Source organism: Seriola aureovittata, chromosome 9 (assembly GCF_021018895.1).
Source record: "Seriola aureovittata isolate HTS-2021-v1 ecotype China chromosome 9, ASM2101889v1, whole genome shotgun sequence".
Lineage (NCBI taxonomy): Eukaryota > Metazoa > Chordata > Actinopteri > Carangiformes > Carangidae > Seriola > Seriola aureovittata.
The window spans coordinates 1586342-1730520 of NC_079372.1; the positions used below are offsets into that span (position 1 = coordinate 1586342).

The 144179-nt window shown below is 40.7% G+C and overlaps 6 protein-coding genes across 11 annotated transcripts in view; 4 read left to right on the forward strand and 2 right to left on the reverse strand.

Annotated features, from left to right (window-relative positions):
* The first annotated feature begins 4705 nt into the window (after nt 1-4705).
* Nucleotides 4706-5973, forward strand: hes2.1 (hes family bHLH transcription factor 2, tandem duplicate 1). Its single transcript, XM_056385585.1, has 3 exons — nt 4706-4831; nt 4941-5124; nt 5234-5973. The coding sequence occupies exons 1-3, from the start codon at nt 4742-4744 to the stop codon at nt 5563-5565; spliced, it is 606 nt and encodes a 201-aa protein (XP_056241560.1). The 5' UTR covers nt 4706-4741; the 3' UTR covers nt 5566-5973.
* A 9500-nt stretch (nt 5974-15473) lies between these two features.
* On the forward strand, nt 15474-16959 carry LOC130175319 (transcription factor HES-2-like). 2 transcript variants are annotated; one of them, XM_056385750.1, is made up of 4 exons: nt 15474-15630; nt 15735-15830; nt 15941-16028; nt 16131-16959. In XM_056385750.1, exons 1-4 carry the CDS (start codon nt 15541-15543, stop codon nt 16460-16462), a joined length of 606 nt encoding a protein of 201 aa, XP_056241725.1. In that variant the 5' UTR covers nt 15474-15540; the 3' UTR covers nt 16463-16959. The 2 variants fall into 2 exon arrangements, with proteins under 2 accessions (XP_056241725.1, XP_056241726.1); XM_056385751.1 differs by having other exon boundaries at nt 15944-16028.
* A 511-nt stretch (nt 16960-17470) lies between these two features.
* acot7 (acyl-CoA thioesterase 7) lies at nt 17471-70318 on the forward strand. Of its 4 annotated transcripts, none has more exons than XM_056385747.1 (10): nt 17476-17930; nt 22782-22899; nt 24257-24413; nt 34241-34332; nt 34609-34723; nt 35387-35401; nt 35615-35701; nt 52682-52798; nt 59827-60011; nt 69775-70318. In XM_056385747.1, the coding sequence occupies exons 1-10, from the start codon at nt 17878-17880 to the stop codon at nt 69871-69873; spliced, it is 1038 nt and encodes a 345-aa protein (XP_056241722.1). In that variant the 5' UTR covers nt 17476-17877; the 3' UTR covers nt 69874-70318. The 4 variants fall into 4 exon arrangements, with proteins under 4 accessions (XP_056241724.1, XP_056241722.1, XP_056241721.1 ...); XM_056385745.1 differs by lacking the exon at nt 17476-17930 and adding an exon at nt 21463-21698; XM_056385749.1 differs by lacking the exon at nt 35387-35401 and having other exon boundaries at nt 17471-17930.
* A 4736-nt stretch (nt 70319-75054) lies between these two features.
* LOC130174864 (probable G-protein coupled receptor 153) lies at nt 75055-119429 on the forward strand. 2 transcript variants are annotated; one of them, XM_056385099.1, is made up of 7 exons: nt 75056-75652; nt 89773-90397; nt 94135-94564; nt 111149-111338; nt 113636-113665; nt 116002-116021; nt 116410-119429. In XM_056385099.1, the coding sequence occupies exons 2-7, from the start codon at nt 90024-90026 to the stop codon at nt 117250-117252; spliced, it is 1887 nt and encodes a 628-aa protein (XP_056241074.1). In that variant the 5' UTR covers nt 75056-75652; nt 89773-90023; the 3' UTR covers nt 117253-119429. The 2 variants fall into 2 exon arrangements, with proteins under 2 accessions (XP_056241073.1, XP_056241074.1); XM_056385098.1 differs by lacking the exons at nt 113636-113665; nt 116002-116021 and adding an exon at nt 114213-114397 and having other exon boundaries at nt 75055-75652.
* A 4940-nt stretch (nt 119430-124369) lies between these two features.
* On the reverse strand, nt 124370-125604 carry her3 (hairy-related 3). Its single transcript, XM_056385771.1, has 4 exons — nt 125483-125604; nt 125283-125378; nt 125089-125170; nt 124370-124930 (listed from the first exon to the last, which is right to left on the reverse strand). The coding sequence occupies exons 1-4, from the start codon at nt 125534-125536 to the stop codon at nt 124452-124454; spliced, it is 711 nt and encodes a 236-aa protein (XP_056241746.1). The 5' UTR covers nt 125537-125604; the 3' UTR covers nt 124370-124451.
* A 9378-nt stretch (nt 125605-134982) lies between these two features.
* The window catches only part of LOC130174859 (taste receptor type 1 member 1-like), a 10677-nt gene continuing 1480 nt past the window's right edge, over nt 134983-144179 (reverse strand). Inside the window, exons 2-6 of the mRNA XM_056385091.1 lie at nt 140230-140545; nt 139399-140121; nt 138997-139203; nt 138697-138817; nt 134983-135911 (exon numbers count right to left, since the gene is read on the reverse strand). Coding sequence (XP_056241066.1) covers nt 134983-135911; nt 138697-138817; nt 138997-139203; nt 139399-140121; nt 140230-140545 — 2296 coding nt within the window. The remainder of the gene's footprint in view (nt 135912-138696; nt 138818-138996; nt 139204-139398; nt 140122-140229; nt 140546-144179) is intronic.

The window sequence follows — 144179 nt, forward strand, 5'->3', positions numbered from 1 at the left end:
TTTCAGCTCTGGACTCGACGGTGTTTTTGTTTGTCCAACTATTACACTTTTGATTTTGTATCTTTCAAAAGCAAGTAACCCAAAGGAGAAGAAGAAACCATGGCACTGTTGGCACTGAGGATATGAGGCAGCTGAAACAATCTGACAGAATCATATGCGCTATTTAGACTGTTGGATTTATATTTAAGATTTATATAACTTTGATAAGGTTTATCTTTGCGGCTGTTTCGTAAGAGATAATACTGTGGTTTATCAATGTCCTTTGTTACCGGTAATTCAGCACGTGGGCACGTCCAATGGGCCTGGTACAGGAGAAAGAAGTTTGGGTTTTCGTCACTGGTGAGGCAGATGCTTCGTGGACACGGCGTTGGTTTAGGCGTGGGAAGCTTCACGGGGAATTTTGATAGGTCTTCTTTTTGCATCTTTAGAGGGAGAAGAGACACAGTGTCACATCACAGCTTTGCCACATGAACAACCAGCACGAACAAGATTGAAAATAGAATCGCTCGAGATGTTTTTTTGTATTTATAAAGTAAAGTTTTAACATTTTATACGCACCCCCCCCCCCTTACCCCACCCCCACCTGAACCTACACAAAGAGCACAAGTGTTCCTAATAACCTGAGTATATGATAGAAATGTTCAGGGCCCTTTGCATTTAACAGAATGGTTATGTGCACTGCAGAGTTTGAGCTTCTTTGTGGCCTGTCACTCAGGATGAGCAGAGTCAGACTTTATGAAGGAGGCTCTTTTTATTGGAACATGGACTAATGCCATTGTCCATAATGGAGACTGATAATAGAGCTGCTGTTGTGGAGGATTCCTTCATTCTCGCAGGGTGTTGGTTCTTATGATGGAGTCTTTTCGTAGAAATCCCTGCTTCGTTTCATGAGCACCCATCTCATGCAGAGCGTTGGTTAACCTGCCGGGTTTGGCATGTAGATAAAGGAAAAGGCAAGTCCAGCTTCACCTCCTCTCTGTCCCTGTAATCCTGAGCCTCTTCAGGTGGTGGAGAACAACTGCCACACAGGGACCGAGTGTCGGGCTTGACTGGGTGACTTCAGAACCAGAACGTAGCACCACAAACAGCTCTCACCTGTCAAACACCCTCTCACTCCTCAGCACTATGGGCAGAGGTCATTGATAAGTGCCACCCAGTCACCCACACCTGACTCCTCTTGATCTGACATGAACAGCCAAACGTGACCCTGTGACACCTCACGATGGAAGCCACAGAAGTAGCTAGAGAAAGGACACTTACGCTAATATGTCAAAGATTTCTCATATTTACACCCTCTTTTTTTTTACTCCATATCAGTGCTCATATTGCTTCTGTCTGAATAGAGACCAGCTATAAAGCCTTATATGATGTTTTTTGCTATTCCTCGCTCGCTCTCTCTGTCTCTCTTGTTTTTATATATATATATATATATATATATATATGTGTGTGTGTATATATATATACACTGCATAAAATATTTTTTTACCTCTTTCCATGAAATGATTGTGACAATGTGATTTATTTCATTTCACCTGGGTGATTGGGACACATAATGTAATCATTGCACCTAAAACTGAGGATTGTGTCTGAAAACAAAATTATTCCAACTTTATGAGCGACAGTATATATATGATAAGTGTGCATCAATATGTATATATATATATATATGTGTGTGTGTGTGTGTGTGTGTATGTGTATATATGTGTATATATATATATATGTATATATAGGAAGTGATGCACACTTATCCAATATCTTTCAATAAATACACACATTATTAATGACATGGAGGAAATGAAATATCTCATTGTAGCATTTCAACAGATTTTTCTGCTTGTTGGAGTGAAAGCCTGGTTCAAGGCAAGAAACAGACTTCATGTCCGTATTTCATCCCCTCATGTACAAAAAACCTAAAGTGGCGCTGAACACTAAAAACACATTTAAGCGTGGAGCCCATTCTGAAATCAACGCGTATTTTCGAACTGCTTTTAACATTTGTCATTCTTTGCATCTATGAGAAATGGAGGGTCTACGTTTTAATTTGAAGTTAACACAATATTTTTTCTTTCGACTATTTCATGTTATCATGATTTTGATTTTAATTTTTAATGAAAACCTGGTGGTTACGTATCCGATGAAAGGAACAAACAAATGTATTTTAAGTGAATTTTGATCACAACAGGGAATCAAATCAAACCAAACATGCAGCCTACAGATGCTTCAGGATGTTGGCGTAGGTTTTGGCTTGGGATGCCAGACAGAGTTTGAGCTGCAGTCACGATGTGGAGGCAGGAAATAGAGGAAGTCAGGCTGGAAACCTTCATGAGGCCGGGATGGCGACGATCACCGTGCGTCAGCGAGGCAGAGCCCGGCGACGCTTTTGCTTTCACGCCTCAATAAACCCGCGCTGTCTCCATCTGTCTGAGCACTTAGGCTCGTGTCAGTCTCATGCCGTTTATACGCCCAAATTCTCACTTATGATTTTATTCTCAAACACTTTCAAATTGAAGATGTTTTATGGGAACACGTAAGATAACTGTTTCACATTTTGATCCAGATTATACTCTTGCTCAGAACGGACAGCATTAATGTAGTTATACTAGATCTTACACATCAGCTATAATAATGATGATATATTATATTATAATATAATATAATATAATATAATAATGATATGTAATAAAACCCTTTGTCTGACTTAAATCTTACAGATATAGCCAGAGACTGGATTCACTAGCCTGTAGTTTAACCGGATAAAGCAAAGAAACGAATCATATCTCTTTCCCGTACAGTTGCTGGAAAACTTTTCTGTCCTTCCTTCAACAAAGGGTCACTGTGCTCTCAGCTTGCACAGATGGATACCCACGCTGAAACCAGGACAAAGAATATCAGCCTCTCTTGAACTTTTTTTTTTTTTTGTCGTATCTCGGAGGGCCCACTCCTAGACTGGACTTGATGGCAGTTATAGAGGGGGATGGGGATGGGGATGGGGGGGGGGGCAGGACGCGTGCAAACCCGCGCATTTAATGCCTAAAAAATAAGAGAGTTGAAACCCCTCAAGCTACAGCAGGACAGTTTGCTGCCGAAGAGCAGCGTCATATCTGCCACATGTGTGTCCAAATGTAGCTAAATAAACACCTTAAATCAAATCGTGTGTTAGACATGTTTCTTATTCCCTGCGTAAAATCTGATGCGTAAAGATGGTGTTTGGCATACTGTGTTGTCCCGTGATATCCAGAACAAAGGGATCTATATGGGTTAAAAAAGTCTGTTATGTGGCGTTTAGGTACATCACATTTTCACATATAAACAAGTTTTTATATAGATTTTGTTTATTTATGTCGTTTTTCCCTTGTTCCCTTTCAGGACTCCCTTATAGTATCTAATGGCGCTGTTCTTACCCCCCACCCCCCCCACAGAAAACATCATTGTTGAGGGACATTGATGGTGAGGGCGCAAAGGGACAGGAGTGGATGCTGATGGGAGCAGCAGCGGAGTGGTACAGCAGTGGGAGAGAGGGGGAGGGTGCGAGGTATGAAGAGACGGAAGACGAGAAGGAGGGGGGGTTTCCCATCTGTTGCTCGGCTGTGGCGCGTGCCGAACGCGTGATTCCTACTGGCAGCTCACAGCAGCACTGTTTGTTTTAATGGTCAACAGCAGAGATTGACTGAAACTCTTCAAATATGTCGAAATAAAGGCAGTTTGATTAAAGTTTGAAATGTTTACAATGATATATTTGTAGAGAAACAAACGGAGTATCACTCCTAAATAGAGTCCCACTCTTTCACTGATTCACAGGCATATTCCTCACTGTGTTATCCATGCAGTGTCAGAGCGGACTGATGCTTGGCTCTTTGTGTGTCCTGCACCTCCTGCGCCTGGTCTGTCGCAGGTTAGGACTCTGTCTCCTCCCCCACTGCTCCAGGTAAACAACGTGTTGTTGATATTGGAAACAAGCTGCTGGGGTCCATTAACAGATGTTAATCCATACATAGCGTGGCTTGGGTATCTGGTTTATTAATTTTAGGAATAGATTACTCCTGCCTCAGGATTACTCCTCTGGTTTTGTGTTTCTTTTGTAGTGGGTAGTCGAGCCCATAAGCATTAATAAACCAACTGAATTTACACAGCCTGGCCCACTTTTATTATTTTGATGGAAAGGTTTTAATTGTTCGTATATAGTAATGAGTTTTTCGGATGTGTCATCACACTAAAATTGATATTTGACTGGTTTGACTTATGGGGAATTTTCAATGCAAAAATAAAGAGAACAATAAAAAGAAAGATAATCAGTTTATTGCCGAAGCCAAGCGAAAATAAAAGCGTCCTAATGTAGAAAGTATCAGCGGGTTCTTCATATTGTGTGTGTGTGTGTGTGTGTGTGTGTGTGTGTTAAGGAAAAAAGAGTCGTTATTTGGCTTGTACACGTAATTTGATCTTGGTGGACGTTAAAACTTGAAATATAAAGGCAATAAAACGCAACACCATCACGAAACACCGCATACCAGCGGTAGATGCAGAGGCCCAAAGGGACCAGATGGTCCAGACATGAGCGCCACTCAACTCCCAGAGGCACAGCCCCCCCCCCCCCCCCCCTCTAGGGTGTGTGGCTTGTGTGTTCCCTCTGCTCTGACGCGCCAGACCCACATAAATAGGAGGCTCCTCCAGCTCTGCCTCACACTTCAGCTCAGCCGCTCCAAGAGCAAGTATCTCCCATTAAAAAAGCACAAAGAGAAACGAAATGAGTCCCAGCATCACGACTGAGGCCAACCAGCCTCTCCCTGCCAGGTCCACCGTGGCCCAGAGAAAACAAGCCAACGAACTGAGAAAGGTAAGGAAAAAGGAGAAACTAAACAGCTGTGAATTTGACTGGAAACATCATCTGATTCTGACTCTTTTAAAAGCGCAGTATAATAATGATTTTTCATAATTTCTTCCAGACTCTCAAACCCTTGCTGGAGAAAAGAAGACGTGCCCGTATCAATGACAGTCTCAGTCATTTGAAAAGCCTGATTTTGCCTCTTATTGGCAAAGACAACGCACGCTACTCCAAGCTGGAGAAAGCTGATATTCTGGAAATGACCGTCAGGTTCCTTAGAGACCTTCCTTCCACTCCAGTCAAAGGTGAGCATCTCTTGAACTACGATAAATGAATTGCATATAATCTCTTGTTTCAGATATGTTCCCCATGTAATCCCAGTGACTGATCAAATCTCCTCTTTGCTTCTTCCAGATTCCGCAGACAGTTACAGAGAAGGCTTCAAAGCCTGCCTCCAGCGCGTCTCCGCTCTGCTTCCCAAAACGAGCCTGGACCAAGACGCGTGCCAGCGCGTCAACGACTTCGTTCAGCAATCCATGTCCGCCACCGTCACCCCAACCTGCCGCAACTGCTGCGCCCAGAGCTCCAGGACTTTCCCTCAGATCCAGCAGAGACTCCTGAGCCTGAAATCCAGCTTCAGCTCCAGACCTGAGAGCCAGTCCCGCGGCAGCAGCGGCGCAGGGGCTCCCAGCCCAGCGCAGCCAGGCCCGCAGCCTGTCAGCGCTGCCATGTGGAGACCTTGGTAGATTAGATGATGGACTTTTATTTCATGTGTTATTTATTTTGTGATGTTATTTAGCTAGTTGTATTCCAATAGCTGTAGTCTTGAAGATTTAAGAAGAGGAATTGCTGTATAATAATTTAATTCAGCATTTGGCTGATTTTGCGTTTAATGCCAGAGCGCACAAGAGCACAGATCTCAAAGAAACTGTAAAGTCAATGAACTTTGTGAAATGTAATCCTCTTTGGGGTGTCAAAGAAATGGGTTGTAGACAACACTTTTGTAAACCCCAAGGGTTATTTTGTTTGAGGTTTGCACGATGGACTTAAAAGTATTTTGGTCTGTGCAACAGAATCGTCTGTAAACACTATGTGTTAATATTATTATTGATGGCATGTAAGAGAACAACATGTTTTGTCATTAACAAAAGGTTTTCAATAAATGTGCACTCGTCGAAGATGGTTGTGATGGTGTGATCTATATATTCTGCGATGATATAAGGTTCTTAAATGAATCATTGAGCCCAGACGCCCTGAAGAGAGGACTCTCGGAAATGAAAGCAATAAAAAAAAAAGGCGCGCAAACGCGTAAAGCCACAGGTCAGCTGGAGCCTATTGATGCTGATGAGCAGCTGCTCCATTGTCGCTGATGTGCGGCGCCTCTCCAGTTGCCGCCAAATTGGAGGGAAGAAGTTGGACTGGTTGTGAATTACAATGACAGATTTCAAGCAACCACTTGTTTGTTACAATATCTTGCATTTCCCTAATAAATAATGACGTAGCATTTCCCTGTCAGTAGAAGGTTTATAAATGGAACAGCTGGTAGTCACACTACTTTCCATCTCACACTACAATAACCTGTGATTTCCATAAGGCTTTGTAAGACTGTGATGTCCTGAACCGTCCAGCTTTTACTGAATAATACAGGACATTAGCCTGTTTCCCTTGTATGTTTTCTTATCTAGGATTTTACAGCCTATAGCTGTGGTTGTTTGTCATGGCAGCTTCTTTTGCACAAACTCTCTGTAAAAAAGACTCCGTCCCCCCTCCCTTTATATTTGCTGCTGATTATACTGGATATAAATCAGATTCTGTTTCTACATGTGTTTATCCCAGTAGGAAGTAGTGCTGTGCACTGTTCAAACACACAACATCCTCCTGCCATTATGAATGTCATATTAATACAATGTATGTATTTGTTGTTGGATACTATGAAGTGTTATGGAGGCTTATAGCAACTCCTCTCCTATAATGCATTATGAAGGTACATGTATCCATAATGAATTCAGATGGGCATCTTAAGTGCAAGTGTTTCTGTTCTCTGCGACACAGACCAATGCTGTGACAGGAAGCGAACTTGTTCTGAAGAACGACAAGACTTTCTTGGCTTTTAGGCTTTTAGTTGCATTCGTTTTAATTTGGTATGAAAATCAACACGTACAGACTTGAAACATACAACACAGATTTCCTCACAGTGGCAAGAAAAAAATAAGTAAACCCTTCAGAATTCCCTCCAGTATAAATTTGTCCTAAAATACGGTCAGATCTTCATCCAAGTTACAATTATGAATAAACACAACCTATTTTACCCAATAACACATACATCGTTGTGTTGTTCTTGTTCATATTAAAAACATCATCTGAACATTCACAGTGTGGGTTGGAAAAACTATGTGAACCTGGAGGCAAATCAATGAAACAAAGTGTGGATTAGAGCTATACTTTGACTTATTAAAAAAACAGCAAACATCTTCTAATGTGAAGCATGCCTCACAAAAAAGAGATTTTATAAGACTTAGTATGATTTGCGTTAGAGTAACAGAGTTTAAATATTCATCAGTTCACATTCAGACAAACTGTCTATAAACTGAGAATAAGTTAGTTCTGTGGCTACTCTTTCTAGAAGTGGGCGTCTAGCAAAGATGACTCCAAAGGCACAATGCAGAATGATCCATATTCAGTAACATAACAAAGAAGCTCAGAATAACAGCTGAAGGCCTGAGATAATAAATGAAGGGGGTTCACATCTCTGTTCATGAGTCTACCATCACAAATCATGGTGCATCACATGCCTGAAGTTTGCCAAAGAGCACCCTGACACTGCACAGTGCTACTGGGACCATGTTACTGTGGGCTGATAAAACTATGTTGATATGTTTGGGAGGAACATGCAGCATTGTGGTGTAAGTAAAAAGGCCACTGCATACCAGCATGAAAACACCATCCCAAAGGTGAAGCAGGGCGGAGGGAGCATCATGATGCGGTGCTGCTTTACTGCCTCTGGGCCTGGACAGCTCCAGGTTGTCACAGGGAAAAAATGAGTTCCCAAGTTTATCGAGGTCTCTCACGGGATGATGTCGGGGTGATGCGGCGGCACAATGAGCCTAAACATCAAAGTGAATCTGCTACCTTCAAACAAAAAGAAATCCACCTTCTGGAAGTGGCCCAGTCAGAGACCAGACTTCAATCCATGAAAATGAAAACGCTGTGGACAGAGCTGAAGAGAGCCGTTCACACCAGACATCAGAAGAATATAGTTGATCTGAAGCTGTTCTATAAGGAAGACTTCTCCTGAACATTCTGCAGGTGTGATTGGTTACTGGTGCCAAAGGAGGTTTGACCAATGAGTAAATCCAAGGATTCACTTACTTTCTCCACCACAACGGGGAATGTTCGATGGCTATGTTCAATAAATACACAGGCACATTGTGTGTGTCTGTACTGTGACTAAGATGAAGACCACATCAAATTTTATGACCAATTAATGCAGAAAACCAGGTTATTCCACACAATGTTTCTTATCACTTATTTTTAATTTGTTAATGTTGTTTTTTATCCGTTCAGAAATTCCAATTTAATACCATCCTTCAGTGGTTATGAACCAAAGAAAAGAGACTTTAAAGATGGTCCAACAAACACATAAAAACACACAATTTTTTAAATGCAGCAACCAAAGTCAGACGGTTCACCATATTTGATTTCTTGTTGTTTGTCTTAGGTTTGATTTTCTGACAATATCAATGCAAATACAACAGGCATACAACTCATAAATATTGGAAAGGGTTTGTGGAAAGAATTGCTGAGGAAACCAACAATGGTGAGGAAATATTACTTGATGGATTATCAAGTAATATTTCTCAAGTCCATGAAATGTAACTTAAGTACGTTTGATGCCTCTTGAGGTTGACTGCCAGATTGCACTGGGATGAACTGAAACCAGTGGCTCTGTGAAAGAGGACTGATATGAAAATGTGTGGTGATCTGTGAGAATACCACACATTTGTTAATACTAACAATGCAAAAAACATCCAGCTGAGAAACCACAGTGATGGTTTCTTAAAAGACGGGTTTGCATTTGTAAAACATCTTAAGACAAAGCTTAAATGCTCCTGCGCACACCGAAGGTTATTGGTTGCTTGTAATTAGTCCTGCTTGTTAGAGATGGAAGAAGTTCAGCCAAAGATAATATGAGTCTTCAGCATGTGATTTATCAGGTGGCTCATGAAAACTGCCTGTTTCTGGGTCCATGCTGGACACTGGGGGTGTAGTGATATACTGGTACTGACGATAACCATGACATTTAAAAATCATACATTGATAGTGTGTAATTAATACACATATGATTACATCATGATGGCAGACGTAACGCTTGTGGGTCTTTTGTTTATCAGTTCATCTAGTTGGCTTTTCACTGTCCACTCTCCACCTCCCTGCACTCGTATTTGAGTCTAATTCATTTGCCACAACAGAGACAAAACATACCATAAACAAAGTTACAGATGCATTTGACTAATTGTGTAGGGAAAATCTGATATTGTGACGGCCCTAATGCACACCCACTCAGGGCGCTGGAGCTCATGTTAACTTCAGCATTTAAAATTGCATTTTTACACAGAATAATAACTAAAATAGTTATATATAAAAAAAAGGATATTAATGGGTAATAATATTCAACATGTCCTCTGAGTTATTACTGTGCTGCGCAGATTGTTACTGGACTTTGAATGTTCCTTGTTCCCATGAAAACACACATTTTTGCTTATGCCCCAGTGACCAAACATAATGTAGTATACATTATTGTATAAACTAATAGAATAGGTGTCACAGTGTCTACTGTCTAACCATTAACTAAGACCTTTTGTCTAAAAAGTGGAGGATTAAGATTGTGTATGAAAAGACAGGTAACAACTGGAGAACTATAAAAAGTGTCCACTACCCTCGGAGGTTTTCATTCACTTTCCTTTATGCCTCTATGTGTCATGTCTCTTATTGTCTTTGTCCTTGAGTCTGTGTGGCAAGGTCTGGCTGATCATGAGCAGTGGCACCAGCAGCCGTAACACTGTGTGTACATTTAAAAAAAAAAAAAAAAAAGACTTTGTTTGTTTAACATCTTGAAAATAAAAGGGTGACAACAGGAGATCCTGACTTATTTTTTTAGCTGCATCCACTCACTAACGTTATGAGTCTAGATTGAAGAGGAGAGCAGGGGATAAAGGAGCCCAGTGCTGACACTGCAGATGTGGAGCACTGATGAACATCAATCATCATATTGGAATTGATGCGGAGGTCGTTCTGTTAGAGTTTGGTGTCACATTCAGACAGAATGAACTTCATATTGGCAGGAACACTATTTCATTTAATTGTGTCATGAGGTTTTTTGATTGTTTATTGCAGCAGCTTGGTTTGGTCTTGATGCTGTGTCTTTAGTAGTTAGTTAGACAACTGTTCTTATGATGATGATGCTAACTGAGGAAATCTGAGACTTTTACTGCACGATTCTCTGGGACATTCAATGTAGTATATAATAGTATATTGTAGCTTGCTATTTAGCTGCTGTTGTTTTTCAGGCCTTCTGATTGGGCTTTGAAATGCATGTGGTAGGAGGCTAATCAGAGATTTATTGTGGTGTCGTGTCTTAACTTTAATGCTAAAATACATTAATTAATGTTTCAATCAATGGGAAACCTATGGGGAGCGTACAGGTGGTTCTTGTGCAAACTATGGCCGGCGCCACTGATCATGAGTGAGGTCTGGAGTCTGATTCTTCGGCTTTATGCTTGAACTCACTGTGTTGTTGCAGGTTGCAGGTTTCTTGCAGACTGCATCATATTTTCCCTATTTTTAGCTGCAATCATCTTCCTCTCCGCCCTCACAAGCCTTCCCAGGTCTGCTGCAGAAGCATCCCCCACAGCAGCGTGTTCTTCCAGGGGCAGTATGTTTGTGACTATATGTACTAACCACCAAACATGGAGGGTGGTCTGGTGGTCTCCCACATGCCTTCTGGTAAACTGTAGCTAAGATGGCATTTTGGAGTTTTTTGAGAGAGAGTTCTCTTTACCTCTCTCCCATGCTGATGCGTTATGTCTCTGACCGGCTGTGGTTGTATGCACAGTCCTTCCAGTCAGAGCCTGTGAAGCTTCAGAGTCGCCATCGTTATCTCGGTGTCTTGCGCTGTCACTCACCTTTCGGCTGAGTTGTTGGGACTGTTCCTTTGTCTTCGTGGTGGAAGTTTTGCCTTGAGACTTGGTCTCCAATAGTTTGAGGAACAGATGGATTTGTAGTACAACAACCAACTGAAACCCCTCGACTTCACACAGGTCTCAGTTTAACCAGTTGTGATTTCTAAAACCAACTGGCTGCACTGTGATTCGTCTGTGTTCTCATGAGGGAAACAATTTATTGATCATTTGTTGATCACTGTTAAAATCCCTTTTGATTCAGAATTGTATATCGACAAATCCTGAAAGTGTTCATGGAGAATGCTTTTAATGGGCAATGTACAATCATTTCCCAACACTGACATTCACGTTGCCCAGTTTGTTATTGTCCAATAAAAACAGAATACACTTTTGAGAATATTGTGCCAATGTTTTGGCTTCATCAGGTTATATGATCATGTATGTGCACATCACAGCCTTGATGGGTAGAGAATCAGTTGGCTGAGTATCCATTCTCTTGTTATGGTATCTATCAGGGTCAGGACCCAGTTCCATCAACGGAGAAAAAGGAAAATCCTGGCTTATTTTGTTAGTCTCGCTAATATAAAGTCAGAGTTCGGTTCCATCACTGTGGCTTATAGGATTCCCTGGTCAGTAACCATGGTAACTGACACTGCTGAACTAGCAGGATAATTGTCAAGATTAATTTAGCTGTGTTTCAATGAATTTCCAATGTGTGTGTCTGTGTCAGTGCCTTCCACACCTGATGTTTATCTTGCCATCGACACCACATGCTGCTGCAGTGAAGAGAGACCGGTCAGCTCAGCGTTCTTGGCCAGATCGTTGAGTCACCCGCAGTGGTATTATGCTACAGCCTTCTCCTGTTCTTTGAATCTCATTTTGCTCATTTGGATTATTTTGATAGCCATGGCTTTTTCCTGTGCTCCGGGTTCATTATCCTGCTTCCTCAATGTTTGCCTCATCCACCTCCGCTTTCTTTTCGTCTGCCAGTCCAGTCCTGTGCTCAACTGTCTGTGGAATCAAGGGATCTCCAAATTCATCTCACCTACCTGCCAGAACTGCAGTCACCTGTGGCTCTCCCCCTGCCTCCACCCCCCACTACAGCATCATCCGTCAAGGAATCCATTTTCCGCCTCTGTGCCTGCAGCTAACCTTTGCCTGGACACTTCCCCTGTCATCCTGCCCAAACCCCAAACTCCTTCAACCCCTGGCTGGAGTTCTGCTTTGCGGGTCCTGTATCACAGAACCCTCACAGCATCAGATTAGTTTCATTCTGATCAGTGATATGAAACACGACACTTTCACAAAGGCTGGGAGAAAGAAGCGAGTGAAAATAATTCTCATTTGAACGGGTAAAAACATCGCTGTTGCTCTGTTGATCAGGTGAACCACTGGAGACACATACACTCACATACACATATACAGTATATGAAACCTTATTTGTTCACAAGGTGAATGAGAAACACCTAGTTTCAGTCCTCAAACGCAACCACAGAAACTGCATTCAAACCCTGTTTACTACAAACTCCTCTGAAACATGGGCTTGTTTGTATTTTCAGTTTTACACTTTGTTGTTAATTTCAGTTTTACATTTTTTCAAACAAGTTTTTACTTTTTTCACTGAAGTAGAACAAAGTGATTCAATCAAAGACGATGGAAATACCCAATTAGTTAATAGCTAAATGTTATTATAAACGGCTCCAGATTGTCCACAAAGGTAAAAATCAACGTGTGATAACTTGGTGCTCTGACACAACCAGTCAGTCAAACACAATGGGACACAACTGGGATATTTTTGTGAAACAAGACATGTTGGTCACATGATTGCTTTCATTACACACTGGATAAACTCTGCCTGCAGCCTTTATTCATTGTACATCAACACATTCTCTTTCACCGTGATCACTGAACGGTTCAGACCTGCTGATGATGCGCGGATCAGAAGTTAGAGCTGGAAAAAAAAAATGTTGATGCCATTGTTCGTGATTAGGAAAAAAACGTTGTCTCTGCTCACATCACACGGCGGTAAGGGTCAGGTGGAGTCCCACTCGCCGTTGCTGCCCCCCCCCCCCCCACCCCTCCCCCCCAGCCCGCGTGTGACTCTTAATTCCCATGAAGTGTCAGAACATTTTCAGACAAAGGCTCCCTGTTCTCGCTGCGCAGATGGGTCTACCGACGCCGAATTTGCTTGAAAAAACAAAAGAGGACTCTAACCGTAAGAGCAAAAACTCGGGAGAAGTGTACCCCCACCTACCCCTTCCCCCCACCCTTGTTCCAACCCCCATCATCCCTCGGTCCCAGCGGGGAGGTGAGGGGCGCGTGCAGTAAGTGTGCCTCTCAACTTCCTAGCAACGCTTGGATTTTTTTTAATATATATTTTTTTTTTGAAGCAGCACAACTAGAAACCATGTCTACATGATCTGGACTCTGTAGACTTAATGTTTTTCCCATTTCAAGTCGTAGAAATACTCTTGAAATGCACTGCCCCTAATTCCATTTAAACTGTAGCAAACATTCACCTCCCTGTTAGTCATAAAGAGGGAATAGATCAAACCACTTGAATAATGCAAGGTGGAAAATAACTGAACGTTTATAGGCTATAAGACAAAAATATCCTCCTACCTAGTAGTAGTAAGATGACTGCAGACTTTTGATCTTCCTTTGTATAACTGCTTTCATATATTTATTAATATATATCTTCATGGGTCATGTGTTTCTACTGTAGGACGTCGGCACCGTGTCAGAATAAAACTACCTCTGCACATTCTGAAGATTCTCTGCGTTTTTCAGTGTGAACTACCTGATGTTTAATACTCAGTCAAACAGGACGCTGTGAGGCAGACAAACACCCCCCCCCCCCCCCCCCCCCCATCAACAGATTGAGCTTTGTGTTTCGTCATCACCATGTAGCCTTATATTGACAAACAAGCATTTCATGATAGCTTGGACGCCAAAATATCCAGGAGTCAAGCTAAAGGAGACAATTGCATCACGGAGTTCCTAAACAGGGGGGTGAGAGGTTTGTTTTCAGTTGGACACTAACAACATGGACCCATTAGAAGCATGCAGATGGGATACCCACGCTAAAACTGCGTGGAGATCATGTGTCATGCGTGTAAGGTTTATAGAAAAAGAGTGTGTGTGTGTGTGTGTGTGTGTGTCACATCTTTTGGATGAGAGTTGGAGCTATACCATGGTGGAACAGGGAGTTTGGCTGTGCGGGATGCCGGTGTGGTGCAGGAGTGGGGGTGGGGTCATGCATGGAGGCTGGAGAGGGTGGGGTTCAAGGCTCGGTAACAGACAGCCATCTGGTCCCCGTGGCGCGTGCTGCACGCGTGGTTCCCCTGGGTGCAGTGGCATTTGATGGGTTGTCATGTCGCTCCAGTTTTTTATTTGATATCTGCAAAATCTGAAGTCTGCAATTCAAAGTTTGTTTCATACCTCACAAGACACGATGGTTGGTAATTAACAAAACAAGTCCAAAAGTTAAAAAGTCTAAAGATTTATTAAAATGGCCATTGTTATTGAAGAACATGCTCCCTCACTATCCACCCGCTGTTTTTCAGCCCTGGCAACCGGGATACACCCTACAGGTAGAGACTCCCCCGGGCAGAAACTGCATAGAAACGTCATATGCAAAACTATTGTTGTCAAAATCTAAGAGCAGATGTTATTTGAAAGTAGCGTGGCTTGGGTATGTGATTGGAGTAAGAGTCTGTATCTCTGCAAACACTTTTCCATACACGCAACCCTGACCCCTATGTCAGCAATGTATGTATTGCACCCTGTTGTTCTAATTATTATATTATTATTTATTTAAAACATTCAGCATTACCTCAGTGATATGTGATCAAACTTGCTCATAAGCATAATAAAAAGTAAACAGCGTGGAACAGCAACAGGGAATGAACAAATCTTATTAATAATGCAAAGTCAGAATTTGTTGTTTCAGATAAAATGTTATTTTTAATGTTTCATTAGCTCACCAAATAAATGGATACTATTCAGCCAACGCTTTGTTTCCAACCATAAATAGTTATTGGTGCGTAATTACGCGTCAATAATGTATTTGCAAAGAAAACAACCTGTTCCATCTACTATGCATAAACCTCATTGTTTACTAACAGTGAACTAAATTGTTAACTATTTAATATGATGTAGACTGAATTTGAAAGTTTGCAGAACTTGCATTGGGTGAATGGGCCAAACATTAAGCTTCTTTACGCACTTATTTCTTCACAGCTGAGGCAGATTTAGTTTGATTTAGTTTATGGATCATAACGCAGACACGCACTGCAGTTGTTACGCTTGGATTAGAGTAGAAGACAGATGGTTATCTTTCTAAATGTGATGCTTTTGTGTTTTTTTTTTCATGGAATACGTGGCCGGAGCAAATCGTTTTGAATCGGCTTGGGGGCGTACCCATGACGCACGAAGACCGACGCCACGGACCTGGATATATACCGCAGCTCTGGGCCGTTAGAGACAGATCTCCGCTGATTTCTCTCTGGACACTTCTCTGGCACAAAGACGACGCTGAAAATGTCTCCAAACATGACTTGCAAAGCTCTCCATTCTTTTTCTCCAAGGCTAACTGTGGCCAAAAGAAAACAGGCTCTTGAGCTCAGAAAGGTAAGAGAAGTCACTGAATTTTCCTTTATTATCTTAGACAGTTTCTCATATGTCTTTCTCTTAATGTATTGAATCAATAATAAATATTTTTTTGATCTTTTCAGACTATGAAACCTCTGATGGAAAAAAGAAGGCGCGCCCGCATCAACGACAGCCTAAACCACCTGAAAAACCTCATCCTTCCTCTTACTGGCAGAGATGTAAGTTATTAAAACGATCTCTACACATGCAGATTTCAGATAGACCTATTCTCACGTCAAGGCCACATTTAGACCCATATGTTTAACATTTGTTTTATTATTTTCTCCAGAAGACTCGTTACTCCAAGCTTGAGAAAGCCGACATCCTGGAAATGACAGTGAGGTTTCTCAGCGACATTCCACCCCTTCACACTAAAGGTGAGTTATTGTTCTGATTGTTTAACACGTTTCCTGACAAATGTATGAATGGCAGACTCATAATTTTTGAACAACGAAAATAATATTTCATCTCCTTTTCAGATTCCGCAGACAGTTACAGAGAAGGCTTCAAAGCCTGCCTCCAGCGCGTCTCCGCTCTGCTTCCCAAAACGAGCCTGGACCAAGACGCGTGCCAGCGCGTCAACGACTTCGTTCAGCAATCCATGCCCGCCACCGTCACCCCAACCTGCCGCAACTGCTGCGCCAAGAGTTTCAAGACTTTCCCTCAGATCCAGCAGAGACTCCTGAGCCTCAAATCCGGCTTCAGCTCCAGACCTGAGAGCCAGTCCCGCGGCAGCAGCGGCGCAGGGGCTCCCAGCCCAGCGCAGCCAGGCCCGCAGCCTGTCAGCGCTGCCATGTGGAGACCTTGGTAGATTTCTCAAAAGCTTGTGAAAAGACTGTAAAATATTTGATATCTAGGCGACATGTTGAGATAGCATCACGTGTAAATATACACGGTGATTTAATGCATCGTTTCCGTTGATGAATAGCCAGAATTCATCGTTAAATCGTATTGGTTGAGTATTATATACTTACGTTTTGCGCACGAGTCTGTTGTCCTGTATGAGTTGACAAATTTAGACAGTCGTATTTTTTTTAAATCTGCATGTATGTATACGGTAAATATTTAGTCCTCTCCGCGGACTAAGTTATTAAGGGCTATTGAAACAGCCCTGTAAGACCCCAAGGGTCAGTGTATGTTTGAATTTGCACCATAGACTTCAGTATCCTGTCTGTGCAGATGAATTTGTAGACATATTATGTGTCACTGTAAGTATCTCTGTTGGGATGTGTTTTATTTTTGCTATTGATAGCAGATGTTGTATATATACTGTATAAACACAAATAAAACTACGATGTCGTGGTTAGATCTCGTGTTGTCTCTACACTTTATTGTAAGAATATTGGTCTTTACTCATGTGCGTAATTACGCATCCTTAACGCACAAATGGCTACACACTGCTGACACACTACAGCCAAACTGATTTGTATTAAAATTACAGGGCCAAAAAAAAAAAAAACAAGTCACATGAAATATCACACAGCAAAGCGCACACACAAAGAACCGTGTGCCAAGGTACACGTGACTGAGAGGCAGCAGGGAAAAGGACAACGGAGTTTCAAGGCTGCCTCCTTCCAACAATAGGAGCATGGAAACTAAAGACAGCTTCAGCAGACTCCTTTGTTCAGCAACTATGATGTAATGTTTCCTTATATGGGAACATTTCTATGTTTAATTAGAAAAGGCAGGGGCGACACATCTGTCAAGCAGATTTGAACAGAATAAAAACCGTTAGTCAGCGCGACTCCTGGATGGATGTTGTGGTCAGAGGCGCCCTCTACAGGTGCCATGAAGCACCGCCCCTGGTGGTGCTGTCAGCTGCAGTCTCTGCTGCCCTCCTCCTGCGGTTCTAGGTATCGACATTGGTTTCCTGTGTTGCGCAATCACCATGTCTTTTCCGTTCACTTCGTTGCAAGTCATCGCTCACTAACTGTAACCTGAGCAAAATAACATACTTTGAAATGAGTTTTTTTTTTTTTTTTGCTCCATTACACGAAACATCATTTCAGCATTACTGTGAGGTCTAAGTACTTTCCGCGCGGATGACTCATTTCTCTGTGAGAACGTGAGCGGAGCGGCCGGTGGACGCCGGAGGAGTCTGATCCCCCCTCACTGAGACTCCCATCACACAGGAATCTCGCTGCAACACGAGACCAACAAACCCGAGAGCTTATCATCATCATCATCATCCTCATCATCATCATCATCACCACCACCATCATCACCATGTCGGTACCGGAGGCGCGCGAGGCGGCGGGATCCTCTCTTCAATTATGCAGGTAGGAGCGTTTAACACGACACATTAACACATGTGCGAGCAGCCTTCACATGCTAGTAACGTGCTGCTGCCGCTGATAACCGCGCGGCTGCCGGCGTCGCTCAGCGTTCCTCCCGGGATAATCACCCGGATAATCCGCTACATGTCCCGATATAATGCACAAGTACACCCCCGTCTGCACAGACACACCGTCGCTACACCGTCGACAGGGTTTCATCCTGGGTAGTTAACGGTCATTGAAAGGGGGTGTTTTCATGTTATTAGTCAGTGGGCTTCCGGCAGAGGTGCAGACCATCTATGTCGCATGTCGTATATGATGACCTCAACGCGGTTAGAACCGCTGGGACGCGCTAAAACTACCAAGGACACGTTAAGGTCGCCATCATTTCACCGAAACGCCAATAAAAGTTTTATTTTAAAGTGTAGCCTTTGAATGATTTGGCTGCTGTAAATAGTCTGTCTCGACTGTGTGCTGAAATAGCGTGGAGTTGATCCATTATTTATTTCCCCCCAAAAAAGAATATTGAAGAACATTGAAGGGAAACAGCCAGCTGAGCAGTGGTCATGACTGCCGCCCATTAAAATACCTTTACAATGAAAATGCTTCATTTCCCAGAAGCACGCAGGGTTGATTGTACAGTACTTGTGTTGGCCTGCAGGTGGAGGCCAACAGCTCTGTCACAGCATGTCAGAACTCAAGCTTATGTTTGAGATTGTTTTTGAAAGCCCCCACAGCTCACCACAGCTTTAAATTCCCTCAAAGCCGTCACACACAAACCTGTCCTGGGACTTGTCATGTCTTATCCTGCTTTGTCTTGCTAGTTGCATCCATTGAAGGCCTGGTTTATTTAGGTGTTAGCCACATTTGACACATTTTGACACACTGCTGACTCACTCACTGTTTGTTTTTATGTTTGGCTTCACAGAAAGAAGAGATTCCAACCTCATATATAACCACATACACAGAACAACCACATATATTTATGGATCTATAACCAGAGCAGATGCTGTCCTCAGCAGACACCTTGCTAGCCCAGGAAAATCACACAGTCCCTTTAGTTACAGCTGTAAGAAATTTCTAAAAACATGTCATGACCTCCTGTGCTTTTAAAGCTGAATTATAATTAAACAATGCAACTCAGTCTGCTCAATTAGACTGTTCAACCCAAGTAAAATGAACAATTAAAATATCAACCTGTTTGGTCGTAATGTCCGTGTGACAGGGAATTCTTCTGAAACATTTTCTTGTTTATAAAGTTATGGGGAAGGCAAGAACATTTGGCTGTTTGGTCAAAATATTCTTATATTTGAGCTGGTCAGTAGTCAGCCATAACCTGAAGGCCAGAGCTTTTATATGTGCCATAATCTATATTATGTTGTAAAGATTAGTAATACAATACGGATCAGATGATTCTGGCCTCAGTGGAAGCTGTGAAGCCTGTTTGACTTTAACATGAGTTCCCTGTTTAAGCGTTGAGCTGACTGACATGTGAGTAGCACAGTCATAACAGATTTACTTCACCTTTCACAGTGACCTTTACCCTCTCTTCAAACTGTATGAAAGGGCGGGTGTGTGTGTGCAAACATAGCCAGTTATCAGTCAGTTTTTATTTGCAGGGGTTTGTCAGTGACTGCAGCCACTCCATTCATTCATAATTCAGTGTGTCTCATGGCTGCAGTGCTGAGGCCACGCCCCTCTCTGGCAGTTGGCGACACCTCGTTGATGCTGCTGTACAAGCTGTTTAATATCAAAATGTGAAATATTGTGGATAACGCCACTCGTCACAAACATGAATTATAAGCAGAAATAAAAAGATGAAAACACCAGCAAACCTATTCCTGAGTCGTATTCACTTCATTCTCCACATTTCAGAAATACATTGGGACTTCTTACCTTCTTTTCAGGACCATGCAGAATGTCTGGGTTCAATGATTAAATGTGGTAAACAGTGCAGAACCACTGCGCTGTAAATCATCATTAGTTTTACAGTATGTTTGGAAAGATTTTATATTATTTTTAGTGCAGTTTTTCATTTTGGCCCTGAACATATAGGTTGATCTGCTCCGCAGTAAATGTTGACTGTGACCTGACTTCTGTAACCCCACTTTCTTTGTTCACTCGAGTCGCTCGGGCTGTGACCCTGACACTTTATTGCTTTCTTACAAATGTGGTAGATGTGATGATTTACACTTTAAGTAAGAGTCATCAAGTTAGTGTGTATCTGTCTGTTTAAACATACATTAATGCATACGTGTGACCGAGGTGTGTGTTTTAAGGTTGTGTATATACAGTTGTGAGTGTTTGACAAATACCTGTCTCACCTGGCGATGTGAGATTGCCTGGCTAAAATACAATTCAAGCCCAGTTTGCGATGCAAAGTCCCTCCACCCCAGTCGGATCTTTGTTCTTTGCTGTGGGTCCTGGGACAGAAATGACACGGACATGTGCTTTTCTGAAGCTTCTTCACACTTTTCACTACTATTCTTCTCGGCACAGGTAAAACTTTGGTGATTTATGTTTGTTTTAGCAAGAAGATTTTGATTATGGTTTATGGTAGTACGATGCCTTTTCAGGTAGTTGTCAGCTACAGTATATTTCAGTGGTGTAGTTGCTCGTGATGTCACTAACTCTAACTGATGAGAACTTTAAAGTCTAATTCCTCAGTGCTTCAACTTCAAAACTGATCAATACAGGCAACTGAAAAGTCTGCAAACTATGACCTGCATATTTTAGATACGTAATATTCATATAAATATGCACTGTTGTGTATATATTGAAGTATTTTCTACATAAACTACTTTCACATGCTAATTCTAACCAATCCACATGTTGGTGGGTACTAAAAACTACCCACACAAGATCTCGTACCTCAGTGAAAGATGACTTTAGGTTGTGTGCCGGTTCAGGGATTTCTGGCATGGTGCTCCTGTGAGGTTTACATTGACACAGAGAAAGACTATTGTAGGCTACTACTCTGTACATTATATACGTGATCCACCGAGTACATCTTCCTCATTTTGGTAGGTATATGTGATCAGGATCTTAAATCCTGACATCAACTTTCACTTCTAAATCAAGTCTGGAAACACCATTGCCACATTTTTGTTCATTCTCTTGCCCTTCTTTAACAGCACCGTGGCTGTAGGTGTGGCTTTGCTTTTGCACCCATGAAATGGTTTGTGTGTGCCAGTGACACCTGGCACAGACGGTCAACGGACAACTGGCTTCTTTTGTGATTGTTTATAGATTTCTTAGCTGTTGTCGAAGAAAAATTCTAGAGATTCGTTTTCACGAATGAGCAATCAGAAGCAACTGATGCAGATATTTTCTGAAAGAAGATACAGATTCTAACTCAAACAAAATTCTCTGCCTGTCAGCTGTGGCACACAAACCTCATGTGTGATGATGACAGATTTGATTGGTGCTTGTGCATCAGTGGGTGTGTGTTGAGATCCAGTTCGACCAGTTGTGACAACTGAGGCGGGCTCAACATTGAACCCTGCATGACATCACTCACTGCAGCAATGTCAGGCCCCACAATCTCACAAGTTGTGAAAGTAGAGATCACGCAGAAGGGGTAGCAGGTGAGACAGTGAGGCTGAGAGTAAAGATGCAGTGCTTTAGGCCGCGGAGCAGGAAGGATCAAGTGGATAAGACAGCAGCAGTGGTGGAGAACCGTCAAGCGAGTCAAAGCCAGCAAGTCAGAAGAGATGGCGGGGAAGGCGGGGAGGCCGGAGCTAAGCAGGAGTCTAAATATCAACTCAGCAGGTAGTTCAGATCTGACTCACACACACACACACACACACACACGCTGTGGGATGATGAATATACTGGATACTTTGTCAGGTTATCGCTCTTTCCCCCGACACATCAAAAGACCCCGTACAGTTTGTGGTTTCTGTAAAACTCAAGTTATTACAACAATACAAGAAATGCTCCTAATTCCAATTAGCTCCTTCGTTAAATGTTTTAACGGTGGTTGACACTGTGTCAGAGAGGTGTTGCCTGAACTCTGCTATACAACAAAAATATTAACATGTCCTTTCAGTATATGCTACATTCAGTATAGTATAGTAATATATATATATAAGTATATAAGTATATTATAAAAGTACTGCAACACTTGTGACAGCAAGTTTCACAACCGCAGTATTTGTCAGTGTGTTATTATATTGGACTGCATTGTAATCTATAGGATTTACCCCCAGGTGTGGAGGGGTTAATGTGTTCGTCCCTCAGTGCGCCTGCTCTGATGCCAGTAAACTATTATTTAGTTTTGGGGATTTCAAAGATTCCACAGAATGCAAACTCTGACTCACACTGTTTTTAAAGGAAGGCTTTACTCGGCCATTCATATAAACAAAGGACATGAATCACATACCTGTTTAGCCTTCACCATCTGATTTCCACGATTAGTCAGATCTTGACATCTGTGTGTGTTTGTAACCTCTGAGTATGTAAACACGTTAGATTGGAAGCGGTAAGACTTGTTTCAGCCGCACACTGAAGAACTTGAAGCAGCTGACGTACATGACCACGCTGTTAGGGAGAATGATACTGAATGTCAACATGGGACAGACGTGGAGCGGTGAGGCTAAAAAAAAAAAGATGATACTCTCAACTTTGTGGAAAATACAATATGGTTTATATAATCAGTGTTGAGCTCATTATGTGTCCACACCATCTGAAATGTGCTTGATAGAAATCCATTAAACCCAGCAGGTGTGTTTCTAGCTGAAAACACATGTGGAGGAAGATCAAGAACTCTTATAACACAAGGTGCCAATAACACGTGTTGTAATCCTACCGGCAGAGCCTCAGTCATGCTAATGAATGATCTCTTTGCCGCAGGATCATGCGGCCGGATGACGCCAACATCGTGGGCAACGTCCACGGCGGCATCATCCTCAAAATGATCGAGGAGGCCGGATGCATCGTCAGCACGCGACACTGCAACACGCAGAACGGGGTGAGAGGGAACAGAAGGTTTCAGACCTTACACTAAAATATTTCATTGTGCTGGTGATAGTTCAGCTGTTATAGGTTCAGTGTGAACCGTACGATCATTTAAAAAAACAGACTAAAATATAAAGTGCACAGGAGTCTGCATAGTGCAATAAATGTGAACTGCTCAGTTATTATCAATGATCAATTATTATATTAACCTCTTCTTTTATAAATTTGGAAAATATGTGAAATTGGGGAGAATTCGTCTAAAATAATCTTAAAAGGGCAAATGTTTCTGTCACTATGTTGTTTTGTTTTCTAGCGTGTGACGGGTCATTACTTTGCTCGAGGGGATTCCAGCTGAAAAGCTTAAGATGACGCAAAATGTATATTAACACAGATTGTCCAGCATTAAGAAAGTGATTAAGCCAGTTTGAGACAGATACTTTAGGTCTTAAAATATGAAAAGCATGACAAAGTTTCACAGTTGAGCTTATTTACTTGCAACATCTTGTTAATCTCCCATTTCCAAACTGCACGGCTGCATTCATCTTGTTTATATCCAGGACAACTCCATCATTCATTTCGCTTCTCACCTGGTGAACTTTAACCGACTTGCATCATTCGATTGTCATCTCACCTGCTGAACATTCTGATCATACTCTGCTGATGTCCTTCATTTCACCGCGCTGATAAGTCATTAAGACAAACACACTGATGGACACAACATCCTTTCGCTTATACAACAGCACACATCTGAATCACAAAGACACATGAAACATTTCTTTAAAATAAAGAATGAAAATACTTGTACTGACATCACAGTCAAATTCCATAAAATTGATTATGTCACGGTGCATTTAGATTCCAGTCACTGGTGCCAACACTGATGTTCTTTTGGGTTTTTGGTTTATCTTTTACAGACATCATGGTACCTTTAAACTTATCTGAACACAGGGAGCGTGGTGACGCTGGAGGCATCACGGTCAAAGGTCGATGAATAAGATTATGTATCTTCACCTGGCTTTCACCTTAATCATGTTTAATGAATTTAAAGCAGTTTTGTGCTGCTGAAAGTGAAAGCTGTCATTGATGCTCCTCAGCATTCGCCTTAGATTGTGTAGCTCAGATTTTATTTTTCCGCCTGAAATAAAATGTCCTATATTTGAGGATCATTAATCTCCGTAGGAACAAGCAGGTTAGATACATCTCCAAGGGGGAGTAAGTTAGTTTGAATTTTCTACCCTTCATCATAAGAGAGAGATGAAAGCCGTTCTTTACTAAATGGCATCTTCATAAAAAAAACATGTTTTCATTAATGTTGTGAATGTGTGTACGATATTTCTAAAAGTGTTAGGGCTGCTGTGTCTCCTCTTCAGGACCGCTGTTTGGCAGCTCTGGTTCGGGTGGAGAAGACAGAGTTCCTGTCCCCCATGTTCATCGGCGAGGTCGCGCACGTCACCGCTGAGATCACTTACACCTCCAAGCACTCGCTGGAGGTGCAGGTCAAAGTCATGGCTGAGAACATTCTCACAGGTGACTCATTTTTGACATTTGAAACTTACCACAGTTCACATATTACTTTAACTATTTGATAATGCTGTGTTTCTAAGTATGAAATTTATCTGACACCTCGGGTTAAAATTTGAGTTTAAACCTGCTGCTTCACCTCAGCACTGTTCCCCTTTAGCCTCATTGTCACCCGTATCACTGCAGAGGAGATAAAAGAATGACAGAAATTCAAGTGGAATTCATAGGCAGGAAGACACACACACACACACACGCACACGCACACACACACACACACACACAGACAAACTTGTGTGTATTTTGCCCGAGCAAGCCGCCACAGACACAGACTGCAAGCTTCCACGCATTCTGCACATCCACAGTCACTGTAATGGACTGACATGCAACCTGTTGAACAAGTTAGCACACACACATGCATGCACACACATACACACACATTCAACACTCTGACTATTAAAAACCTTGTAACCACAGCTTGACTCAACCATAAACAACAACACAGGCCTACATATTGTTCCAGGAGTATGTCTAACTCACACAGCTCAAATCACTACTTCCTTAATTACAGTTTTCCGAGTGAATCTACAGCACCTACACACACGACACACGACTTGTCATTTAGGAAAATCACAGGTGTCACTCATAACATGAACTATGGCTCTGTTTGAACTGAACCTGAAGCAGCTAAATGGAATTCTATCATTCATTTTTAGCATTTATACCTGTGCTTCTTCTGCTGGGACGTTGTCAGTGTCTGAAAGCCCTCTGTCATCTACTACCAGAATTGGACAGTAACAAAGTACACTTACTTGACTACTGTACTTAAGTACATTTTTCAAGTATCTGTACTGTACTTGAGTATTTTTAATTTTTTTTGTAAACTTCTGACTTTTACTCCACTACACTTAAAGACAAATATTGTACTTTTGACTCCACCACATTTCTGAAGTGAAGTTTGAAGCAGATTTTAGACAGAGGAATTAATTTTTTTTTTATTTTGAAAATGTGAACGACCATACACAGGAGAAAAAACAATCACAGCCAACTTCTACCCTGTCAGTCATGTTGTGCCGCTCCATGTTTGATCAGCTCAGTTTCAACTCCGAAGTGTCCTAATGATAGCCACTAGATAAAGATAGGGCAGAAGATTCTTCAAGTCCATTTATGCAATTTTTAAATGAAATAAAGATTCATTTTGGTTTAGATGTTTGCTGTGTTTAACACAACCAAAATGCATCACTACCTACAGAAATGTGCCATCCAACTTGAGAAAGCATGTCGAGGTAAAGTACTCCAGTACTTCGACTCAAATAAAACATGTCACCTGTATTGCAGTAATATTTGACCAGAAGTATCTATACTTTGCAGCTGTGTACTTTGTCCAGCTCTGTGTACTACATCTTTACAAAGTATGATCTGACCCTACAAAACACTGCACACATTTATAGTTTCTTTTTTCATTTTATTACATTTGTTAGTCAGAATCATTCAGGCTTCAGTTAGTCAGAGAACTTATTTCTTTTCAAATTTAAATCATTAAGTACTATAAATGTGTCTATATGTAATGCTACAGAGGAATATAATTTAATTCTGTCACTCACTGTCGTTGGAAATGTATATAGTAGATATTTCATTTTCTTAGCTAGTCTTATTACCGTCTATCCTCCTGTCGTCTGTTTGTGTTTTTGCTGAGATTTTTCAAATTAAAAAAGCATTTTACTCAAATGCTGTTTTTTTCACTTAGCAACTTTTGAGGTTAGGATGAAAAGGGGGAAAAAGAATGACCTCACTGTGATGTTCTGCTGTATGATCAGTAGAGGGCAGCACACAACAAGTAAAGCAGCGCTTGCACGGATGAAACACTGCTTTACATAAGGTGCAGCGGTAAGAGCTGAGGCAGGGGAATAGAAACTCAGAGCCATGTTGGTTTCCAGTTTTAGAATATTCGCCAAGTGATGCAGTCTGTAATTCTTGTCGATTAAGATTTGTACTCATTTAATGTGCAGTATGTGCATATAGAAGCATACACACACATATGTATGGAGGCCTATACATACACTGGCCAGAGTCCCTTCAGTAAAGATGCAGGGAGGATCGCACTGGGCTGACCCAGCGTTATCTCTGAACCTTTAAATGCCAGCGACAACAGCTCAGCTCAGACTCTCTGAAACAGCCGAATGTCATGTGCTGTGCAACTGCTAGAATTCATATCAAAACAGGAGAGATGATGTCTACACCTATTAATACATGTAAAGACACACACACAATAAATCATAAAACAGGTGGTTATGAATGGATTTCAGTAACATGGGTGCATGTTGACAAGTCAAACAGCAAATCTTACTGGATTTTATGTTTATTTTTATTTAATGAATTGGTGATTAGGAAGTACTGTGCCATTAAAGCAACATGTCAGTCTAGTGTTTGAAGAGATTAAAGAGAGTGACGAAGAGAAAGAGACAGAATGAGGGAGACAGAGAGACAAATGGGAGGAGAGAAGCAGACAGACATATCAGTGGGCTAAAGGATAGCAGAGGGAATGAAAGAGGAAGAAAGAGTGAGAGTAGGGAAGAAAGAAGGATGAAGGGAAGGAGGTGTGAGAAACAAAAGAAGTATCCCCTAGACAGCCGTTGCCCTAGCAACAGGCTTGTACTGGTTGGTTGGCTGGTTGCTGGGCTGGAAGCAGGTTGACGGAGGCGGAGGCAGAGATATGAGATGACAGGTGGAGAGCAGCGTACATACATACAGGCATCAGACTACAGTACATGTGTGGCCTGTCAGGAAGGACCCCGATAAAGGAGAGAGCTAATGGACACAACACACTCAAGGCAGCGTTTGGTTTGGTGATTTATGATTCAGTGCAGTCATAACATTTTAATATGAAAAAAAGTTTGAATAAAATGGAATCCAGGGTTTATTCCTTTCCTGATATCTTTGTTCAATGAATCCAATATTTGCAATTTTACAGGCATACTTTAACTGTTTTAAACTTTCTTTTAAGTAAATACATTCTCAGCATATGTAGTTTATGTTCTAATAAAATAAAGATAAAAACAGATGCAGGTCATTTGGTGAGCCAGTTCTCAGCTCCACAATCCATTACAGTAATATGTTAGTATCAGAAACTGATATGCACATAGTTTCAGTATTAATTAGATTTAACAAACCTTTCCAGTTTGGAAGTGCACGGCTGTGCATGTATGAGCTGAAAAAAGGGTCAACAGCTCTGAAGTCTAAGTGTAGGTTCAGTGTCAGGGCAGCGTGGGTGTGATGTAGAAGAGTGTAGTCAAGCTTGTGTTGAGAGGAAGCGAGTTCCTCTGGGATGTTAAACTTTACTCTCTGGAGGCTGCGTGGCCAAACACATCTGTGATGGGATTTGCTCACTTTATAGCTCAAATTATATATGAACTCAGCCTGCCATCACCCTCATTCATATTCAATAGCATCGTGTTTCAGTCTAACAAAGTCAAAAAGTACAACATATTCCATTTTAAGAAAATGAATTAGATTACCAGTATAGTAAGATGATTTTCCAGGACTGTGTAGAGTGAGCGGCTCGGTTTATCTCCTCAAATCAGACGAAACCCGGCCGCCTCAATATCAGAGGTCGAGTAAGCGGTGCTGGAGAAAGACGAACACACACTTCCTTCAGTGCTCCTTCAGAAGCTCCGCCTCCCAAAATGGACGCATATTGCCGAAGCGCTGACACGGTGGTGGAAATCCAGAGGATGTTATGCGTGGAAGTGAATACTCTCTCTCATAGCTGAAGTAAAAAAAAAACATATAATATAAAACATCGTCAAACAAACATGAGAACAAAGAAAGTAAAAACTAGAGCGAGTTAGTTGTTTCGATTATTTTTACAAAGTGACAGAAGGGAGGGCCTGACCCCAGTACCTGCTTAGTAACTAACCAGTTGGGGTGAGGCATCACAAACAATAGCAGATGATTGTATTTATGAACATGTTTGTGTCAGTGAATTCGAGTTGACAGCCATTATCCATATAAACTTATGGATGTCTGTTTTTATGTATTTATTTTAGTCTAAGCCTCAGCAGGATTGTCCAGTTTTATTCCCCGTACATGGTTCTGTGTAAATGAAAGGTTCAGCACATGTTTTGGTTTGCATACATCTTTGGATTTGTAATTTTGCAAATTTGTGTTTGCATTTATGTATATGCACAGCAGTCGTGCGCATCTGTACTGTATACATGCATGTGTGTGCATGGGAATGTGTGTGTGTTTTCATCAGTGTTTGGCCCTTTAAAAGGTTCCTGCGGGGCCGAGGGGGAAGAGAAGATAACGGGAGCAGACATTATTTGCTTCTGTCATGTCGGCTTAGCGTCAGGCCTCACACACTGTGGCCCAGTCAGACACAAACGCCGAGTGGATGTACCTGCACACATGTTCTGACACAATGCATGCACGTACCCGACACACTGACACACACGCGGTTGTGTAGGGACAACCTGCGTGCATACAAACCTTAATCCGCATCATACTGACACATTCTGTATAGAAAAAGTCACACACCTACGCATTCTCACACCCACACAGATGCACACTGAACACACACACTTCCCTTCTCTCCAAGAGAAATCTCATACTGAGGTAAGACTGTCAGGGTTTTACAAGCTCATACTTACATCTGTGACCAGGCAAAAGATTGATGGATGGCTTAGACAGGAAGACAGAAGAAGGAATCTTACTGTTTGGTTGTAAACATCTGCAGTTTGTGCTTATATTTTTATGCATGCTTATATACATTAGATGATGAGTGTGTATGCAGCCATGCATGTTTTTGCAGCTTTGTGTACACAATATGTATACATGCATGCCTCTGCTGTGACAGTACGTATATTACACTCTGTGTGCATGTATCTTTATATTTATGCATTCATGTTTATTTTGTGTGTGTGTGTGTGTGTGTGTGTGTGTGTGTGTTGGGGGAGGAGGCGAGCATCCAGGTTCTACAGTCAGTCAGGCAGCATCTCGTCAGGCAGGCCTCAGTCATGGTCCCCCAGGGGAAGGCTGCCTACTGTGGGCACGAGCCGTGATGATTGTCCCCGCTGGAAGGGATAGCACATGCGCACTAATGTACTACACATGCGCATTCACACACAGACCAACACACATTGGCACACACAGATTTGCATATATACGTAGGTATGTACAAAACATGCATGAAAATACACACACATATCCTGAAAACTGCACACAGTCAGATAAACACACAGGTCCGATGTGATACACATAGATGCACTTTAGAGAGTTGCATGTGCTCAGGTGTGTAAACACACACACACACACACACACACACACACACACACACACACACACAGGAGCCAAGAGGTTTTTCAAAGAAAAACACTGAACATTAATGTATGAATAGACGCACGTTTGTACGCAGTCGCATTTGAACAAACACACATGCAAAATTCCCACGGAGGTAATAAATCTTGTACTGCACGCACACTCAGGCATACATTTGCATAAACACAGCATACACAGATTGTGCCCCCTCAATACGCACACGCACACATGCATAGACAGAGCTGAGAGCAGTGCATTGTGGGTTGAGGCTTAAAATAAGCATGACAGTTCCTGCCATGATCCCGGTGGGTCACACAACTGCACGTACTGAAAGAGTTCTGTGGGAATATGCGTACACACTTTTATAATTAAACACTATGTATATATAATACGTATTGTTTGAGGCCTGTTGAGATATGCAGTTTATTGCATATCTTGAGCAAGATTATTGATGCTTTTCTTTTTTATTTAGCCGTCCAGTCAATCATCAGTCCCACAGCAGGAGAAAGGAGATGGGATTTTTTTGATGTAAAATCTATCAAATCTAAATCTAAACCCTAAATTAAAGAACATAACTCATAAAATGCTGAAAAATACCTTTAACAATCAGGTATGCTCGCCTGACGTTTAGAGCACAGAAGAAAGTTCATATATGAGGTCTGTAACAGGACCACACATCTACAGTGTTAAGGTCTTTTGAGAATAACAGAAAACTGTGGAGCGGTCTTTCGGCTCACGGTTGGATCTCCACGCTTTGGATTCAGCTTGATCACTTAAAATATAGCATGATGTTTAAACTGGGTATGAGATATTGTTATTTCTGTCAGAAAGTTCCATCCCAAAACTCTACTCCTGGCGGGATTTCATCTATTCCTATCAGGCTGTAACGTCCCTCAGCGGGACTGTAATGTAGTTAAAACTAATGGGGCCTTGGCTCTGCACAATGGAAAATCTGTGGTTTTGATCGTGGGGATCAAGCACTAAGAACAAATCTTGCTGCACTGTCTCTGAGCCGGGAACATGCTGTTCAGGAAGGAGAAAAGAAAACAAGGGGGGGTTTTCTGCTCGTAGGAAGAACGAAGGGTGGTGAGGAAGAGACAAAGGGGAGAGCAGAGAGGTGAACGAGTAAAAGGCAGCAATAAATCAAGTGAAACTGCTTGTGGGGAAAGAAATGGATGAGGGTGAAGTGGATGGAAAGAGATTGGGGCAAAAGAGAAGAAGAAAGAGGAGGAAAGGCTCAATAGTATTCGCAGAATTCTCAGAGTAGTACAGACTGGGATTTGGGACTGTTCAAAGAATTTGAGAACAAAAAAGTGCATTTAGGAAATTTCAAGAATGGTATGATGTCATGACTGATGCCTTCAACTTAGATTAAAGGGGATTGGATCATGCACGAGCAGTGGTGGAGGGACATTTCCTCTACTTGAACACTCATGTCAGCAGTAAAATCAGCTCCCCAACATGTTTTAATGTTTTTAATTTATAATGAAACATGACAGAGCATAGTGTTTGGGAATTCCGCTGCCTATCATGTAGTAGGGTCTGCCTGTGCGGCCGCTGGTGCTGTTCCTGTTGTAGTTAGTAAAACCTGATTCACAGGAGTTTTGTAATGTAATCTGCTAAACGTTGAAGGTTTTGGGGTACACACATTGACAGTCAGATAACAGTGATTGTTGCTATGCTTACATCAGTAGCCTATGTTTCATTCCTGCTGCGCTAAGTGCTTCCTGTTTGCTGACATTAAACTCCTGTAAAATTAGTGAAGTGATGTTAGTTGGACTGTCCACTGTGTAATATCCTTCCTCACATTTTCTTCTCGCATGTTCATGCACTCAGTGCACTTCTGCATGTCCGTTACACGGTCATGTTCCACCAATACGCCATCTTTTTTCTTTCTTTCTTTTTTTTTGTTTTTTTTTAAGTACCTGCCACTGCCAGGTGCCATTAATCTCAACCGTCATCACAGCTGCCAGTGTGCGCGTTTACATTCATGAAGCTCCTCGTTCTAAAGCTGCCACCGGATGAACTTGAAAAACCATTCACAAAGTCACTGTGCTGTTAGTCAGTTTGTGCAGCTTTGTGCCAGAGTGTGGAAATTTTAACGAACAGATTTGTGGAGCTTGTGTTCGGGGTTGATGTAGCCAATTCTTCCTGTTCACTAATTCATAAATCTAATACATTTTACAGTTTTTAAGGTGCATATTGTGACTGTAATCTGCTTCAAGTTTGTTTCCCCCTTAACAATGTCCATGATACTGCAAAGTGTGAGCACTGTGAAGGTAATGAGGGTGCAGGCAACGACAAAGTCAAACACTGACATTGTCTTCAATTGATGCAGAGGGATTTCAAATTCAAAGCCGGTTCCCTGGTTACGTTCTGGTCAAAAAGGTTATCAGTCGGACAGGGAATGGTTCTTAACTGGCTGGTTCATTCCAGTGCTTCACTCTCTACTCTTTGTCCCTCTGTCCCTCCTCCTTTCCTGCCCTCCATCCTAAACACAGTTCATGTAAAAGGTCCAGCAGGAGCTAATAATAGACTGGAGTCTCTCAGTCTTGGTAGAGTCAAGGATATGTAAATATGCCTCCCTTTCTCCTGTTGGCAACTTCCTGGTTGCTGGCAAGGGCGGGAGCCAACGAGAGGAGGAGGAGAGAAGTGCGGTTGGCATGGCAACGCCACCCGGGTGTCTGCATGGTTTTAACTCGGGTGTAAAATGCAAATGTTATTCCCCAAGAGCAGCCTGCCATAAGCTGCTTCTCCCACTCTCTTCTCTCAACTTCACATTTCCTTCTTCCAAGTACTGTCGATCACAATTCTCCATTTTCATGAAGATGTTTTTTTATTTATGAGGCATCCTATTTTTATGTCCATGTTGCAGAAATGCATATTTATTGTAGGCAGCTTGAAGTTTCTATGTAATTGAGCCAAGTATGTATTGTAAAAATATGGGAAGAGCAACAATTAAAGAAAATGTAGTTGTGTCACATTTAAAAAAATAGAACTCCAGTTTCAAAACATCAAATAAATCACTCTATTTATCATCCATGATAATGAGACTAACCAACCCACTAAGTTCATCAGATGGTGCAGCAATCCGATGAATAAAGTAAAAGCCTTTAACACTTGAAGATCGGCGATTTCATTTCAACCTGCTGGCCCTTTGCTGTCTTTAATCTGTGTGCCTCCCTTGTGTGCCATAATAACACAACCTCAAAATAGCCCTCTCTCTCTGTCAGGGAATTAAGTGAAAAAGTGTAGGCAGAATAGAGCAGATATCACTATGACAACCTCACCGCCTGATTGCTATGAGATGTGATTTCTTCGAGTTTCATCTTCTGATCTTCTGATTCTTAACTTTCTATAGGAAGGCAGAGACGACGCTGCAGCCCCGAACCACCAAAATGTTTCATCTTCTGTACTGTACAGAAAGATCAGATGTGTGTATTTGCAGAGGCGGTGTACGTCACTCGCTGATGATGAAAATGCTTTTATGTAGGGATTCAGAAGACAAGAGAATCTAATGGATAACATTGGACAGCATTTATTTATTTTTAATTTTGCAAGATATTGACCCCTAAGACAAATAATAGCATGTAATACCCATTAATATTCTCACTTTAAATACCTGATATCTAAACTGTTAAAATAATTGTCCATTATTTAAAAATGGAACAAAACTAAACCAAAAACCAAATACTGAACTGGGTTAGTTTGTTATCACTAGCTGGTCACCTTGCCCCAGGGATTAGTTTACACCTGATCTGTAAGAACTGCAGGATTTCAATAGTTCAGTCCAAATCAGGTTGGAGAAAAAAAAAACAGAACAAATGTGAGAAAAACAAAACAATCACTGATGCGTAGCTTTTATCAACATTATTAACACCCATGTAAACCTGTATATTCTGGTTGATATTTTGCAGGTCTGAATGAAAGATTTTTCTTGTAGTTTCATGTGCATCTTAAAAAAAAAGAAATGCTCATGAAAACTTTTAACCTTAAATCTTTAAACTCCTCTAATGATAATGTGTTGACTGCCAAAAGAAAACTATGAATGTCACAACATAAATGTTTGCTCAGAGAATTTAACGAGTGAGTAGCTACTGTATACCATCCGTTTTATATTCACAATATAAGAATGCAGGATTTAGGGATTATGCTAAACCTTGTGCAAACCGAGTGAACGTGTTCGGTGAATGCGAGCTTGTGTTCTGAATAGACATGAATGATTGTCTTTGAATATTGTCCTCATTTGTTTTTGCTCCTTTGTTTGCAAAAGAAAGACTAATCTTTGGGCAGCACCAATGGATTTGTAAAAATTGGATTGGCTTTTATTGGGGTGTTAATGAAAGTGTCTGTTTTGACAACAGCTATTTCGAAAATGGTTTTTCTCCATTGTTGTGAAAACTCGGTTGGTTTACAGTCGCAAAACTCTTCCACCGTTTATTTGGTAGACGAAAGCTGTAAATTTCCTCTCTGACATTTTCCTCGGCACAAGAATTCAACCTTTTTCTCTGTGACCGCAGGAGCCAAGAGGCTGGCCAACAAGGCAGCGCTGTGGTACGTCCCCTGCTCTCTGCAGAATGTCGACAAGATTATGGAGGTGCCGCCTATCAAGGTACATATCCATTCTGACCCAATAGACCCAAGTTTGGCATTTCACTTGTCAACGTCACTCTCTTTATCGGACTCTCTTCCCTTCATATGTATAAGCAACAACATGATCACAAGTCAAGGAGAGGGATAAAAGAGATAAAGATACTGACATTTAACAAGCTGAAAAGCCCATTTTACTCGTCTTGTTTGTCTTGAAAGTCAATGTGATAAAATCTGTCTATATACTTTATATACAGCCATGTATATGTGAATATGTTTATAATGTATATGCTTGTAGTATGCCAGTGCAGAGCAAGGGGAGGAGGGCAGGAAGCGCTACGAGGCGCAGAAGATGGAGAGACTGGAGACCAAAGCAAGGATTGAAGAGGCTGTGCCACCTCCACCCAACCCAGGTAATATCCGACCCTATAGGCCCCAAATCAAATTTAAACATACAACAGTGATCTGAAGCTGGGGATGATGTTCTCACTCCCACATGGATTGGAAAATATTGCAGATACAAGCTGAAATTAAGTCTTATATCTGCCATAATTGATGCTAACATTGTCATCTGAAATTTAATTATGGTTTAACCTGCATATACTGTTGTACTACCAAAGTGCAGGAATTTAAGAAGGTGTAGTGGTTGTAGTAGCAGGAGAACATTTAGGCCCATATACTACAGGAGACCAGTAGTTCTGTATCACTGTACATGTATTTCCATTGTGGTACTGTTTATTTGCACATTCAGATGAATTCAATTTTGCTCCTTTTACACTGTTTTTTTTATATATTGGAAAATACTGAAGTATTAATAATGACAACTGCCAGTGGAATAAGCAAAGACTCCCTCATGCTTTCAGTATTTAATGTACTATGGTGCACTGTTGTTAACTTGTGTCTTCCACTAAACGTTGCACTTGTGCAGCTTCAACAAACAGTATATTGGACATTATAGAAACTACTGTATTCAGTAACAGTCAGTTGATCAAATGGTGGTTATTTGCTCTGTAAATGTATTGATAATGAAATTGCTACACTAATTCTCTAATTTTGTCATATTGGCTCAACTGCAGACGACCCAGCAAAAGGTATGCTAACTTGTTCAACATGTTGCATGTCAGTCCATTACAGTGACTGTGGATGTGCAGAATGCGCGGAAGCTTGCAGTTTGTGTCTGTGGCGGCTTGCTTGGGCAAAATACACACTAGCAAGTTTTTCTATGCAAAAATTCCTTTTTTCACAAATCTCTCTTTTGTTTGTGTGTGTGTGTGTGTGTGTGTGTGTGTGTGTTTGCATTGCAGAACAGCACACTGTTGGTTTCAGCCAGTCCAGTCTGATCCATCTGGTTGGTCCTTCTGACTGCACACTACACAGCTATGTTCATGGAGGTGAGTTCAACTATATCTTTTTCATTTCCAGATTGGAGGTGGATTTGGTCATTAGGTAGACGGTTAACTTTCTGTCTTAATGCCAGAAAGTCACAGAGTCAGCTCCAGACTCCATCCATAACACACTGCTGAGGAAAATGAGGAGTCTTTAAAGGTCCATTAGGCAAATCTTTTGATATTAGCAATGAATGAAATGAATGAGATGTGAGGGGTCACTTGTGGTGCCGAACCCACTGAGAATTTACAGCAGCTGAAGATTTCTTTCTCAGATGTTGGTGGGTGAAACCAAGAGCTGAAGAACAGTAAGTAGCAAATGTATACTCCATCTGGATGCTGATTTTGGTCTGTGCTTGCTGGATGGGAAGTGGGCATTAGTTTGCAAACAGGTTAGCACTGGATAAGCCAATAGTCTGTGAGTCTCAGGCTTTTTTTCTTTAAGTTTGTTTTGGAGTTTTTCTGCTCCTTGTCAAAAATAACTTATTTCTAACAATCCAGTAAAGAGTGCATGGAAACTTTTGTGGTAACAGAAGAAGATGCAGTTCCTCCAAATGAATCCGAGCAGTGTGTCTGCATTAACCTTTTCAACCACTCTTCAAACTGGCCAACTTCTCTACTCTCTCTTAGAAGAAAGAAAAGGCTACAGACTGATCAATTCAAAATTGTACGTGTTTTTCTTGACAAGGAAGTAGCATTGCTGCAAGCGTGCTGTGACGTATAGGTCTCTTAGCAAAGCTACATAAAGTATTTACTGTGCATGTGTGTTCCTGACGCAGCTCACTGGTGGTTCCTGCTTTAATCTCCTGAAGATGTAAATGTTACGCATGCATACAATATGTGTAAGTCAGCGGGAGAAACGCAAGGAAACAAATAACGTATCTAATACACTCACTTCACTGAAGTATGGAGCAGTGAACTTCTATCGTATTGAAATTATTACAAAGGACAATTTTATATCTGATTTGAGTTGCACTCAAAGTCAAATGTACAACCGCACTGTGTGATTGATCCAGTGCTAACAACTGTTGACAAGCTGTTTCAGCACTCAGTGTTTCCAAGTCACCCTCTGCCACTTAGTCCCCAGTATCTGTCACATTTCTTTTTCATTGGCACACATGTGAAACAAAGAGCACATAAACACCAGCAGACTATTATTCACGGCAGGGACGGGCCAGACGGTAAGGAAAAGGAGAGGGTCGGACACTGACACCTACAGCAGAGAACATATACAGAGGGGTTAAAAGAGAGGAGGGGCGGAGTGAGGCGGAGAGATTTATAGAAGAAGTAGAGAAAGGTACTTAGAAGATGGGGCAAGAAAAGACAGAATGAGAAGAGTAATTAGCAATTAAACATTTCAACATCACATGTATTCAGTGCACATCCACATGTGTTTTCAGTACTACATTGTTCCGTTTATTTCACTTTTTTTTTATGACTCACCGACAAGGTTCCTCCAAATTGTATAGCCTTTGGCAGTAAACTCGGGACCTTACGTTGGTACAGCGTGTCCTGTGGCGGCACAACAGAGGCGCAGAGGAAAAAACACTCCAAAGTGAAGCATCCTTGAGAAAGAATTTCATGCTTTTAGTACCTAAGTGAATGGATGAGGAAGGTAACAATGAAGATGTGTTTGTACGTTCTGAGGGTGAGTGTGTAGGCTTTGTGTTGTAATGAAGTTCTGTGTTACTTGCATTGACAGTATACTGTGCTGCAGTGATCATGGCTGTAATGGTGAAGAACAGAATGACAAGGATGCAACAGGAAATAGACAACTAGAACAACAAATGGAAAACACAGGGCCCTTATAACAGGAATTTTATGGCGCTGATGCCGTTTCCAGTTCTGTGCTTCGCTTACAATAGTCGACCCAGAGGCTTAAATCGTCCCTCTATCACTCGGTTTTTGACCTCGTCAAAATTTCTCTTTGGGCCTATTCAATTACCTATATCTCAAAAAAAGCATTTGTGGGCTCTTTGGTAGTATCAGTATTTATTCTGCATACATTCACAACAACTGTATTCACATCTTGTAAGCAAGATGCTTCCTGTTGTGCTTTTGTTGTTTCTCCTTTGGCCCTTTTCTCAGCTGGGTCTGAGCCATATTCCAAAAAAACAAACAAACAAACAGAGAGCAAACTAAGATTAAAAGCAAGATAAACAATTAATCAAATAAGTGCATATGCAGATTTAATGGTTTGAACACCCATAACCAAAAACTTCATTATCTGATTTCCCAAACAGCATTAAAAAGCAAACCATCACTAGAAACCATTCTGGCTGCATCTGTAACAAATCCAACATTTTATCAGCACAGAACAGATGCTCTTTATCAGTCGAGGTATATTGTTTCTGGCAGAATGTTCCTAACTCATACTGCCATTTCTATTGAGGTCAGCTATGTAAAGAGGCCATCAGAGAGACACCAGATAGTGAGGAAGAAAAACATAAGGGAGATGTTGACTGAGAAAGAGAGGGAACGAAAAGGAGCCAGGGAAGGATGGCAGGATGGAAGAAGGAGGGAGCAGGGTGGGACAGATAAGTGTTGCACGTTTCATGGTTGCCTTTTTAATTTGAAGAGCTCACTGAGAAATCTGTCCAATTAAAAATCAAATGTGGAACAAGCATGCAGGTCATTTAGACTACACACACACACACACACACACACACACACACACCGCTCTCTCTCTGTACATGCCATTGCTCATTAGGCAATGTTCCCTGTTGTTCGCCGCTGCTGCTTTCACTACACTTATTTTATTTACATAACCGAGTCAGGTCAGGCAGCCAGGGCTCTTGCTCTCTCTCTCTCCTACTGTGACTTACTCTGTCTCGCTCAACCTCTGTCTTCTCTCTCTACTCTTGTTGGAGAAAAGCAAACTGACTTCTTCATGACAATGACAGGTTATTTACATGCTGTATGTGAACATCTGAAAACACACGCATGTAAATTTTGTTAACACACAAAAGATTCTTTATTGGTTTCTCTGTAAAATACTTTTTTACTGACTGACAGCAGATGGTAATAGCAGAACCAACATGAGACACCACATGTATCAAGCCAGAGATTTGACAATTATGTTGTTGATGCTTATGCAATAATATTATTCAGTTCTTTGGCATCAAAGGATTTTCACATCCTATTCATTACAATAAAACATAGTTCTGATATTGTTTGCCAAAGTTTTGCTGCTAACGTTGTCTGCCTCTGATATTTATATATATTCATATAATTTCATTGGAACCTTCTACCGAGGAAATAATCCCTGGGAAAAATGTTGACTTCTGTGATGATCCAGAGTAACAGAACATTTCAAGAGTCACAAGTAAAAAAGTGAGACGATATATATTTTTGTGATTTGAACTGTAGTTTTGATGTTTTGTGGAGAGTAGATCACATTTGTGGAGTCAAGAATTATCAATCAATAAAACATGCATGTGCTGCTTGGCACTAGTAAAGGTGAACAGGCTGCACGTTGCGTTGGAGATGTTCCTGATAAATACCCAAAATGTTTACAAAGACAGATGTTGTCCGGGCCTGTAACTGTACAGTTGCTCCTCAAGTGGTCAATACCTGGGTATATAATGAATGTCTTCAACATGCCTGAAAAACTTTCTAAATGTGAGAAAAGATCAGAGGATCAGAAACTTGGACTCCAGCCCGCCACGAAGCCCATTAACTCAACATTCTTCCTTTTCCTTCTCATTCTTTCTTTCCTTTTCCTTGTTGCTGCTTCTTTACCATAAACCCACCTCTCCTCATTATCTCATTGTCTCTCTTCCGGTTCACTTCCCTCCGTCCTTCATTTCTAACTGCTGTTTCCATGGAAACTTGCCTCAGGTGGACACCACTGCAGTCCGATTAGATATATATATACTTAATTTATCCCCTATCCAGTACCTCATTAGTAATGATAATAATAACAGTTATAGTAAATAATAAACAATAATAATTAGATTAGTCCACTTCCTTTGGAGGTGTTGTATAGCCTGATGGCAGTGGGAACAAAGGATCTCCTGAACTTCTCTGTTCTGCAGCGCAGTGAGATGAGATGTTTGCTGCAGATGTAGCTGCTTCTCTGTCCTGCCAGAATGTTGTGGAGAGGATGGTTGGTGTTGTCCAAGATGGCCTCCATCTTACATTGCATGTGTCTCTCCACAACAGTCCTGAGTGAGTCCAGGCTCCTGCCAAGCACAGACCCAGCCTTTTTTACCAGCTTGTCCAGTCTCTTTGTGTTCATTCACACATGCTGCTCCCCCATCAGACTGCAGCATAAAAGAGTACACTGTCCACCACTGACTGATAAAACATATGCAGCATTTCACTGCAGATGTCAAAGGACCTGAGCCTCCTGAGGACAAAGAGCCGGCTCCGCCCCTTCAGGTAGATGGCATCTGTGTTCAGGGACCAGTCCAGTTTACTGTCCAGGTGAACACCTAGGTATTTATAAGTGTGCACCACCTCAATGTCTTTCCCTCGAATGTTGACTGGCTGAAGGGTGGACCTAGACTTCCAAAAGTCCACGACCATCTCCTTGGTCTTGGAGGTGTTCAGAAGGAGGCAGTTCTTGTTGCTCCATTCACTGAAGGCCATCATCAGATCCCTGTACTCCTCTTCCTGCACGTTCCTGATACGCGCCACAATAGCTGTGTGATCTGAGTATTTCTGGATGTGGCAGGACTCAGAGTTGTATTTAAAGTTCACCGTATACAGGGTGAACAGGAACTGAGCCAGAACAGTCCCCTGTGGAGCCCCAGTGCTGCTCATCACTGTCCCTGAGACACAGTTACCCAGCCTGATGTACTGTGGTCGTCTTGTCAGGTAATCCACAACCCAGGACGTGAAGCAGGGATCCACCCCCATCCCTTCCAGCTTGTCTTTAAGAATGGGGGGGTTGGATGGTGTTAAATGCACTTGAGAAATCAAAGAACATAATCCTCATGTAACTACCTGGCTCATCCAAGTAAGAATGGGCCGGTGGAGCATGTAAAGGACGGAATCATCCACTCCAATATGTTCTTTGTAAGCGAACCAGGGTCTTCATGATGTGAGGGGTGAGGGTCTGCAGTCATTTATCTCAGCCAGTCGTCCTACTTTAGGGACCGTAACAAGACATGATGTTTTCCACAGGACCGGTACCCTCCCTGTTTGAAAGCTTAAGTTAAAGATCCTCTGGAGAGGCTCAGCCAGCTGGGCTGCTCCGTCATTTAACAGGCTCCGACACACACCATCCGGGCCTGATGCCTTTCCAGGACGTAGCCTCTTGAGCTCCGCCCTCACCTCCTACACTGTAAAGGACAGGAGACTTGACCCCAGTGTGGAGGGAATTGCAGCTGCAGTGTCAGGTTGTGGAGGAGATGCTGTAGGAGAAGCTGCAGCTGAAGCAGTGGGAGAGAGAACAGGTGAGGCTGTGTCACACCTGTTGGAGAACAGGTTGACCTCATTGACCTTGTCCACATCATCTGATGTTGCCTGGCTGTTTTTGTCTTTACAGCCAGTGATGGTCCTCATCCCCTTCCACACCTGTCTGGTGTTGTTGTTGCTGCAGCTTCCCCTCTACTTTCTTTTTGTAGTCCTCCTTCTCCTGCTTTAATCTCCTCTTCAGCTCATGTTGCAGACACCTGAGCTTCTCCCTGTCTCCATCCCTGAAGGCCTCCTTTTTCTGCTTGAGGAGGGTCTTGATGCTACTGATGTCCTTGCTGGTATTACAGTGTCGATGCGGAAGTTAATGTAGTCCGTGGTACAATCAACCATTCTATCAAGGTCAGGGTCCTTTGCTGTTATAAAACAAAAACCAGATTATGATCTGATCTGCCAAGTGGTGGTAGAGGTGAAGCAGTGTAGGCCTCCTTGACATTTGCATACAACAGATAGTCAACATACTGAGTGAAGCCAGTCAGGTGAGAGGTGAGAGTGACATGGTTAAAATCTCCCGATATTGAAATGAATGCATCAGGTTGCTGGGTCTGTACTCTCGCAACAGTGTTGTGGATGACGTCTCACGCTACTGCAGGCTCTGCTTGTGGTTGAATGTAAACAACAATGGCGACGATGTGAGAGAACTCCCTCGGTACAGTCTAAGACCAACTGCTGACAGTTCAATATGCCAACAGCAGATCTTCTCCTTCCCTGTGATGTGACCGGGGTTGCACCGTCTATTGTTCAGAAGCAGAACCAGTCCTCCACCTTTATTCTTTCCACTTGCTCTGTTTGCTCACACTGCAGTGAAGCCGGGTAAATCCACACAATGGTCGGGAGTGTTTTCTACACTACTGTAGACAACACTCACGATATGCTCGCTGGTTCTTCACAAGTGCCTCCAGTTCATCACACTTGTTAGCCAGGAAGTTGATATATTTCCCATGAGGATCGATGGTAGAAAAGACTTATGTCTCCATCTCCTAGCCTTTAGCTTAGCCCCAGCTCTGCATCCATGGTATGGCTTCTTCAGCTCAGCCAGTATGGGATATTTAACTCTGTATCTGGTAAACTTTAAAGCCAAGAGATCTTCCTTTCTGTTCGTTATTTTCTCCATCGTCAGATGAAACAACAACATATAATAAAGATGTCACTCTACAAAAAATACACTAATATACTGCAAAAAAAACTATGAGCTACCAGGACTTGCTGCCGCTTGCTGCTCATTGAAACAAATATAAAAATTAAAACAGAAAACAGGCCAAAACAGCAAAAACACTGTTAGATGTTGTTATTTATTAAGTAGGTTAGTCCACTAAATTTGAAGATTAATGTACTTTCTCTTTTTTTTGTACAAAAAACATATATATGTGTGTGTGTGTGTGTGTGTGTGTGTGTGTGTGTGTGTGTGTGTGACACAGAGCTGAGCTGAGCCTGCTTGCCTTAGCACAGGAACACATCCATCACTGTGACTCTATATATTATCTGTCCTCTGCTCAGATCTGTGCTCAGTGAGTATATAAACATGTCACTGCCTGAGAAAGAGGAATTCAGGGAGACAGGGATATGTCCACTAGAGCTTGTGTGATTGACCTTTGTGAGGAGTGTGTGTGTGTGCATGTATGTGTGTGTGTGTGTGTGTGTGTGTCTGTATTGCTTCCTCTGCTTTGGCAGCCTTCTGTCTTTCAAAACCAACATTGATTCAGACATAAAATACTGAATCAGTGCACTGCTGAGGCCTCGAGACACCTACCCCTGGCAGACTGAAATATGAAGAACTTTTTTTTTTTCAGCAATATTTCATTAATTTTTCACACAGCCAAACAAAGAGCCAGACAGCTCAGATATCGCCAAATTGCAAAACAGAAACAAATTAAAATGCATGGGTTGCATCATATGAATGATCACAATCATATTGTTACTATTAACATTATCATGAACATTCTTGTTTATGACTTATTTGTGAAGACTAAGTGTCATTACCCTTTAATGTAACACTCAGGTGTTCCATAGGAAAACCTCTAAACGATCCACTGAAACGGAATAATCAACTCGCTACAAGGAGAAGCTATTATTTTGTCCACCCCATTATACCTTATAATGAATGTAGGCTAAATAACAGAAACACCCCTGTATAACGCAATACAGCTCCAAACAATACATCCTCCACAATGACCAACAATTTTAATACAAACATTTTAACCTTCATGAAGGAGGATTCACTGCAGGACTGTTGTATTACACTACATCAGTTTTAGCTACATGTTCCAAATAAACTGATAACTGAACGTCCTCTATGTCAATAAATGCAAAAAATGTTTATTTAAAATTTTTAGAACAAAGTTCTTAAACATGAAACATAACTCGACATAAAAGTTCTCTCCTCTCAAATATCAATTTTATTTTAGCCCTTTCGTTAAAGCACACACTGCATAAAGCTGGGTTTATACCAACTAGCTAGCCAACTTATCAGTTCAGCCTTGCTGAGATAGCCAGCAGGGGAAAAGTAGCAAACTTGCTCAAAAATTGGCTCACCATGTTCAAACCAGCCATTAACTGAACACAGTTTGTTTACTTGTGCTAGATGCTGACGTAGAATCAATACAGGGAGAAAAGGCACCAACTATAACTCCCCGAATCAAATTGATTCAACACAACAACAACCTATAAAATGGTATAATAAGGCCTGTGTTTGACTCTCTTTCTCTCTCTCTCTTTCTCTCTCTCTCTCTTTGGGCGGGTGTGTGTGTGTGTGTGTGTGTGTGTGTGTGTAAGACGAAGGGAATGAAATGGACACATACTTTAAGCGATTCCAACAAGCTGTCAGTTGTCTATCAATGTGTGGCATGCAATGAAAAATATTGCATCAGCACTATACACCGGCCACATCCATCAGTGATGCTCGACCAAAGAAGACAGTGAAGCGCTGCTTTTCAGCCTGGTGTCAAGTTACTCTTGTAGGAGAGGGAGGCGGCAGCAGTTTTTCAGCCTTGAACAGTGTTTGCATCTCTTCTCATCGAGCCACTTACACCGTCAACAACCTCCACCAGTCACAGGACATAGGAGCCTGATGTAGCTTTAGAGGTGAAGTCCTGGGCCTGAAAAAACTCAAAAGTTTGTTGCTGTGAATGTGGAGTAATAATTAAAGATGCCACAGATTAATGTGTCAATATTATTATGAAGTCAGAGCACATTTTAGAGACAATGTGAGTAAATCAAACTGAAACTGTAAAAATACAGAGGGACAAAAATATGATTGCGAATAGAGATGAGGATAACTCCTCAAACCAATGTGTCCATGCTAGTTATATCAGATCAGATGCTGATATTAACCAAAGTAGAGAAGAAGTTTCAGTGGTGAAATGGATATTTACTCCGTTAAAAATAGAGCAGAAATTACAAACTGAAGGCCAAGTTGTACATCTAGAAAATGAATCTGTGGGAGCCGATGACATTTACCATCACACACAGGTGAGTTTTATCTGAAAACCCTTTATCTGACAGAATTTCCATCCCAGGAATCGTATATCTCAGTGATTTTCCAGCACTCACTTGCAATTTGCAAAACTTACAGCCTCACATAAATCTGTTAAGGCGTTTTAGTAAAGTTTAGTAAAGCTCACCACAGCTGGAATTATGAAATATACAAAAAATATGCAGCTTATGGGACTTTGTAAGAGGATGTGGGTGGGTTGCTGCATGGTAGTAATGTTAACAGGAGCTGTTTCTATAGTAACAGCTCATTAGGAGGCAGTTTGAGCCGTTTGATACTGTCCATGATTAAAGAACTCATTGGGGAGGGGATGAGAAGGACAGAAAGAGATGGGGAATAAAGGTAGGCAGAGTGCAAGGACAGGGAAGAGAGGGAAGAAAGAGACAAAGAGAAGGAGTAAGTCTAGGAAGTGATAAGAGAATCTGTGAGAAAGGCACAGGTCACAGATGCTTTGATCTCTTGGCGTCACATTGTTTTCTACTGAAAGCTGTTTTCTAATTAAAAGGGCTTGAAGTCAGTAGACAGTTGAGGGCAACAGGAGCTGCCCAAAAGACTCCCTTCATTGTTCTCGTGCTTGTTAGCGGACGGCATTGTGCGTGGAGATTTAGGGAAATCATCACAAGGAATCTAATCACAGAGGTATTCTGCCCCATGGCCAACTGGGCTGCACTAGGGACTTTGTTACTAATTGCCCTTTTTCCCCCATTTGCAGTGAGCTGTCTGTCCTCTTCACACACACAATCCGCCCCACCCCACCCTACCACCACCACCCCATTGCACCCCACCCCACCCCCACACTCTGCCTTTCGTGTTCTCACCCTACAGCAAAGGGAGAGTCATAGTGTGCCATGTCACCCTGTGAATGTGTAACGCCAGGCCCAGGGCTGTCTTGGCCTCGCTTGTCCTCATTTGCAGTCTCAGATTGGGCCTCACTTCAACCTTTTACATCGACTGTACAAGGAGAGGGGATTTTGCAGGAGTTGCATTAACAGATCCGCTGATGGTAGTGATGAATAAAGACAAGCATCTTTGGTACTCAAGGACAGTGCAGTCCTCCACTTGATTTGTCTTGGCATTTTAGTCACCGGTTTCTCCAGTGCACCAGATAAACTGTTGGCTGTGCTGCATGAGCCTGGTTCTAATCTGAACCACACAGTAGTACTATTACAATTAAAACACTGTGCTAAGAGAGGATAAAAAGCTAAAATAATCACTGAGTTTAAGTTAAGGCAACAAAAAGTAAAATTAGGGGAAGATTAGAATAAGGTTTTCAATGGTGGACATTGCACTTACAGTTGAAAAGGTCTTGTCATGATTGAGGACTTGAACCAAGGTCTGAGTTATAGGGTGGTCTGTACACTAATCTAAAATTCAGACCACAATGCACCACATCTGCATTTGCCCCTTGTTTCTCCGTAACAGCTCAATGAAATTTTAATATGCTTGTCCAAAGCAAAGAGATGTGAGCGTCTATATCTATGCTTTGCTTTGCTGTTGATGATGCTAATGCTATTGAACCATTTCAGGGAATTGCTGAAGCTTTTTAAGCAACTAAAATATCAGCAATTTAGATAATGAAGACCTTCATCAGTTATTGTGCATAATTGCCTCTCAGCTCTGCCATCAGAACTAACTCTACCAAAACAACAGTATTTTTAAAATCCAAACGTGCAGCTTTTAACTACTCACAGCTCTTAGGCCATTGGAAATGGTGTGTATAAAGTGAACAGAGTGAGCATAATTATCCCCCCACACATTGTTTTCTCAAGGCATCTGGAGAGCTGCTAACACTGGGGAGCTAGAGAACAAGACCATGGGAGCCCACTCTCACTGGTCCACTCAGTCTCAGAAGCCCTCAGAAATTCATGGTCCTCAGTGCAGTTTTATTTATTTGTTTCTTACAAAGTTACAGAGTTCATGTCATGTCATAAAATGATATTCTAGACTGCTCCAGTCTAGCCATTTAACACATTAGCATTCGTTTTATACCATAGCATGCTGAGCAGGGCTTTCTCTCCATCCCTTATGATTCCTCTATTTACCCTGGATGACCTCCCACAGACCATTCCATTCTGAGAGCCTTCATACCATTACAGAGAAACATAATAAAAACATAATCTAATTCTTACCAGTTAATATTCACAAATGGAAGATCAAATTAGATGAAACCTCAGAAATGCAGGGTCAGTTTGTTTCAAGGATCAATGTCATTAGTTTATCAGCTGATGACTATCGCTACCGAAGCTGCTGCTTTGTATCACCGCTATGAGAGAACGACAAGAAAACACACGTTTCTGTGAAAAGGGTAAAAGAAATATATTGTTTTGCAGTTAGATCTTTTTTTTTTATGCACTTTCAGATTTCAGTAGTAATAATTGTTGTATTCCTTTATAGCAAATAAGACTAACTGTTAGGAACCTAATGGGTTCAATAGATTATCTTTGCAGACTGAAAAAACAGTTTCACATTATTGAAACAAAGAAGCAGTTTTGGTAACCCTTTAACTTACAGGCTGTTAATTATGTAGGCTAGTAATTACTTAGTAATTATGTAGTAATGTGAAGAATTTACCAAGAAACAACAGTCAAGTAGGATGTTAATCATCCAGAAATTTTGTGGTAATGTGAAGAAATTGCCAAGAAATAACAGTCAAAGTCAGAGTAATGTAGTAGTATAATCACTGGGAATTATTGGTTGATTATGGAGTAAAGTTGAAGACACTAAGACAGCAGGGGCGTTTCTGTATCAGCTGCCATTAATATCGATAGTATTAATATCCCTTATTGCCTTGTGAAGAGGCTGTTAGCAGGTGATACCAAGGCTCATAATAAACACAGCAGCAGTTTCCTCCACACAGCCAAGTACTTTCAGTGAAATAAACCTGATGTATTTGTAACTTCCACAGTCTTAGCTTTCGATGAGCCAGGAGGACTGGTAGCCACGGCAACAGTTGTGGCAGATGTGGCGACTGCTGGAAATGTCACTGTGGTTAACCCATAATCACCTCACCACTGCCTGTAAAGTGTAGTGTGCCTTGTTTCTTAGAAATATATGGGTAGTTAACAAGAACTGTCGCTGTTTTTACATCATTGTGTCACAAGAAGTCCCTTAACAACAAGTCAAATTTGAACTCAACTTACAGATTTAACTATGGATCTCTTTTTATACAACACAAACTGCTTCTATAAGAATATGATATTAACATGTTTTGCAATACGCTGCAATGTCTGGCAGAAATAACAGAAAAGCAAAAGCTTAGGCAAACAGGTTAATTGCCCTTTTATGTTCATTTGATCAGCAAAAATATAGCACAAAAAGAAAGAACATTCTAAGCTCAGGGGAGAAGAAGCTTCATTCCAGCACAGCATCACATCACAGGTTGCTTTAGTTTCAAAACACATGATCACAGATGACTGCCTCTTAGCATCGTGCTACCTTACCAGAGCCACAAGTCAGTTAGCGTTAGCATGCTTTCCATTTGACAAACTTGGCTCGACGGTTCATGTTTGGCAGTTGGAGTCGACACTAAATTGATGAGATGATTTGATTTAATTTGGAAAAGGAAAATGAACATTATATTCCCATGGCACGCGGATTGGTCCAAAACGAGTATTTTGACATCCATGTTAGGAGGTCAAATTTGCACTTCTTAAGATGAAAATGCTGTCTTAACACATCAACTACACCTAAAGACGATATAAAAAGCGTGTTAACATGCTAATTTTGTACGTCTTAATGGCTTAAATAATATTGACATTATTAATATCAGAATTTTTTATATGCTACTACTTATTGAGAGAAATGTAACTTCAATTTCATAATTGACATATTTATTTATTGTGGTGTGTTTGTCTAAGTGTCCACTAGATGGCAGTATTAGAGCACAAATTGCAACCTGTTGAATTTTGAGCAGACTGGAAGAGGTAAGAGAATTTAGGTTGAGTAAGCCTTTGATGAATGGCAAGAGATTTTTCCTGTTGGTAAATGTGAGACGTTCATTTCACACATCTGCAGCTTCACAACATGCTTCGAAACCAGAAACAAGGAAGTGAGTTTGGTGACGTACATCAAGGTCTTGCGGAGGGACTGGTATGATTGGTTCAACTCACGGAAAACTATGATGATTGGTCAAATTTGCGGAAAAGTTGGACAAAAATGCAAGGTCGCGCAGAATTCGCAGGGATTGGTTGAATTTGCGTTAATTATTGCGATTGCAACATCGCAACGTTCTGGAGGTACTGTTTAGTTCTCTGTGTGTCTTTGTGTGTGTGTGTGTGTTTGTGTGTGTGTGTCTGTCTGTGTGTGTGTGTGTTGCACTGTGCTCCAGTGTGAGACAGGTCTGCCCCCCGCCGCTCACACACACAAGCTCAAAGAGAGAGACAGAGAGAGACATCGGACCTTCACGATACAACGGCTGTTTAATACCGGATGTCATGAACCATCCCTACATACAACCCGAACTATGGCTGAAAGTTTGGAATATTTTGACAACAGACTGTGGTCACTGCCTGGGACTGTTGTAACCGTTTACCGAGAAGGCTGCTGCATTATTAGAGTCTCTCTGTGATTTAGAGGATTTATTGAAGCAAAAAATGATTTGTAATTAAAAATTTGATCGGAGGGCCAGTCGGACTTGATCGATGGGCCGAAGTTGGCCTGCGGGCCACCGGTTGAATGGGCCTCTTATAAACCTATTAGCCCCCATCCCAATTTCTAAAAGCTCAACATATCATATTAACTCACTTTCGGTGTCTCTCAAGTCAACGTAGTTCATAGACAAGTTTTAAATATCAGCAGTTAGCTGTGGGGAAATTTCAGATGCGGGCAACTGTAACAAACTCAGGTAGGGTGTCTTTAAATTTAACTGAAATGTTTAGATTCAGTTTAGTGTAATACAGTGTTCAATTTCATCATCTCGTCGGGTCATGATCTCCATTAAATGCTACATGTCCAGACACAACCACTCCAGGCTTTGAATAGCAGCAGCCTGCTGGGCCTTGTGCCCAGGGGAAATTTCCAATCTTCAGTGAGATCTCATCAATTTTCACAACAAAGTGGAGATGGGGGGAAAAAAACAAGATGGGTTTTTGGAAACGACTCATAACAAGCTTAAGGAAGAGAGTGAGATATTTCCTATCCGGCTTGCACTTAAAGCCTAACATGCTGTTATCACCTTTCTGAACTGTGGCCACATCATCAGCCTTAGTCAGACAGCGTTTTTAATGGACATCGTTTATCGATCAGGGTTTAAAGGTATAATATGTCATTTTCCTGCATTAAAATGTCTAAAATGACTAGACCTATGTTATATATTTTGTTAAATTGTGTACTTCCATTATCCCAAATGTCTCCAGCTATTTTCAAACCTAGACAAGTCCTTAATTTTAATCGAGGTAACATGCGTCAGTGTTGTGGTTGTCTGCTAGAGGCAGTTAAAATGTACTTTCCCAGCCCCTCCCGGTGAAACTGCTATATTCAGTGTTTTTACCATTTTTAATCACCTGGTCCTTTTGTTTTGGAGAAGAGGAGACCTCAGCGGACAATTTGGCTTCCAGTACAAATCTCCTGAACAACTTACACTGAAGGAATCCTAACTGGGAGAAGCTGACTGCAAAGACAGTGGTGGTGAAAACAACTCCCATTATCCCACACTACTTCACAGTGTCACTAAACTCCATCTTTTGTTATTGGTTTAATTTAGAGACCTCTAGACAACATTGTGTGTTTAAATATGATGGATAAAGATTTGTGACTTTTGCACTGCTTGATCTGAGTTTAACCACATAATCACATATCAAAGTCAGAGCTTGATTCAGTTTCTCTAGCATCAACCCATTCCCTGTTTTGAAATGTCCAGTCGGAAATGTAAGTGCATTCTGTCCAAGGTGTAGGATGAAAGTGAAGCTATCACCTTATGGGATAGGAAGATGTCAAAGTAATAGCATGTTTAATTTTTAATCAACTCAGTGGGCCCAACTTTTACAAGACAGGCTGCAACTGTGAGCAAGCAGCACATTCTTTTTGTACTTCCACACTCTCGGCTGTCATGATTAGAGATGATGGCAGGAGATACAAAAAAGTGGTTCAGAGGGAACAATTGGGGCAACTGGAGTGCGTAGTGAAGGGTCTGAATATCTTTAAATGTGCATGCATTCACAAGCACATGCACATTACACATGCACACACATTTTCTCCGAGATGAGAAACAGATGCCGCCACTCTTCCCTCAGTCCTCTCATCTACAACCCACCCACTCCATACAAGATGTCCCACTTTCTGTGAGAAACCCACAAACAACTGTTTCCTTCACACATGACACAAGCTGCCAAGGCCGTACGTGTGTCACAGTCACAGATGTAGATTTGTGAATCCCTCTGTGTCCACTTTGTGAGCGCTGCTCCATTAGGGAACTAATGGCTTTCAAGCTTTATTGTAATCTCTAACTTTGAAGTGTTTTCTCGCACTTTGAATCATTTGCAAACTTTTAGTGCTTTGTACGTTTTTGATGATGGATTCCTTGATGGATGTGCTCTCTCATATTAAAAATGACATTTGACCCAACATCTATCTTTTCAGTATCAAATACTCACCACCTGTAGGCTTGAAAAGTTGCTCTTAAATGTTTGCAGTTTCATGTCTCACAGAGATTAATTTGCCCCAAATGGTGAGTTTCCATGTGGAGTATAAATGATCAAACAACCATAAGATCTAGCTCACACGGTCACAACCGAAGCTTCTAATTAGATTCGGGCAACTAACACTTCAACAAACAGCAGATCTCATTCAGATGAAGGTTATGTGCTCTGTTGAGGCACCAGTTCCCAGCTTCAGTTTGGCTGTTGATCAGAGATCCCCCTTATCTACACTACAATCCAATTCTCTGTTGTCCATCTTCAGTATATGCTCATGTTCAAAAATACTTACTAGCGTTTCATCCAAATTAGGGGGAAATAAAAATTGGCACAAGTAGTAAATATAACCATCTAACTCTGTGAGTTAACTGTGTGTCAGAGCATAAATAATTACGTTTTTTAGTGCTTTCCGAAACAAGCCACCTGATTGTCCCAAAAACATATGAACCTGTATGAGCGTTTGGTGATCTGCTGCACCTGTGGTTAAGGATTTGTTAAGTGTGGGAAACCAATAGGCTACTACTTGGTTAGAGTTAGTGCCAGGTCACCTTATTTTGGGAAATATTTGCTTTTTGAAAATTGAAACCACTGTCTCGGCAATACAGTAAATATCCTGCAGGGATGAAAGGCAGATGGGGGAGTAGCATGGCCTAATGTTTTTATTAGGCTTCCAACATTCACAAAGCTATTTTCTGGATATTGAATTTTTATACTGGTGCAGCATGGGTTGAGTTGGAGCAGTCTTCTTGTAGACCAGTGTCTTTGACTTGAGTGCTAAAGTTAAACTGGCACAGTCTCCACTGCCTATTGCAGCCAGTTCCCTATTTATGTCAACTCTTCTCTAAAACCTGAGAGGTTCAGTGTAATGTGTAATGTATTTTGAATACATTACACATCTGACATTCCTCATTCCCATACATTCAGGTTCATAATTTAGGTTTGCTCCCTCCCTATCTTCACCAACATTTGGTTTAATAGAGGAATTCTTAGAATAACCTGAACCTGTTACTCTCTAAGGTGATTTTAAAAAGGGGAGCTAATGTCTTGAATGGAATATAATATAATCTATATATTAGGCATTGCTGCAAAGGGTTCAGGTTACTTTGATACTGATGAAATATGGCAGTCTGCAGTGTCAAGAATTCATTCAACATCCATGGGCATTAGAAATAGTTTAAAGACATAGACCACGTTTCTCATACTGGATAGTAATTGGATCAAGAAACCCATTAGCTTTTACTTCAAACGATCTCATCTCTGTGAAATAGTGTCAAACACCAGCGAGAATCCCTCCAACTAAATGACTAGATTAACCTTAAGACCGCTGACAACCTTAGTGAAATCAAAAGATATTCCGAACAAGGCATAGTAAGAAAACATCTATAAATCTTCCTCTTTAGTTATACTATGTATCTTAATAAAGTCAAACTGTGTGTCTGACAGGTGTGACCATGAAGCTGATGGATGAGGTCGCTGGCATCGTGGCAGCTCGGCACTGCAGCACCAACATCGTCACCGCCTCTGTGGATGCCATCAACTTCCATCGTAAGATCAAGAAAGGTGAGGATGACACAGAGAATCCGCTTAGAGCTTTAAGTCACTGATACGTAAAAATGTCCACAGGTTTGAAGTATACGTATTGTACCTCTACATGTAATGCAGTGTTGGAACTGTAGACTACAGGAGGCTGTGTCTCCACCTTCCACGAAGCTGCTTTTTGCCCATTAGTGAACTGCACTCTCTAAAAACCCAATTACATGATAATGTGGAAAAACTCTAGTAGTCTATAAAGTCAGCCTCAGACTGTGAGGTTTTTAAGTTGGGCTAGCCAGCGTTAACACCAGTCACACTGTCACTAATCAAGACCAGTTGTGTTTTGTAGTTCTACTTCTACATCTGGAGAGACACATCGTTGTTTTGATTGAACTATTTTCCATTACAAAGCTTCGTCCCGGGGCTGTTTCCTCGGAGAAAGTGAGAACAGTGCTGTATTTTCCACAAGCCTCATATTTCAAACTTCATTCCAGTGTTTGACAAAGACAATTGTCCGTGTAGCTTTTGGCATTGTAGTGTCCACTCATGATGGTGTCACTGTTTATGCTGCTTTTTAAAGGTTTTATTGACAGCACAGTTTGGACAACACAGCTGATCCAAAGTGCTTTGAGGACAGCGACTGTGAGAGCAGAGAGACTCCCAGTACAGATACACACCCACACACATAAGACACAGGCATAAAATATTGTTATCACAGAGTTTTGAGAAGTCTTGTTATACAATCTAAATATTTCAAAAGTGACTGAAAGCAGCTTGGTCAAAGTGGTGTAGAACAGTGTATTACATTGATGGGTTAAATTTTTTCTCAGCTCAGTGTGTGCGTTATCTGTTCATGTGCTCGACATGATGTGATCCAGACATCCAGCGCTAACGTTCAGATGTTATGATTACCTCAGGATATGATGTTAACAATGGACCAGCTACATCGTTGCTGTACCGTTTGTTGAATTATTAAGTTGTGCTCAGCACGACTGTATCAGGTCTGTTCTAACTGCGTTGCTTGTATAGTACATGGGTTTTCTAAAACAGAGTAAGTAAGAGTGAGTTAGAGGTTTTCGCCATTCAAAACACCTTTCTGTGGGTTTCAGGACCAGAAAACTGAGTCGTACAGATTGGTTGAGATCCATGTCCACAGTTCTCTGCTGCTCCTAGTTGCTCCAGTTGTTGCCTCCATCTGTCCTCTGAGTTTAGGAGGTGGTGACGTGATATCCCCTGGCTTCCACGGTGGCTTAAGTGTTATGTCACCAGTAGATTTCCCATTTTGCTTAAGGTGGTCAGACAAAAAAACTCAAGAGGTGTGCGTAGGAAATGGTCACGGATCAAAACACAAAGCCAGACAAAAACAGCTACTGGCATTCTAGGCTGCACCTCTGCATTTCTTTTGTCATGTCATGGTGTGTATTTCTTCTAGTTACATTCTCTAGCCAGCTAAATGCAGATAATATACAGCATTTTAAGATATTTCAAGCACAGATCCAGCAGAGGTTTAAGTCATTTTTGAGGAACCAAACTATCAGTGGATATCTCTAGAAATCCATTAAACAGTTAGAAAAATAACAAACTTTTCCGCAGGCACTAGTCTCAACAGACCAGAATACAATGTAGTCTTAATGAGATATTTGAGACTATAGCTGCGTTTCAACCACAGGAACTTTCCCCAGGAGCCAGGAACCTTTAGAGGAACTATGGGAACCAGGGTCTAAATTTAGTTCCGGGGTAATTGATTGACCCCTAAAAAAAGTCCCTGGTCGGGGGGTAGTACTTTCCAAAGGTTCAGGAACTCTGGGGGGTGTGGTCTGCAATGCTGAACATTTCTGACTGGTCAATTACCTTCTGCATTTTATTTCACCCTTGTGTGGAAAAATAGGAAATTACTAAAAGGCAAATGGAAAATTTATTTACATAACAGTTGCAAGTCACAACTCCAAAATGCTTTACATTTATTTTAAAAGAAAACGATTTTAAAACCATTGAAAATAAAAGACAATGTAAAAGAAAATGTAAATGTGGCTTGCATGCAGTAAACCATACATAAAGATGAGGAATAAGGAAGGTGAATATATAAATAAGCGAATATAGGCGATAAACACACCATTAGAAGTCAGCAGAGAATTATAGGGTTTTAAGCCTAAGATCCTCAGGTAATTTGCTCCACAGAAGTGGCTCACAGTACCTAAGAAGCCTCACCAATCTTTGTTCTCATTCTTGGAACAGCAAACAAATTAGTTCCCGATGGTATAAGAGGTCTGGCCGTCTCATACTGTACAAGCAGGTCAGCAGCATATGTTGCTGCTAGGCCATTTAATGGTTTATGTACAAGCAGTGAAATTTAGAATTTTATCCTGTAACACACTGGAAGCCAATTTAAGGTCTGAAGAACTGGTGTAACATTTTGAACACTCTTTAAATGACAGAACAATGGACCAGGCAGGTTGATGGGCAGATGAGTGAACTTTAGCTGTTCAGGATAACACACTGTAATCCCTGGAAAAGGTGAAAACAAAAGTGGAAAGCGCTCATTGGTACTTTCACAAAACTAGTGAATTGTACAGGGACGTTTAACTAATGCGTGTTCCATTTCAAACCTGTGCAGCTTGAGGACCACACACCAGCAGACAAATGAGACGAGATGAGGAGATAAGAAACCCGGAACATTACACAGACTGAGCTCTGTGTCTGTACATGGGTCGTGTGGAGGATGTTCAGATGATTTGTTTATGAGTTTTCGGAGGTCTTACCGTGTTGAGACTGAACAGTTCACTTAACTAATTGCACGGATTTTCAGTCACATGGGGTTCAGCGGCAGAAGGATCACTGCAGAGCAGGGCAGGTTTTCAATGTAAACAAATATCATCAGAGAGAAAAAAACAACATGAATTGAAATAATAGAAAAATGGGATTTTCAGAGTTTCATTATGAACAAAGCAACTTCATTATCTTCATTTGCAGCCACAGCAAGACTCCACACTATAAAAATGAGCGAGGTCAGAGGATCAATAAAGATCCCAGATGTTAACGTTCCACCACAATCACATTTTATCTGTCATGCTGTGTGACAAAACCACAGGGATCCCGTGGATTAATGTATTGAGCTGACACAGATTTAGCTTCGTTTTTAGTTTTCACAGTAAAAAAATAAAAAAATAAAAATATATTTTTTGCATTATCAGTGCAAAACCAGAACAAATTCAACATTTCAGTGATTTACACTTTGTGTAAATCACTGTACTGAGGTAGTACTGAGGTAGGTCAGGTAGGTCAGTAGGTCAGTAGGTCAACAGTAAATGGTTTTCCTTGACTGTGTCTTGTGTTTGCAGTATGTGCTTATCTTGTCTGCAACACATTTCTTTTGTATGTTTTGAGATGAAATACAGGTTTGTGCATTATTTAGATATTCTATAATTCTTTGAAATGTGCACAAAATCTATATTAATGCTTGTTATAAAATGTGAGCAGCTGAAACACGTTAGAAAATGGCTGCACTCATGTCACAGCTTATGAATCACTTGTTTCTTGGTTTCTGTTCATGTTATTCGCCTTTACAATCAAATGTTGCCCCCCCCCCCAACTGAATCTGTGAAAAGCAAAGTAACCACAATGACATACCGAACAAAAACATGTATTATTTTGAACTGAGAATATAAGTCAGAGAGGTGTTGGCCATTGATGTAGCACAGTAATGTTCAGTCAGTGCTCTTTTATCCATTACAGCAAAATGCCCAGAGGTACAAAGACTGAGAAGAAAGGCATAAAACTTCAAAAGGTGAATGGCAGATGAAAGGAGATTTCGGCGAGAGAGAAAGAATCGCTAAAAGTGAGAGACAGCGTGAGAGAAATAAGAGAAACAGTGAAGCATACCTAATACTCACAATCATGTTCTTGTTTATTGATTTTAAGTTTAATTTTGATGATCCAGCAGGGTTTGTACAAACCTGACAGTGGATGGACAGAGACAGTAATCGGTTTTGTCTTCACAACTTGTGGAGCACCCATAGACTTCATATAAAGATGGATGTAGCCTCTGTGATGACAATCTTAGGTTTCTGAGGATCATTTTTTGTCAGGCTTGGGACACAAAGGTAGAACCCAAAAGCACGATCCGAGAGGCAGTTCACAATCAGGCAGTTTATTGTACAACTCAAAAAAAACCAATAACAGCGTTCCAGAAACAGACTGGCAAGCCCAATGGAGACAGGCGATGAATCCAGTGGGGAAAAAGCAGAGACGTGGTCAGGCGGGCAGGGTCAAAACACAGGCAGGCAGGACAAGGCAAAGGTACCGACAGGGAACAGGCAGGTCTCGGGAAACGGGTCGCAAAAAAGGTCTCTCTCAAAGTAGCAGTCAGGAAAACGCTGGTAAGTCACTGACTAGGAAAGAAAACAAACTGGCAAAGTGAAAAGGGCCACACAGGGCATAAATACTGTGGGGATAACGAGACACAGGTGACATACATCAGGGAAAAAGCAGGTAGTCACCCAGGAGGAAGTAAAGACACAAGAGGGAAACTACCAAAATAAAACAGGAAATGACAAGACAGACATAAAACACTAAGGCCTGGGGACCGTTGTGACATTTTTGAGGATCAGAATGTGCTGCTCAGCCGTCACCATCTTGGCAGTGCCTGACTCCGCCCCTAACTCCCAGCTAATCCAGAAATGGGCAAAGAGGTTTCTGGCAAGCATACGCTCACCCACCTGTCACTCAAAGGGGCATGGCCTCAATTATACAGATGTAATGAAGGAGTTTATAGATTAGCTCTAGAGACCAGAACTGTTTTTTGTACCAGGCTTTAAACATTATTATTATTATTATTATTTCTACTGTAAAGTTGGACGTTTTAACATGGGAGTCTATGGGGACTGACTTGTTTTTGGAGCCAGCCTCTAGTGGCCATTAGAGGAACCGCAGATTTTGGCACTTGCTTCATCCGCTTGGGAGCACCCACTGACCCACAACCACAAATGGTTTAAATCATTTAAAAAAGTCATTAAGTACACTAATGGTAACTATGCTAAATAGTACTTCAAATCCAAATACAGAAGAATAGCCAATATTGATATGCCATTTTAGAAAAAAAAAAGAGCTTTGGAAATGCATAAAGTTGGAGAATTTATCTCAGACGACGATGTCTCACTTATTTAAAGACGTATCTGTACCACACTTTGAAATCCATATTGAATCAGGATCATGATAACCCCTTGTTTTTGCTTCAATCAAATAGTTCCTTGGGTGGAGTAAAAGATTGTCTGAATATGAGACAAGTTATCAAAAGTGAGGGCTGTGACCCCACCTGCATATTTCCTTGTTCTCCTCTTTTGTAGTCTTCTCTGGCCACTTCCTAATGGAAAATAAAATTCCAGGAAGCTCTGTGAATAGAGGAAAATGTAAAACAACAAACAAAATGCCAATTACGCATACCATATTCCCTCCTGTCCAAAACAACCCAAACTCTAAAATAGCAAATCTATGCTATGGCTCAAAGGTATTGCAGTCCCATCTTAGTGCCCACAACATCAGGCCCCAGCATGGACTCTCCTCGCAGCAGATTATCAAACAGCTCCTCAGAGATGGGCCCCTGCCGGTTTTTCACATTGACTGACCTTCAGAGCTGCACAAGTCCAAGATCTACTTTATGCATGAATCAATTATTAATCGTAAAGGTCTTGGGGAAAAAAAAGCCTTATCAAGGTTAATTTTTTGTGTAATGTCATTGAGCAGAGCACGCTTCACTGAGCCTAATACACATTGCCGTAGCCAGGGTTTTAGAAATACACAGGCTTTTTAAGACTTATGGAGGGCAAAAATTGGATTACAATAGCATTTTTCCCAAGGACAGTCTTCAAACTCCTAATGTCATGACTCTTCTGAAGAGTCGGCTGCATGAGTACGAGAGCTGGCCCAGCCGTGGTTTTCAGCACATATTCTGATAAAAGCCTTTTTCACTTTCCATGTACACATTTTATTATTTAAGACACTGACTGTTTTATAAGATCTCAGTCATATACTGGAGATCTGTCTCATACTGCAGGGATAACACCTTCTCTCGTCATCTCTATGGCAACAGCAGTAATAATACAGTACAGACACATGAAAGAGAATAAAGAAACATATCAGCATGCCCAGTGCTTTTAGCTGACTATTTTCTCTCCAACTACCTGCCGTGACAAAGGGAGAGGAGGAATAATTTTTGATCAGTCAAACATGAGGTATATCAGATGAATCTCAGGTTGAAATCAAAAGAAAGGGAAGCAAATGTTCTGCAGCAGTGGGCATGATGTGTCCTCTATATGGTAATAAACATTCAACTCTTTAAAAGGGCTCTAACTAAAAACAGCTTTGACTTGTTTTCTACCTTTTCTGTTCGAATTTAGCACAAAAAAAGAACATGAACAACAAAAAGAATATGAAAAAAGGATTGATTGGCTGTAGTTCTGAAATTCTTCCAGCCAGAGATGTCACTCTACTCATTTTCTCAGAAACAGACTTCAAGAGGTTCCATGATGCAACAATGTGAAGTAGATTGCAAGAGCAGATGTAAAATTTTGCTCAATTGACTATATCAATGCACCAGCTTATTTCATGTTTATTTGCTGTTCAGTCGAACTATACACGAAGGTCCTTAGTTTGATTTCAACTTATATTATTTCAAATGAATATTGTTGTGTCCACTCAGTTTTCAGGTGATTTAAAAGGTTTAGTAATTTTGGTGTGAGGTAATTACAATGCAACATTTCTATTTTTGGAAAAACCTGAGGACTCTATCACAACATCTTTTTTTTTTTTACACTTTTAAAATTTCAAACATCAGCAAAATTCTCTATGCATGGCTTAAGGAGAGAAGTTTTGAATCAAACAAGAATTTTTCACTTGATCTTTTAATTAAATCAAGGTGAGAGGAGTCCGAGTTGTTCTCCTTTTTCTTTCCCAAGTGGAAATGTCTTTTATGGCAGCATCCTTACCTGTACTGAAAACACTGAAAACCAGTATACTGCTTTAATGTGGAACATGTTTTGGTATTTCTCTTTTCTCTTAAGGTTGTGTGGTGACAGTGACGGGGCGGCTCACGTTCGTCAGTAACAAGTCAATGGAAATTGAAGTGTTGGTAGATGCTTCCTCACTGATGGAGCCAGAAACAGGGAACTATCGTGCTGTGTCAGCCTTCTTCACCTTCATCTCCCTGGACAAGGACAACAAGCCTCTCCCTGTTCCTCCTCTTAAGGTTGGTACCTTCCTGTTTTCTGAAGTTCGTCCTTTTGTTAAAACCTGAATTTAGAATTAATTTGATCATTTTTTATGGTGACAAAAATGCAGTGTTTTTAGAGGCCATTAAAAATAAATTAAATATAAAAAAATTAGCAATGTAATGACAACTGCTTTATTTTGAATATCAACTAAATGCAATTCATTACTGACTAAATGTCATGTACACACACACACACTGAGGGCTTATTGCTAATATCCCCATGATATCCCTGGACCGCAGAGTCTGGCTGACTCAGCATTTATTGTTCGGATGTAAAGTGTGTGTGTGTGTTTACCTGCAGACAGAAGAGGGATGCCCGCTGTTTGAGCTTCCTCCTTAGTGCACGGTGGTTCAGATCCTATTTATATGCAAACACTGTTCTGTATACACAGGCCATCTGTTTAACTTTTAAAATATTTTCTCGCTCCAATCACACACCCTGATTGTCTGTGTGATGAGCCATTAAAATCACATTCCAAGCCCTAAATAAAGGATTTAGTGGATTGCAAATCATTTTAACATTAACATTTATTGACCCAACAAGCCCTGGTCCGTTTGATCTCTTTGGACATGTCTTGCTCGGCTGAAATGTTCTTTTATTTGATTTGGCTTCTTAGAAACATGATTCATATCACAACATGGACTGAATCTGTTTTTCTGATTTGGTAATCCTGCATTAGCTTTGCTTACAAACCAACAGCAGGTCATTATTCTCTCAACTGCACATTTGTACAAAATTCACAGAGTTTGCACCTGGGTTAATCATTAAACTTTAACCAGAGTACTGAGTAAGTCAGGGGAATGCATTAAACGTGAAGACCAGTCAAGAACAAAGCTGTTTTCTGGGTTAACCTGCATATTTTCTCTTGCCTCAACCAAAACAATGAACCAAAGCCTGTAGAAAAATACAGTACGTCTGATACAAACGACTGTCTAACTCACCCTAAGGTCTTAAAAGGCATAACACCATGTCCTGCAGTGTTTCAAGTAACACAAGCGTGTAATAAGAAATTTGCGGGACAGAATCCAAGCTTGGCAGCATGGCTGAGAGTGAAGCGTGGAAAATGGTTGTTATAAGTGTGTTGTCATGCCAAGTGCTGCAGTGACCCCTCTTACCATAAACATTCTCACACACTTAAAGGTGCAGCATCAGCTTTTAACACCATGAGACGAGTGTTTGAGAAGAGAGTTCCCTGCTTGTGTCAGATAGAAATGTGCATCGAATCTGCGTCTATGCCGGTTGGCCTTCTCTAAAGTGCCCGTGAGTTTTCCCCCCATTTCCATTTCACAAAAGCCCCGCGTTTGGAACACCCATTGTCTGCCTCCCTCCATGAATTCATTACCTGGTTTTCCATCTCACACAAGCTGCTCATGGCTTTTGTTTCAATGGCAGGGAATTGCAGGGGATGATTAGAGTCATTGTAATTTTTCTGTTCACCTCAATTTTATGAAAAGAGAGGCTGAAAAAAAATCTCTTCTCGTGATGTTAATAATTCATCCTCAACACTATAAATGGAAATCTAAATGGAAATCTAAATGGGGCCCGGGCTGCCAGGGCTCAGATGTAGCATGCCAGATAAACAAGGGCGAGAATAAAGACATTTGTGTGTGTGCATGTGTGAGAGAGAGAGAAAATGCTGGACAGAGATACAATATAGATTATTGTGTGTCAGAGAAAGACAAGCAGAGCTCCTTCATATGTAGGTCTGCGGTGTGTGAGAGAGGGCTTTGCGTGTGGATGTGCACGTGCTCGAACAGATCACTGGGCACAAATGCGTGTGTTTATTTATATGAGCGAGAGGAGGATGACAAAGCTCAATCACAGCTTTTTCTTGCTTTATGAGTTCTTACTGAGGAACATGGGAACATGGGAGGAGATTGACTCAAAACGCGGGAGTGCATGTCCAAACTCTACTAATGACGGTAAACTTATTCATAGATGTCGGTCCCTCTGCGTATGAAACAGACGTGACACATGCAGGAAATAAGGTTTAACACGTCAATCCAATTAACACCTGGATTTCTCCTAACAGTGGAGATGAGACTGTGAGGGATGGAAACACAACGATGACATTAATTAGCCTCATAAGACAGATGATAGCGATTTGAACAACGTACGACAAACGTTTGGCCTCCCTGTACTGCAATTGTAATTTGAACTCGGCCTGTACCATCGTTTATTATTCTAGATAGTCCCATCAAATAACATTTGCACATGTGCATGTTGTGATAACAGAAGTTGTGGGCATGAATGACCAACAGCAATGCAGATGTATTTTCCACATGAATCTTGTAATCACTGCTGTCATCTGGCTTCCTTTACAATCATTTCTGTTTATTTTCTGTTTCTATCTATCAACAAAATTAAAATCCTCCTCCTCTGTATTAGCATGACAAGAGTTTCACACTGATTTTTATTAGGGATTAAACAAAGGAGATATAATGTTAATAATGTTAATTAGCCTCACAGGTGCTGGTCATAGTCTTTATTCTAAGCTAAGATGACCAGCTGCTGGCGGTAGCTTCATATTTAGCATACAGAGTTATATTTATATTCTTGGCTTACTCTTGGCAAAGAAGTGAACATAAACATATTTCCAAAAATGCCAAACTTCCTTGAATGAACATGTTAAGTTATCCTGTATAATTTTCAAAAAATACATCTTCCTTCATACCGTTCCCGCTCCCTCATCCTCCTAAGCCAAAAACTCCCATCCCTCTCCCTCAGATTCTCTTTATCTGCTTATACTGAAAAACCCTGTTAGAAAACAAACAAGCCTTATGATGAAACAGACAGACCCGCTTATAGAACAAACAACCCATTTCTTCTGTGTATTCCGAGGGTTTAATCCTTGTCCAGGTTGAGGAGGGTTTTCAACATTCTGGAAGTTTCTCTGGAGCTCAGCCACGGTGACCATCAGCTTTGACTGGACGGCCAGCTCTAGGAAGAGTCCTGGTTGTTCCAAACTTCTGCCATTTAAGAATTATATACAAGAATTTATTTTTTTGCAGCCTTGCCCAGATCTGTGCCTCAACACGACCCTGTGTCTGAGCTCTGCATGGAGTCCCTTCACCTCGTGGTTTGATTTTTGCTCTCGTATGCACTGTCAGCTGTGCGACCTTATACAGACAGATGTCTCCAATCAACTGAATTTACCACAGTCTCCAATCACTGTAGAAAAGATCTCAAGGATGATCAAGAGAAATAGGAGGCACTTGAGCCACATTTCAAAGTGTCAGATGTTGAACCTTCACTAATGAAATTCTCATGACATTGTGGCGGATTCGGCCCCAGTTGTGTTCTTTAAAAAGCCTGATCGAATGGGCAGCTTCTGCTATTTTTAACTGCAGGTACTTTTCCCCCATTCTCTCATCCTCCCTTTCTCTCGAGTGAGCCCGCTGAGTTTACTATTTTTAGATTTTCCTGTTTTAGCTCAGCAGGGAGTTAGGGACTGTGTGTGTGTGTGTGTGTGTGTGTGTGTGTGTGTATATGTGGGGGGTTGTAGATGAGCTGTCACTAAGGTTAACATACTGTGGGTAATGCTGAAGTGGGGAAAGAGGACAGCATGAGCAGAAAGGAGGATATCAAGGGGATGCTTCGCCTCTCAGTACCCTTGAAAAGTGCTGAAAACCTCCTCTGACCAGCACGTATGTCTTGGTTGTATTTTGGATGATTTGAAAGGGGTAGCAGTTGCCTCAAGTTGAGAAAAACAGGCTTTTTTACCAGAAGGTCAGCACTTTGAAGCCAGTGCAAACTGATGATGGGGGAATGGGGTTGTATTGTGGTTACACTGGGCAGAACCAAGTGTGGATGTGTGTTACGGTATGAATGAAAAGGAATTAACTGACAGTAGGACTGGTCTTTCTTACAGCTTTTTTCTCTTTATTCATCTCCATTCTTTGTTCCATTATATCTTTCCTTCCTGCCATCTTTTATTCCATCTCTCCCTTCATCCTTCTGCCTCTGCTCATCTTTCCTGCCTCCCTCACTTTCTAGCCCACCCTCTATTTCCATCCCCTCATTCACCCTCTTTTCCTCATCTCTCCATCTTTCCTTTTCCTCCATCTCGCTCCCTCTCCTCGCTGGCAGAAGGCTCAGCTGGCCTCCCTTGACACGAAAACAAGCCCGGTTGGCATGGCAACCTCCTCTAGTCCACATGAAGTGATGCACATTTATTTTTAGATGCCTCCCATTCAAGACAATCAGCAACGGGTTAACGGGTACACTCGTGCCAGGGTTGCAGATATTTCTGCCTCTGTGGTAACCCGAGGCATGACACGGAGAACACGCCCACATGTGTTCTCATGACACTGAAGTGCATGAGTCTGTAAAGGATGGCTAATTATGAATATTAGGAGTTATTCATTATACATTGTTCATGGATATACATAGATGCCTATACTGTTCCATATTCCAAACCAAAACTAAATGACATCCAACTCACACACATCCTGTTTTGTGGCACAATCCATTTGTGAGTGTCAATAGTACACATTCTTTACTTTTCTCCCTTTGACAGACAACACATGGGTCATTTATAACACAAAGTTACTTCTGAATTTCTCCAGTATTATTTGTAATTTGAAGCCTTCAAAAAAAAAAAAGTTACAAGAGTTTTTCCAGATAATGATGGAATCTGATCTAATGATGGGGGTCCATTCATCTCTGAAAATCAACTTGAAATTAGCTTGAGCTGGTGATTTAGTGAAGTGAATATCTTGTTTCCATTGTGCTCTAAGTTACCTGGCTGGTGCTGCAGATGAAAGCTCAGAATGACTCAGACTGAACAATCCACTTCTGGCGTATTGAGCTTCCTTTTTCTTTTCTTTCTTTTCATTTGAAAATACAATATGTTGTCAGAAAAAACTAAACAAACCTAGAGTACACCAATACACAATTAACAATGATAAAACACCAAACAACATTCTGGTAAACCACTAATAAACAACTGCCTATTGTAGCTGTATATATCATGTTACCATTTCATTCAGACACTATTAATCACGACTGAACGGTGACTGGGATCCAGGGACAGCCTTCCTTTACGAGTATCTGACAGGATTCATTTTATGTCAAAATGAAACTCCTTTCAGAACTGTGTGAAATGTCATCCTATGTGAATGAATGTATCTCTCTCTCTCTGTATTTCACTCTCTCACACACAAACATGTACTGTAGGTTAGTATCCGGACAAATTAGTTTTTGAGTTTTTTGAGATGGTTGTTTAATGCTTAGTGCTACTTTTGAAGACACTGGCATTTGGCAGTGCCGCTGATGCCCCGTGCCCACTCTAATAACAGCTCGTGCCAACACAAAGGAACCCTTCTGGCATTTTGCTGGCAATGTCTGAGCGAGTCCCTTTTACAATCCTTGTCCCTGTTCCAAGTTTACACCATTTGGTCTGTTGCACACCATTCAACTGTCCACTTAACGGACGACCAACACGCCAGGTGAAACAGCTGTTTTTCTTGGCTCTTTGACCTGATTAGCCAAGGCTCTGAGGTCTGCCTGTGTCATGTTTCCTAGTGGAAGACATTCAGATTGATATTTCATATGCTCCAGTGCAATTTATTACAGATGATCTTTGATTTATTTATTCATTTAATTATTATTTTTATATTCTAACAATTCGTTTTTTTAGCCATTGCAGTCCAGACTAAAATAGCTTAATAAGTAAAGATGGATTGCTGTGAAAATTTCAGACATTCAGATTATTATTATTATTTTTATTATTATTATTGTTGTTATAGTCGTCTTTGCCTTTAATTGACAGTAGTAGAAATACCAGCTGTGTCTGGTTTTGGGGGCAGCATCCTCAGGCTGCATTTGAAGACCAATTGCGTCACAGCGGTGTGACCAGGCTGTCCCATTTCGAAGGCTCCTTCAATTGCAGCCAACAGATGTGTCCTTAGTTTCCTGGGCAATGAAGGATCCTTCGCTGCCTGACCTAACCCAAGATTCATTGCACGCCAGTGATGTATCGCTTTTTAAAAAGAGAATAAGGCGGACTGCGCAACTACAAACAGAGGCCCAGGATAAATAGCAATAGACCAGACCCGTCTCGTTTTGGTTCGACCTCTGCAGCCTACGCAGTCTTCTGAGGCCACACCTTCGTAGACTGCGTCCACAAAAGGGTGCAGAGACAGAGGATGTGGGTGGGGGGGGGGGGGGGGGGTCCTGCTGCCCACGAGTTGAACGATTGTCACTGTGATTATGTGGCATGCACCGTAATCATTAGGCTACCAATTTTGAAATGTTATATCTTTACTCCATCTAATAGTAATAAAATAATGTATGCCAGATTAAATATTTGAGTTACAGTAATGAGATCATTTCCAAATAAGTGTAATTTGACAGGAGAGGCTATTGCTCCCCCCACTCTCAGTCTGAGACAGTATGCCTGGTACAACATACTATGTTTTGATCTATGAGCCAAAACATGGTATCTGCTGTCTTGAATTAATGTAATTTTTACAAGTTGAGGCGAGTGCAGAATTTTCTTGCCTGAAATGTGATACACAGTTAAAGACTAAAGACACATAAAACAACAACTTTCTCTGCAAGGTTGATAGGTTCTGTATCAGAGAGTCACCAGTAGTAGTTGATGATCCTGCATAATCATAGTTATTAGACTGGAGCTTCTGTGGGAATACCAATTACATGGGGACACCAAAAGGACATTTTGAGCTTTGCATTATATTGTCTGACTGAGTTATGCAAATGAAATCTAAATCAGCATAAACATATGCATAAACATATGCTGATGTGCAGTCTAGCAGTAATGCATTCACAATATAAGCAGGACAAATAATGTGTACACATAGACATACACTTACAAAGTAATAGGAACATCAATATTAAGTGTTTGTAGATATTATAGCTGTGATGTTATGGTTCACTTACCTCAAAGAATATCATCTCCTGCTCCTGAAAAAGAGTCAAGAAGCCATTATAAACCTAAGCAATATTAACAAGTGTAAGAAATAAATAAATGAAATAAAATTAAAAAGTAATTGGAACATTTGGGTCTTTTGTTTGGTTTGTTTGGTCAAGTGAGATAGGACAGAAAACCAGCAGGTGGAAATATCCTCTTGGAAACAGGTTCATTATTTTTGAGCCAATCACAAGAAACCCCACCAATACCCAGGACTGTAGGAGAGATTGCACATCAATAAAGTTTCAATTGTAGCATGATATAATTGGCTAAAAGGAGAGAAACTGAGAATCCAAGGTACAAACAGCCTGAAGACAAATAAAGCATCTTCCTAATGGCTGCACGTTCCTACCAGTATGACAGTAGACAGCATGTGCATTTGCTCATATGATGATTTGGGTAAATTCACGTCTGTGTGTGGACACCTGAATTTATCATCTGTCAACACATTATACCCAGACACTTGGGCTTTGCATCAGTGCTGCCCCATAAAGTTCGCATACACACACACACACACACACACACACACACACACACTCACACAGAGGAAACATGTTAAAATGTTCACTCTTTACAACAGCTATCTTTGGAACATTTTGTTGGCTTCTTATCTTACCCAGAGGCACCTTGTTTGAAATAGCTGTTTGTCTTTGGTGACTGCAGAGAAACACAACAGAACAATAATCATTCCAGCATTATTACTTTCCAGCACCATTTCTGTTTCATTTTGCTGTGGTTACATGGCCGTGGTCCCTTTATGGACGTGTAATAAAACCATTATAAGTCCGTGTTTTGCATTAAATGATGGCTGTCTTTGCTACATGCAGCACCTGTGTGACAGAAGAATTCTCTGGGCTTATTTTAATAATGCTGTAATGACCCACTCCCTGTGTATTCTGCTGCTTGCTGTCCAGTTTGAAATGTTAACTAATAGTCTAATATTTCTATCTAATTAATACACACTTTGAATGGATCAAGGTGGTGGAATATCCAGGGAGGCAGCCAGCTCGGAAAATATTATAATTGTAGAGTCCTTGTTTGTGTAGTTGCCTGCCTTCCAACATGGCCACAGGTAACCATTGGTAACCACTTTCAAAAGAAAAGGCTTGCTGTCTTTGCAGTTAAGAAGTAGGAAAAGCATGGATTACTGTTTCACTGTGACTTTTAACAATTGAAAGCAGCAGCAAGACATCATTTAAATATTTTAATGTATTTGTCATATATGAACAGATAATACTTTGAATGTAAAAACTGCTGCCCCCCCCCAACAACACAAAGGGAAAAAACTAGTATTTCTCATGGGGTGTGAAAGTCCTTTATTATTATTACACTGTTTATTTTTCAGCTTCATATATGAATTTGTTGTGTGACTGTTGATTGATTTGGAATGAAGAAATTCACTCCTTGAAAAACAGATTTTCTGAGCAGCATTTGTGCTTACGTAAATGTTTGGAAATACTGCACTGTGGTGAAACTTGCTCTCTCTCTCTCTCTCTCTCTCTCTCTTTTTATTTTTTTATTTTTTTTATTTTTTTGCTTTGAAAGTCAATGAACTGGAATGATCCATTACTCTCAGATGAATGGCAAAATGCAAAATTGACTGAGCAGTATGTTGACTGTTATATAACCAGCGTACAACACACCAATACTACAGCTGTAAACTCATGAACCTGCTCTACAGAGAAGATATTCCCATCGGTGTCGTGTTTGTAGCTCAGCGTCACTATTTTAATATTCTCATTACATTTGAGTTGTGACCCCTCTGCTTGTCCCTGGTATGATTTTTTTTGTCAGATCTGCTACCACCCTGCTCTGTCCATAACATTAAGGCGCCATCTGTCAGCTTTGCACCCAGAGTGGCAGGTGCTCTTGAATCTGCCACCCACCTGGTGTGTCACAGGAAAGTGCCTCCATCTGAACATGTCCTTAACGCCGGTATTCACTTTTACAGTATATTTTACATACAAACACTAACACAAACATATGTGTACATGCTCAGTCTCCTACTCCCTGAGAGTGAAGGAGAAAGGGAGAAAGAGAAGATGTGTTGTTCACAGGCTTGGGCGTGCTGCTCAGAATGAAAACACAAGTGTAAAAGTGATTCAGAGCAGCTGTAAATCCATGGGGGGCCTTCCCAGATTTCCTGCTTATGAAGGTGCTATCAATATCAGGAGGTATAATACAAATATATATTGTGTATTACATGCTAAGCCTGCCCGGAAATGTGCCTATAACACCCTGTTATGGAATTATAAGGAAGTACAATGCACTACAGTAGTACAGCTGAAAACATCAGGATTCATTCAGCTGGGGGTTGCAAATATCCACAGCTGCTTTTGTGGAAATCTGCAGATTAGTTTGAGTTACCTTGTTATAGACCAAAATGTTGGTCAAGAGAAAAAGCCACCAAAAAGTATAGGAGTTCCATGCAATCTGGTGAGTAGTTTTCCTGGTAAAGAATCTTCTATTATGATTGTCTAATATGTTGCTGAAATGCAGCTAAAGGAATTTCAGATGTGTCCTTCAAGTGTCCTGCAAATGACCTCATGTTGTTCTACTATATTTTAATGCATTCCACTGCTTACTTTGCATACATATAAAGACAAGCCTCTCCCAGCCTCAGTCATTCATTCTGTACCAAGAAAATGAATGGCAATTACAACAGCACAGACTGGCAAATTAGATGCGAGCTTCATGCCCACGGTTAATATAATAACAGCCGGGGGAAACATTCCAGTGTGCAAGATGTGTCAGTGATGAATGTGTCTGAAAACCAATGTTTTGTCTTTTTGCTTGTTCCTCAGATTGAAGGAGAGGAGGAGCAGAGACGTTGTGAGGAGGGCAAAGCGCGTTACCTCCAGAATAAAGCAAAGAGACTCGCAGAGAAGGAGCGCCAGCAGTGATGCCGCTGCTCACCAGCATTTAATGCCTCCAACAACAGTATATCAGCCCCACACAACACACACACACACACACAGTATAAAGGAAGTGAAAACCCTCTCTCCTCTTCTGTAATTGTAGCCTCCTGTTAAACCTTAAACCTAAACCTGTGATTATTTTTTCCTGTGCTACACACCAAAGTGTCCACCTATGGTTGTATATGTATGTCATAGTAAGAGTACATAATTTTAATTTGGGGAGATTTTTTTTTGATGTATGAAGACTATTAATGATCACTGTCAGTGCAAAGTGAGAGTCTGACTGTATGTAGAAGTAAGAGTACTATTTTGTTCTAAGATTTTTAAGTATGAAGACTTGATGACTGTGTCAGTGCAAAGTGATAGTCGTAGCAGATGGAAAATGATGAATAAGAGAGTGAATAATAATGAATAAAAGATCTAAGCGTGAGTCTGGGGCTCTCGCCTCGTGTCCTTGATAGTTTGATGATGATGTCATTGTCTTGGGCATGCCTTGGCAGAGAGGGCACACACACTATCCATCTTTTCAGCACTGTGTCTTTCACAGAGAAATCAGGGGAGCTTAGGGGCTTTGACTCAACTTGCATCACTCCCACGCCCCCCCCCCTCCCCCTCCCCCTCCCTCCTCTCCGCTCTTCCTCTGCCTGTCTGTCACACTCTAACTCCACCATTTGCTCTGCCTTACCGTGCCTTCCTTTCCTTCTCCTGGTTAGCGTCGTATCCTCATCCATCTCCATTCTCTTGTAATGTCACTTTCTCGCGTCTCTCGTTCCCTCCGTTTGTCCCTCAGTCTGCTCTATTCTCCTCCCTGCCTCCCTCTCTGTGTCAGCAGATGAGATGTCAGGACTCCTCACAGCCTGATAGGAACCAGAACTGCAAAAAAAAAAAAAAGAAAAAAAAGAATGTGTCTGGACATACATCTTTTTCTTCAGAAAGATCAGAAAAATGAATTGAGGTCAGCAGCAGTCAGTCTGAAATCAATATCGATATTGACAGGGACTGAAATGGCTGTGATTAATAACTTGCCATAAAAACTCCTGTTTAAATATTTAGCAGGACTGGTTGTTCATTTGCGCACTGGGAACACTCTTAGACTTGAATCTGATTTATCAGGAGGGGTAGTTACTCTTCCACCCTGTGCAACAGATGGCAAGGAACGAATGTGAGATCAAAACCAAAGAGAAATGACAAGATTAAAGCCCAGTGAGAGAGCTCTATGAAGAACAGAGCGCCACACAGGTCTAAACCTCAGTAAAATGCCTTTTTGTTTGGACATGTGTTCCTCCTCATGCTGTTTTTCTTACACAGATAAAAACTGATTTGTCATTGGATCTTGAAGGTTATTGTTTTTTGCCCGTCAGTCCCTCCAGCACAGTATGTGCGCTTTTCATTTCCCTTGTGAAAATAAAGTTAGGCTCAAGATGCACTGGGGGGATATATCTATTTTTAACCCCAGTGAAGTTGAGGCATCTGGTGGGAGAAGGAGAAGACAGGGAGACAGGATCCATCTTAGATGGCAGGATAAGACTTCTGGGAAATATGACCTTTAATGAAAAGCATTTGCCTGATCAGCACAGATGCTAGAGTGTTCCTGATATTAAAACATTCAAAAATTAGTGTCATTTCTTGTCATTCACAACAGTGTTCATTACTGTCTTCCGCCATTTCAGCTGGTAGCAGCTGCTGGCTTTTATATGTAGTGACACAATATGGTAACCATGGTTACTCATGTGGAGGAACAGAGTTGAAATAGAAGAGATGACATTATCAGAAATAGATGTTGTTCTTCCAGGTAGCAGCGAAGATGATGAAACCTGTTTTAAACTGCATCATTGAAGTCACATGTGTATAATCTTTACCCATGCCACACATGCAGTATACAGTGTATTCAGTACACCTAGAAACAGCAGCCAATGGCACCAGAGGAAGCTGCATGTCAAACTGCTTTTTTTTCCCACCAGACAATAATGAAATGAAGGCAAAAGCTGATCTCATATGTCCACTCATATCTTCACAGCTAAATTATGGGATAGCAGCCCACTCACTGCTCTGTCTCAGAGTAAAGAGACTGACGAGGCTACTTAGAAGATGGATGATCCCCTGGTACAGGAGAAAAACCATTAAGGACTCTGAAGGAAGGATAAATGATAAAGTGAGGCGGTGTTGAGAAAACTCTCTGCTTTCATTACCAAGTGACCCGCTTTGCAGCGTGCGCACAGCTCAGCAGCGACTCCATCGTCAGTCATTTTCTGACAGCAGGGGCTCTACTTCCATACATGAAATGAGACACAGAAACCTGAACCGTGTGCACATTATACTTCAAGGTCACACGTCATGATAAGTCCGTCAATATTTGCGTGAGGCAACACCGCTGTTAGGTTTGTTGGCAGAAGTTTCAGATTTCCAAAATATCAGCGTCATATGGAGAACGGTTATCCAACTCAGTGTTTCCTTTTTGTTTGTAAAAGTGTTTTTCTTTGTTCTTCCTGGAACACCTTCACAGAGCAGAGATATGAGTCCTACATTCATCCCTCCTCTGTTCTCTGGGCTTGGAGCCAGCAGGGCTTTCCTTGCTGAGGAGTAGGTGACGGGCCGTACTTTGTCTGGCCTGGAACCTCCCTTTTTTTTTTTTTTTTTTTTACAACCACAGGAGACCTTACTGGGAGTACTACTAAATTAGGCTACCTCTGACTGTCAGGCACACACACTCCTCCACACAGAGGGGTGGCAATCCTAAGAGGACATCAGCAGGACATTCAAAACAGTGTTAAGGAGTCACGAGCTGCTGTGTGTGTGTGTGTGTGTGTGTGTGTGTGTGTGTGTGTGTGCGCGTGTGTGTGTGTGATGTGATGTGTGATCATGGAGCTGACGGTGAGAGTGGAGGGCAGCCCGGTGCCAGCAGAGCCAGTGGGCGGGAATGCCTTCTGTTAGTTTTTACTTCCAGGTCACCTACCATCACACAGGAGAAGCTAGAGACGGACATTCTGCTTCTTTTAACAAACTCAAGCTTCCTGTCCACTTCTAATGATGGACTTAATAGTGCTAAAAAAAAAAAATACATCCATACGAGACTACACCATCATATTCACCAATACATTTCTGAATCTAAACAGTTTGTTACACAAGCTTTATCTAAAATGATTCAAGCTATTACCAGAAATATGTTTGATTTGCTCCTTGGATGCCAGTTAATTGATGCCTATTGCAATTCTGTAAATGGATTGCTAATTCTTTCACCCTGTGACCAATTTGCTGAAGAAGTCCTGACTCACATTACTTAATAATGAACATCATACAGTGTCTGAGATAAAGGTAGATTAGGACCAGCTCCTGCAGAGTCAGACACATTAAAATGTAACACTGCTGTTCACTGAAATGGTGCTCTGGACACATTTGTGAATCAAAGTGCATCATTTGCTTTAAAGTTGTTAGAAAATGTGAAATCATGAAGAGAAACTTTTTACTCTTTTCCCTTCACAGCCTCCCCCTCTTTTGCTCTTTCTCTCTCGCACACATTTCTAATGGCTGCAAGCACAACTTGCTTCTTCATCTTCTTTCCATCTTCTCAGGTTTTGTTGCATCAAAAGAGGATTTTCCTCAGCCCCTGTTGTATTTCTGAATTTTTTTTTGCACTTTACAGTGGAGTAAAACAAGGTAAGCAACATGACAACCAGACAGGTTTTCGACAAACCCCTACTTCATCCCTGTTATCTAAACCACACAAAAGTTAATGCACCAAAACAGTATACCTGCTCATTGCACACACACCTGCAAGCATTACCTATATAAAGTGTAACAGGTTTAAGTGTTATGGAAGATCTAATGGGGTTTGGGTAATACAGAAAACTTTATTCTCCTTTGTTTTCACATATGGAGGTAGGCCATCTAAATCTAAAAACACATCTTTCTTATGCAGTGTTTCCGTGGTATATATGGTTTAGAAAACAGGACTCAACTGTGAACTGTCTGAAGGTTTGTCTGGTTTCTGTTGGAATAGTTTCCTCTGTCTCAGCAACTAAGTTGGTAAGAAAAATGTCATACCTGAAGGTAAGATCGTTCAAAACAATATAATTTTAAATCTGATTTATAGATAATTTTGCGCTTTGGATTCCCTAACGTGTAGCAAGAACTCTCAACAGGTTCAAGTTTCATTTTACCATAGGAAGCAAAGTCCTCTTCCTCTGGCACTCATGTTTCCCTCTGAGGAAACAAGAATCTTTTGGGAAGTCTTTCCCTGCAGTACAATTCCCACTGTGCTTTTGTGCCAACTTTTAAAAAATCTTGCCCTTAAATATATGCAATTAAACTGGGCAAATAAGGCAAATGTACAGCATTTATTTAAATAAAATGCATTGTTTCAGCTGCAGTGCCATTATTCATTTGAATAACAAGAAGGGTGTAGACCTTGAGGCTGCAGTGTATCTTTAGGTGCTGTAAGTATTGATGGGATCAGCTGGGAAGCTCAGGGGAAATTTCCTCCCCTCCCTCAGTATCTGGAGGAGCTTCCTTTTTTTTTTTTTTTTTTTTTTAAAGCACTTCAGTGCTGAATAGCCTGGCTGTGTAGGCTACTGCACTGGCAGCTCCCAGGTGTGGTTGTGTGTATCCATTTTAATGAATGGGGAGCAAGGAGAGCGTGCACTACTCATCAGACCATCCACCAAATAAATGGAAATAAAAATAATCCTTATAATAGTGGCGAAAACCAAGGCGCCAGGGACCCCTCTGTGTCTCTCCTCTCATGTCAGGCCTATTAGTTTTCTCACTGGGTACAATCTAAGCCCTGAGGGAGGAACGCTGTTCTTACAGAAGTCATCCAGTCTTACATAACAAGTCGCCTAATGTCAATGAAAAAGGACAATTTAAAGGAGCATCAAAAACACGAGAAAATAATGTGCATTAATGCCATTGATACATATGTGGGCCGATGCAGTTGTCATCTTGAAAGTGTTTGGATAGTGAAAATAGATGCTATGGTAAAAAAAATTGTTTCAGTTTAGAGACTTCTAGCGACCCGCATTAGTCACCTCTTATTTTATCTGGTTATCTCTTAGTCAAAGCCTAATGAAATCCCTTTTTAATAAACTCATTCAAATTAGACCTTTAAATGAAAAGTAGCCTACACCTTCGTGTTCATTTAGAGAGAAGGGGACCTGTTTTTATTCAAAGCGAATGTGCAACATGAAGGAGCAGTTCTCGCTCTGTCAAAATGCCTGACCTCTTTTCCATGAATTATTTCTTATTGCGGTTCACTCCCACGGCCACGGAGAGCCTGACCCGCGAACGAGCCTGAGCTTGCCGGGAGCGCGCAGCAGTCATGCCTCATCCGTCGCTCGCCTCGCCAGTGTCGGAAAACAGGAGAAGAAATTCGTCTTTTCCGTAAAATCACTCGGGCTTTTAGCGCTCCTGCTGTCGCGCGACCGCCCACCGCGCGGTCAAGAAGGTGAAATTTTAACCAACTCGTCGATAATTTCTTCTTTTTGTTGTTTTTTTTTTCTCCTCCCCGCCGTTAATGAGACAAAGAGAGGGCAACAAGATACGAGAGGAGTACAGCTGTGGTGATGTGCCGTTTCAGGGCTCATCCTTCATTTCGCAGGTCATTGCTTTAACTTGATGCTGTCGACTCTTCCTGCCGCACGTTCAGTTTGGGGATGTAAATGCCGGGAAAAAGACACTTTAACGGAGCTGAACTGATGTGACTCAACCAGAGTGTTTTTCATTCCCCCGGAACAATGAGCCGTTAGGAGCCTACACGTCTTGTGGAAAGGTAAGAGAAGTCTCTCACAGCTGATTGTAATCGTGTCAAACTCACTGGTGATTAGCTCATTTGAACAGGTGTAAGAAAAAAACAACGAGGCTTCAGCCGAACAGGTGGTGTTCTGCAGCACGAGCAGCAGCGCGAGCAGCTCCACCGATGACAGGAAGAAGTGTGTAAATATAAATATTTGCATTAACATGTAACATTCCTGTGGTCCCACCGTGTAAACCTGACCTATTTTGAGGATTGCTTGATTAACCAGATCGCATGCGAGACAAATGCAGATGAAGAACCGAAAGGCTAAATTACAAATATGACATACTCTGGACTGTGTTACATTCTAATTTAACTGAGTGAGGAGAATCTTTTACTTTAAATCCGCGTGCTGGATTAAGACTGGTCATTACACAGAGCTGGAAGGTGTGGGATTACTGGATATGATCAAGATCAGACACTGCGTTAACACTGTTGGTGATAGATAGAAAAGCCCACCAGTAAAAGTAACTACTTAGTGCTGTATTTAGAGGCTGTTTTTGACTTTAGAATAGAATACGGAGTATCCTGCAATCACAAAATGTATCAAGCTGTTTTATCAAGATATAATAGATAGATGAGAATGCACGTGAGTTGCTGATTTTCAACCTAAATATCGAGATAAAAAGGGTAAAAATACTTTAAAATTCAGCATCAAACAATCCACCTTGTATGTTTGGGTTTTAGACTACATATTGACACCATCCATTATAGTAGTATACACAGTAATGATGCACTTAAGATACTGGGTATACATTTACAACTCCCACATTAGGCCAAATGAATTTATGCTTCCAAATAATTTTCCAGCATGCATATGATCTTAATGGTTTTCAGATTGAGAAACTTCTTGCCTGCCCTAGAAACTACATTTCCCTCATTGTCCAGAAACTGTCCTGACATGAACTTGTGACTTGAATCAAAAGGAAATATGACAGTAATACCAGTTATACGATGGCATTTAGAAAAGGTGAAGCAATGCTTTAAATATCTCTCTGTTGTGTTTAATACAAGCTCGACTGTCAACGGCCTCTTTTCACAGGAACCTAATGGACAGAGAATGAGGAGACAGTCTGATCTTTACATTGTTTTCAATTTTATTTTAATAGGTCTTCCCAATTGAAAAATAGTATAAATAGAAGGAATAGAGGAGAGGGTAGATTGTATGCAGTCAGAGGGTGGCCATGGAAGACAATCCATGACATTCACTGCTCAGAAAGAGGCTGTAGCCTACATGTGACAGTTGCTGCTACAACACAAAGCCTCGCTACAGATCTCAGTGTTTCACAGGGCATATGTGACATTTTGTTTGTCACACGTTTGGCTCTGTCATTTTGTGACCGCATTGGCCCGTGTTCACACTGTTTTGCTTCTCCCACAACACACTGAAAACGGTCTGCTTTCCTCCTCACAGTATTATATGATAATATGGCATTAAGGCCAATGAGGAGGACATTTAAAAATGATTAGTCCCTTGCACTGGTTTCAATTTAATAATTAATTTTGTGTTTCATTTTTAATGTATGGCATTATTCCACCTCCTTAAAATGCATGTCTGTTTCAGAGACAAACTCTAAGCCCTCTGCCATATGGTGCCCAGTGATCCAGCTACAGTCATAACTGGAGGTAGCTTAACATAAACAGGAAGAGAGCCTCTAGGGTTACAATTGTGATGGAAAATTCAACTACTTACTCTGTGACAAGCCGGCTGCTCAGCCAGGAGAAGTGCTTAAAATGTGGCTCAAGAACATCAAACAGCATTATGGATCCCGGCTTGTGACCCTTTAATATCTCTAACCATATTAGTAAATTTGTGGGTAGGCATCCTATTGACACAGATTGCACCTCTACAGCTGGTAATCCTACGTATTTACTGCAGCTTTGTGTTACAGGACAATCAAGTGCAGGGAGAACGTTGTGGAAATCACAGTAGATATGACATATCATTGCTGGAAGCTTGCTGTTCTCTAATGGCACTCAGAATTTAAGAAAATAACGTTAAGGTTATTGTAGTTTAATGTGTCCTCACAGGCCCAACAGAATAATGGACGCTTTCTATGTCAAATGAAGTAGTGTGAACCGACTTTTTTTTTTGAACAGATCAGCAAACTACAACAATTTTGGAAGTTGCTCTAATCAGCTTCAAGTATAGGTTTAAAATGTTTAAACTGTGGAACCAGATACCCATTGAGGACGTCTTAATGGTTTTCCTTTTTATGTTTACTGTGGAGAGAAGAGCACAGCAGACAACATTTAACTGCACTGCAAAAGCCAATTAGAGCTGTTTGAGATTTCCTCAGAGTACCTCTGAGCATAATACCACTGATATTAATTGATGAGTATTTAATGAGTGATACTTAAGCTTATGCTATTTGAGATCCGAGATCATGCTGCATCAGTCTGACATGGACTAGGGTATGCAGCATTGTGACATCTCCTAATCATATTGGATTGATTAATAGCTGATGGATGCTTTCCTCACCTTCCCATTGCGCTGATGTTTAAAGTTTTTTTTTATACTAAAACTATACTTTTCTTAATATCTTACTTTACAGGATAAACATTTTTTCTTTGTAAAAATGACTTGGTGCTAGGGAAACTATTCATTTCATTCACAGAAAGTATAGAGTTTCACCTATTGGCACATTGATCAAGGAGGTTTGATGTGGAACCTACAGCAGGAGGATATTGAATCAATAGAGAAACTGTATTAGTTTACCTCTCTTGACAGGAAGATCAGAGGTCAAGGTCATAGATCACCTCTAGAGCTTTCTATTTTCTGATGACCGGACTTTCAATTGTTCAGTTCAGTGACTTAAGTGGAACAGGGCTGACACAGGGCCTGGAATCTAGGCCCTCTGGTCGGAGAGCAGGCTACCAGCTCACCATGCCTCCCTGCTGTGCATTAGTGAATGCTGTGATTAAATGGAAGGGGCATTTGCACACAACGTGTTGTTGTTGTTGTTGTTTCAGTCCTGGTGTACGAGCGCTTGTGCATATTTGCTGTCTGGTGTTACATGCTGTAAGTGGATACTTTACAATGACAGCAGCTAAGGAGAGTTACTCACTAAGGGAAGATCATTACATACTAGCCTGTATTGAAATGTAAGTTGTCATTTGGCACCAAATTCAGTCATCCTACTCAAATAACACCAAACTGTGTCTCCAAGAAAATGTTTCATTCATAGTTGAAAATAGGGCTGCTTGATGATGGCAAAAATCATAATCATGACAATTTTGATCAATATTGAGATCATGATTATTCAACATGATTTCTCATTGACAAAAAGCGTTGTGTCTATGTAGTTATTCCCGTTATACACGATATAAGTTAAAGATATTCGAGCGTGGGATACACATAGGAGGGATGAAATTTTGTAAATCAAAAATAAAATTCAGATTCAATTTAATTGCCCAGCCCTAGTTGAAGATACATCAGTTACTGCAAACTGGACTTCCGGCAGCCGAAATAAACTGAAGCACAATGGTGACATGGATATAAAACTCCAACATGTAACCAATGAGTATTATTATCCATTCACCAAGGTTTGAAAAATTGGACGGGTCATTCTATGAAGCCCATGGGAGTGTATACGCTTGAAAATGTCACGTTGTCTTTAGAGCGTCATAACTCTGCGACCATTTGAGACATGCCGCTTTTTTCTCATTAAATTAGAGAATCAGCGCTTTCTAACAAGCCCATGTCGTCTGTGTGAGTCACTCATTTCGATCAATACACTGACATTATTAGATAGAAAATATTTTTAGAGAAGTCTTACGGTTTGCCTGGCTCACTGCCGCCTTCTCTCTGTGTGTTTTACGATCCATTCTCATCTGCCATCTTTGCTAGTGATGTCTAGAGTCACGTCGCCGTATTGGGCTCTAGTGGGTGCTGTCACAGCCAATCAGATTCTGATTCAGAGGCTTGGCTATCACTTGTTACATACCAAAACAAATGAGAGCAATACTGAATTATTCTGAACTCACAGTGAGGAGAAGTTTATGGTAGTGACAGAAAACAGACAGAAGGATGTGGCCAGTCGGATATTTAGTGCAGCAGAGGCTTTGGAGCAGATTTTTCAAGGAGCAGACCAAAAAAGCCCTTAAATAATGCTCCAAAGAATGAGCAGAACTCAGAGAGGAACTTCAAATCACCTCTAGAACAATCCAAACAGATGTTACAGCTTTCTGTGTTGAAGTTTTCTTTCGTTATTATGGTTTACAGTGATTTTATGTATAAAATAAGGAAAAATTCAAGGTCTGTTTTAAAATTTTATTAGGCAAAAACCAAAGGTATAAAAAAAAAAAATGGAAATCTTAATGTGATTGGTGACATAGATATAAAACTCTTTCCCAGCATGTGACCACTGAGTACTTTCATCCATCCACAGAGGTTTGAAAAAGCGGACGGGCCATTAACCTCTTGTTGGAGATGTAGCTCAAGTATTTTTTTAAATGAGGCTGGTTTGGCTTTTGGGCGAATGAACCGGCAGTTCACCACTCCTCACTGGGGGGGCACTATTGTAGTGATTTGCTAGGTCAACTGTAGATGACTACTGACCACACCAGCAAAATGACTCAAAATGGACTCAACTCTTAGTTACTTGTTGCTGTCCATTGATTACAAGAGCAGAACCAGAAGTAAACACACTATCGCAGTAGAAGAGAAATTCGAGCTTTCCTGTCAGTCACGTATGTCCTGTCTCTGTATTTTCAACCTATAGTGCAATATATTTCCCATCCACCATTACTACAGACTATAAGAGAGTATTATATAGGTGATATTATATAGGGAATAGTGGGTGAGCGAATGAGGCAGTGATATTGGGCACAGCTTAGGTCTCAGTCAAGATTGCCTTATGATGATGTCATTACTGTAAAGCAGCTGACTCGGGAGAATATCGAGACATGTAGAGAAATTCAATGTGCCATTATCCTGTAATTAACATTTTCTGATACTTACCTTGATGTAAGAAATGAGTGGCTCACATGAGAAGAAGTGCTAGTAGACCAGCACTGCAGTGCCAGTTTTATGGTTCAGAATGGTTTAAGTGACTATCTCACAATAAAAATGTTGTTTTATTTTTATGATTATGAGGGAAACATGCAGTTACTGTGATCCAAACCTATTTCATCTTTTTCAGTGAATGCTTTCTTCAAGACTGATGCAGTTGCTATGCAACATACACAATAAGAGATCCAGTCTGGTTCCAGGACATTGAAGCGGAGTATCTAACGTGATAGTGGTTTACTAGTGGCTGATCTGATGAAGTGATGATGAGGATATGTCAGTTATTGGTGACACAGTACGCCCTCTAGATGTTATGTAAATAACAGATGGAATTTGTGGTTCAAAGGGACTTTGACTGCGGAGGGAAGGCCATTTTCTTGGCTGGAAGCTGAACAGGTCACTACTGGCTTTATAAAGTTTCTAATATTGCACTTTGCCTCTTCCTTTGGATGTAGAGCCTGGAGTGAACACACTGCTAGCGGTAACAGGAATCTTACTAGATCTTAATTAAGCATTGGCCCATTTTTGGTTTTGATGAGTTTGCAAGGCATTTTGAAAGGAGCCACATAAAGGCTAATAAAATCGATAGGCAGACAGTTAAGTAGTCTAATCAGGTCATAAAGCAGAGGCGCTTCTGGTACTGACTCTCTGCCAATCTGTAGTAGGAAAGACAAACTGTCAGTATGCATGAAAAAAGATTTTTACTTTATTATTTTTGATGTTTTCCTTTAATGGCTCTGTTATCAGTGTTTGTGACAAAGTAACCCCTCCCAGTAAAAATCTTTGCAGGGTAATTCAGAAAAACCCAAAGGCATGACTGAACTGTCACCTCTTCTTCCTTTCTTCCAGGAATACTCATTTGTAAAAACGTTAAACCAACAGTTCTAGAGAAGTCACAAATATCAGCCACCTGCGTTTTGAAGAGGTATGTTGTCAGAGGTATCTTAGCCTTTCTGCAAGACAGTGTGTTAAAGCTGGTCCTGCTGATCATTTGTCAGGCAGGGAGGAACCTCTCCTGGACTCATTGATAACTAGATAATGAGCGCTCGCTGGAGATGAGTAAGATTGATAGTGTTTTGTCCTCTGAGGGCCATTTTAATCCCTCATGGGGTGAAGGAGAGCTCTTCACCTGCACAGTGTAGGTAACACCGTGCGCCACATGTAAACTGGCTGAAACTATGATAAAATATACAATGAAATAGTTGCAAGGTTTTGCATTATATTTCATACACATTTGAATTTATACTGATATTGAACTATTCTGATAAAATTATAAAAATGAAATTTTGAATTATCGGTTGTTAGAATAGACATATGTTTTCATTCTAATATTCAACTTAACTGCTGATAAATTCTCAGGGAAATGCTTCTGGTAATTTATCTTGTGTGTGTGTGTGTGTGTGTGTGTGTGTGTGTGTGTGTGTGTGTGTGTGTGTGTGTGTGTGTGTGTGTGTGTGTGTGTGTGTGTGTGTGCACACACACACACAATATATTCATATAAAGTGTGTTAGGGTCCCTTTTAGAGTACATATGTCCAGGATTCAGTAACATAAACACTAACAGACAGTAATGTTAGATCAGTAAACATAGCTCAAACAGATAATAACAGGATGGTTAAAAAAAAAAAGAAATGTAATTTAAACAACAATAAATCAGACAGCAGTGCCGTAACCTTAGATGTTTTGTCATTTCTTTAAAGTGGGACGAGGACATGAATGACTGCCCCTGACATTTCCTGTACAAAAGCTGTAGAGGACTGTATTAGTACTGGGCAGCTCTCTAACATGAATGTTTATGACTGTGTAAATGTGAAGCAGGGTGCTGCCTCAAAAAGCATACCTGCTGACTTGATTTTTAAAGTAAAGCACCTGTCATGGGTGAGCTTTGGGATGTAATATTAAACACAGAGGTTGTGCTCTTGGGAAAGCTGTGCCGCCTCCTGGGGCAGAGTATTTTCTTCTCTGACAGCTCCAGGGATGAGTGGCCGGTCTGGCAATAAGACCCCATGCATCACACCTGTCAGCAGGGAGCTTATAAAAGAGGTCCACTCCCCCTGTCTACTCTAGCTCCTGCCAATTTAAAGCTGGGAGATGTGGGTCAGCACCACACATGAACGCCAGCTTTCGCTCTCTACCACACCCAACACACTGACTGACATTGTGCTGATGAGCATGGTTGGAGAGTGCCTTGAAAATCGTTGTGTTACTTGGAACAGGTTTCTGTGTAATTACTGGTTTGATCTCATTCATACACACTGTCATCCTTCTTGGCCTTTGTTTTAGCGGATGGATCTGTCTTCATGTCTGCCAAAATCTGTCTAGGCACACTTGTCTCTTCCCCTCTGTATCTCAGCTGATTATAGTTTGAGATGAAGAATGAAAAAAATCTTTGTTCCCAAAATGTGACTAATGTGCAAAGTGATAAGTTTGTCATCCAGGAGAAGACTAGCGCTGTGCCTAGAAATGAAAAAGGTAATTCTGACAAATCTGTATTGAAACACAAAAACAGTAAAAGCATACAAGGAAGCTATTAGCAGTCATTTTTATCCTCTAATGTTCTGCAGCTTGTTGATAGAGGATGCAGATCTGATCTATGATACTGTTTTGTTTATTTACCTTCTTGTTACTGTTTTATTTCCTGACAGAATTTTTGAAAAACTTAATCTGATTTATTTCACTTTAAAGGAAAACCTCAGTAAAACATTAGTGGTACACTATATTAGGAACTGAAGCATTTGGAAGAATGTACCTTTGACATCACAGTTTCTTACACCCAAAGGCATCATTCAAATTTTAGGCTAAATTGATTTTTAAGGATAACCATATTATTATTTATATTTAGTTATTATTGTTGAAGAAACAAGCATTTGTTTCTTGTTCCAAAACTGATCGCTCCACCAAATTTCATTAGGTAAAAATATGAATGATTTTCCACACCTTTGCTCTAAAGCAGTTCTTCAAGTTTGAATGTAAACTGTTCTTGTATGCCAGGGGAAGCAATTATTAAAATGCATGACGCATCTTCCTTGTATCAACACCTCAGTGAATCTGTGCTCTGTTAACAATCACTATCTTGATGTCAGAGCTTAAGTCTTTTCAGCATGTATGTAATTGTTGGTGCTGATTTCCCTTGTGTAGAGGACACATTTGGCTTGGAGGCCCAGGGGATTGTGGGTGATTGAGCTGTTAGTTCCACTATGGTTAGGAAGCCTGTCAGTCAAGTGTTTAAATAAAAGCAGTGCTGCAACTACTACCACTATTATTACTTCTACGACAACCACTAAACCACGACTACTATTTCTGCTAGCACTATAAGTAATAGCGCCATCCATACATTACTACTCTTACTGGAAATAATACTTCCTTAAAGCTATTATCAGTGCTCAGACAATGTGTAACATTTTGTGATTTCTGTAAATAACTCATTCTTTTCAGATTTAACTAGTAATTTCCTGTTGACGGTGTTTTACTGTAAGCAGGGCTTTCTTGTGGTAAAGACAGCTTGATGCTTCTCACATAAGCCGATTATGATCCAGAGTCCTTCAGCTAAAAACAACCAAGAAACCAGCAGTTAAATTCATATTCTTTGAATATTGATTTACTAATGAGGGTTAGTAATGAGCTAATTGCAGAAATTTTACTGAGTGTGCTCATTAGGGTCACTTTGAGTCTGAACAAAATCTTCTTAGTTGTTACTGCCAGTATTTACAGTTCTCTCTCACACTGTTGTACCAAAATCTACAAAGAGCTGTTTGGCTTTAAGCCTGCAGACTTGTATTAAAGAGGATACATCAGTTTTCACATCATGGTTGTTTGGATCTTCATTATCTGTATGAAAACCATAAACCAACAAATTAAACTTCACAAACAGACCTGCTCACATTTGGATGGGAGATACTAGAAAGCCAGACAATTGTCAAAAATATTTTACAGCCAAGTCAAAGGCAGATATCAACCTCCTCTCCTTTTTATTTTCAATTTTCTTGTATTTTTGAACCTATTCCTTAAGTCCGTTTCCAAACAGAAGAAGATGAAGAAGAAGAACAGAAGCTTTAACTCATTCTCATCCTCAGTTTTCTCCTCTAACAGGAAGAGTACAGTAGTTGCTGCCAATGGTAACAACTCATAATAAATAAACTTTCTGAAGTGAAGCTTAACTTCCATCCATCCATCCATTTTCTTCCGCTTATCCTCTAGTAGGGTCACAGGGGGGCTGGAGCCTATCCCAGCATCTTTTCGGGCGAGAGGCGGGGTACACCCTTGACAGGTCGCCAGTCCATCGCAGGGCAAACACATAGAGATAGACAACCATTCACACTCACAGCCACACCTATGGTCAATTTAGAGTATCCAATCAGCCTAGTCCCCATTTTGCATGTCTTTGGACTGTGGGAGGAAGCCGGAGTGTGAAGCTTAACTTCATTTTGGTAATCCAATCCACTGATCAAGCGGCAACCTCTGAAGCCAATATGGAAGTGCTACAAACTGCACTTCTTTGAATGGAAGAGCAGAGCTTCAGAATCCTACAGGTAACATCACGGAGACTGTGTCCATCTTTATATATATAGTCTTTGCTTTAATTCAATCCAGTGTCCTAGGAAGGACATTCACTGGATGATTCAGCAACAGTGACCAATGCCATTGTTCAGAGCCAGTGTTGGAAGCAGTGTGTCATTTATGTAGCGAAGCAGATCGTGGTGGATAGGCACGTAACGAGTCCAACTTCCATGTCAGAGTTTGAATTAGCATTTGCCTTTTTATGAGCTTTATCCACATAGTTTCTCTAACTATAACTGTAGTTGCCATGTGTATAAAACTTGCTCAAATATTGCCACAGGGTTTTTTGCAGAGTTGTGCAATACTGATGTCGTTGTCTGGCAGGAGGATTTATTTAATTGGTGTCGACCACTTTCCCAGAAATTGTTCCCCTCTGTATATCTCAGTTGTTTTCTGCTATCAAAGCTTTTTCTTTCTTTTTCCAGCCAACTCACACAAGAAAGGAACGTGTTGAAGTTTAAAATGTGATACTCACATTTCAAATGGATGTTCATGTCATAAAACAAGATTGTCTGGATCTAATTCATAGTCTAGGCTGGTGTTGTACTTGAGGTTGTTTTGCAGAGTTTACCACATTGTAGACATAATAAACTGTGTCTGCATTTTGCATTTCTGATCTGTGAATATGCACTGTGAAAAAATCATTTTGAAGGCAGTGGAGCACAGCACAGTGCATTTTAATCGACTTTCCTGCCTGCTTTGGCCTGGTTAGGTGCTGCTGGAGGACACTGGCTGATTTAATTGAATTTTAGTCAGAACGATGAAGAATTCCTCCATAAATACCATCCGTGTATTGTATGTTTCAAATCTCCTCACAGCACATAGAGAAACTGCGGTTGCTTGTAAACATCCTGGAATAACCTTGTTAGACCTTATTGCCATTACTTGTATTTAATTGAAAGCCATTGTCCCTCTTGAGCGTCATGAGTCACCCAAGCAGAAAGGGCCTAGAGTTTATTTCCATTGCTTTCTGCCTGTGTTAGTAAATTACACGCTCAAAACACAGCTTGGTGGATGAAAGGGGGAATTGTTTTCTAATTTTGTGTCTACGATAAAACATGACTTGTCTTGATTATGGAGCAGATTGTTGGCCTGCTGGTCCTCTGTAGTGTCTTTGAGAGACTCTGTGAGAGACACAAGAAAGCAAAGTTTAACATTAAACCATAGCACATTTGTGAAACCAAATAAATGATAGCAGAACAGAAAAAACAGTAAAGACATTGATGAACAAATGTTCACTAGGAGTCAAGGATACATTGATTAGATTTTGCTGGTCAAAGGTCAAAGGTCAATGTCACGGTATACTCATAAAACATGATTTTGGCCTTGTGAACGCAATATCTTGAGAACTCCTCAAGAGAATCCCTTCAAATTTGGCACAAATTTTCACGAACTGATTACAATTTGGTGGTCAAAGGTCAAAGGTCAAGGTCAGTGTGACCTCACAAACACTTGATCCAGCCACTCCCTGAGACTTCACACAGCAATTATGACAAAATGTCACACAAATGGTTCATATTCTCTCTGACTCTAGATAAACAGGGATGTACCCTGGAACTAGTGGTGGAGGCAGACAACCAGGAGGTGGTGATTCTAGCCTACAGCTCGCTTTGATAAGGCTTTCTCTTTGTCATGAATTAGGTCATCTCCAGTCAGAGAAACTGAATGCTAAGGGTTTTTTCTCCCTGACATACAAAAGGGACTCTATACGTCCATTAAACATTTGGTTACTTAAATATCACAAACTGTGCCTGTGGGTAATATTGTAGGAACACATTCCTGGTGCTTCAAAATGTATGACGTATTTATTTAGCAACAAATATGGCAACGTTACCTGAACTTTGCGTAGTGGTTAAGTTAGGGAGAACCCATAATGTAAAATTGTAAATGTTAGTACTGATGATTGCACTTTTTTGTTTTGATTTCAGCTTATAGATTCTTCACAGAGACCTTTAGACTTGTTAAGCCACAAATAGCACATGTGTAAATTACAATTACATTAACAATGCCATTCCATTAAGTGTCCCGGTATGTTAGTGAGTGAGTGTGAACAATCCTGCAGTCCTGGTTCTGGATCACCTAAATGAAACGCAGAAATGATTAACATTACTTGGTATTACATGGATGGTAAAATCTGGTGCTGGATGAGTAACATGCAGTGGGTTTTTAGATATTTTTCACTGAAAATAACTGCCTGCTGTGGCTGCCACTGAAATTATGAGAGGGATGACAGTTAACCAAAACAGTGAAGATGTGGGCAGGAAGGCCAAAACAATGAGCTGAGAGTTTCTGTAAAGCCTGTGTAGTGCTTCACACTTGGGTGATGCTTCTCTGTGGGTTCATCACTGAGCGACCTCTTTCACATACATGTAGTCATGCAATGACTGCCTGTTTATACTGAGGGGAAGATGGAGAGGAGAGGTGGGATCATCAACAGAGAGGTAAAGTTGTGTTTCAGCAAGTCATACCACAGGCTGTGAGGGAGGTAGCGATTTACTCTGTTTGAATTCTGACTGCCTGAGAGTCACACAAATGGGACAACTGTGACCAAAGTTCACTTGAAACTTAACTCTTCATTAAGAAACATTACTGCTTTACCTGTGAATATTCATTGGTCCTGCTTTGACTTGACCTGCATCTGTCTTTGCTGCTTCTAAAAAAAAAAAAAATGGCACCAGTTTACTTATGGACTTGAGATGGATTTGATTCAAGCGTTGGTGGATTGTGTGACACTGTTGCCATGTTTAGTGTTTGACTCAGCCGAGGTCTCAGTCCACAGTCAGCAGACGAACTGTGGCTCAGTCCAAGCACCTGGGAATTCCTTCGATCAAAGCTATGAATCACTCATCATGTGCTTTTAACACTTTTCAACACAGTGGGTTTTCTTTGGTTATGTTCATAGTGAAATGTTAGTGGTGGATTCACACAATATTATAATATTATATATGTAGCTGTTTGTAGTCTACAGGAGCCAGTCCAGACTGTGGTTTGCCCTCAGTTCCTTTTGTTATTGTCAGCTTTCCAAGCATGAGACACCACTGGCTGGCATCATTTCCAGTCAGAGGTGTGTTGATGTAGTACCACTGTTTCATTCCTAACAAACTGTTCCACGTTTTTCCTAGAGCAGAAGTGAGGCTTTACATTTTAGGTGTTACTTGTGTTACTTGGAGGCCAATTGGTGTTGCTCTCCCTTGGCCAAACAGTAAAGTCACCAGAGTTGATGCTTTTGTGTCAATATGAAGGCTTTTGAAAAATGAATGAATATAACATGATGAGTTTACAAGACCATCTCTAACTTCAAACAACACAGGTCCTAAGGAGCATACAGATGCAGCTTCATAACCCCCTGCATCAGCAGGACTGAATCTGATTGGCTGACAGACGTTTATGGTGCCATTGGAGGGAAGAGTGAGAGAGGAGGATTAGATCAGTGGAAGTGAGAGCAGGGTGATGATGACGTTGTTCTTGTCATTTCCAGTGTCCCCTCTCAGGGGTTTTGCCCACAGCACATCAGTGTTTGGACAAGCCAAAAGACAGGAAATAGATGTGACAACATGTTCCAGTTGTGCCAAGCATTTTTCACTCCTCAGTGGGACAACCAAAGTCATCCTCTTGTCCTCATCCTCTTTCCTGTTATACTAGAAATGGCCCTCAACAAACCGTCTTTTATGTGCGTCTGTTCTCTAGATGGCAGCTCGTAACAAGACTGCATACGATTCTGTTTTAAACAACAAAACCAAAAATCAGAAACACCTTATGTAATGAAGCACTGTAAATCAGCACCACAAAGTTCTGCCTAAATAATGCTGTTGAGTTGAATCAGCACCTCTGTGACAGAAGCAATAAAACAATAAGTGTAACTCACAATTATCTTCTATGAATGAATGTATTGATTCTTTATCATCGGGATTAATCATTTGGTCTGCAGCCTAAAACCCAAAAGATATTCAATTTACGATGATATAAAAGCAACCATTTTTCACAATTGAGGAGCTGGAAAAAAATGTCTTTCTTCTTCTCATCAACTACACAATTCATTTACTAATTGTTTCAGCACCAATTCTAAACTTCACAAAATGTGATATATTTAGGTTGGTCCTGTTGGATTGATTGTATTGTTTCTGTTGTTTTGTTCATCTACTGTAGCATTTTGGTGTAACTTCAGTATTTATAGCTCCCTGCTTAACCGTGACCATCAGAGCAGTTTGGGTTCACCTTTGTTATTCACGTTTTCTGTGAAAACGCAGTTGCACATGACTAGGTTTTTGCTATTCCCTGTCATTTCACTCGCAGCATTTTTTAAAATGAGCCCTGCTGACTTGTTACTGTTTAACCACATGAGATGGATGGCTTTTTGTATTAACAGTAATAGTTAAACTGTTCTAATTAATGTAACCCTATTAGTCCTGGGATGAGGGATTATGTATGATTAAGGATTATTTTGAATTGGACTGTCTAATATAATTTTCTTTACATCCTCACTTCCTCTCTGATCACTCTGCTTCCCTCTTTTCTTTCCCCCTCTCCAGCCTCAGGATTGTAAAGGAACTGGCCCTCTTCCATCCTCCCCCTCTAACTTCCCACAGTGTGGCATCACTATGTCCTTCCCCTGCTGTGCCCAACACATGGAGAGTGCACGCCCACGCAGATAGGATGCCTGCCTTGCCCACTGCCCTGCATCCCCTCCTGCCCATCACCACCTCCTCCTTCTCCTCGCGTGTACCTGCTCTTGCCAACAGTTCCTTGAGGCGCCCAAGGTTCCACCCTGCCCCACTCCAACATGGTGGATGAGGTAACCACCATGAAGGATGAGGTCATCAACGCCAACACGCTGCCTTGGCTGGTCTGCTCAGGCGTGTCCATCCTGGCCAATACTTGGAGCATCCTTAGTGTCAGTGCCAAGCAGAAAAAGTGGAAGCCGCTGGAGTTCCTCATCTGCACCCTGGCAGGCACGCACATCCTCAACATGGCCATCCCCATCACCATGTACTGTGTCATAATGCTGCGCCGTCAGCACTCCAACTACGAGTGGAACGAGGGTCTGTGCAAGGTGTTTGTCTCCACCTTCTACACTCTCACTTTGGTCACCTGCTTCTCCGTCACCTCGCTCTCTTATCACCGCATGTGGATGGTGCGCTGGCCTGTAAACTACAGGTAAGATCGTTTCTGATTGTGGCGTTACAAAATTGTTCTGTTTATGCACAGGGGAGTGCCATTTTTAAAGGGTTATTTCAGCCAAATGACAAACTTACCTCTTGTACAGTATAGACAGATATCACACTAGTAGATATAATTTATAATTGTTTATACTTGCCCAGGTTTTAGATATCTGTCTCTGAGATTTCTTCCTTGAATATTTATTTTTATTTGTGGTCCTTCTAGCACAAAATGGCATTGAAAATTGTACAGCAACATTCTTTCCATAGACAGTGTTCTGGTTACTCTGAATTATACAAAGACCTTGCTGTAAAAAATGTTTATTTGTAGTACATTTCACTGAAGAAGTGGTCTCCATTAAAACTGTTGACTGTGGATTATGTCCATGGCTAGATACCGCAAGAGGAGAGTGAGAAAATATGTTTATCATTTAAGGTGAACTGACCCTTTAAGATGCGTCTGAACATTTCATCACACGCATTTAAACTTGGTATGTAAGCTTTAAATATGTAGGTTTTTCATATGTAGGTTCACATCAAGGTGTTTTACTCAGCAAGATACTGCAGAGACACTGATGTACTGATAAACAGATTCTGATCTGCTCACCACTGTTTTTGCTTTTTTTTATATTCAGCTATTAATTTTTTTAAAATACTCAACAATAGAATTTGTATAAAGACATTTTAACCTCCTGCGCAGCTTTCCATAAACACATCTACCAAAGAACCTGAGTAAGGCAACATTGTGGCTTTTAAGATTTATGCATTTCTGAGCTGATTCAGATGGGATGGGACTGCTGTTTAGATAATTGTCACTTGTTAGAGTGTTTACCTCCGTTTTTGAGAGGGATGCTCTGCATCAGGTGAAATCGCCCTCCTGCCGACACATCTGCTGGTTGCAGTTATTTGGGGTAATACCATGTAATACCCTCTAGACTGAGCATCTGCCAACGCTAGCTTCTAGCTTCATTTGGCTCCTCACAACAAGTGATATTACAAAGTAACACTGAATAATGAAGATCTGGTTCACCTCGCATTAACAGTCAGCACCCTCCTGCAGTAACACCATTTTGGTCTCGTTAGACTCCCCAAGACATCTGCTGTTCACACATAATCAGATGTTCTGAGCAACATTGCTGCTTCCTTCACAACAAGATTTTGATGCTATTTCTGTCTGTATTCAGGGATGCATAACAGCTGCTTTAACATGACCTGTGCTGATGATTATTAAACAGAAGCCATTATTTTTGTGCGAATAAGATCCAATTCTTTGGAATGTTCACTTTTACAAAGACATTTAATGAATAATAATATTATGTTGGCATTTCTCTTTACAACATTCACATGAATAAGGAGAAAATCTGTTTAGATTTTCTGATTTCAATACCAGGGATTTATTGTATGATGTCTTTGATTTAGTCTGCTATGTCATCTGCAATGATACATGGTAATGATAGTTGCACAGTAATACATCTAAAAGCATATTGATCACATACAATGATCAATATACAAATTGTAATTTGTGCATCTTAAGAACATCTCACCTTGAAGCACGTCTCAGGGATCTTGGCCTGCTGCAGTCCAGCTGTTATTCGCGCAGAGCAATCATTTGCAGATGAATGCAATTCTAGAGCAAATACTGTGGCAAAGGCACATATGAAACCAGTGTTCATATCTGCTGAATACAAACAAGCTGCTGAGTGTGTTATTGAAATGGCGCAGAAACTGGTGCTGTGGTACATGTGGTGAGAATCAGTATTCTGTTGCCTCACTCTCCCTACCTTTCTGGAAAACAAAGAGTGATTGTACTTCCTGTGGCATCAGGCCTGCAGATGCTCAGCCTACTGTCAGCTTGGCCAATTTTGCAGCACCATGGAGATAAGCAGACATTCAAACAATATATGCAAACTTCCTTTTAAATCTATGCTCAATCTTGATATCAATATTGTTTGTGCAGCTGTCACTATTGGCAGTTGCCCACACAGAGATATCAGGCTTTACATAAATGCTTTTATCTCCCTCGTCTGTTCTCTCACTCATCTGACTTTACTGTCTCATTTCCTATCTGGAAACACCGACTTTCCTCTCGGCAGCTCGTCTACTTGTTTCCAAGTCACTTTAAACAACGATATGGTACACTGATAGCTCAGGTGATGCACCGTGTAATTGCTGTTCATCTTTGATGTAAATTGCTCCACTTTTGCCCTCCTGAGCTAGCATGGCTGCCTTGTCGCTGACATTAACACACACTGAAGGCCTGAATTATGAATTCAAACCTTGTACTTCGGCAGCTGTTCTCATCACCCTGCACTCACTATCTCTTAGGAGCATTTTCCCTCACAACGCTCTTTCTCTGGTAATAGATTCAAGCAGCTTGGTGACGTAACCTCCACATCATATGCACCTCAGGCACATTCAGGAAAGGCTAGCATTATTACTCACTGTGACAACAAGACCCACTTGTCTTTGCACAAAGCCATAGTGCAAAGATAGAGGCTACTGCTGCTCCCTCTGTGCCACTCATATTGTGTCAGCTAATGCATTACTAGTTCTATATATTTTTAACTGTATGTTAGACTCATTTTGTGTGTGTGTGGGGTGGGGGGGGGGGGGGGGAGTGATCCTTCAGAGGATTTTAATGAGAGGAAGAAGAGGATAGGCAACATGCTCTGGTTCTCTTGAGAGAGACAGATTGGGTTTCCTGCCAAAACTGTTCCCAGACACTTAATAGGATTTACTGTTTTCCTTCGCAACCACAAATGAAACAGGAGACGTACATTCATGTAAACTGTAGCATTCTGCCTACATGCCACTTGCTATTATATCCACTTTTAATGGAGGCCAGTTTATAGACACTGGACTGAAGTGACTAAAAAGGTGTTTCAAAAATCATGTAATAGACTGAATCTACATATTCTGCAAGCCCCAAAGCCTCTCTCTATGATTTGTTGCTGATACCTTGAACAGCTCAGCACTACTTTAGGTGCAAATGTTTTGGCAGGATAGCACAGTCTTTCATCAAGTTTTGGAAATGTGAACACCTATCACCTCCTGCCATATTTTTAGATGTACGTGTGCTGTTGCAAACCTTGAAAAGTACCACACCGCCAGAGGACACATACACATTCAGCAGATTCCTCGACTGTAACAATTACTTGGAGGTGAGAGGAAATAGAAATCCCTTCGCACTGAAATAGACCTAGATGACAAATAGACCGAGGGATGTGAAAAGCAATCTTTTGCCATCAGCAAAGCATTGATTTCCCACCATTCAACTCCAGTTTATCAAAGTGATGACTGTGTGGGGCGGTGCTTTTTTCAACTTAAATGTCTCAGGTGCAGATCTACCATTTTATGGCATTTACAAAAATTTGCCATAACTTAGGTATTTTGTAGGTTTACGAAGGTACGTTATGCCAGCATACTTAATTTACCATCTGTCTGTGAGTTCACAAACAGGTGAGTGGTGTGAGTTGGTGGCCTTTGATATGTCCTAACATCACAGCATGTACTGTCAGTATTAGTGGTCCAAGCACCTGCAAAGTTTGTGATAAACGTCTAAGCAGAAGTTGTGTCGTGATTTTTTTCAGATCCAACTGTATCGGTGTCAAGGTCCACAAGTTTAAAACCTTTACAGCATGTGCACAGCAGAAAAAAAAGCCAAAGCCAATTGCACTTGAAGGTCTTAGAGTAGATCAACTTCCTTTATGATAAAATCTATGATTCTGCTTCCAGGTTGAGTAACACCAAGAAGCAGGCGGTGCACACAGTGATGGGCATCTGGATGGTCTCCTTCATCCTGTCCACGCTTCCAGCAGTGGGCTGGCATGACACAATCGACCGCTTCTACACTTCTGACTGCAGATTCATTGTGACGGAGATTGGCCTGGGCTTTGGCGTGTGCTTTCTGCTGCTGATTGGTGGCAGCGTGGCCATGGGTGTGATCTGCATTGGCATTGCTCTCTTCCAGACCTTCTCCATTCAGGCGGGCCACAATGCAGACAAGAACAAGTTCAATGTCCCCACCATAGTTGTGGAGGATGCCCAGGGGAAGCGCAGATCATCCATTGATGGATCAGAGCCTCTCAAGACGTCACTGCAGATCACCTACCTAATCAGTGGTATCGTCTTCATCTACGACTTCCTGACGGGCTTCCCCATCCTGGTGAGTCCACAGCCTAAACACACAGTTACCGATGGAGTTGGTTCATTACATTTTATTTATAAAGCACTTTTCTTAATACACAGAGATGCTTTACATGGGTTAAAATGAACACAGAAACATACTGAAAATGTACAACACACAACATTATTACATATTACATATTCTGGATGTGATTAAGGCATGGAAAGGCAAAGTTTCAGCAGCAGAGAAAGAGAGTGAAGGGCGGGGATGAGCTATGTTTTTTAGGTGGAAAAAGGCAATTCTGGTAATTTGATTGACAGGGTGTTCAAATGAGAGGCTGATGTCCAAGATGACTCCAGGTTGTGGGTGTGTGGAGGGAGACAGGGTGAAGTTGTCAGTAGTGAGGCAGAAGTTGGTTTGCATCCATGACTTAATTTCAGTGAGGGAGCTGGTCAAAGTGGAATGGGTTATAGTTGCAATGGATTTTGTGGAGATGTAGAGCTGGACATCACAGGCGTGGCGGTGGAAGTGGAGACCATGACGGCATATGATGTTACCAAGGAGAAAGGACCAAGCTCCGAACCCTGGGGGACGCCTTTGAACAGAGGAGCGGTGGAGGAGGTGCAGTTGTTGATGTTGATGAACTGTTGTCTGTTTGTGAGTTATGACCTTAGCCAGGAGAGGGCTGAACCAGTGATGTTGAAGGAGCATTCAAGGCGGGAGAGAAGAATGGTGTAGTCGATGGTGTTGAAAGCTGCAGTGTGGTAGTGGTCAGGTTGTGGTAGATGGTGTTACGTGCAGCTTTTGGATCACTATTGTGCACCGTTTGCTGGGGTTTTGTTTTGTTCTCTCTCTCGCTCTCTCTCTCTCTCTCTCTCTCTGTCTCTCTCCCAACCTGGTCCTTGTTTTCCAGCGTGTGCCAGGCTGCTGGTTTTTGTTGTTTTTGTTTCTTATTTTAGGTATGGAGGTTGGAGATCACCGGTTGTTCAGTTATTGATTTTTGTTGTGGTTTAGGTTAGTTTTGAGATAGGCAGTATAGAGGGGAGTCACTGAGTGCAACTGCCCATGGCGAGGCTGGCTCAGCAACCTCCCCTTTTTTTTTTTCTTTTTGGCCAGGATCTCCACCCCTCTTTTGTTTCCTTTAGTTTTGTTGAGTACATTACACTTTTGCTATGTTTAAAATTTACTACTACTACTTTAAAACGTATTCTTAATTTGGCATCTCTCTCTGGCGTCCTTCTCCATGTTCCGGTCTCCAGTAGTTCTGGTAATGGGGAGGCCGTAACAGATGGTATCAATTTTGGTTTGGAAAAATGTAAGGAAAGAATTGCAAGAATTGTAAACTCTGAAGGAGTTGGAGGTGTTGTGACTGGGTTTGAGAAGTTTGTTTATTGTGGAAAAGAGAGCCATGGGGTTAGTGGGTCCAGAGTGTATGAGAGTGTCTTTGTATCGTAGGATGTAGTCTGTGTAGGCTTGGAGATGTACTGTTAAACCAGTTTTCTTGTAAAGTTTTTCAAGCTGGTGTTTGCAGGAATTCTTTCTGCAGAGTTCAGGAGTATACCAGGGAGCTGAGCGTGTGAATAAGACTGTTTTGGTTTTGACGGGAGCCAGCTGATCAAGACAGGAGAAGAGTGTGTTGTTGTAGTAGCTGACAAGACTTGAGGGGTTATCAGGCAGCGGGGGAGGGGAGGCAGACATTTTACTTTCAAGAGCGGCAGAGAGAGCTGAGGGGGAGATGGATTTGAGATTTCTGAAGGAGATCTTGCGTTTCTTTGGGGATGGGGATAGTTTCAATGTCCAAAGTGATTGCCATGTGGTCAGAGATGTTGAGGTTGAGGCTGGAGAGTTGATGTATTGTAAGACCAGTGGAACAGACCAGATCCAGGATGTGACCATGACTGTGAGTGGGGAAGTTGATATGTTATGTAAAGTTGATGCATTGCAGCAGTTCCAGGAACTCTATGGCAGATTTACAGTCGGTGTCATCATTGTGGAGATTGAGGTCACCAAGGGGGGAAAAGGAGGGGTTTGGCTTGGGTAGTTAAAAGCAGTGACCAGAGGAGTGGGACCAGAGAGTTTGACGGTGAGATGTTCAAAAGAACGAGCAGCAGGAATGGAGACGATGGTTGTTTTAATGTCTTTCCTGTAAACAGCAGCAACTCCACCTCCCCGCCCTTCAGGACGAAGAGGTTTATCAATGTATGTGAATCCTGTAGGTGTGGTCTGAGAAGTAGTCCAGTGGTTTTTGCCAGGTTTCAGTGAGGCAGAGAAAATCTAGGTTACTGTCAGTTATAAATGAATTCAGGATGAGGCTTTCATTGTTGAGTGAGCGAGTGTTGTGCAAAGCCAGTTTCAGGTGACGTTGCTTTGTGTTAGGTTGTGAAGACGGAGGGAGGGGAAAGAGATTGGACAGATTCACATGTTGTTTGTTGTGATGATATAATGAGGAAGTTGGGGTGCGACAGAACCAGAGAGATGGGATAGAGTTTGGGGATGTTGTGTACGATGTTGTGGGTAAACATACGGACAGAGCCTCTGTGTAGAGGATGGCCTCTGCAAAGTATTCCAGCTTCCTTGAAAATGTCCATGCTGTCCAGACAAAGTTGGTTGTTGAGATTGTGAAGATCTTAAGTGGAGCGGCATGGTCTGGTTGGAGCGTGCTAGCACAAAGCTAGCTCAAGCTTATAGCCTGGAGCTAGCTGGTGTGCATCTGTTACGTCCTACCGTTTAAGCGGCCCTAAGGGGCGCACAAATCTCCAACAGTGACCCAACAAACTCATAACACTCCTGTAAAATAATAAAGGGTTTATTTGACATACATGTACAAAAGGATCAGGACACTAAATTGAAACAACAAAAGACACAAAAATCTCAGGTTGAGAGGCAGCAAAACAAATATCACAGAACAAACATCACTGCATTTACCCTCAACAACCAGTACAGGTGACCAACACAAAAGTGGAGTGTAACAGCCACACCAAGTCACCCCAATTAGATGAACTGCAAAGTTGTTGCCATATCCCAACAGCAACACAAAGACCCAACAAAAGTGAACTGCCACTACCACAACAGAAAATAACCTAGCAAAACACACTGACGTGATGAACTGGGAGGCCAACCCCACCACACTAAGATCCAATGAGCTGTGGAGTGACTATACCCCCCCCCCCAACAAATGTTGAGTGCAGATACCACAACAAAAGGTCACACACCACCAGTTACTGCACCGAAAAGTATTTATCACAGCTACACAAGACAAAGCTAAAGAACTTGAGATAGCGTCAACCAACAAAAGACATTGCAATTAAGCTTTAAGACAAGGCCTACTGCCACACACAGACAGCGTACCCACACCCAGGTATACCACTAAAAATAAAAAAGATAAAACAACAAAGTGGCCAGACTCAGTCTGCCCGATGACTACCTGATCAGGGTGCCCTCAGGCAAACTCCTAGTCACTAAAATGAACATCTAGTAAAAAGCACAAATAGACAAGCAGCAAAACCACAAAGGATTTAACAAAGGAGAAGCACACTGAATTGAAACAAAAGCCTTTAGGTCCACAAACACTCACATTTACCTCACCTCATCGATGTTCTATTCTGGACGAGCCCCCAATTGTTATGCCCCACCTTTAAGTTGCCCTAAGGGGCGCACAAAGCTCCACTAGTGACCCAACAAACTCAGAAGACTCCTCTAAAATAATAAAGGGTCTATTTAACATGTGCAAAAGGATCAGGACACTAAATTCAAACAACGAAAGACACAAAAATCTCAGGCTGAGAGGCAGCAAAACCAGAAGTCCCCATGCTGAAGGGCTCTGCCAAAAAACACTGGGAAGGCATGCTGCCGTTACAGCATCCCAGGAGTATCCATCCATGAGACACCTTGAGTCCTGGAACTAGCAGGAGAGGAAACTTCTTGACGTGTAGATTTGGAGACACTAATCGGTAGTCTTTGTCTAGATTTGAGGATGGTGGGTCAGTAGCATGTAACCATAAACTCACAGGACAACTTTATTGGCCAGGTTAGAGCGTCAAAGGCAGTGATTTTAGAGGCAGAAACTAGGATCAGGGACGGGGCAGCAGCCACAATGCATCAGCATCCGCAATCTTGAGAGTAAACCAAGAGGGAGCTGTAGTTCAAAATAGCCAAACTAGGAGTAAGACATTATAGTATTTCTTTAGGCTTAGTCATATTGGCCAAGAGGTCAAACATTAGACATAGAAATTAGACTTCTGGATCAGTTGTGGCTGAGTGTGTAAACATCTGTTTCTTTCTGTTAAACACTTACTTCCAGTTTAGAGGCCGGTATTTCCTAGATCTCAAAGATTCTTCTGTCTATTTGTATCAAAAAATGTTTTAACTTGCTCACAAAGTTTCAACTGTATTACCCAATGCAAACAAGCAATGTAGCTGCAAGGAACACGTCCTTGTTTGTTTTCTCAGGGCATGTTCAATTATTATGGAAATGTAAAGTTATTGTTGCATGTAATATATCATTATCATACAATGTAAGTATAAAACAATGCAAAATCATTCAATTTTGTTGATTTAAAAAATATTGTGACTGCTTTGTGGTGTAGCTTTAAACCTGACAGCCCAAAATAAATTCATATGGTGAATTAAGGTTTGTACACACATAAACTAAGTTTACTCATGTTATGATTATGACTTGAGTCAGTTATGAGGTTAATTAAGTTCCAGCGTGTGTCTCCCCATTGCTGTATTTTTGTGGCCTTTCTTTGCTTCTCACAGTAACAACTTTCAGTATTATCATATGAGTCAGATGGTGTATGTTGCAAATTGTTGGCCCCTCTTAGAAAACAGCCACACATACTAACATAAACTGATGGCAGCCGATGGCAGCCATTTTTGTTACCTCTTCGTAACTGAGACTGTTTGCTGAGGATAAGGGAGATTAATTGAGTCAGCACTGGAGAGAGACAGAATGAAAAATGGGTAAAAATAGAAAAAATAAAGCGAAAATAACAGTTTGAGAGAGAAGTTTATCCACTGTAGCCCCTGTAATGTGCTGTTTTATTATTTACATGAACTTCAATGTTTCTGCTCATGTGGAGCTGTAAGTAGGTCAGACTGAACGCGTATGGATGGTATATGTGTCTTTATATACAGTGTATAGTGTGTATATTGGAGGAGGGGTAAAGTGATGATTCAATTCTGACAAATAAGGACTAAAAATAGTAACAGCAATGATGATAATGAAAACATTATGTTGCCCAGTACAGTTAGGGTTAGAAAAATCTCCAACGGTCTCATTTATCCTGGCCTGTGACAATGTGTGTAGGTCACAGGCCTGACCCTGTTGTCCCAGTTAGAGGTTACAGTTAAGCACTCCAGCCATCTTCCCCATGTTGTCAGCTGGGGAACTCTGGGCATTAAAAACAGAGTGTAACTCCTCCCCTTTACTTCCCTAGGAAACTGATCGCCATTTTGTTTGCAAATTCCTCCCTCAGGTTCTCATTTATTTTTTAACAAGTCAGTTCATTGGTTGTCTATGCAGACTTGAGAGCCAGTAGAAAGCTGAAGGCTTATTGTTTGTGATGCAGCTAAATCATCCATCCTGTCATCTTTAAAGCAAGTCACTGTGGTAGGGATTTTTTCCATACAGAAAATCAACTGAATTTAAAATTTTTTTGTCATAGCAAGTAGCTTCTGCTCATGTTTAAGACACAGGGATTACAGTCTGAAATCGTAATGGTACAAGTTTTGTAAACTGAGGTTGACTTGTGCATGGTATTGCTCTCTTAGTGGGGGAACATACTGTATCAAAGTACCTCAGCATCAGTTTATATATAATACATTGCCTCAGTTCTGTTATCATTTGTGCAAGCCATCTGTTAGTTTACATTAAACAAACATTTTTTTAATTAAGTGCTGTACACCTGAGGCAAGCCAAACAGAAACTCCTGCACAAAGCACCTCTATCTGCACAAACCTTTAGTGCTGAAGCACACAACAAGACAATAGTTCTTTGGACATAATCAAAGGAGAAATACACTTTAGGGTTCTTAATTGCACGGTTGTTATTGTTTGCTGAATCTGTGGGAAGACTTGACCAATTACTAACCTTGAAGAAATGATTTTACTTTAGTGATAATAACTTTGCACATTAGCATTATACTGCTTCAAAGAAATACCAAATATCTATTAACTCATTCTTTGAATATTCTTTTCCACTGCTGGTTTTGCTAAGTTAAGTGTTATGAGTACTAACAAAATATCCTACAGTTTTGTTGTGACGTTGAACACTGCAATACATAAAATTCCACATAGTCTCTCCTCCAAAAGTGCCAGTGATATCCAGATCATAAACAATATCATCCAATCCTCATTTTTTCATATTGCAATACACTGTAATACTTTCTTTTAAAAGCCTCAAGCTAGAATTATCCTTTTTATGCCTCTTACATTATGTGTGAATTGTAATATGAGGACACAAAAACACCTTGCAGGTCTTGGCTTTTAAAGTGATCTCAAATTAGGTGTAAAGTCACGCTTTCGGTTTTCTGTAGGATTATCCAAATCTGCTGCCATTTACCAGTCTCTGCCCACCAAGAGCTGAGCTATCACAAACCTTCCCCAAAATGCTTCCTTTTCTCACTCACACAAAAAAGCCTGTTTTAATAAGCTGACAAATTCATTTCTGTGTGCATGGGTTTGCTTCTACCAGCCACCTCTGTGTTTATTTTCCTTTGTTACCAATGGCATTAGCCACAAAAGCATTGAATTAGCTCTTGCTCTACAACAAAGAGCATGTAGCATCTGATGAGATGAGATTTGGGGGCGATGTAAGCTTGTCATAGTTTCTACCAAAAATGAATGTGAATAAAGGTACAGAGACTGAATGAACTTCATTATTAAATCCTTGCTGGGAAGAGTAATTACTCAGCACTGATGAGCTCACTGGTCTTGAGGCACCACAGCTGCTGTTTGTTGTTCAAAAAGAATCAAAATGCTTTTTATGAATAAGTGAATTTCAACATGAGACATGAATAGCATAAATGCCACTATTTCTTTGTTACAATGCCTCGTTATTGTGTTTTGGTTAATAAGCGTGTGTCACAAGGTTTAAAAGCAGGACTCTATACTGACGTGTTTGAGTTCAGGATTGGACAGGGTCTTGTTGCCTCATAAGCTGGAAGTTCACAGAGTTTATATGAAAAGACAGTGATTTTGTGTGTGTGTGTGTGTATGTATATATATGTGTGTGTGTGTGTGTGTGTGTGTGTGTGTGTGTGTGTGTGTGTGTGTGTGTGTGTGTGTGTGTGTGTGCGTGTGCGCGTGTGTGCGCACAGCAGAGCGGGTGGTTGTACTGACAAAAGATCATATTTCCAGTGCAGTGACAGAAACAACAAAAGCCATCTTTATGACCTGATACAATGAGTTATTTAAATGCATAGAAAACCGTAACACAAATACAAATGAACATATAAACTTGTTTTCAATTGTGTGGTGTTAAATTGAGGATATAGATATAAGAACAGAACAGAATAGAATCACCATTCTTGGAAAACCATTATAGATGCTACAAAAAACCAAAGCAGTCATTTATACGAGCGTCCGTCATATAAATGCTCATTTATATGAGCATTTATAAGATGCCAACATTTTTATATGAAAGTGAACCCATGGCTGTAGTGATTTTTTGTGATGTGATTTTGTTTTTTAGAAAAACAAAGGAAAAAATTGAACTCCAAATCTAAAAATCGTTTAGAAATCAGTACATCATGCAGCACCAACACTCATTATATAACTCTTTGTAATAGTAGACGTTACATCATTTTTCTTCAAATAAACTTATAGTAAAGTTAAAGCTGGTCATTTGATGCCATTGTTAAAGATCCTGTTATTAATTCATAGGCTATAAAAGAGAATTTTAGGAGTTTAAAACACTGTAATGCTGTAACATCATAACCTAGTATTTTAAGAATCACAATGTTTTGTAATGTGTTAGAACATTTTCCGAGGTAACGTGCATGTTTTAAATCTTACATGAGGTCTGCATTCAATTATTATGCACTCTGGTTCCAAGTATGATCTCCAACGTCTTTTGTCGTCTCCACTGGCTTTGGCCTGCCAGATTTTAGACTAGGTCAGCTCCGTAGACAAACAAGATCAATATCAGGCTGAGACTTCACAACTTCATCAAGTCACATAGTGTGTGGTTGGTGGTCAAGTTCAAGGTATGACCAGAGGAGGTGACACCAAAGATAACGAGTGTGAGTTAATCAATCTGATCAGTGTCTTGGCCTGATGCATTAGGGATGAGGATTAGACATAGAACCTGTCAACTGCTTCCAGCTCCTCAGATGTAAGGATTAGATGCTTTTCTTTGTCATGATAGTAAAGACTTTTTTCACTATTTTCTGATAGACAAATTTTATAGACAAATAGTTAGGCAGTTAATTGAGAAAATAATCCGCACATTACTCAATAATGACAATAATTGTTAGCTGCACCCTGCTACTTTCATTCAAAATCCAGTTGTCCACTCCTGAGATAAAAATAATTCAGCACGGGCAGGGATAGACCAGAGGGATAAACCCCCGGTGCCTGTGACATAATGTGCATGCCAATTAAGCATAATGTACATTTCTGCCGCTTTAATTTAATAAATTCAACAATATAATCATGCTATTTCCAACACTTTGTTGGCACAACGGTAGCGTGAACTGTGGGTTTAGGGCTACGCCTCTTGTTGGGGGCAATCATCCAGGCGCCCTGTCTTCCCAGCAGCTCCCGAGCAGCTGATAAATGGAGCCATGCTTCCAAGTCACTGAGCCTTGCCTCCATTCCAGCAAATAAACTGCATTTATTACATCTACTATTATCGCTAAAGGAGGCAGAGGAATAACTAAACATCAGACACTGAGCAGAGAGAGCAGGAGAATGTTTGGGAGAGAGAGAAGCCATTGCTAACTGCTAAGCTAAAGAAACTAAAAGATCTGAATAGCATGTAAACAGCAGAAACGCTAGCAACTGGAAATGAGGCAATACAGATACTGCAGCACAGTCAGTCACAGACTTTCACAGATGTAATACTGACCCATGCAACAAAGTAGATGTACAGTATGGACAGCCAGAATACAACATTAAAGATTGTAAACATGAATGAAGAATATGAGATTGGAGGACATCAAGCAACTTCCAGTTTCCACCAATAGATAGGACCTGAGCCACACGATCTCCTCTACACCAAGAAGGCCTGGGAAGAGGGCAGAATACACAAACATACGAGAGGCAAAACCAAGCACAGCATTCATATGGAGACATACACAAATACAAAGAGAGGGAGAAAGACAAAGATCCACCGCCAAAACATCTGGTATGAGGCAATGACAGCCAGGGGAGGAAGAGAAGTCCCGGGACGGCCAGTGGTCCAGCACAGAGAGCCTGAGTGAAAGGAGAAGACAGAGAGAACTAGGGAGAGAGGCAGAGAGAGAGAGACAGAAAGAGAGAATAAGAGAGAGACATAGGCACACAGCCTGGACACTCATATGCTTGAAGTAATAAACAAGTGAGTTTAAGAGTTACAGTGGTTATCAGAAAGTTAAAAAGTGATGTCACCAGCAGGACAACATGGACTCTAGTGTACATAGGCCCCTACTAGGTTTAATGGATTCGTTGAGACTGAAAACAGGAAAATGGTACCAGGCCTGAAATAATCAAAAATAAGCCACTCTCTGAAAGTCAAGCCATTAAAATGGGCATAGGTTTGGATTGAAATTACTTAATGGAGTCAGACAGTCAGATGTCAAAAGGGAGGTTGTTGCAGAGAAAGGGGGCATGATAGGGAAAGGGCCAGCAGTCTGCTGACTTCTTTTATACTCTGGGGACAGACAGGAGCGCTTTATTCTGAGAACAGAGCAAGGCATGGAATATAAGCTTTAAGGACAAACATGTATGAAGAGGCCTACACATTTATTATTTTGTTTGTCATTACAGACACCTTAATGACTAGGGAGCCAATGAAGGGAAGATAAAATCACTGTAATATGGTCAAATTGTCTGGACTTAGTTCTTATTATAGCTGCAGCATTCTGAACCATTTGAAGTCTACTAGCATGTGGCAGGCCTGTAGAGAAAACGATGATTCCTGTCCTCTCGGCAATATAAAGGGCCACTGGACGAATGCATTCCTGAGGCTCTGGAGCCCAGTCTCACCCCTGCAATGGGAGCCGTGGAACTGTGTGCTGTGACTCCAGTCCTGGCCCAGCCAGATGCTCAGGTATGGGAGCTAGACCGGAGGCCTCAATCCTTACCTCCACACCAAACTGGCCCAGCCTTCAGATGAAGGTCTTTTTCAGGCAGAGCCCAGACAGCTTCACCCCGACTACTCTTCTCCCCCTCAACACTGATTATTGGGCACTCCATAATAAGGACTATGTATTTCTTTAACGCAGTCACTAACTGTTTCCCCGGTGCTACAACCTCTGACATACTGAAAAACTCCAGGATCTACTGCCATCTCTCCCTTCCTCCTTCACCAGAGTTAGAGTTCATGTGGGAACAAATGACAGTCTTTCAACTGTCCAAACTAACTGATTTCAATTCTGTCTGCCAGTTCCTAAACTTCCTCAAACATTGTGGGAAAACTGCTTTTGTTTCCGGGCCCACTCCCACAGTAGGTCGTGGCAATGGTCGTTTTGACTAATTGGCCTTCATACTTGGCTGCATTTCACCTGTAGAACTCACAACGAGGCTCTGATTGACAACTTCAACCTGTTCTGGAGTAGCTGTAGCATCCACTTAAACAAGCCTGGCTCTAGGATGCTGATTGCGTACATGCAGCACACGGTGCTGTCTTACCCACGTGACTGACTTTTGATATCTCACACGTCACTCGGAAACGCCCTCTTTCCCTGGGGTCCCTGCCCCCTCTGGTGAATGGTACATGAGCACACTCTACTGCCCCCACCCCCTCTGCATCACCCCCACAATCTCTCCCCTACAAGACCATTGCCAGTACTTTCAGCCCATCAAATATTAATATCTGTATCAATCCAGAGAGCTATATCATCCCTGTTATAATCAATACTCAACCATGCAAATTACCTGCATTGGGAGGGGTATATGCTCAACAGTCACCTTAAGGCAAAAATAGCCCTGGTTAATGCTAGGTCTCTGTCCAATAAGACCTTAATTTTAAATTACTTTTTTACCTCCCGTAACCTGGACTTTCTATTTTTAACTGAGACATGGTCTGGTGAAGGTGAAACAGCAACTTTTAATGAACTGTGTCCACTAAACTGTTCTTTCATCAGCACCCCTAGATGTAGTGGCAGAGGGGCAAAGTGGCTGTGGTCGTCAAGAATCCGTTTAAATTAAAGACACTTTATTCAGGACTCACTCCAAATTTGAATCTCAGTCTGTAAAAATTGAATCCAAGTCCACCCTGCTAGTCTGTGTACTAGTCTATAGACCACCCAAGACAGGTAAAGATTTTATATCTGAATTCCTGTCTTGTATTGTCCCACTGTACAACAGATTGTTAATCCTGGGTGAATTTAATATCCACATGTGCTGCCCAGGCAAACCTATGGCAAACGAATTTAAACATGTCCTGGACTCTTTTGGCTTTATCCAGCATGTAACCGGAGCCACCCATGTACTAGGGCATATACTTGACCTCATTATGTCATATAGCTTGACTGTCAACAAACTCAACATTGAAGATGCATGCTTCTCCAATCTTAAACGTATTGTTTTCAATGCCACTTTATCTGGTTCTCAGCCTAGTGTCAAAACATCTGGCTACTACTCTAGCCATAGAAGTTCTCTTACTTCACTTCACTTTGCAGAAGCTTATCAAAGAAAGGCCACCACAACCTCCATCTCTTCTACTGCAGAGCCTTCTCTTAGCTCAGATAAATTAATCTTCCTCTTCAACTCCTCCTTCTCATCTATCTTGGACTCCATAGATCCCCTCAAATATCCACACCCCAAACTAAAAACCAATCAGTGGCTGGATGATCCAACCCATTCCCTTAGGCAGGCCTGTTGTAAAGCTGAACGGAGATGGAAAAAAGATCAGCCAGGCAACAATTTTGTAATTTATCCTCACTCCTCGAATCTCCCACAACATTGAGGCCTATGGAAAAAAATTGGGAAACATCAGATCACGTCTCTTTCCCTCTCCCCTCGACACCCCACCTCCTTGTCCATGTGATCTAGCCTACTTCAATCAATTCCAACAGGTTACTCTGCCCGGATTCAATGTTGACTCCAGGAAGAACGCCATCCTCATTCTGCTAGACCTCAGTGCTGCCTTCAGTACAGCCGAGCATGACATCCTTTTAATACATCTAGAACAGTGGGTCGGTATTAAGGGTACTGCTTTTAACTGGTTTGGATCCTACCTTAAACACAGGACATTTTCAGTGGTTATAGACCAGTTCTTCTCCTCCTCCTCTGCCCCTGTCACCAGTGGATTCCCCAGGGTTCCATCCTCTGGCCAGTCATATTCAGGCTATGCTCCCCCTTGGAAACATGTAAAAAAAAAAAACAAAACAAAAAAAAAACATGTTCTGCCATTTATATGCTGACGATACACAGCTTTACCTCCCACTAAAATCTACAGACTCCCTTCAATCTCTTCTGGACTGCAAACAATGCAACCAGGAAGAAGAAGAACCTCCTCCAGAGCTTGAGGTTATGCTACAGCTCCTGACAAAAAAAAAAAAAAAAACAAGCTCCCGACTAGCATCACAGAAACGCAGAGATAGCTGAAGCTCCTAGAAAGTGATCTTTATCTCCATCCCGAAGGACCACTCTGACAAGAAACCACGTTTAACGGCAAAGAAAAGAAGAAAACACGAGTAAATCCTGGTGTGTCTTCCCACCGCTGGAGACAGCTCTGGGCGAGTAAAGAGATGCGGTTTGATGCCAAGCTGCAACTTTTCTGTTAGACAGGTGAGTAACATCTAATGTTGGTCTGTAGCAAGGGTATCATTGGTCCAAATGACAAACTGTACTGACAAACACTTCAAATGGTATAAATGTATGATTGATGATGTCGACAGACGTTTTAGCGATGTAGCAGAATTTAGCCTGTTCCTGTGGCTCTTGTCCAGCTAGATGCATCAGTAACTTTATTTTACAAGTCAGACAAAGAGACTGTTTGATCAAGAACCAGCGGGTTCAGGATCTGCTTCTTGGCCTCAGCTGTCAACCTTCTCCACTCCGCACCAGTTGTCTATACCACTGTGTGATTGTATACATGTTCATACTGCTGATTCAGAATAATGAATATTTATACCATGATTATACCACTGTCTAATACTGTATTGATTTTAGCATATTCATATTTATCTTTACTATTTATTATAAACACACAACAGACCTAACATGTCTGAACATAAAGAACTTGTATGATCTAAACTAAGTGTCCTATCACATGTTTGTCTGTATCAGGACCAGAATTCCAGTCCAGTCCTCCCCAATGATGGACCAGCACCTGCCTTTTCTTCTGCGTCTGGCATCATCAATCAACAACAACCACATTACAGTAACACCTTGGAGTATTATTCCTGCGCAGAACAGATATTGTCTATACTGTGATCTTTTGCACATCCTGCTCAGCAGGAGTTTTGTCAACACTTTTGTAAATAGTTTTTTTCATAGTTTTATTTTTTTTAATATGTGTATCTATGTAAATGTATCTTTTTGACTGTTGCAGTATTTTACCTTTTTATTGTTATTTCCTGTTAATATGATACTGCACCAAACACCGAGCCAAGTATCTTGTCGGTAAAAATCTACCTGACAATAAATCTTATTCTCTGATTCTGCCTTTGTGATGATGTCATCATCCCTTCCTCATGCTGCTGTAGCCTGACACCCATGTGTCATGCAGTGTCCCCTTGCCTTCATATTTTTAATGATATAAACATACTGTTTGTATTACAAGTATTCATAATTTGTTCCAGTGCTGTCAACAATTTTAAGTTAAAATTTTTAACAATCAACAATAAATGCACAGAGCCCTGGGCCACTCCTTATTTCTCATCGGAAAATATTATTAATATAATTAATTAATATTATTGCAGAGAACACACTGCTTTCTTTCAGGTAAACAAGACCTTAAGCATGTGAGAGCCAGGTCAGAGATGCCAGATTGGTTTTTGAATAAGTTAGGAGTTTTCACTGATCTGTGCAGTGATCAAAAGCTGCACTATGATCAAGCACCAAGTTTGAATCTGAATCTGTACTAAGAAGATCATCCACCACTTTAAAAATTGCAGTTCCAGTGGAGTGACAGGCCCTGAAAGCAAATTGAAAAAGTTGAGAAAGTTAGTGTTAGATATGTGGGACACAATTCTTTCTAGTACTTTTGAGACTGATAATTATTAAGAGACCCTGGATTCAGTTGTGGTTTCTTAAATAATGGTTTTAGAAATCTAGAGAACTAGAGATGAGTTTAGTTGGTAGAGGGATAAGAAGGCAGGTAGTGGGTTTTGAAGCCAATTTTGTATCTAATATATTTTACTGTAGAAAAAACCTGAAAAATCACAGCTGTAAAGGGCGAGCAGCTCAGAGATGGCTGCTTTTTGTCTGGTGTGTGTCGGGCATGGACATTTGTTTTGGGTGGTGATGGTTGTTGGGCCGTGAGAGCGACAGAGAGAGAGAAAGCGGAAGAGAGATTGATGCTGCTGTGATGTAGTGATCAGACCAGTGGAGCAGGCTGTGTGGCCCACTGTGACTATGTGTGGCCATCATCTCCCTCACATCCGTCTCCTCAGCAAATACGCTCAGTGCCATTTGGCAACAGATAGGAGCAGAGTAGCAGAGTGAGACCAGTTTTACCGAATAAGCAGAAGACAACAGGAACATAGTCTGAGTTTTCTTAAGCAGGATAATGTATAGCTTTGTTTTCTGCTCCTGTTTCATCAAAAATTCTAATAAGCTAATTAAACTACTCAAAGTCTGTGTGATTAGCTCAGATCTACAGAATTTTATTACAGAAAAATGCAATGTAGGAGAAAAAATACTTTCATTAAAATGTTACTTCTTTACAGTCCAGTCTGAGTTCTAATCTCACTCTCTATAGTTACTCATTTATAGATGGAAGTGATAAAAGAACTACAGTTTAATGTGCCAGATGTAACATTTCATGTATTATTCTGAAGTTCAGAGTAGGTTCTGAAATGCAGGTCCTGTCATCTGGATCAGACTAAATCTGAACTTAAGCCATTTTGATGGCAGCTTATTTATCTGTGCAAGGTGCAGAGTCTAATTCTCTTAATTCCTGTGTCATATTCTAAAAGCAACTTAGGAAAGTTATTTGATAGCCTAACTACCAAGGAGTTAGCCCATAATATTAAAATATTGTACAGAACTTTATTATTTATTATTATTATAAACTTTAGTTTGGTATCTCATCTGCTGAGGGGCCTGTTTCAAATGGCAAGTGTGAGCTGTTACATTGACCTGCTGATGTCGAGACAACATGAACATGGTGATATACATGCAGTCACTCACTTTGCTTATTTAACCTAATCAATGACGCTGTCTGCGGCTGATTTCACAAAGATACACTTTCATTGTGGCTTAGATATAACAAATAGTCAGACTTCAGATAGATGTCTAAATTCATCTGTTGCACAAAGCAGTTTAGTTTGTGACTATCTTAAGCCAGACTGGGGTACAATGAATCCTGGGTAAATTGAGACTTTTTGGAAAAAAAATAAATAAAAAAAAAATGGGCCGAGGAACCACATGTAACTGCTCAGCTCTGTTCACCCTCAGCAGAAAATGTTCGTCTTTTAGAAGAATTCAACAGTTACAAGGAGGTTTTGCGTGGGAAATTCAGCAGAGTGAAACAAAAAGAAAAATCTGATTTGGGGGGGAAAGAAAATCACTGTGCTCTTCAAAAACTCTTTCCCTTCTCTTTGCTCTCTCCATAAAAATGTTAATAAACCACAAACTATGAGGGATGTTATCCGGTTTCTTGTGCTTGGATGCTACTGGTCAGCGCAGGTGTCATTGATTGTTACCATGGTAACCATAGTCTTAGACCTGAGGTAACCTAACACTATAGACCAGTCTAAAATATCTTTGTGATTCTATATAATAAGTCTAATGTCCTCTAAAGGCCCCACTGTATGATAGAAGCCTACATTACTGTCTGAACGTCTGACCACAGTCATATCTGGTGTCCACAGAGCAGTCTCACTGGAGCAGTAAGGAGTTACGCGCCACGCTCAAGGACAACTTGTGCTCAGCTCATCCGGTCACCTCCCTCACTTTCATGTTCTCTACATCATCTGTATTGAATTAAAAACTCCTAAACTACCAACAGCAGGTTATTTACAGAGCTGTCATTCGAGTCATTATTGAAATAACACAATCTGTCCACTGCTGTTCAGTACAAGAGTATAGAAAAACCAAAGAACTGCCACCATGCCCCAGTCTCTTGACATGTTGATTTATTATTGCTACCTTTAAAAAGCAACTGTGCAGTTAGTGTGCAGGTGGAGAATTAATTCAGTGTGTTAACTGTGTTTGAATTGCAGCTTTGTGACCCTGGTTTCTTTTTACCATTACATATAGTATAATAGCTGATTATGTTTTTTCTAACCCTCTCTTGACACTATGCAGGTGGTGAGCTTTGCCAGTCTGAAGTTCAACCGCTCGTACAACTGGATGGTGTTGTGTGTCCTGTGGTGCTCCATTGCCCAGTCCATCCTGCTGCCCATGTTCCTCTGGGCTTGTGACCGCTATCGGGCCGACATCCGCATGGTGTGGGAGAAGTGCGTTGCCATCATGTCCAATGACGACATGGATGAGGGTAAGTCACTCTCAGGCGTCTCCCTCCCCTCCTGCCTCCTTTTTCCCTCCTCTTCACCCGATGATGTGAATGATTCCTATTTCCTAAGACAGCTCAGTGTGTGTTAGAAAGAGCATTAAGGATTAAGTTTGTCCTGTTGAATGCTCTGTGCGGACATGCACAAAGTGAATTGGCAAAGGGGTTCCAAAGACAGATGATAGATAATTTTTTTATACAACCCTAGTGACAGGTAAAGACTAGGCATGACTCTCTTTTGGGTTGGGTTGTGGGTTTGGAAACAGAAAATTGTTTTGTGAAATCTCCTGGACAGTCTTTGGCCATAGGAATTACAGTGACATATGTGATTCATCGACCTGAATTCTTTTGTCTCTTAGCCTAGGGAGCACTTGTACTGGAAAAATAAAGGGTAGCAATATTGCAGGAAGGTACCAGAGGTTTGTATCAATCTCTACTTTGTAGCCTGATGTTTGATAGAGATCTCCACCTCTGCTCTTTGAGGTACAGTATAGTTTGATCTCTGTGATATACAATCCTGAGAAATGAAATTATTTGCATCCCATTTTGGCATTAGCAGCTGAGACATGCTGTAATTCATGATACCAAATTTTTAATGGAAATTTAGTCAACGAAGCCAGTGGTCATCACAACAGATGTGTAAAACATAACCTAATTTCCACAAACATTTCAGAATGTTGCAGAGAAAAGGTGGATTACTGTATATTAGCTTTCTCACAGTGAAAATGACACAAGTCATCAAATCACAGGATGTAACATAATATATTAGCGACATTGTTACGTGTCTGTAGCCAGTTACAACACTGCGCATTATACAGAAGTAGGGCTGAAGTCTGAACAGAGACACTTGAGAGGTGGTTTCAGAGAGTTCTATGGATGCTTTGACACAATTTTGAAAAAGGATGATATTATATTCCTGGTCTCTAGCTCATGATGCAGGTTTAAATTGCTCCTTGACTCTGGAGCACCCATGATTACTGCAGCTCCACATCCTCACCCTCTGTGACTGCTTTGCTTGCTAGATATTGAAACTATGCAAATACAGTCTGCCATCTGTTTTCAGTCAGATCAATCGAAATACAAGTTAAACAAGACACTAGAAATAGTGACACCACAAAATTATTTGTATGGAGACATAAAAACAGTCTGTGTTAAGCCTACTGATTTTGGCTTGTCTCAACACATATGATGTATATGATCTATGGTCATTATTACTTACATTAAATTTTGCTGTACATTGAGGTGTGAAATCAGTGGTCAAATGTTATCATGTGACTTATCATGTGACCTTTGTCATCAGGAGATGAAACTGAAGTGACAAGTGTCTGTGTAATCTAATTTTCCATACTAAAATATATTTTTCTGTTTTTGTACATGCTGTGTCCTTAATGAAGCGCTTTGCTTTACCATGCTATGAGATTGATGGAAAAAAGAAAGAAAAAAATATTGCTGGACAAAGGACATATTTACCTCGCAGCACTCTGTTCTTTTTCACTCGAGTGCATTTAAACTGGGCAGTCTTCCTCTAAAATGCCCCGGCATGAGAGGATGATAAAATAAATGGTTCGCCATTTATTTGTTAGGATCCATAGTGAAACTGGAAAAAATGCACTAAAGCTGAAAAGCATTTTCATGTCATTACGATGGTCATATTTCCCTCAAGTCACAAAGGGATACAGCCAAGTTTTTTTGTTTTTTTTTCTGGAAACAGAACTTAAATATTGATAGATATAGATGAATTTTATTTATTATTTTCTTTTTGTTTGTTTTAATTTTCTTTTATTTGTGTGACATGGACTCCCACCTACTGGTCAGATCATAGTGACTTAAAGAGCAAACGACTGTGTATTGTAAGGCAGAAATAGAAGAAAGTGGTTGAAGACTTCTGTCTTTGTCAGAAATATTTGATGTATTCCAAAGGGGCGGAAAATGAATAATTTCACAAGGAATCACAGACACTTAAACAAAATTCAGTCCCAAAATTAGGTCACATGATAATCATATAAAGGCTTGTGGAGTGGGTCCATGACCAGATCTCCACAGTTCCTGCAAACTAATGACAGTATGAACCATCTGTCTTTTTTCTCTATCGACACTGTTTAAACTCAACCCGATCTGAACCCCTTCTCTCTTGTTTGTAACCCTCCAAACCTTTTGATCCTCTCCCTCTTGACACCCTCCCCAATAACTGCTCACTGTCCAGCAGGAGCCATAAAACAACACAGGGCAGTCCATATTCTGTGTGATAATTAACACTACCAGTTCTCTGCTTTTTTTTCCAGAGGGCTTGCCATGTATAACTCATCACAGTTGTATGTATAAGGATTGTTTCCTGTTTTTCCAAAGCTACTGACTTGCATGCCAAGCTGCCTGTGCAAATAGCCACTTTCATCTTCCATCTTTTGGCCAGCATTTTCCTTAAGATCAGCATTTTACACCCATCTCCAATTGATCTTTAACGAACACGAATGCAGTAATTAGGAAAATAAACTTGGTAGATGGGTATTTATACACAAAGAAGACTTGACATTGCTTGTATGATTTTGTTGTTCAGAATGTAAGCCCTGTACCTTTCTCAGCTTTTTTATTCAACTATTTGGCATGGTTTCTGAAATAAGACCCAGTCTGGGGCGTTTTCATCCCCTTACTTAACATTTGAATATAATTATTGGTGATTTTTGTTGAAAAACATTTTTTGATCTAAACCTCATTTTCCTGAAGAGGCTCCAAACAAAATCCAACAAATCAGAGAACAATTGAACTTGTCTCTCTTATATATTCGTCTGTCTGTCTGTCTGTCTTGTGTATTGAGTCCGTTGCTCTCTAATCCTGACGCTCGTGCTTTTCTGCACTTTGCAGAAAACAGCCAAGATGGAGGAATTCATGCCGACTTAATATATGACAGACCATATGACTATAGCTCGGCGCCTGAAATCGTGACGATAGACCGTAATGCCAAGTATGAGTTCTCAACCTTAGAAAGGGGGGTTCTGCAAGGGTATCCATTGAGGGAACAACAGGAAGATAGAATGCAGTATTTGCAGGTATATTTTATTGATTTTTCTTCATTTGTTTTACTTGATCAATTGAACTATTTTTACATTGCTAATGTGCATGATGAAATGGCCTTGTGGGCCTTAACAGTATCTTGCATCTTGCATTTTGTGATGCTATCTCTCCCAGATATGCCACTGATTTTTTTTTGCCTTTTTTACGTGAATCAAAAATACACTCTGGCTGACTAATGTTTGGTAAATATGACCATCAGCAGTCCCATCAACATTAGATGTGCTTCATTACCGACCAGTGTGTCCTAGCCATGGACCTACATGCAACTGACTACATTTTTCTTTTGTACGAGGGTAAGAGTTTAGTAACTGACTTACCTTCTACATTTCAGGAATCCCTCAGGGTTTCAGGAAAGCACTACAAATATCTGCTCATGTTCCACCCAAAAATGCATTGTGTCCATTGGATCCAGCATTCATCCCAGTCTGCAGAGCTGTCAAATGCTTCTTTTCAGCCTGCATTAACACCAAAGCTTTTTTCTAACACACAGCCTTCTAGGGCAATAAAACAGAATCCTATTTTCTCCTTTGATTTCAATTAAACTCTGTAAACTACAAATTCTGGCCCATAATCAGATATTGAATGAATATTAATGAAAATTACTGATTAAAGTAGTGGTGATGATGATGATGATGAAAATCCTGCTGGACTTGGCCTGGAAGACTGTGGTGAGCATATGTAACTTTAGAAGCAACTGATGCAACCCAAACAATATTAACCCTAACAAAGCATCTTAACACTGTGTCATCTTTGTCATAAACAACTTAGCAAGGGCTTCAGTTTCTCTGTACAGACTGCAGCCCAAGTAGTTTGCATTTACTTTAATAATTTGCATATTGGATATTTTATAAAAGTTATTCTTAAATTGGTATAAAACCTCAGATTTCCAACATTATAATGGACATTTCAAAAACCAATTCCATTTAATTCCCCTTTAAAGAATCCTTGAAACAGAGATGTATACAGTAGCTATCACTTCATTACATCACATCATAACTCCATCCATTGTTTGTGTGTCCAATACGTCATGACATCAGATTCCTTTGATTGCAAAATAACATTTGACTGTGTTATTCCTGGCTGTATATGTGTGATTGTGAAACAAATGAGGTGCATTTTTTTCAGTTACAGGACGACTGGCTGAACAATGACACAGTCACAGTATTTTTGTTGCTGATGGAGGGTTTGAGGCCCAGTTAGACCATGAATCAACAAAACCCTTCAAATAATTATAAAGTAGCACCCCCATTGGAGAACTGCTATGGCACTTCTCAAGTGGTTTGATTGCAGAATAAAGCCTCTTTGGCTTTATTGCATTGTTGTGTGAGTCTCTCTCTCTTTCTGTCTCCTTCTCTCTCTCCGTCTCTCTCCATCTTGCTGAGTTGTCCTGCATTATAACTCATTCTAATGTTTGTGCTGCCCTCTGCTGTCCAGCCCTCCCACGTAACACACTCAATGCTACTGTATCGTCTGCTGTCTCATTTCTCTGCATCTACTAAAAGCCACCACAGGGGGGCAGGCTGATATCAATCTTGTGGCTCTTGACATCACCTTGACAAACCCTCTCTCTCTTGCATAGTTGTCAGAACAGAATGGAATGTGAGTATAACATATAGGAAACTATCAACCTTTGCAGTCTCATCTCCAGATAATGGAGGTGAACACTAGTTCAGTTATAACCCTGTTGATGTATGTTAGACTGTTAATGTTTAGACGCCTGAGGGATTAATTAAAATAAAGAAATAAATCAAATTGCACTTACCATCTTGGACAAACAACTTATATGTGATACATGTAGGTGTAGTGGCACTTGCAGCCACCTAACCTTGAAGAATCCTACATGTATTATCTCTTATAACTGATAATGTAGGTGGAGTTACAATCTATAATAACAATGCTTACCTACTCTGTGTTGTAGAGCTCTAGGTGAATGTCGAAGTAATTTAGAGACTGAAGGGTTTAGTCTTGCTCTGTGTCTTGCGTCCAGGTGCCCCCTACAAGAAGATACTCCCACGACGAAACAGACATGTGGACCAGCGACCGGATCCCCTCATACCTTCACCGCTGGGGCTCCACCGAGGACATGATAGTGAGTGCCCACTACAGCTCCACCTTGCCGCGCCACGAGAGGCGCAGGAGCAGCCTGGTCTCCTACCACGAGGAGAGCCACCATCACCATCACCCACATCGCAAGCGGCGACGCTCTGAGGATAGTATGCACTCCCTCAAGCACCTGCCACGCGTGGTTTGTGGCGGGGAGCGCTACGAGGACGAACTGCGGTGTTTCAGCCGAGATGAGGTGATCAACTTTATAGATGAGACGCCGCTGCCGAGTCCCAGGAAGAGCCCGCGGCGTACATCCACCATCTCACTTATCCCCAACGTGTATGAACAGCACACAGTCATCCTCCCTCACTTCCCGCTCACAGACTTTGAGCGTGAGCCTCAAGCGCTCCGGCGGCTCTCAGAACACAAAAGGATCAGTAGTCGGGGGAACTCGCCTGAGGGTTCCCCGAAACCAGACAGACCTGGTGGAAAGAGCCTTGCTGCTTGTGGCTCCGGTAAAAGTTACCGGGAGTGCCTGCGAGATGGGAAAGAGCATGGTGAAGTGGGCTCACCTGGGTGCAGCCAGCGGACTCTAGGGCACTCTGCCTGTAAGCCCAGGACAGGTGGTGGAGCTGGGGCCGGTGCTGGAGCTTACTGGGGGCATCAGAAGCACCTGAGCAAGGCCGAGAGTAAAGGAAGCACAAACAGTTTTGTAAGCACACCCTCGGCATCGTCCTCTGGATACATCACCTTTCACTCCGATTCTGTAGGCTCCACCACCTAAAAGCAAAGATTCCCCTTGTTAAAGTCAACATTATTATTAAAGTTATTATCATAATGAAAACCACTTGAATATTGGTGGTTACAGAAAGTGAATTATATGGCCTTTTTACTTGTGCCACTACTGTTTTACTATATATACCACCAATAAATATCAGTTATGCTAAATGGCCTTGGGAGCTTTGGACATATTTTCCGAATGGGCCTAATGTTGAGTTAGTATGTAGGCTGGTGAAAAGTGGGTGGTCCTATTATTCAGCTTTCACATCACAAAATATCCACTGAGGACTCTTTTTGTTTCCAGCACTGACACGAATAAACTGTTTTTAAATGGCGTGAACATTCCTACATCTTGTTTTTGCTGTTTGATGTTGTTTCCTATGAAATGCTCAAAGAATTGGTGGAGGTAGTTGTTAGGGTGGTGTTTTTCTCTTTCTTTTTTCTCACTTGTTTTTGCACTTAGAACTCACATTGTATTTTATTTGGCCTGTAATGGTTTTGTGTTTTGTTGTATGGACACATTTACTTTCAAACCAAACATTCATGAATACTGCCCATTTACCTTGAGATGCTACATTATACATATTTATCTTATTTTGACAGCACGTGAACACATTGCTTTTCCCAACACATGAAAAGCTTTTTTTAAGTAAACTGAGAGTGGTAATCATAAACTCTGTAATGCCTAATAGTTTTACAGCTTACTTTGTGAGTTATTGACATATAATGTGAAGACCCCAAAAATTCTTAACTGAAAATGTGAAGGCATTTTTGAAAGAAGATTGACATGTCATGTATATATGAAGGAGATTGGATTTATGGTTTTGGTGTTCTTTATCGTTTAATGAGACCTTTGCTTAAAACATTCCCTCCCAGTTCTTACTATTCCATTGTTTATGTTAACTGAGATCATCAGGCACAACAGTTGCTCACCACATTGCATATGTACATGCAGAACATCAAACCAATACACCTGAAAACGGTGCTTTATCCTCATCAAGTGAGCATGTCCGCCTGACCTCATCTCTTATTTGTTTCAGTAACATGTTAAAAAGCACCAATAAGGATTTTTAAAGTAGACAGCTGAGAGGGAACCTCTAAGAGATGATCCAATAATCACAGCCCTCAGGCTGACTACATGTAGCATAACTAAGTGCTAGTGCCATACCTAAACCCGCATAAATGTTAGCACAACTTACAAACATTGTGAATAGAGTGGAAATGGCGTGTAACTGCATATACTTAGACTGCTATAATGGTGGTTTTCTGGAAGGTTTTTGAGTGTGAGGTGACTTTCATCCGATTCAACTATGCCCCATGAAGTAATGTGAATTAAATGTGAGCATCCCCGAAGCCTCAGTAAGGCATTCTGTAGGAAAACTAAAGTTTAGACTGTTGTATAAGCATATATTTATAGAGGGAATGTGATTACTTCACGTCAAAGGAAAATACAAAATGTCAGTGAATTGCTGCTTAATGCCCCATAATTTTGAGAAGTTCTCACCTAGCACCCTTATTCAAAATGGATGCTGGAGTGAACTTTACAATGCAGCCGACTTTACCAAGCCCACTGTTAAATTAATGAAGCACTACTATTTAGCAAATGTGACAATTTGCTGACTAAAGGAGTGAAAACTCATCTACTGACAAATAATAGAGAAAACAACTCATGGAGAGTTACTGCTAACGTGAATGTATTTGCACAAATTAGGTGTACGTTCTCGAAGGAATTATTAAGAGTACAGAGATAATATGAAATGAAAATATCCTCATTGACAGCCTTATTAGTTGTGAAACTTTTTTGCTATTACCATCCAAGTAATAAAGTTGCACGTGTTTGGCATAGACTTTTTTTTTTTTAAGTCATCTGCAGTCATTTCAATGTTTAGTTGGAATTCTTATGTAGTAGTGTACCTCTCACTCATTGCAGCATATTCAATTGGACAAGTTAGCTGAAATGTATATTTCTTTGGAAGCATAACATCACATTCCCCTGTCAAACTTTGCTATGTCATAGAATTTTGCATTTTATTGTGTTTACAATATTTAAATATAATTTTGTAACATATTCAAAGATTTATGACTCAGATATGAGTGATGTTAAATGTTATGATTTTCTTGTTCAGATGACTTTGTTAAAAAGATATGACTGATTAAATTCACAAGATGATGCTTCAGAGAGTGTTTTGTGGCAGATGCATTTCATTTGTTACAGTTAAATGCTTGTTGTGTAGCAGTGGCATGCATTTGAGAGTTTCATTTCTTCTTTTTGCTTTATGCCGATTTCTTCTGCAGGAGTTTGAGAACAGTATGATGGACAAAATAAAGTAAGATTCTGCCTTAAAGTGAAGCCCAGGCGGATTCCCAGAAGAAGACCAAGGTTTAGTGTTTTCCACGAGGATGTGAGATGTGATTTTTCAGTCTCCTTCAGGAATATATGTAAATACTGTCTCACATGGTTTAAACACTTTACAATCTTGTAAAAAAAAAAAGAGATAGATAGATCTCTTACTGAGGTGTCATGTTTTATTCAGAGCCACAGCTAGACAAATATGTACCGTTAATACGGAACATAAAGCCGTAAAAATGCACGGAGGAGGTAAGATCATGATGTGAAGATAATTGTGGTCGTCCAAAGACAGAGTGAGGCAGTGGAAGTGTGCTGGACCCATAAGGAGTGCCAAATTTAAAAATCTTAATTTCTAAAGAGGAAATCAAGGGTTTGCTGCTGCTAGGGACAACACTTTCTGAAGTAGCTTTTGGTCCTGCAGATCTCCAGACCCACAGCCCAGTAGTGCCATACAATTAACAATTACTTAACTGTAACTACTAACAAAGTGCACTGGTTATGAAAGGACTAAACAGTTTTATCATGTCACACTAGCACTTTTTATTAGAGCAACCACAAAATGGTGATAAAAATTCATCATTGTCTGCCAGAATTTTCTGATAACAAAGATCTGAAGCTCATTGTCCTCTTTAGAAATGAAGGTATGCTGATTCTAAAAAAGGGAGAAAAACAGATCGGACGTAATGTGGTAATAACTTGTCATTTTGCCATGCACAGGATGTAATCATATGCCACCCAAGTTAATAGATTTCACATTACAGTTTACTGTGACCAATGCTGAACATCAATATTAACCAGAAATTGTTCGTCAGTGCTTCTTTAATGAAGTAATTCTAGACTTGCTGCAATTTGCCAACATCCACCCTGACTTACACTCTACTAATCAACCTGTTCTCATTTGCAGCTTGTCCTTTGTTGATTTTTTGTCATATCGCTTGCTGTCACTACAGAACTCTTGGGGTGCTCAGTGGACTCACGGTACAACCTCTCAAGACAGTTAAGGTTAGCTAATTAACGCTATTATTAGATGCCCACAACTTCTCTTCCAGCACCATACAACAGAAGCATTCCACAGCCAAGTCTGTATTTTGTGCCTAAATTTGCTGCCTATCTTTTTTATCTCTCTAATATTTTTTTGTTAACTGGTCACTATGTATGTAAATCAAATACAAAGCCAAATATAAAATCAAAAAATACAATTAGTAGATGATATCTAATGCAAAAATACAAGCATTGAACAATTCATTTCAGTGGCAAGTCAATAAACTCGATTAAAGATAACTATAACAACTGTACTGTTATGCTACTGTGAATATATATATGTATATATACTGTATTTTTTTTTTTTAGTTTAGATTGTATTGCATGTTTGTAATATAGAGCAGTTCACAATCGTAACCTTGCAGTGGCAAAAACTACAGTGACAAAGACATTGGACAAAAAACATAGTCAACAAAGGACAAGCTAGGAATGACAAAGAGTTAGGCTAATATGTAATTATGGTTTAGTAATGCAACCTCACATAATATGATGTATATAATGAATGATGAATCAAGACATGCAAAAGCAGAACAATAATTCCTCCTTTGCAATATGTCTTTTGAGTGGTTCCAACAGAACTTGGTATAGTTGGCCAATTAGCTAGCTTGATAGACTGGAAGGGTTTCCTTTATTGAGCTAATATACAGTATCATAACTGTTATCTAGCTATATATCACATCTTCAATTATTACTGATCTCAGTTATGTGATGGTGGTGGTAAAGCTGGAAGGGCCTGAGGACGCTGCTGGAAGTGCTTGTGAATTAACCTTGTGGTGTGGAGACCAGCATTTTAAATGTCAGATATATGTATCTAGCTAGGTATATAGCTAGTGATCAAGCTGATGTTAGCTATCTGGGAAAGTCACATATAAGCAACAGCATAGGCTTCATACGGTGGTCAGTTTGTTACCGGTAACCAGAAAGTAGATTGTGGGTAACTAAGGTTACCTTTCTGAAACATAGCTCCAGAAAATCCTTACAGTGGATCACAAAACCTTAGCTAGCATCCGAGTGACGCCAACAAACAGTAGCTAGTCAGGTCAGTGGTGTGGGCGGGGCTGTGCGAGCTGAGGCATTTAACATTTAGATTTAGATTAAATATTTAGATTTAACATTTGAATTATGATTTAATATTTACATTGACATTTAGGCTAATATTTAGATTCAGATTTAACATTTAGATTTAAGATTAGATTTAGATTTAACATTTAATTTTTGGATTAAGATTTAATATTTAGATTTAGATTTGGATTTAAATTTGGGCTAATATTTGGATTTAGATTTAACATTTAGATTTAAGATTTAAGATTTGGATTTAGATTTAGATTTAGATTTAAGATTTAGATTTAACATTTAACATTTGGATTTACATTTAATATTTAGATTTAGATTTAACATTTAACATTTAGATTTAGATGTATCATTTAGATTTAGATGTAACATATAGATTTGGATTTAATATTTAGATTTAACATTTAACTTTTAGACTAAAGATTCATACTTCTCATACAGGCTGCACATTGTTAGCAATTAAATATAACATGGTGTTTTACATGAATTTCTGTCTCAAATGAGAGGAATATTAACTAAATGTGAGGAAAGTGAGCTAATAATAAAAATATATCAGTTAAAAGTTTGTAACGAAATTTTTACATTCGGCTTCCCATAGAGGAGGATGTCAGTGTCAGTGGGGCCCTTAGCCTTGTTAATTAGGCCAACTGCAGTTGGGAAGAAGCTGTTCTTGTGGCGGGAGGTTTTGGTCCTGATGGAGAGCAGTCTGTATCGAGCAGTTTGTGTCTGGGGTGGGAGGTGTTGGCAAACAGTCTTTCCTGCTGGCCTCAAGGTCCTGCAGGTGTGCAGGTGTACATTTATTTATCTAAGAGCAGGGTGTTGTCTTCTGATGCAGGTGTCTCTAGTCAGCTGAACCTCGGGTCAGTGTTTCTGCGAGTCACATGCTGTATGTATATATTAAATGCACAAGTCAGCAAGAGATAAACACAGTATGAGATTGATGCAGGGAATATTCGGAGGTTGTGCTGAACCTATCCTAGCAGGGGTAAATGTATTTCCCAATGAAATGAACAGGGTATGGAGGAGTGTGCAGCGCATTTCATCCACGTCTGCTCTCTTAAGAGCGCTTGACTGCTCCCAATCTCATGCTAATAACTTATTTTCTCCCTCCCTTCGGTTTTCAGTTCTAATATAATATGCGTTACTATTATACTGGCTAACCACACTGGCCGACTTAAACAATGCTGAGAGGAGTTCATAGAAATTCTTGGGAAAAGTTAAATGCATTCACTTCGGTTGTCACGTGGCGTTTCTTTTCTCGGATAAAACAAACTCATCTGGAGCCTCTGCTGGTCTCATCAAAAGAGCAGATTTGACTTTGTGGGAAGAGAGGAAGAGAATATTCAGACTGGAGTTATTAGGTGGTCAGACCAAACCCAAACAGTCGAGCCTGGGGGGGTTGAGCTGTGAGTTTAGTTGTTCATTTGCGGACACAAAACATTTGAAGCAGGCAGTGGCTCAGCACACCACGTCCTTTGCAGCGCCCAGCACCCCTCTTCCAAGGGGAAGCGGTCTTTTCAGCATGTGCCATCTGAAAGAGCTGTGGGCGTTGCAGCGATTCTCCTCGCTGTGAGGTGCCATCCTTTCCAGAGAATGGAGACACTTTATGACATCCCGACCAAAGAAGCGGAAGAAAACTCTAGAGCATTTTAAAGGAGCTGAGTGATAGACAGGTTCGTTGTGTAGCGCATGTGCTCTGAAGCCCAGCAGTGTGAGTGCAGTGGCTCATGTTCATTGGCAGGCTACTGTTTGTTATCGCCCACAGTTTGCAGTAGCATGTTAAAAATACTGAAAACATACAAATACTACTATACTAAACCTGTTTGCTTACCTGGCATGAAGAGGAAGAGGAAGGTGAGGTTTGTTTTGCATGAAGATGACAACGAATTTTATGAGCTGGGTCAATTAATAACAATCAAACCGACCAAAACTCAGTTTCGGCTTCGATCAGAAATGTAAAGTGCATTGGACAACAGCAGCAACAGGATATCTCCGAGTCCAGAGGAGGCAGAGGACACAGCGTGGCGTGTAATCTGCAGCCTGTAGCAGAAAATTGTTGTGCTGTCCAACAAGCACTTGATTTGCCCGCCACTGTCTCGGTACTTATGCGTGAAAGCAGAGAAGAATGGGAGAAATGTGAGGAACACCCACACTCCTGGATCTCGTTTTTTTTTTTCTCTATAAGTCAACCCCCTCAAAATGATTTCTCAATTGTGAATAAATATGATGTACTGTAGAGAAGTTTGGAAACGTGGCACAGTCTCAGTGTTTATAGAATTAATTTTTCAAATGTTTAACACAATTGATAAATGATACATTTCAATTTAATGCCCATTCATCTACTTTGGCCATACAAAAAAATGAACCCACTTGTTTAAAAAACAAAAACAAAACACTTATCATATAATTCTCTTTCACTTCGACAGCTTCCAGTCTCTTACATTTGATATCATCAGCACCGAACCAGTTTAGCTTCTTCGGCCTGTTGGCACAGGTCCCCACAGTGGCTTCTGTTTTCACTGTGGATCTCTCTTTTATATATCTGCTACACGAGCCTTTACCTTTATACCAACTTGTAATAAAAAAAAAAAAAAACACACGTCCTTTATTTTGCAAATTTTATTAAGAAAATAAAACATATATATACAGTTATACAGTAATAACATATTGTGGAAATCTATATGCAATTATAAACATTCAATCAAGCTATAATTTAGGATATCTACAGCTTTTCACCAGCTCTACCAAGGCCGCCAGACGTTGTGCTGAGTGTTTGCAGCTTCAATCCTGTGACTGACAGACCGACACTTCTTGGGACTGATACTTTTCTCATGACTGTTGTGTGAGGGCGCCGCAGCAGCTACAGCCTGTTTGGGTCCAGCTGACCGCCGTGCGTCTTCACTCGGTGGAAAACGACACGTGCTTGCGCTGTGGGGTTTCACTACTTTAAATTTGGCCGTGTTTCCCTCCTCGGGTCCCGCCGCTGACGGAAGAAGTTTCCGCGCCTCATCCTGGATCTCAGCTCGGCCCAGGCCGCTGTCCATGGTGCTGGAGACTTCCCCTCGGCCCAGAGAGCGGCAGAGTTTACCGGAGAGCTGCGATAACATCCAGCGGTCGCCTCCATTCAAGGTGTCTGCCATCACCAAGTATTGGTTGACGTTTGCCAAACAACTACGGAAGCCAGTTTGGTAATCAGAAAACTCGGAAGCAGCGGCGGTGCCTGAAAACAATTGAAAGACACCTTAACGTGAATGACGCACAGAATCGGTGCAAAAAGGATTTAAGCTGCGCGTAAATGGTCCATAAAATCATCTTAGATTATCCAGTGGTTGAACCTTTGATGTCTCGGTCTACTGTAAGAGTGAAGTTATAACTCACAGCTCTGGATCTTTTGGAGGTTCCTCAGATGTTTCACAGTGAGCTCCAGGATGTCGGCCTTTTCCAGTTTGCGCTTTCGAATCTGAGAGAGAGATTACATTATTCAGACAGGTTTCTTCTAATAATTACTACAATTACATCGATTGCAACTGCAGTTGTGTTCAGCATTGTAAAGTTGCATCCTGAATACGTACATTGCTGCTGTAGTAGCTCTCCAGAAGAGATTTTAACTGGTCCAAACACTTGTTTATGCGAGCTCGTCGTTTCTTCTCCATGAGTGGTTTGGATACCTGTAAAAACAAAGCGAGTACAATGAATATTGCACACAGCACTCTTCGTGGGAATTCAATTTTCTACCTCAAATCCAGTTCACCTATTAAAGTAGTCTACACACCTTGTGCCCAGACATGGGCTTTGACTTTTCTCCGCAGTCTGTCGTAGCCACCATCCTGTTAGTCCTTCTCTGGTTTCCTTGAAGTTACTTTCTTTCCCTCTGTGGTGCAAGAATGAAGGATTTGACCCTGAGTGGATTTATATAGAGACGCCCACTTAACATCTCAATGCAAACAGTCCCGCCTGTCTCTTGCGCTCAGATGAGGAACACTGGCGTCACTAGACAGACAAAACCAACCAAAGACCCCGACTCACCACAGAAATCTGAATCATTTTGAGCTGCTCAAAAATATCTTTTAACTTTCTGAATGTTTCTTTTTTTTTTTTATCACGAAATCATTTCACCTGAATTTTGTCAGAATTTGTTTCTTCAGGTAATTTTATTCAACTAACAACAACCTGTTAACAAATGATGCAGGCGGCAGAGAAACAGCCAGAGAAATGAACACAGATTGATAATAGGTGCAGTGCATAGTTTATAGGCCTATTGCATTATGGTTACATGAAGTGCAAATACAGAAGAAACGCCGCGTGGGGCAGAAAACTAAAGAGAAGCGTAGAAATCATAAACATAATGGGTAATCATAATGGTTCTTCTTGAGCGGTGTGAGCACCGTTGCCTCCTATATTGAGTCTTTTATATGTGAGTTTCACGCCACCCGTTCGAAGGCAGAACCGTGGTAATTTCCTGCGTGTCCACACAACATCTCGATTTTCTGGTGGCCACGTCTAGAAAAAACCGCTCCACCTGCAAGGTGTTCTCATCAGCTAACCTGGGTTATTTTATTAGGCAGAGGTGCAGGTATATGCTACTTTTGTTTATACACAAACACCAATCATGTAGGCTAACCAGACGGTTTTGAAAAAATAGTTAAGCCTGAAGGATTCTATGGCTATTGTGGGTCTCCACTTTTTGTTTTCATACCAGGCGTGCTGAGGCACCGAGGAGAATCGCGGGCCGCCCCTTGTCCTCGGTCCCTCGCCTCCCGATTTTCCACACTGCTCCCTGAAAGGAGCGAAGGCTTGGGAAAGTCATACCAGCTGAAACAATGTATTGACTATAGGCTCATTGCAGTCCACTGCGCATCATGTGCGCACACACAGACCATCTGAAAATACTAGATGGGGGTGAATTAAAGACACCAACCTGTGGAAGATGAGGCCTCGGCGCTGTCGTTATGAGCCTAAACTGTTGTCTATATATACTTTACTCAGTGGATGTGTTATTTGGGGTTACATGACAATTTCCTGAGCTAAAGAAAGAAAGTTGGTTTAGATGGTTTTGAAAGACGCGCGACAATGCTGAGAAATCCATGTTACATTGCTTAAGTCTTCTTGCCCGCTCCGGTGCACAATGCGTGTGTTAAAATGGCTGAGGGGCTGCCTGAAGGAGGGTATTTGTATTCAGTCTGGGGAGAGCGCCCATGAAAAGAGGCCAGTTTATAATGGTGCGCCATTGATCTTTTCTTTCCGTCTGCTTTGTGACCACAAACGTGTGGACATCAAAAGATTCCCTCCACTTCTCCAGTGAACAAACATAGCTGCTCTTCTCTTCATTCCGCTTTGACAACATAAAGTAGGCTTCCTGTACAATCTGCCGTTTAGTCTTATTTAACAACTTGAAATGTGCAGATTTGACTTTCGATTGCTTCCCGTACTGTAACTCAAAGTGCGTTCTTTGTGTGTTTTAGGCTTTACCTTTTTATAAAGTCCATGCATATTTCTTGAGACTCGATTGGGTGGCCTTGCAGAACTCAGTCACAGTGCCGTATGGGAGCTGTGATATTTCACACAGGCTTTCAGCTGAACGCGGGCATGCCAGGCTTAAGTGTCGTACGACACTAATTGCGTAAAATGTACCGAAACATTGCAGGCCACAGTTGCGGTGCAATATACTGAAGCATTTAATCGGTATGAAATTTGGCTGAGGTGTCCTGGTGTAAGTGAGCTTTCTGCTGTCTTTTGTCCGATCTGAACGCCGCATTATCTGCGTTTTCACGCTTGGTTTTAACACAAGACCGTGGAGAGCTGATTTCAGCATGGAGTCGTGGCACCACAACAGTCGCCTGTCTTGTTATTCTGCGCCACACAGGAGAGATTTCACCGCTGATTACTCGGTATAATTTCGATTAGTGTTGGCTCTCCTCCTTAGAGTCAAAAACGAGAGCGAAGATTTGCTAAATGAAAGGAGGGGTTGGTTTTATTAAAATAACCTGCAAGAAGGAATGCAGCCAGACTTTAAAAGTGCTTTCCTCTAACAGGCCCACCACCTCACTTCTCTCAAAAGTCGTAATGTCCCCATCTATCCATAAGAATAGCGCAACGAGAAACCTGTGTCGCAATTTGACGTAATAATGCAAGTGCCATTAAATGACAAGTTAAGTGTATGTTTATAAAAAGGCCCGGGCTCTCGCTCCACTTTCACTTTTCAGCCCCAGGTCATTCATTAACCCTATCCGACCTTTGTCATGGATGCCTGCCGGCGGGGACCTGACAATGCTGCTGTAATAATTGGACTATTGGGGAACTTGTTAACAACAATTAGTGAAGCAATTAAGCAATTACTGCAATAAACTATTTTCTTCCTAGAGGAAAACTGAGACATTTGCAAGCCAATGGTTAGGCCTACACCAAGCGGTAGCCTATAATAAAAGAAATGCAGAGGTTACCCACACCTTCCATTTAAGGGCATTCTAAAGGAAAACACAGGTTCGATCCTAATTATGTTTGAATATCAATAGATAAAAAATGCTTCCATGTTTTTAGCAACCTGTAAATTTATATTAGTATAGTCTTACCCTTCTAAATATAGAACCAACGCATTAATATTAGGCATTCTAATGACTTTAAATATTCAATAGCTAATTAAATAAACCTATGTTGTAAGCTGCAAATTTTTGTGATTTGCAGAAGATGATTAAAAAATGACCAGTGTTGCAGAGAGTTTCCTCTTTTATATTGTAAATGCTTGCATGTCTAGGTTTTACCATGTTCGGATGTTTTAGCAGAACCGCCGTTAAAATATGCAAACGCAGGCCCATGACTCGGCGCACCAGGAGCGGAGCAAATCGATGTACCGCCTTCCATTCACATGGACCCGGGGCAGCACTGGTGTGACCAAAACGCTCATTGTGAGTAACAAGGTCACAGTAAAAGGAGCAGGTACATGGACATGTGCACTGGAAAAAAATATTAGAAATATAGAGAGGATTTTCTGAGCAGCCACGCGACGGACCTGTTGACGAAGCTCTGATCAAACATCAAATAGAAATAGCATCATGAATTTCTATAGACTGGTCTTCGGGTTATTTAAAGACTTCTTACTTTGGTTTGGGAACACAATGGCCGCTGTTCGCCTGTGTGTGCCGGGGTTACCGCATGAAAAGACGAGAGGTGCACATTAACATCGCTTAAGGTTTTTCAAGGGGACGAAATGAACTGACTGGAAAGTAACTTTATAACTCGCTGGAGGATGAAGCCTTTGTCGAGCTCGGAACTGAAAGACATAAGTGCCTAACAAAAGGGGAGCGCTATTGTTAAACACTAAAGCGCATTGGTATTGATGCGCCTTGAATTGCAAAACATCTGCCATTTACTCTGAACGACTTGAGCGAGATTTGAATGAGAATAACCAACCATCCCTCAGCGCACTGTCTTTGGTCGTGCGTAAAACAACAGGCATATCACCAACGTGGAAATGAAGCATTCGGCTGAAGATTAAGAGCACATCAAAACAAACTTAAGAGGAAATCATGTAGTCTTTCTTTCTCTGTGTGGCTTTATTACATCTGCGCTGACTCTCACTGCTCATGACGCGACACTCGCATCTTCTTAAATTTGTTTGTTTGCGATATTCATGTGTCTAAGTTCACTGGAGAACTTATGGTGTCTAAATGTAGTCCACCTCACGGCACCTTATTTTAAGCTTGATGGATTTATGACGTATGAAGTCCTATCCATCTCTTTACGCACAGCTCCAGCCTCTGTAGATTAAACCCACGCACGGTTAGTTCTGAACAATACATGGACTAAAAATTAACTCCAACTAATTGTCATTGCTGGCAGGGGCCCGAGTCTGTACTGACTACATATAAACATATTGAAGCCCACTCATTTGTTCATTAATTATAGACTAGTCTTTGTTTGTTTATAAATCTATCGTTATTCTCAACAGGGATGACAATGATTTAGAGGGGTTAAAATAAACTGCGCTAAAACTGATCAATAAATGTGGAAACGGGGGTCATTTGAAGTTTAGGGAAATAGGAGGCCAGGTCTCTCAGCATCAGCACCTGATGTGCGAGGGACCTGTTGATTTAAACGAAAACAATTGTTCAGACAAATCCCATATGGCCAGCAAACGCAAATGGCCTCCACTTAAAGCACGTTTTGTTTTTGCTGTAGGCGCAAAAGGATGAACCAGATTCAGGCCAAGTTTTTTTTTTGTTTTTTTTTCCCAGGACTTCCCCATTATCTGACCAAAGTGGAAAATTGAAAGGTACAAGTGAAAAGCCATGGGGCGTTCCTCCGATTTTCCTCGCTCCGTATTTTGTAGAAGAGAAATATGTGTCCCCTCAGCAGAAGCGACTTTAACAAAATGATTCTTTAAAAGTAAAAGTAAGTAGAGCGTGTTAGCCGTTAAAACAAAAAAGAAAAAAAAAAAAAAGCTGCTGTAGGTAACGTAACTTCTTATCGTTTTAAATATTTAGACTCATTTAAATTCTAAACTGGACCATTTATCACCCTGCAACTTTAAATGACCCCAGACTAACACTGCAGCAGGCCTTGAACTCATCACAAGTGGAAGAGTACGCAAAAAAAAAAAACAATTCTGCGCGTCAACGTGTGTGGCGAATGTAGTTCTGAAATTGGTATGAAATTTTCAATTTGTTGGTGTCAGCGTTCAGCTCCCCAGACGCGCCATATGCCATGCTAAGTGGCACTATTTACCAATTCGTTCCTAGTTTCACGGTCCATCCTCCCCTTCTCCTCGTCAGGAAGCTGAATAGCCACAACAAAATGGCAATTTACCCTCTGGAATGGTCACATACCCCCTGCAGCAAGGCTCCTTCCCAAGGCCGAAATCCTCAGAGACGTGGGGGTGGGGTGGGGGGGTGGCAGAGAGAGAGATAGAGAGACAGAGAGAGAGAGAGAGAGAGCGCGTGTGTCTGCGCTTTTGGGGAGGATAATGCAGTTGTGTATTGCCATTGCCATAATAATTGGAAACACATCAACAACTGATTACCAAATTTTGACATTCAGCCACTCTGGAATACTTCATTTATCAAATAGTCACTTTCAGGTTTTGCAATTCCAAAACCTTTATTTCCAGTGTATATTTTTGGTTCTGAAATTCAGATAGAGAATTGATGTGCCATATTGAAGCCTATTTGAACAACCTGTTTTTGAGTTTCTGACTTGATTTGAATTTTTGGATCGGATTAAAGTTTTCAGAACTGATGAAATATGAATTGATAGTATTAAATTGCTGATATAATTGTAATAATAATTTCAATGATTTGGTTCCATTGTTGTGTATTAGCAGCACTTGCAAAATTGTCCCGACAGATCCCAGGAAATAAAGTTCATGGATAAACATCCCCAGGAAGAGAGAGGGAGACTGACTGAGTCACCCGCTTTTACAGCTGATGAACAGCCAGCTTAAGTGTTGTAGTCATCATACAGATGTACTTCCAGCTAAGGCCAGCCAAAAAACTGTACATATCATAAACATCTAACATCAATTTCTTTCATCAAGGTATAAAAGTAAAGACCAATACTCATATAGATGTGTCAATGCATCTAATTTAATGTAATGTGACATGCATGCAAGACATCTATTGGAACTCAATAGTGCAGTACTTACTTAAACCAAGTTTAAACTTCCTGCACATCTCAGACCACGACATGTCAGTATTTTCATTCATTTCAAGTTTCCCTTTAATCGAAGATAAAAAAAAAAAAAGGGATCGTTTCATCAACGTATTTAAACTGACTTTTGAGTTTAAAGCAGTGTTGTAGTGTCACTACACCTCGAGTCCAAGTCGAGTCTCGAGTCTCCAGAGTTCAAGTCTGAGTCACCGCTCTGAGTCGAGTCCCCATTATCTGAGTCAGAGTCCAGGTCATCAAGGTTGAGTCTGACTGGAGTTCTCAGATGTGCTCCAGCTCCAATCACTCACCATTTGTTTTGTTTGCTGATTTTCTTTTTAAACATTTCACAAAAGAACACCGCTCAAAATGTACAACCTGCACATGAAATGACCATATTCAAATCCAAAAACAACACAAGCACAAAACCTTAGTGCAAAACCAAAAATATTCATATATTTAAAGACTTTCACAAAATATCCCAAATCCCACAGTCCCAAAGTTCTTTCACAGTTTGTTTTAACCCAGTTAAACTCCATTGCTCAAAAATATATATAATTTAGGCTGTAATCACTGTTTTCCATAAAGAGCTGTGTATCAAATAGGTTTACATTAAGTAGTGAACGTAGTGGAAAATAATTCATTGTCATAGTTAAGTACTAATTGGGTCGGATTCTAGTAGCGCATTAACCAGTGTCAAGAATATACAGTCAGAAGCGAGAAAAGATATTGTTTAGGAAGTATGTCAAACAATCTTCAGAATGATCAAAACAGGAAGTAGTGTGAAATTCATTTGGGTTCCAGCTCATATTGGGGTGGAGGGGAACAAACTGATGGACAGATATGGAGAAGATGCAACTAAAAAAATCAGAAGTAGATATTGCAGTAAATTATAATAAGGTGGACGTTAAAAGTATACTCAAATCAGAAATGGTAAAGAAATGGCAAGAAGAATGGAACAGGGAAGCCAAAGGCAGCTATTACTACAATATCCAGAGGAAGGTTGGAGAAATGAGAGAAACCAGCAGATCTTAAAAAAAAAAAAGACATCATATCAAGGATGAGATTTGGACATACTTTGAGTAGAAAAGTAGAACATTAGAACATGTGATTATTCATTGTCCTCTGCAGCAGCAAGAAAGACTTTTGGAAAAACAAATTGACAAAATTGGAAAAAATATCACACATAAAGCTTGAACTAAAAAACATTGTTACAATTGAATTCAGGGCATGTGAGGTATAGAGCTATATTCATATTTTTGGAAGAGACTGGACTTAGCCAAGCAGCAACCTCCGAGGCTGAAAAAATGAAGCCAACATGGAAGTACCAAAAACTGCACTTCTTCAAATTGCTGCTTGAGGCTGGCTCTAAAAGCCAGGCAGTCTCCATAGACTGGCAATCAAAAAGATACCACACACTGTCTGACTTGCATTAAACAATTTATTGCAACGTTTCAGGCTTCATCTGCCTTCATCAGACTCGGTCTCAAACTGAAACGTCACAATAAATTGTTTGCTGCATTTGTTTGCCACTTTGGATCCCACATCCTGTTCCCATGCACCTGCTTCACAGAATAGATGTGCAAAGTTTTCTCCTGCTTTGAAATCTCCACAAACTCCCATTTTAAAATGCCCAACTTTACAGCAGAAATAAACACTGTACGGGGGAGGAACTTTTATATAACTCACTCGTTTAGATTTTATCAAGGCACTGTCAACACATTGTTGTATTGTTCCACATTTACTGAACCTGATGACTCTGAAGCAACCTACTGACTCACTGTAGAATCTGGAGAATAAAAGCTTGTAGAATAAGATACAAAGACTGAAGACATGGACATTAAAAACAGTGTTTTTTAGGCAGTGATGGAGTTTATTTGTGGTAAATGTAGACAGTTGAAAATAGTGTCAAAAGTAAGTTAAGATCAGAAACCTAAAGTTAAAGGTTCATAATTGCAGCAAGAGAAAAACAGACAGCCTTTATTATTTTTTATTATAATTGTTGCAATAACATTGATTACATGCAGATAATTTCATTGCATTTTAAGGCACTACACCATGATTTCAAATCGGCAGCCTCCCTCACCAGTTCTCTTCTTGTCTTTTCATCAGTTTTGGAGGGACATCCAGTTCTTGGTAATGTCACTGCCATATTTTCTCCAATTGTTGATGACTGTCTTCACTGTGTTCCATGGTATATCTGATGCCTTGGAAACTCTTTTGTACCCTTCTCCTGACAGATACCTCTCAACAATGAGATCCTTTGATGCTCTCTGTGCTCTTTGTGGACCATGGCTTTTTCTGTGAGATTCAACTGAGTAAGTGTCAGGAAAATCCACAGAACAGCTGAACTTTATTTGGGGTTAATCAGTCATTCACCAGAATCACTTTAATTGATAGCATGTTTGTACTGACCATTATTTAACATGAGTTTGAATGTGATTCTGAACATAGCTTCATCCCCAGTTATAAGATGGTGTGCACACTTATGCAACCACATTCATTTTTTTTGGTCTCATTTTTTCCTATGACAAAAACCTGGCATTTTAACAGGGTTGTGTAGACTTTATATCCACTGTAACTGCTGTGACTGTGCCTACCAGCTGCTGTCACTGTGAGGTGGTGCCATCATGTGGTCAGATTAGTATAACATCAACCTCAAAAACGATTGAACAGAGAGGAAAATACAAATTCCATATTATGTTGTTTATTTAATCACTCTTATTGTTATGTGACTGTTGTACATGTAAACGGAAATTCACCATAAACCACATGTTCATTGATAATTCGATAATTTATCAATCATATCTATCTTATTTCCTATAATGTAATCCCAGCTATCTCATATGTTATGATAATGTAATCCATACCATGTTAATGACAATACAAGCACATATTCTTAGAAATAAGAACTTCCAAAGACTGCAAAGAAGGTAACAGATTTCTTCTACTTTTCTTCTACTTATTGAAGAATATATTCTAAGTGTGGATGATGTAAATGTTTGTCTAACAAGGCCACAAAGGTCTGGCAAGAAGTGACATATAACTGTTATTTAATCTTCATTTTGCTTGCTAAATGGCTCAACAATTTGGAGGGAAACCCCCATTAATGTCTGCATAATTGAGCAGTATCACCAAAAATGGTTTGTTTAAGATGCATTAGTTAAACAATCAGCAGTGCAATATTCTACATTGTTGACACAATCAGCCGTATAAATGCTACTTAGAATCTTTAGTAAAAGCTTCTTTTTGGGGACATGTTTCCAATCATCTGAAATTACAGTAAATGTCCCTCTAGTTAGACCATTTGTATTGCTTCTTGTTTTTAATTCATTCTGATGTTGTTCTTGTCAATACATTCCACAATACACTCCATAAAAGATAATAATATGTATCTGTAAAAAAATTAGCTGAAACCTTGAAAGAAAAAGTAAATGAGATAAAAATGTCATACTATTTTAAAAAGCCACATTTTTATGCCTTTGCGCCGGCGACACTCAGATCATTATGCTTTTATTATTAGAAGCATTATGTTTTTGGGTTGTCCGTCCAACATATGTACAGTATGTACAGAGGCATTCAGAAATCCTTAGGCAGTTCCGCTTTTCTGTCACTCATATTTACTGGTGGCAGCTACTGGCTAATTGTTTTTGTGTAATTCTGAATGAGACCTTGGAAGTACTGCTGTGTGTTTTTGTGGGGTTGAAAAATGATGATGTAACATTTTGGGAGGAAATACCACAACAGAAAGGAGAAGAGACTGGAGAGTACTGCAAGAGCGTTAAGAGTTTGGATGTACTTTCCACGGTAAAGCACGTGCACGGTAAAGAAGATGATCCAGGTGAGGATCAGCAGGAGCAGGCAGAATGTTATTGCTTTGGCCTCATTGTAATTTTTTGGGAGGTCTTTTCCCATGTAGGAGAAAATGAAGCAAAGGGAGCACAAAGACACAAGTAAAATCACAGAACCAGAGTTTGCTTTCAGACCCATGTCACAGCTCAGTATTATTTTGTCTGGGTACCAAAGTGTTTCATTGTAGGGCTTGGGGGCTCCACAAGAATAGCCAATGAGAAGAAAGAGTGCCTGAATAACAAAAGCCCCAGTGATGACCAGCCATTGTCCATGATATTTTATCCACCAACTGTAGAGCTTGGGGAACTTGGCAGCCATTTTGAAAACGCAAACAATTTGAAAGGATCGCACAACAAAACATGCCAGACAGACAGTGTAGAACAAAATGAATGGTAAGAGCCTTAAGATACAGAAAGAAACTGTTGGCTTATCAAAGTAAAAGAACACACTAAGACTACACAGACTGAGGCAGCCTAAAATTAGGAAGCACATGGGTCCCCCAGCAGATCTGACAATAGGGGTGTTGTAGTTGATGGCAAAGAGAACAGACATGGCTAGTGTGAGGCCCACCAGGGCCCAGGCCCCGACCATGATCAGTATAGCCTCACTGTCTGTGAATGGGGTGTACTCCACCACCCGCAGATTGCATGATGTACTTCCTTCTGCAGACCATTCTGTCTCCTTACAGTTGATGCACTTGTAGGGATCCTCTGTTTCACATGGGAGAGGGACAATTTGTCAGAAAGGGTAAGGATTACTTTTGAAAAATAAAGACAGACAAAAGAGAGATCAAAAGATGTAAAGACAAGTCAAACAGTTGAGGAAGCAGCATTAGATGTTTGATCTGTGAAACTGTTACGCTGTCCTAAAATGAGCTCTTCCTTAAAAAAAAAAAGAAGCTTGCTTTAAAGGTGAAATGTGTAAGATCTGGCCAGAATTTCAGATTAAAATGTTCCAAAAATGAATTAACACTACAAACAGTATGTGAAGGAGCCACAGACAAGACCACCATCAATTGTATTTCAAAGATATTTACTGAAATGAGCATGCTAACCAACTAGCCACGTCCTGGACCATGTTGTAATACCACTTTATGACACTAGATGCTGTGTGAGTCAGTGTCTGCCCTCAGTCCCACGAAGAAGAAGAGCTTCCTCCAGAGCTTGAAGTTACAATACAACGCCTGACTAAAAAAAAAAAACTCCTGACTCTTCATCCCAACTAGCATCACAGAAACGCAGAGATAGCTGAAGCTCCTAGAAAGTGATCTTGATCTCCATCCCGAAGGACCACTCTGACAAGAAACCACGATTAAGGGCAAAGAAAAGAAGAAAACACGAGTAAATCCTGGTGTGTCTTCCCACCGCTGGAGACAGGTCCAGGTTAAGAGATGCGGTTTGATGCCAAGCTGCAACTTTTCTTTTAGACTGGTGAGTAACATCTAATGTTGGTCTGTAGCAAAAAGTATCATTAGGGCAACTAATGACAAACACTTCAAGTGGTATAAATGTATGATCTTCTAGTGATTCTGTACGTTCTAGTGATTTTGTACAATTTAGCCTGTTCCTGTGGCTGTTGTCCAGCTAGATGCGTCAGTAACTTTTCTTTTACAAGTCAGACAAAGACACTGTTTGATCCAGAACCAGCGGGTTCAGGATCTCCTTCTTCCCCTCAGCTGTCAACCTGCTCCACTCTACACCACTTGTCTATACCACTATGATTATATCAGAGCCAAAGTGTAGCCATGTTCATACTGCTGATTCAGAATAATGAATATTTATACCAGGGTTATACCACTGCTTAATACTGTATACATTTTAGCATATTCAACAACAGACCTATATGTTTGTATGATCTAAAGAAAATTGTCCTATCCCATGTTTGTCTGTATCAGGATCAGAATTTCTGTCCAGTCCTCCCCAGTGATGGACCAGCACCTGCCTTTTCTTCTGCGTCTGGCCTCTTCAATCATCAACAACCACATTACAGTAACACCTTGGAGTATTATTCCTGCACAGAACATATATTTTCTATACTGTCATCTTTTGCACATTCTGCTCAGCAGGGGTTTAAAAATGTATCATATAATGCATCAAACACCAAGCCAGATATCTTGTAAGTAAAAACCTACCTGAAAATAAACCTTATTTTCTGATACTGCCTTTGTGATGATGTCATCATCCCTTCCTCATGCTGCTGTAGCCTGACACCCATGTATCATACACTATCCCCTTGTCTTCATATTTTCATAGGTAAATACAAGGACATTACAAGGATTACAAGTATTCAAAATCATAAGGAACATGGGAAAAACAACAATATAATTAACTGGACAGGGGCGAAGAGGTGAAATGCTGCCCCCTATGGAGGTGGAGCAAGTAGCACAATCCTACACATTACACCTTTAACTGTAACCATAGTAATAACCACCCTAGAGAAAATTGTAACAGCACTTATAATTTATTTCACTACAGGAAATTGGTTAATTCTGTTGTTGAAGACAATAGTGAATCTTTAAAAAATGATTCTACATAATTTATAGAAATTACTGTTAAACCATTTAAGCCATGAAAAAAACTTATTATATTATTATATAACATTTATCTGTAATTAACCTCCATGTCATCAACAGCCAGGGTTGGAGGCCTTATGTTTTTGGGTTGTCAGTCCATCCGTCCATTCTCGTGAAAGCAATATCTCTGGACCTTCACCCTCACTTTTAAATTTGGCATAAACGTCCATTTGGACTCAAGAATGAACTGATAAGATTTTTAGTGTTCAAAGGTCACTGGGAGCTCACAAAATACATTTTTGGCCTATTGAATGTGGTGTCTCCAGACCACCTTGAGAGAATTTCTTCAGATTTGGCACAAGCATTCACTTGGACTCAAAGATGAAGTGATTAGGGGGCGCCCTGGTGGCTCACCTGGTTGAGCACGTTCCAAATATGCTCAGTCCTTACCACAGCAACATGGGTGCAAATCCAGCCCGAGCCCTTTGCTGTGTGTATCCCCTCCCATGTTCCCTGCCTATCTCTCCCTGACCCTATCCCATTAAAGACATAAATCCCCCCCAAAAAAGATGAACTGATTAGGTTTTTGTGGCCAGAGGTCAAAGTTCAGGGTCACAGTGACCCCACGTTGTTATGAATTCAATAAATCAGAAAACATGATGAACTGATTGGAATTTGGTGGTCAAAGGTCAAGGTCACTGTGACATCACAAAACACGTTTTTGGCCATAACTCAAAAATGTATATGCTAATTATAATGAATGAATAAAATGATGAAGTGATGACATTTCATATCCAAAGGTTCAAAGGTCAATTTCACCGTGACATCATAATGTTCTGCAAAAATACTTCTGGCCATTGTTCAATTGTGTAACTTGGGAGGGGAAGATTGTGACCATATTTCCTGGAAGTTGGCTGGATGGCAGAGGCATACAACTGCAATGCGGCAATTTTAGTTTCTTGTCTTTATGTGTAATAATTTACCTGTGCTGTTGATGTAAGTTCCATTCAGACAGATTTCACAATTGAAGCAGCATTTGTGGATTCCATCTTGCTCTTTTGCATGTCCTACTGGACATTCTGGGGAACATAGTGAAGTAGGTGCCTGTACAACACAATTGTTAAGCAGCAAATCAAATACTGAGGGGTAGAGACTAGTAAGTGAGAGTAATGAAATCATTTATTTTTTAGCACCACATACTGTATAAAACATAAAACACTTGATTCACAGTTTTATACAACACATTATACTACGCATATTTCATTAAGGAAAAGTCAACGTACTTCTCCGTTTGTGTACCAATGAATTTTGGTGTTGTTGATGAAGAATTTCACCAATGTGTGAAAATGATAAAAGCCGACCTCCTCTGCATCACCGCTGCGATTCCAGAAAATGATAGAATAGGGTCCAAACTTGGGGTCACCATTCTCATCAAACTGAATACTTTGATTTAAAAGTGTAAAGTTTGACTTCTTCAGCTCTGCTAGAACCTGATGTAGACACACACACAGACGACCATTACTTGCATGTGTTCACAATGAAAAATGTGTATGCTGATTAAACAGATTGTTAAATAATATTTCTTTCTTTTTTTTGCATGTTCTACATCACAACAGTGAACTTGTACATATGCATCTATATTGAGACTGAATTACATAAATTGAAATACAAAATTGTGTACTTACCATTTGTGGGTTCACTGTAATATTGTCATTACATGTTCCAGCTCCACATTGCAAAGCATTGTGTATGGCATGAGCGATTGAATATACAGCAGAATAAACAGGAAAAGAGAAAGATGGGTCTGCAGAAACGATATCTTCTTGACTCAGGTTACTACAGTTGCAAATCTGATTACAGAACTGCTGTCCTGCATTTTCACAGTGAGTCTGACTTTTGGAAGAATAGATAAAATTACTAAAACCAGGTATCATCACTACTGACTGAGACACCCCAAGTACAGTTCCAATATTTCTGATCCCTTTCTTCTTGGAGAGCCTTTTATTTAAGGACCAGGCATCTCCTGCTATCCACACTTTGTTGGTGACATTTAGTTGTATTGCTGACTCGATGAGAGCTTCAGCAGTCATTTCAGGAGCAAAAACAATAATGATATTTATCCTCTGTACCTCTATCTGTCTGAATATTTTAGAGTAATTTGTATTGTCATTGAGACCTTTGGTGTACGCCAGGCAGATCTCAGTGTCCTTAATCCTCTTGATGAACAATTCCTGTCCATCAATGCCAAATTCATCATCACTATTAAGGAAAGCAACCCAGCGCCAGTTGAAGTGCAGTATGATGTTAACAATCACTTCTATCATGTCCTTATTGGGATGCACTGTTCGCAGGAAAGATGGAAATTTTAATGTTTTTGAAAAAATAGAACTAGAAGATCCATAATTGACCTGTTGAAAGAGAATACATAAAGCAAGCTGTTTCAAATGAAATAAACGACAATAATACTGAACTGTACTGATATAAGACAGTATTATGGGTGTGGGGTAGAGGCTTACCATAGGAATGAGATCCGCCATTAGTAGTGGGGCTACAGTCAGGGCCTGAGTGCTTGAAAAAGGACCAACCACTGCTATCACTCTGGACACATTAGACTCATGTCCGTGTTGTTTGTGTGGTTCACCCCAAGGTTGGATCAAGCCACTGACAGAAATGAGGTTGAAAATACCTGGAAAGTTCTGTATATCTGAGCAGTGGTCAAATATCTCATAGCCAAGAGATACATTTGGCAGTAGGTTGGTAGAGTTGTTGATTTCCTCTACAGAGAATCTCATCAGCTGAAACCTCCGATAACTTGACAGAATTAAGGGTTGACTGAGGACAGAGAAAGGAAAGCAGGAGAGAAGGGTTAAAAATTTTAAATTGTCAAGCGTCAAAACCTATTATTTGCAACAGTTTTGCTGGAGGGCTTCAAACAATACTATTTCTACAGGTTCAAATATCACTGTCACTCTTGTTCCCCTGTAGAGATATGGATGCTACAAGGTCATTTTATTGAACAAGGAATAAATTCAGACTTAAGGCTGGAAGTAATCTGTTGTGTTAGATGTTAGCCTGAGTTAGCTAGATTTTGAAAGTATCCAACCAAAAAACTCCCACCCCCTCCCTTCAGGCATCCCTCCAAGGCCACGCCCCTAAAACACACACACGCACTGCTCAGTGGACAGGAGAGAGAGGGGGGCGGAGCAGAACGGAGCAGTGATTGTCGTTGAGACTCATTCACAAGTAATAAAACATATAAGATTACCATAATGACTGTTGCTCGTACTCAGTGCTGTCAAGCTAGTATGTTTGGTCATTTGCTGTTGGAAATACAATTAGATGCAATGACTTATCGCTGCTAGCTGGTAGCCACCTGCAGTAAGGCTGTATTTCAGGCAAAGCTGGAAACAAAGTTAGTATTACACTAGTAATACTAAGTTAGCTATACTACTGGTACAAAATTCAATAAAGCTCTGTTCTATAATAAGAAAAAAATCATGTTTGTTATCTGTTGTTTGATATGTTACATCAGCAGATGCTCCTCACCCAGGCCTTCCAGTTACAGGTCATCCTACCTGGTGCATCAGCCAGAAATGTCCACAGATGTGGAACGGACACCACAACATCACAACTCCTGCGTTTCCATGCTGCCACACATGGAATCATATACGGAGTGTGTCCAAACTTTTGACTGTCGTTTTTTTTCTTTTTATACATATGTAAATATTTCAATTTGCATTTTATTATTGTGCATTCTTATTTATATGCACAATCTGTTCAGACTTTTTAAAAATAAAATCTTTAAAATGATACATGCGTTTTGCTTACACTTACAGCATAAACAATGACATTGTTTTATTTAGTATCTCTTTTTCTATGCTACACAAAAAATAATAATCCAATGTGGTATGTAACTTGTCTATTGTATTATTATGGACATACATATGAACAACACATATAAATATATACAGTGGCAAGAAAAAATATGTGAACCTTTTGGAATTTCATGATTTTCTGTGTAAATTTGTCATAAAATGTGATCTGATATTCATCTAAGTCAAGGGTATTGACAAATATATTGTGTCTTAAATAATACCACAAAAAATGTATCTTTCACGCCTGAAGTTTGCAAAAGAGCACATTGACACTCCACAGCGGTACAAAATGTTTCGTGGACTGATGAAACTAAGATTGAACTATTTGGAAAAAACACCCAGCACTACATCTGGCGTAGAAAGGGCACGGCATATCGTCATGAAAACATCATCCCAACCGTAAAGTATGGTGGAGGAAACCTCATGATTTGGGCCTGCTCTGCTGCATCAGGGCCTGGTCAGCTTGCAATCATTGAGGGGAAGATGAATTCCCAAGTTTATCAGAGAATTCTTCAGGATAATCTGAGAATGTCTGTACATCAGCTGAAACCTCCGATAACTTGACAGAATTAAGGGTTGACTGAGGACAGAGAAAGGAAAGCAGGAGAGAAGGGTTAAAAATTTTAAATTGTCAAGCGTCAAAACCTATTATTTGCAACAGTTTTGCTGGAGGGCTTCAAACAATACTATTTCTACAGGTTCAAATATCACTGTCACTCTTGTTCCCCTGTAGAGATATGGATGCTACAAGGTCATTTTATTGAACAAGGAATAAATTCAGACTTAAGGCTGGAAGTAATCTGTTGTGTTAGATGTTAGCCTGAGTTAGCTAGATTTTGAAAGTATCCAACCAAAAAACTCCCACCCCCTCCCTTCAGGCATCCCTCCAAGGCCACGCCCCTAAAACACACACACACACTGCTCAGTGGACAGGAGAGAGAGGGGGGCGGAGCAGAACGGAGCAGTGATTGTCGTTGAGTATCATTCACAAGTAATAAAACATATAAGATTACCATAATGATTAGCAACATGACTGTTGCTCGTACTCAGTGCTGTCAAGCTAGTATGTTTGGTCATTTGCGATTGGAAATACAATTAGATGCAATGACTTATCGCTGCTAGCTGGTAGCCACCTGCAGTAAGGCTGTATTTCAGGCAAAGCTGGAAACAAAGTTAGTATTACACTAGTAATACTAAGTTAGCTATACTACTGGTACAAAATTCAATAAAGCTCTGTTCTATAATAAGAAAAAAATCATGTTTGTTATCTGTTGTTTGATATGTTACATCAGCAGATGCTCCTCACCCAGGCCTTCCAGTTACAGGTCATCCTACCTGGTGCATCAGCCAGAAATGTCCACAGATGTGGAACGGACACCACAACATCACAACTCCTGCGTTTCCATGCTGCCACACATGGAATCATATACGGAGTGTGTCCAAACTTTTGACTGTCGTTTTTTTTCTTTTTATACATATGTAAATATTTCAATTTGCATTTTATTATTGTGCATTCTTATTTATATGCACAATCTGTTCAGACTTTTTAAAAATAAAATCTTTAAAATGATACATGCGTTTTGCTTACACTTACAGCATAAACAATGACATTGTTTTATTTAGTATCTCTTTTTCTATGCTACACAAAAAATAATAATCCAATGTGGTATGTAACTTGTCTATTGTATTATTATGGACATACATATGAACAACACATATAAATATATACAGTGGCAAGAAAAAATATGTGAACCTTTTGGAATTTCATGATTTTCTGTGTAAATTTGTCATAAAATGTGATCTGATATTCATCTAAGTCAAGGGTATTGACAAATATATTGTGTCTTAAATAATACCACAAAAAATGTATCTTTCATGTCTTTATTGCGAATAACCAAAAAAATCCTTATAGTGCTTGTAGAAAAAGTATGTGAACCCTTGAATTAATGACCTCAAAAAAGTTAATTGGTGTCAGGTTTTAGCATACCTGGAGTCTCGTTAAGACAATGAGTTTGGGGTTGTGGCCTAAAGCTACTTTGACTGATAAAACCCCCTCAAACTTTTGAAGTTTGTTTTGCAAAAAAGAACACGTTTATATGAGCCATGCCTCGCCAAAAAGAGCTTTCAGAGGATCTACGATAAAGAATTGTTGATTTACATAAAGCTGGCAAGGGTTACAAGGTGATTTCAAAGACTTTAGAAATTCACAGTCTCAGTCTACAGTTAAGCAAACAATCCACAAATGGAGACACGCTAGGACTAGTGCTACTCTACCAAGAAGTGGACGCCCAGTCAAAATGACACCAAGAGCACAACGAAGACTCATCAGTGAGGGAAAAAAACAACCCCGAATGACAGCCAAAGATTTGAAGGCATCATTGGAACTGGCTAACATCTCTGTTCATGAGTCTACAATACGTAAAACATTGAACAAGCAGGGTATCTACGGCAGGACACCACGAAGGAAGCCACTGCTTACTAAAAAGAACATTGCTGCACGCCTGAAGTTTGCAAAAGAGCACATTGACACTCCACAGCGGTACAAAATGTTTCGTGGACTGATGAAACTAAGATTGAACTATTTGGAAAAA

What these genes read in the sequence shown, in the direction of transcription:
- LOC130175319 (XM_056385750.1), top strand. Translation starts at nt 15,541, where the DNA reads ATGTCTCCAAACATGACTTGCAAAGCTCTCCATTCTTTTTCTCCAAGG. An exon ending in TTCCTCTTACTGGCAGAGAT is followed by an intron (nt 15,831 to 15,940) that starts GTAAGTTATTAA and finishes TATTTTCTCCAG; the next exon opens with AAGACTCGTTACTCCAAGCT. An exon ending in TCCACCCCTTCACACTAAAG is followed by an intron (nt 16,029 to 16,130) that starts GTGAGTTATTGT and finishes TCTCCTTTTCAG; the next exon opens with ATTCCGCAGACAGTTACAGA.
- acot7 (XM_056385745.1), top strand. Translation starts at nt 21,541, where the DNA reads ATGCAGTGCTTTAGGCCGCGGAGCAGGAAGGATCAAGTGGATAAGACA. An exon ending in ACTGCAACACGCAGAACGGG is followed by an intron (nt 22,900 to 24,256) that starts GTGAGAGGGAAC and finishes TCTCCTCTTCAG; the next exon opens with GACCGCTGTTTGGCAGCTCT. An exon ending in TCCCTGTTCCTCCTCTTAAG is followed by an intron (nt 60,012 to 69,774) that starts GTTGGTACCTTC and finishes CTTGTTCCTCAG; the next exon opens with ATTGAAGGAGAGGAGGAGCA.
- LOC130174864 (XM_056385098.1), top strand. Translation starts at nt 90,024, where the DNA reads ATGGTGGATGAGGTAACCACCATGAAGGATGAGGTCATCAACGCCAAC. An exon ending in TGACGGGCTTCCCCATCCTG is followed by an intron (nt 94,565 to 111,148) that starts GTGAGTCCACAG and finishes GACACTATGCAG; the next exon opens with GTGGTGAGCTTTGCCAGTCT. An exon ending in CAATGACGACATGGATGAGG is followed by an intron (nt 111,339 to 114,212) that starts GTAAGTCACTCT and finishes TGCACTTTGCAG; the next exon opens with AAAACAGCCAAGATGGAGGA.
- her3 (XM_056385771.1), bottom strand. Translation starts at nt 125,536, where the DNA reads ATGGTGGCTACGACAGACTGCGGAGAAAAGTCAAAGCCCATGTCTGGG. An exon ending in AGAGCTACTACAGCAGCAAT is followed by an intron (nt 125,171 to 125,282) that starts GTACGTATTCAG and finishes TCTCTCTCTCAG; the next exon opens with ATTCGAAAGCGCAAACTGGA. An exon ending in CCTCCAAAAGATCCAGAGCT is followed by an intron (nt 124,931 to 125,088) that starts GTGAGTTATAAC and finishes AATTGTTTTCAG; the next exon opens with GCACCGCCGCTGCTTCCGAG.
- hes2.1 (XM_056385585.1), top strand. Translation starts at nt 4,742, where the DNA reads ATGAGTCCCAGCATCACGACTGAGGCCAACCAGCCTCTCCCTGCCAGG. An exon ending in AAGCCAACGAACTGAGAAAG is followed by an intron (nt 4,832 to 4,940) that starts GTAAGGAAAAAG and finishes AATTTCTTCCAG; the next exon opens with ACTCTCAAACCCTTGCTGGA. An exon ending in TCCTTCCACTCCAGTCAAAG is followed by an intron (nt 5,125 to 5,233) that starts GTGAGCATCTCT and finishes TGCTTCTTCCAG; the next exon opens with ATTCCGCAGACAGTTACAGA.